This window comes from Nelumbo nucifera, chromosome 2, assembly GCF_055504915.1.
Source record: "Nelumbo nucifera cultivar China Antique chromosome 2, China Antique-T2T, whole genome shotgun sequence".
In the NCBI taxonomy this organism is placed as follows: domain Eukaryota; kingdom Viridiplantae; phylum Streptophyta; class Magnoliopsida; order Proteales; family Nelumbonaceae; genus Nelumbo; species Nelumbo nucifera.
Genome location: NC_142650.1, coordinates 61,557,783 through 61,701,961, shown reverse-complemented (window position 1 = coordinate 61,701,961; position 144,179 = coordinate 61,557,783). Strand labels below are relative to the sequence as shown.

Below are 144,179 nucleotides of genomic sequence, written 5' to 3'. Positions count from 1 at the left end.
ACAGATTGCGTCTTCCTTTTTAGTTCCAAGAGACGCAACACCGATTGCGTCTTTCTCCTCTCTTTTTTTTCTGACTAAAACCACATTGAATCATCACAATGCGTTGTTTTTTTTTTTAAGCACACACAGTCAAACGATTGTATCCATCGATCGAGAGGCAACCACAAAGAAATTGATTCAAAAAAAAGAAAAACAGTAATCCTGATAACTCAACATGATATAAGGCTCTGATACCACTTGTAAGAATAAATAAAGGGGGAGCAAGCAATCATTAATCTTGCAGAATCATACCAATACCATTCAATATACGAAGAACAAGAAGCCATGTTGCACCCCAAAGAATATCATGCTGCAGTTATCAAGGAGGTTTAAACGTAAATACCTGCATCCATCGCAGTAGTTGAAACCCTTGCGGAATGAGTGATGAATCAATGGTTGGTCGACTGGTTGGTTTTCCTCAGTTAAATCTTCCTTAGGTTTTCTCAACTCTTTGACTCTAATGGGGTAGAGCAAGAGGGCGGATAGATGATTTAACATATTGGGAACCATAACCTAGGAGCTTTTATATTTTGACCTAATATGATCCCATTAAGCCTATATGGGCCAAAATGTGGTATCCACTCATTAAGCCCCATACCCTTTTGTTGAAGTCAACGGGCTTTGGATACGAACCTGCACAGTGATCCTTTCTCCAATTGGCTTGGGATTTCAGTATGCTATCAATGGCGCCTCAAACTGCATATCTACTGGTTTGATTTATTATTCCTCTCCTCTATTATCTTTTTGGTGAGATTTATTTTTGTCTCTGAGTTATTTGGTAATATGTGATGAAATCCACCTTTTCTTGGGTGAGTAGTTGATGTTGATATCCTCTAGATTTACTGTTAGAGAAGAACTTTGTTGTATCCCATTAAATTTATTAGTGGAAGTTTTATGTGGCTAATTGCCCGTGGTTTTTCCCTTCATTTTGAAGGATTTTCCACGTTAAAATCTTGTGTCTTTATGTGTGGATTGTGTTCTTGTTATTGCATACACTTTCTATTTGGTTGATATTGTTTGGCTTGCATGCTCATTTAATTGCACAAAGAGGGAATGAGAATTACTTTGCTTCAATTCAGATTAAGTGTTATTTAGCTATTGTGAGATAGCAGGCTTATTCCCAACAAGTGGTATTAGAGTCAGGTTCCTTTGAGGAATTTCTTGTGCTAATTAAATGGAGGATTCGACCAGTAACAACAGTGGCACTATGATTTGGCTCACTGATTCAAACTATTCAATATGGAAATCTAGAATGATGGATTTGCTCTGTTGTTATGACTATGAAGACACCATATTAGGTGATGAAGGCAAGCCAGAGGGTATGTCTGATAAAGATTGGCAAAAACTAAACAGAAAGGCAGTTGGAAAAATCAGACAATGGGTGGATAATACTGTGTATCAGCATGTTGCTAATGAGACTAACACCCATAAGGTGTAGATTATCCTGTAGGAGTTATATGAGAAAAGAAATTATTAGAATAAAGTTTTTCTTTTCAAGAAGCTTATGTATTTGAGATATCAGGATGAAACTTCTGTTTCTGAACACTTGAATGCCTTTCAAGGTATATTGAACCAGTTAACTGCCATGGAGGTAAAGTTAGATGAAGAGATTCATGCTATGTGTTTGATTAGCTCTTTGCCTGACAGTTGGGATACCCTTGTGGTTTCTCTTGTAAACTCTTCTCCAAATGGAGTACCCACTTTGAAAATGGTGAAGGAGAGCATGTTGAATGAGGAGAACAGAAGGAAAGACCGAGGGTTAACAACGTAGAGTCAAGTTTTAGTTACTGAAAGGCAAGGGAGAAGCAAAAATAGAACTCCAAATAATCGTGATAGCAATGACAGGTCTCGAGGAAGATCCAAGTCAAGGAAAGAGATTAAGTGTTATCACTGTGGAAGGCCAGGACACAAGAAATTCCAATGCAGAGTACTTAAGAGGGAACAAAACAAAGAAAAGGGCAAAGAAAAGAAAGAAGGAGCCAACACTGTAGCAGCTGCAGTTAGTGATGATGTTTGTATTATATGCGATGGTGGTAGTGTCAATCTCACATGTCAGGATTCACAATGGGTTGTTGACTCTGGTGCTTCATATCATGTCACTTCTCATCGTGATGTTTTCTCTTCATATTCTAGTGGTCAGTTTGGTCATGTGAAGATGGAGAATGATGGAGAGTGCAAAATTGTCGGTATTGGAGATGTATGCCTGAATACAAATACTGCTTGCAAATTGCTCTTGAAGAATGTGAGACATGTTCTGGAGATTCGCCTTAATTTGATTTCCACTGGGATGCTTGATGATGATGGCTATCATAACTACTTTGGTGAAGGAAAATGGAAGCTCACTAAAGGGTCCTTGGTGGTAGCTCGGGGAATCAAGTGCAATTCTCTCTATGTGATAGAGGCAAAATCTTGTGGGGGAGAGGTAAATGCAGTTGAAGACTCTTCCATTGGACTTTGGCATACATGGTTGGGTCACTTGAGTCAGAATGGTTTGCAGATTCTTTCTAAGAAGCATAATGTTCCAGGTTTGAACTTTTATGACTTGAAGTCATGCTTTCACTGCTTGGTAGGTAAACAACACAGAATCGCATTTAAAAATTTCTCTCCTTCTAGAAGAGCAAATGTTATAGATTTGGTCCATATTGATGTTTGCTCTATGGATTCTTTGAGTCTTGGTGGTGCTCACTATTATATTACCTTTATTGATGATCATTCCAGAAAGGTCTGGGCTTATTGTTTGAAAACTAAAGATCAAGCTTTAGATGTCTTCAAGTATTTTCATGCTGCAGTTAAGAGGGAAACTGGAAGGAAGTTGAAATGTGTCCGTGCAAATAATGGTGGTGAATACAGAGGGTCATTTACAGAATATTGTAGAACTCATGGGATCAAGTTTGAGAAGACAGTGCCAAAAACACCCCAACACAACGGTGTTGCAGAGAGAATGAACCGTACTATTAATGACAGAATTAGATGTATGCTCTCTCATGCAAAGCTGCCAAAGTCTTTTTGGGGGGAGGCAATGAGAACAACAGTTGACTTGATAAATCTTTCTCCTTCGGTTCCTTTGAATGGTGATGTTCCTGAGAAAGTTTGGAAAGGAAGAGATGTATCTTATGATTATTTGAAAGTTTTTGGCTGCAAGGCTTTTGTACATGTTCCTAGAGATGAGAGATCCAAACTTGACAGTAAAACGAAGCAGTGTATCTTTCTTGGGTATGGTCATGAGGAATTTGGGTACAGGTTTTGGGATCCAATCAACAAGAAACTCATTAGAAGCAGAGATACAGTGTTCCTCGAGGATCAAACTATTGCAGACTTTGAAAGGCCAGATAAGCCAAAGTCTACAACTCATGAACTAGTTGACCCAGGTATGGTTGGTCCACCAGCTGCAAATACTGGAATTAGAAGAGATGTACAAGAAGTTCAAGATGAAAATACTCCTCTAGTGGATAGTGAGCCAGTAAATGAAGAAGAGCAAGCAGATGAACAGAATGACCTAGAGCCACCAGAAGAGCCTCAGTTGAGAAGATCCACCAGAGTGCGTCAACCTTCTGTAAGATACTCCCCTACTGAGTATGTAATGATTACTGATGGGGGAGAACCAGAAAATTATCAGGAGGTTTTGTCTCATGAGAAGAAACAAGAATGGTTAAAAGCCATGCAAGATGAGATGGAATCCTTGCATGAGAACCATACTTATGATCTGGTAAAGCTACCAAAGGGTAAGAGGGCCTTGAAGAATAAATGGGTTTTCAGATTGAAGAGTGAAGAAAATTGCTCACAACCACGGTACAAGACAAGATTGGTTGTGAAGGGATTTAATCAGAAAAAGGGTGTTGATTTTGAAGAAATTTTCTCACCTATTGTGAAGATGTCGTCCATCAGAGTCGTTTTGGGATTGGCTGCCAGCTTAAACTTGGAAATTGAACAACTTGATATGAAGACTGCCTTTCTCCATGATAACTTAGAGGAGGAGATTTACATGGAGCAACCTGAAGGTTTCGTGCAACAAGGTAAAGAAGATCTTGTTTATAGGTTCAGAAAGAGTTTATATGGGCTCAAGCAGGCACCCAGACAGTGGTACATAAAGTTTGACTCCTTTATGGAAGCTAATGGGTACAGCAAAACTACTTTTGATCATTGTGTGTTTGTAAAGAAATTCTCTGATGATGATTTTGTTATTCTCTTGCTTTATGTGGATGATATGTTGATTGTTGGTCATGATGGTGCTAAAATCAACAAGTTGAAGAAAGAACTCAGTAAAGCTTTTGCTATGAAGGATTTGGGTCCAGCTAAACAGATCCTTGGCATGAAAATCATCCGTGACAAAGAACAAGAAGCTTTGGTTATCCTAAGAAAAGTACATTGAGAAGGTTTTAGAGAGATTCAATATGAGCAAAACAAAACCGGTTGTATCTCCACTTGCAGGTCATTTCAAGCTTAACTCCAAGCAATGTCCTACAAGTGAGAAAGAGAAGGAAGAAATGAAGGATGTGCCTTATGCATCCGTAGTTGGTAGCTTGATGTATGCTATGGTATGTACAAGGCCAGATATAGCTCATGCTGTTGGTGTTGTTAGTCGCTTTCTCCCTAATCCAGGAAAAGAACATTGGGTAGCTGTGAAATGGATTCTCAGATATCTCAAAGGTACTTCTAGAGTTTGTTTGTGCTTTGGAAGTAACAAGCCAGTGCTAGATGGGTATACAGATGCAGACATGGCTGGTGACATTGACTCTAGAAAATCTACATCAGGGTTCTTGATTACCTTTGCAGGGGGAGCTGTTTCATGGCAATCAAAACTACAAAAGTGTGTTGCTTTGTCTACTATTGAGGCTGAGTATATTGCCATTACAGAGTACTGCAAAGAAATCTTGTGGATGAAGAAAAGTTTGCTTTATACTATGACAACCAAAGTGTAATCCACCTTAGTAAGAACTCTACTCTCCACTCATGTTCTAAGCATATAGATGTGAGATATCATTGGATTTGAGATGTGCTGGAGATGAAGCTACTACAACTCGAGAAAGTTCATACTGATGATAATGGCTCAGATATGATGATCAAGACTTTGTCAAAGGAAAAGTTTGTTATTTGCAGGAAGGCCGTTGGTATGGGGCTTCCACCCTCCACGTGAGAAGTGAGGGGGGAGATTGTTGGTTGGGTTCCCTTCCCACATGGAGGGCCCACAAACAATAAAACAAAGTTGGAGTTGAAGAGATTCATTGGATTTGAAGAGACTCATGCGAAGCGACTCCTCAACTTTGCATGCGAGAGAAGTGAGGAGCGTTAAAAGAAAAAAAAAAACTTGGGCGGACAGAAAATAGTCTACCACCGAAAACCGAAGAGAGAGAGAGAGAGAAAAAGAGAGAGAGTGAGGGGACAGAAGAAGAAAAGTTTTGAGTTCTCATGGGTGAAGAATACGAACTTGCACAGTGATCCTTTCTCCAATCGGCTTGGGATTTCAGTATGCAGTCAATGGCGCCTCAAGCTGCATATCTACTGGTTTGATTTGTTATTCCTCTCCTCTATTATCTTTTTGGTGAGATTTATTTTTGTCTCTGAGTTATTTGGTAATATGTGATGAAATCCACCTTTTCTTGGGTGAGTAGTTGATGCTGATATCCTCTAGATTTACTGCTAGAGAAGAACTTTGTTGTATCCCATTAAATTTATTAGTGGAAGTTTTATGTGGCTAATTGCCCGTGGTTTTTCCCTTCGTTTTGGAGGGTTTTCCACGTTAAAATCTTGTGTCTTTATGTGTGGATTGTGTTCTTGTTATTGCATACACTTTCTATTTGGTTGATATTGTTTGACTTGCATGCTCATTTAATTGCACAAAGAGGGAATGAGAATTACTTTGCTTCAATTCAGATTAAGTGTTATTTGGCTATTGTGAGATAGCAGGCTTATTCGCAACACTTGCAACTCATATCTGGCACAATCAGAGTGAGAGAGAGTCAAATAACTTTTTTCTTCTTCCATCTAATTAATTTACAAGGAATTTTAGAAGAAATAAAACACCTTTATAGTGCGGAATTTTTTCGAACAAGGAGATATAGGGAAAAAGAAATAAAAACATAGAAAAAAATAGATGAAACAGCTTCAAGCCAAAATAAGCGCCGCTAAAATGAAAAGAAAAGGGAAAACTTGGTAGCCTCCTCTTCTCTGATCATCAGGTTCATCGTTGTTCTCTTCGATCATCAGGTTTCATTGGTACTCTAATAGAAACTGTCTTAGAAGGCAAAACAGAGTTGTAGTAGAAAGATTCTGGAAAGAATCATTGATGGCTCTAAACATCAGCAGTGAGCGGTGAAAATATTCGCGAAGCTTGCAGTGGAGGAATGAGTGGTTGTTGAAAAAGACTCCAGCTATTGCAGCGGACGAACAATGGTGGCTCGATTGCAATGGCAGTGTGCGATGATGTTAGTGCGGGCGAGCAGTGTGCGATGATGTTAGTGCAGGCGAACTTTCGTTGTGTGGGAGAGGGAAAATAATGCTTCGTTGTGTGGAACGGAGTCCACGACACCTATCGTTAATGTCCAGACTCCGTTAATTTTGAATTTTTTTAGGGTTTCTTGCAGATAAGGGCAATTTTTTGCCCTGAATATCAATAAAAGACACTATTTTTATAAAAAAATCATAATAAGGTAATTTTTTTTGAAAAATATCATTGATGGAGGCCGGAATTCCTTTTCTGTACCGGTGAAGGAAAACTGAAACACGAACACGATTATCTCCATTTTTCCATGAACACGAACACAAAGACGAAAATCGAAAGACGAATACAGCGGTTGTCTCCACCTTGAAACCCTTACTAAATCCTTAATGGAGCGGTTCATGATGAATACAGCAGTTTCAAGGATGATGAATACAACGGTTTCAAGGAGGTCCTTGGCGCTGCTCCAGTTCTGCTGACGAGGGTGCTGTGCATTAATGAATACAGTGGTTCTGCTGCTCCAGGGTTTAGTAAGGGTTTGAAGCTCAAACAGGTCAGATTGTTTAACTGGTCGAGGGTTCCGTAGCGGTTCCGCTGCTCCAGGGTTTTGGACGGCTCCGCGGTTGGCTCCGATTCATTTGTGAGGTTAAGGATGACGTAGAGAAAGACAATGAACAATGATGAAGGTGGATTTGGTCCTCCAATGACATTGTGATACGTGGCATTTTGGAATAAATAGGTGACATCTGGAATCATTTAGGCAACAACTTGCTTTAGTCAAGATGATGGTGTCCCATCTGGCGACCTGGCACAGGCGCAGACCTGGCAGCCTGGCATAGGTGCCGACCTGGTGACCTGGCACAGGAGCCGAACTGGCGACTTGCAAGATGTGCTCGCCGACAAATTCGACATGCATATCCCAACACTCCCACAATCCTTGGAAGTTGGCCCACGTACCGAACGATCTGGAGGGTGGTCAACGTGCATGGCGGTTGCCTTTGGGAATCTCGGACCACTTAGGCGACCTCTCGGAAATCTCGAATATGGTGCGTGAAGTCACGCCAAACAATGTCTATATAAAGGCACCAACCCCAATGACATGCGAGGGAGAGGGGGGGCAAATAAGCATATTCTAGCTCTCATACTTTATGATTTTTAGCTCGCAGTCTACTATGAGAGTATTGACTTAAGCATCGGAGCGACCTCGCCGGGTTAGCCACCCCGGGTCCTCTGACATTGATTCCTTGCAGGTCTCTAAAGAATTACGAATCTCAACAACCAATCCAGCTCGGCGATCTAGTCAGCTCGGTACCTATCCTGCCCCCAGCTCGACCAAGTCAGCTCACCACATAATCTGCCTCCAGCTCGGCCTGGTCAGCTCGGCACCTGATTTGCCCCCTGGTCAGCTCGGCACCTGATTTGCCCCTAGTCAGCTCGACACCTGATCTGCCCCTAGCTCGGCCTGGTCAGCTCGACACCTGATCTGCCCCTAGTCAGCTCGACACCTGATCTGCCCCCTAGTCAGTTCGACACCTAACCTGCCCAGCTCGGCCCAGTCAGTTCGACACCTAACCTGCCTAGCTCGGCACCTAATCTGCCCCCAGCTCAGCATGGTCAGCTCGGCATCCAGGTCCTCATCCAGCAAAAGTTCTCCACTTCAGCCTCTGAGTCATCAGCCACTTGGAAGCATACCAAATGACGAGGTACTTAGCACAAAAAATTGATTCATCAATTGGCGCCGTTTGTGGGAAACGCTACAAAAAACTAAGTTCTCATCCTCTGAAAGGCAAAGTCCTCTTCTTCCATAAAGCTAAGTTCTCACCTTTTAGAAACTAAAGCTCTCACTTTCTAGTTTCCAATTTTTATGAACGCAAAGACTATGCAGGAAGTTGATGGCCAACAGACTAAGTAGCTCTGCCGACTTTATTTCAACTCGGACAAAGCCTCATCAGTCATCTTCGCGAGGTACCCTCTACAAGATGAGCTCTTCATGGCTTCTGCGGGAGTTGGCGGCCAACGGACTGCACAGATGCCCCTGCTGGTCGAGCCTTCCAAGGCTCCCGTGCGAGCTGGTGACCTAAATTTAGGAGTGGGTGACCGGCGTCACTAACGAGGCTGATGCAGCGCAGCTGTAGCTCTAAAGTTCTGAACTGATAAAAGACCTCGGCACCACATAAGACCCAGTCGCCTCTTCGGCATGGGCAAAATCAAGGGTAAGGAGAGCAGACTGTGAGTCACTCTCAGAGCCCAAGGGCTAAAGTACCGAGCTGATAAAAGACCTTGGCGCCACATAAGACCCAGTCACCTCTTCGGCATGGGCAAAATCAAGGGTAAGGAGAGTGGATTGCAAGTCGCTTCCAGAGCCCAAGGGCTAAAGTACCGAGCTGATAAAAGACCTCGGTGCCACATAAGACCCAGTCGCCTCTTCGGCATGGGCAAAGTCGAGGAGAGTGGACTACGAGTCGCTCCTAGAGCCCAAGGGCTAAAGTACCAAGCTGATAAAAGACCTCGACACCACATAAGACCCAGTTGCCTCTTCGACATGGGCAAAATCAAGGGTAAGGAAAGTGGACTGCGAGTCGCTCCCAGAGCCCAAGGGCTAAAGTACTGAGTTGATAAAAGACCCCGGCGCCACATAAGACGCAGCCGCCTCTTCGGCATGGGCAAAATCAAGGGTAAGGAGAGTGGACTACGAGTCGCTCCCAGAGCCTAAGGACTAAAGTACCAAGCTGATAAAAGACCTCGGTGCCAAATAAGACCCAGTCTTCGGCATGGGCAAAATCAAGGGTAAGGAGAGTGGACTGCGAGTCGCTCCCAGACCCCAAGGCTGCAAACAATTGAACTCTTCCGACTTGAGAAGCAAATTGGATCGACGCTTACGAGCTCATCGAATTAGTCATTCAGGTCAAGAGGAGCAATCTACTCCTTTCACCGAGTTACTTTCAGCTCTGGAGTGGGGGGCAATTGATGATGGTGGATTTGGCCCTCCAATGACATTATGACACGTGGCATCTCGGAACAATTAGGTGACATCCGAAACCACTTAGGCAACAACTTACCTTATCCAAGATGATGGTGTCCTAGCTGGCAACCTGGCACAGGTGTCGAACTGGCGACCTGGCACTAGACCTATTCATGGGCCGGGCCAGGCCGGGCTCGGGTCAGGCTTTGGTCTTTATTAACAGAAAAATGTTAGACCCGAGCCCGAGCCCGACCCGACCAACGGGCCTACAACTTGGGCCTGAGCCCGAGCCCGAAGCCCGACCTAATAAAAGAAATTCAAAATTTTTCCTATTCAAATAGACATTATCTATTTTAATTCAGATGTTTTTTTCCCCTATTAAATGAACAATGGGCCTACAAGTAAATCAACAACCTTCTCAAATCAAAAAATTTATTCAAATGGACATCACATAGGGTTTTTACTTAGGTTTAACTATAGGTCGGGCCGGGTTTACTTAGGTTTAACTATAGGATGGGCCGGGCTCGGGCTGGGCTATTTTGGCAAAGCCCGAGCCCGGCTCGAATTTTATGCGGGCCGGGCTTTTTGGCCCGAGGTTATGCTTGTGGGCCAAAAAGCCTGTTCAAGCCCATCCGGGGGTCGGGCCACCCGGCCCATGAACATGTCTACCTGGCACAAGCGCCGAACTGGCAGCCTGGCACAAGCGCCGAACTGGCGGCCTGGCACAGGCACTGACCTGGCGACTTGCGAGACGTGATCGCCGACAAATTCGACATGCTTATCCCAACACTCCCACGATCTTTGGAAGTTGGCCCACATACCGAACGATCCGGAGGGTGGTCAACGTGCATGGCGGTTGCCTCTAGAAATCTTGGACCGCTTAGGCGACCTCTCGGAAATCTCGGATATGGTGCGTGAAGCCCACGCCAAACAATGCCTATATAAAGGCACCAACCCCAATGACATGGGGGGAGGCAAGTAAGCATATTCTAACTCTCATACTTTATGATTTTTAGCTCGCAGTCTACTATGAGAGTACTGACTTAAGCATCGGAGCGACCTCGCCGGGTTAGCCACCACGGGTCCTCTGACGTTGATTCCTTGCAGGTTTCTAAAGAATTATGAAGCTCAACAATCAATCCAACTCGGCGGTTTGGTCAGCTCGGCACCTAGCCTACCCTCAGCTCAGCCTGGTCAACTCGCCACATAATCTGCCTCCAGCTCGGCCGATCAGCTTGGCACCTGATCTGCCCCCAGCTCGGCACCTGATCTGCCCCCTGGCCAGCTTGGCACTTGATCTGCCCCCCAGTCAGTTCGACACCTAACCTGCCCAGCTCGGCCCAGCCAGTTCGACACCTAACTTGCCCAGCTCGGCCCAGTCAGTTCGGCACCTAACCTGCCCAGCTCGGCACTTGATCTGCCCCCCAATCAGTTCGACACCTAACCTGCCCAACTCGGCCCAGTTAGTTCGGCACCTAACCTGCCCAGCTCGGCCCAGTCAGTTCGGCACCTAACTTGCCCAGCTCGACCCAGTCAGTTCGGCACCTAACATACCCAGCTCAGCCCAGTCAGTTCGGCACCTAACCTGCCCAGCTTGGCTCAGTCAGCTTGACACCTAATCTGCCCCTAGCTTGGCATCTAGGTCCTCATCCAACAAAAGTTCTCCACTTCAGCCTCTGAGTCATCGACAACTTGGAAGCAGACCAAATGACGAGGTACTTGGCCAAAAATTGATTCATCAAACAATATCGTTGCCCTTCGATATTTTTCATAAAAAGCTATCTTATTTTTGTTATTTTATGAAAATATTATCTTTATTGATATTTAAGGCAAAAAGTTGCTCTTATCTGCTAAAACTCTAATTTTTTAAGAAGAACAACGTGTTTGATTTCCATTGGAGGAGACGGAAAATTTTCTGTCCCCTAGGGACAGAAGATCCGATCTCATGAAAAATTTGATGTTTCATTCAACCAAAAGATTATATGCATTGGTGACAAAAATCAACTGTTGAATCATAAACTATGCAGGCATTGGACCATTGGATTGATTCAACGGCACCACACTGAGTCATCCAAATGGCCATTTCTTGAAACACCCTTTCAAACAGCAAATACAGACATTTGTGTGTATCGAAGTTTTCAATTCTATGCACTTTTCCCATTTTAGAAAACTTCATTTTAGAGATTCCTGAAATAAGTAGATATTTATTGGCATTTTGCTGATGTGGTGCCAGCCCAACCAAACAACAAAGCCAAAAAAAAGGTTTAAAGTGACGTTTATCTAATAAACGTTTATTTGATAAGGCTCTCTCGCCCCCAAAACACCCACGCTACCAAACATATATTAAGTTTTACATAGATGGGGTATTATCCAAACGGTAGTAAAATTGCAACATCTAATTTACATCGATTAACCAAACACACAGGATGTTAAATAAGCCTAACATCCGGGTTCCATTTTACACTCTCAAAAGACCATAGACATTATACTCCCTCATTGTAAATTTGGTTTTACATGCTAGACAAACACAACCTTAACGGGATTGTTCGATTAACAATGGTCCAATTAATTGAACCAACCACTAAAAGACAAAAAAAACAATAAAATACCCGATCATAATTAGGGATGACAATTTCCCCCCTCCTAGACAGATATCCAACTTCTCCAACCCAATGGGTGAAGATGGGAATGGCTTTGGTGGGGTGGAGACGGGGATAGGAATAAAGTCCCCGCCTCGCCCCAACCCCAATCCTGGAGGACGGTTGGACGGGGTTTTATTTCAAAATTGGGGTCGAGGATGGGAATATGATCCCCGCCCCGTTGCCATTCCTCTTCCCTCTCATATTCAAACTCCTTCCCAAGTCCCATTGTCTCTCAGCATACTGTGACTAAACCATCGGCCACCACAATAACCAACGTTCGATGTTAAGGCATCAACCGGTGACCGATGGTAAACTCTTTTTCTTCTTCCCTTCCTCCTCTTCCTTCTTGTTTACACTTCACATTGATCCAGTCCTCCCAAAAGATCTTAGATAATTCTCCCACCTTCTATGCTCTCATACTTCTCTTTCTCTCCTTTAAATCCAATAGTTTGCAAGCTCTTATATACTTCTCCCACAAGCCTGACCATATGCAATGCGACTGGATTTTGGTTAAGTTACTATTCTTCTTTTGTTGGTTTTATCATCTATGGCTTTCTAATTTCTTTCCTTCGTACTAACTTGCGGTCAATTCTCTCTCTTTCCTTCGTACCTAATGTAGGGTGATTTGGCCCAATCTCGTAGCATGGGGGCACGTGGACATGACCTAGCATAAGTGACAATTCAGCGCGATAAGCTAGCCACAACTCGGCGCAGCGAGCTCGTCGAGGCCCGACCAAACGACTCGACGGGTGTGACAGCTCGCCAAGAAGCAAGGCCCACATCGCCCCGAGCCTGAGGGTGGAGCACCCCAAACTCCCCCCGTGCAAAGGAACCCGAGCTCTCCTTGAGACCCGAGCTCCTCCTAAGGGACTCCGAGCTCTCCCTTCCTAAGAAGGGAGCACCCCAGCTTTTGGCTAAGTGTCCCGAGGGAAAAACACCTCGGGACAGCACCGTCGAGACTCCTATTCGTGCTTGCTTAAGGCTCGTCTCTAGTGGGAGCACCTCGGCATACCTCAGCACCTCGGTGCAAGGCAAACCTGCCCCAGGAAGTTCGGTAGCTCGGCAGACTGCAGAGGATATCTGCCTAACATCCGTACCTGCCTGACATCTGTACCTGCCTGACATCTGTACCTGCCGGATCCGGTGGCAGTGCCCGCATCCCTTGCCAGGCGGCGTTCTGCCTGCCGTCTCTGAAAAGCATGGCACGCCTGACGAGTCCGTACCCTGCAGCAGCAGCCTGTACCTGCCACCCTAGCCCTGGCAGTAACGGCTAGGGAAGTGGCAGTTACGCCTGATGTGACCGAGCTCCGGTATAAAAGGACCCCAACCCTCATGAAGCAAAGGTATTGAAACTAGCACTTTCAACACTCTTAACTCTCTGTGTCTTCTTTGAGTTTTCCCCAGAGTTCTAACTTAGCCATCGGAGTGTTCCCGCCGGGAGAGCTTCCCGGGAACCCTTCACGTTCCTCTTCATCTCAGGTGCCGTCGGTTACAACTAGGAGCCAAGTTTCAGCCAACAAGGAGTGCGCAGATCATGCAGCATCATTTGGCGCCATCTGTGGGAACGCTTCAAAAGGCCTTCCTCTAATTTCTGTGAAACCTTCTCCCAAGAACTCATCAGCAACACCTGTGGCTTCCTCCAGCAACGCCGGATGCCGGAACACCCCTGAGGAACAACCCCAGTTACCCACCGTCTACATCGGGCAGTTCACCGCCCCCCTCTCTGTGGACGGGGTTCCAAGTCTAAATGTGCCTCAGACGGTGGCACCCGTGACTATTCCACTGCCTTCTGCAGTCGGAAAAATCTTCGCTGAACCCACCATCCTCCCTCCGGTGGCCAGCCAAGGTTAGCTTGAGGATTTGATGCAGTGTATGCGAGCCATGCAGGCTCAGATGCAACAGTTCCAGCAACTCCAGTTCCACCAGCAGCAAGTGTTGCACCAAGTTTCCCAATATCAGTATCAGCAACAGTTTCCTTCACTCCCTCCTCAGCATCCAGATGCGTAGCCAACCAAGCCCCACCGCCGAAGTGAACTTCCTTCCCGCCGAGGAGAGACCTCAGTATCATCCCACGGAAGGAAGGAAAGACCCCCTACCCCCCGCCTCGCGGCCAGCAGTTAGGTCGGGGCCTCCCAGCCGGTTAGGCCGGTATCACCTCAGTGCTCGCAGTTCGAACCTCCGCTTGCTGAAAACCGGTTCGAAGTGCGGGCCAACGACCAGGAACAAGGTCCCTCTGTTCGCAGCTACCGACAGCCGTCCGAGCTTTTCCCTGGGCCCATCGAGCTCAGTAATACTGAGGCCAGCAGCACCAATGTCGAGCCGGCTAAGAAGCAGCGAAGGCGACGCCGAGCTCTTCGAACTGCCACCCGCAACCTGCCCGAGCTTAGAGGCAAGGTAGAGGTAAGTTCAGGCAAGGTAAAAGCTACACCGCTTCTTTCAGTTCCCTCCCCCCTGTCATTAGAGCTCCTTGTTGTCCCCATGCCAAGGGACTCCCTGGACAAGTACGATGGATCCTTCGATCCCAATGACCACGTGGACGTCTTTCAGTCCCAGATGCATCTGGCCAGAGCAAGCGAGTCTTGCATGTGCATGGCCTTCTCCACCACTTTCAATGGGGTAGCCCGCACTTGGTACCAGAACCTTAGGCCAAGTTCAATAAGGAGATGGGCACAGTTCGTGCAGGTTTTCACCTCACGCTTTGTCACCAGTAAAAGGTGCCCGAGGACCCAAGAAAGCTTCCAAGGCATAGTCCAAAGGGAAGGAGAGTCCATCCGGAACTACATCAAGTGGTTTAATGATGCTTGCTTGCAGATACTCGACTTAGACCCTGCAGTTCGGATCACTGCGGCCAAGCGAGGCATCACCCACAAGGAGTTCAGATGGCACGTGGTTGTCAACCAACCCAAGACCATGACCGAGTTCCTCGAACTGGCAGACCGGTTCATAGGGACAGAGGAGAAGATCAACCAGAAGGGCGAGCAGGCCCTTGAAAAAAGATAAAGGGAACCGGAGCCCCCAACTCCAAGTGACAGCAAGAAGAAGAAGGACCAAGCTCGGGGGGCAAAGCCAATTCAGCCTTTCCGAGCTCTGGCAGCAGAAAGGGATTATACGCCCCTCAACACAAAGCGGGCCGAGATCCTCATGGCGATCAAGGACGCCCCATATGTGAAGTGGCCACCTCGGCTGAAGGCCGATCCCAATGTTAGGAATAAAAACTTGTATTGTAGTTTTCATAGAGATCACGATCATAGTACCGAAAATTGTAAGAACCTCCGCAACGAGATAGAAGAACTTATCTGTCACGGATATCTGAGAAATTTTGTACAACATAATAATAATAATAATAAAGAAGGTCAGCACGGGGAGCAGAGTAAAGAGGCTCCCAAGTCCAGTAGACAAGCAAAACAGCCACAGAGGCAGCCTCCCGACGAGAGACCAGTCCGGGGGACCATCCATGTAATTGTCGGAGGATCAATTGTCGCGAGCTGCACTTCGGCAACAGCTCGGTCATCAGCCCGCGAGGCCACCAGAGAAGAGCTTAACCCCCCAAAGCGGCCAAGGATGGAGGAATCGATCTTCTTCACTGAAGATGATGCGCGAGGGGTCCATTATCCCCATGATGACGCGCTCGTCATAAAGATTAAGATCAACGACTTCGAGGTCAGGCACGTCCTAGTCGACTCGGGCAGCTCGATAGATATTTTCTTCAAGGAAGCCTTCGATCAGCTTCAGCTCCAAGAAAGCCACCTAAAGCCCGCAAACACTCCACTCATAGGATTCAGCGGTGAGGAGGTCAGACCTTTAGGGAGAGCCACTGTACCTATGGAGGTCGGCACCTGGCCTAGTGTGGTAAGGCTTAGCCATGAGTTCCTGGTGGTCGCGACCCCCTCCGCGTCCAACGCAATAGTAGGTCGGCCCATCACCCACGCCTTACGAGCAGTAGTCTCCACCTACCATCTGGCGTTGAAGTTCCCTACAAACTTCGGAGTCGGAGTGACGCGAGGTGATCAGCTCGAGTCCCGCAAGTGCTACGTAGCCGCCCTCAAAAGAAATGCCAAGGTAGCAGACGACCTCGAGCTAGAACGACCTGTGGAGCAGTTCGCAGAGCGAGCCACGCCTACCGAAGAGACCATCCCTATCCCAGCTTCGATAGAGGACCCAACTCAGGTACTTCAGATCGGTGCTTTTGTTGAGGAACCCCTGCGGTCTCAATTGGTAAGTTTCTTACTCGAAAATTTAGATATTTTTGCATGGTCAGTGGCAGAAATGCCCGGCATAGACCCCTGCATTATAACTCATAGGCTCAACACTGATTTTGTAGTTAGGCCCGTTAGACAGAAGAAACACAACCTAGCCCCAGAGCGATGGAGGGCAGTCGACGAGGAGGTTGGGAAGCTCCTTGCAGCCGATTTTATCAGGGAAGTTCATTACCCGAGCTGGGTGGCCAACCCCGTTCTGGTGAAAAAGGCTAACGGTAAATGGCACATGTGCATTGACTACACCGACCTGAACCGAGCTTGCCCAAAGGACTGCTTCTCACTACCCAAGATCAACCGTCTAGTGGACGCGACCTCGGGGCACGAGTTGCTGAGCTTCTTGAATGCCTATTCGGGCTACAATCAGATTAGGATGGACCTAGCTGATGAAGAGAAAACTGCCTTCATAACCGAGTTCGGCATGTACTGTTACAAGGTCATGCCCTTTGGGTTAAAAAACAATGGGGCCACTTTTCAAAGACTTGTAAATAAGCTGTTTGAGTCACTAATTGGGAAAAAATTAGAGTGTTATGTAGACGACATGGTCGTCAAAACCCAATTTTCACATGAGTTGATACAAGATTTACTTTGAGTTTTCGAAATTTTGCGTAGATTTAATATGAAACTGAATCCAAAAAAGTGTGTCTTCGGTGTCACCTCAGGTAAGTTCCTAGGGTACATCGTTAACCGGCGAGGCATTGAAGCCAACCCAGACAAAATCATGGCCATCCTAGAAATGAGACCACCCTGGAAATTAAAGGAGGTTTAGAAGTTGAACGGCCGGTTAGCCGCCCTGAGCCGCTTCATGTCAAAGTTGGCAAATCGCTACCTGCCCTTCTTTAAGGCCATAAAAAACAAAGGCTTTGAATGGACTGAAGAGTGTCAGCTCGCGTTCGACGAGCTCAAAAGGCACCTCGCCAGCATCCCAGTCTTAACAGGACCCGAAGAGGGTGATGTTTTAGAGCTATACCTCTCGGCAAGTGACGAGGTGATCAGCTCGCTACTAATAAGAGAAGTAGATCGGGTCCAACAACCCGTCTATTATGTTAGTAAAGTGTTGCAAGGAGTAGAGACAAGGTACCCAGAGATAGAAAAGTTAGCCTATGCATTGGTCATAGCAGCCCGAAAGCTCCGCCCGTACTTCCAAGCTCACACCACCATTGTCCTTACCAACAAACCTCTAAGGTAAGTATTGCTCAAGCCCGTGGTCTCGGGAAGGCTGACAAAGTGGGCCATCGAGCTCAGCGAATACGAACTCCAGTATAAGTCACGAACTGCTATCAAGGCCCAAGCCTTAGCAGACTTCGTCACAGAATGCACCTTTAGCTTCGAAGTCCACAGGCCAATGGAACACGAGGCCCCTAGTGCGGGTGAGCCCGGGGTTCTCGGGCTAGTTGAGCTCGAGTGCCGTGAAGTAGCAACCAGCGTGACCTCTCTCCAAGTTAGGCCAAGTGCGAACTGGGATGAGGAACCCTGGATCCTTCACGTAGATGGCTCATCAAACCGGCAGGGCAGTGGAGCTGGGATCGTTTTGTACGGGCCAAGTGGTGTGAAACTGGAGTACGCACTACGCCTTGAGTTCACGGCATCCAACAACGAAGCAGAGTATGAGGCGCTACTAGCCGAGCTGGATCTGGCAAAGGAAGTGAAAGCCAAACACATTGTCGTCTACAGCGACCCAGCTCGTGGTCAATCAGGTTACGGGTGAGTACGAAGCTCGCGAGCCAACCATGATAGCATACTTAGCCAAAGTTCTAGCAAATCCGAAGATCAGAGAACGCTGAGGCCGATGCCCTATCCCAGTTAGCCAGCACTGGTGATAACACCATGAGGACTGTGTATATAGAGAACTTGCCTCGGCCTAGCATTCTCAGGGGGGCAGAGGAGGTCGCTCCCATCGTTAAAGCAGAGCCGAGCTGGATTGATCTGCTCACGAGCTTCCTGCTACATGGGACCCTCCCTGCAGATCGTAATGCCGCCAGGAGTGTAAAGCGTCAGGCAACCAAATACGTCATGATAGACGGACGGTTGTACTGAAGATCCTACACGCTCCCCTACATGCGCTGCCTGCGACCCTCTGAAGCTGAGCTCATCCTCCGCGATACTCATGAGGGCCTGTGCGGTGGACACTTGGGGGGGTAGTCGCTCAGAAAGCGCTACAACAGGGGTATTACTAGCCAACAATGAAGGTAGATGCGACCGAGCTCGTGAAAAAATGCGACAAGTGTTAGAAGCACGCCAACATCCACCACCGGCCTGCCGCCGACCTAAAATACCTCACTAGCCCGTGACCATTCGCACAATGGAGGATTGATTTACTCGGGCCATTTCCACCAGCGACGAGGCAAAGGAGGTTCCTAGTGGTGGCAGTGGACTATTTCACGAAGTGGGTCAAAGCTGAACCTCTCGCAACAATCACAACCCGGAACGTGCAAAACTTCTTTTGGAAGAACATAGTGTGTCATTTCGGACTACCCCGAGTACTGATCTCCGACAATGGTAAGCAGTTCGAAGACATCAAATTCCAAAACTGGTGTCGAGACATGGGAATTCAATAGAACTTCACCTCAGTGGCGCACCCTCAAGCAAATAGTCAGACGGAAGTCACGAATAAAGCTATTCTCCGCGGACTAAAGGCGCGACTAGACCGAGCTAAGGGACTATGGGCAAATGAGCTGCCCAGTGTGTTATGGGCCTATCATACCACGGAAAATACTACGACAAGAGAAACCCCCTTTAACCTCACCTACGGCACCGAAGCAGTCATTCCAACCGAAATCGAAGTTCCCTCGCTGAGACTAGAAGCGTATGATGACAAGGCAAATGAAGACGAGCTACGTACCAACCTTGACTTACTTGATGAAGTACGGGGCCTCGCATACATCAGGACCGCGGCTTACCAGCAGAGGTTAGATCGGTACTATAACACCAGGGTCAAGAAGCGGACTCTCCGCGTTGGCGAACTGGTTCTTCGTAAGGTTATAGTGCCTGAGCCCGGTGTTGGTAAGCTCGGTCCGAACTGGGAAGGACCCTACCGAGTAAAGCGAGTACTCAGGGAAGGAACATACGAGCTTGAAACCCTGGCAGGGAAACAAGTACCTCGGGCATGGAATATTGTCAACCTAAGGCAGTATTACCTATAAATAACTGAGTGGACCATGTATCACTCTCAGAGCCTAAGGGCTAAAATGCCGAGCTTACAGAGACCTTGGCGTGATAAAACCCAGTCGCTTCTATGACGTGGACGAACTCCAAGAGCAGACCACGAGTCACTCTTAGGGCTTAAGGGCCATAATGCCGAACTAATAGACTCCGAAATAATAACCTAGCCACCTCTATAACGCGAATGAATTCAAAGGGGCTAAAACACTGAGCTGACCAAGGAGCTTGGCACCACAGTACATATTGTATTGAGGGCGCAAGCAGTCCAGCAGATTCTACGACGTTTAGCTCACCTCGACATACAACCACAAGACAGTTTGAGCATATGCCTTACTATGCCTTACTGTGCCTTACTATGTCAATTACCTCGGTGTACGCCAGAAGACAGTTCGGGCATACGCCTTACCGTGCCTTACTATCAATCACCTCGGTGTACACCACAATGCAGTTCGGGCAAATGCCTTACTAGCCCTACTATAACATCACTTCGCACACTCAACCATGATAGCTCGGATCAAATAACACTTGGAAAAGAAAGATCACTTGGAAAAGAAAGACCAATTTCATTAACAAGTTTTGTACAATGAGCTCGACAAAAAAAAAAAAAAAAAAAACTACAAAGACTAAGCTCGCAGGCTCGGAATATAAAGACAATCACTTCGGGGTCTCTTCTTCTCCGCGCGATACCTCCTCGGGAGCTTCGGGCTGATCAGGGGTGTCTGCTTCTTCGTCCTCCTCCTCTGAATCCGGGTCCTTTGTGGCTTAACGAGCTATCTCATTCGTGACTCGCGAGGTGGTAATAGTGCTCGTGTCAAGCTCGAGGTAGGTGTGCCTTATCAGCCACCTGCTGAGCTTGAACCCCTTGTGGTAGGCCTCCCCCAGAACGGCATCAAATTTATCAGATTGGATGTACTCCGCGACAGCCTTGATCTTCGTCTCCTCTACCGCTCAAGTGAAGATCTCAGTCTTCTCTTCGATGTCCACCTTGAGGAACTCCACCTCGTGCAGGAGGGCCTTCTTGTTCTCCTTGAGACCTTCCGCCTCTGCCCTGAGGGCGTCCAGCTCGCCCCTCAACACACCCTTCTCGTGTGCCAGCTCCGCTTTGAGGGCCTCCACCTCGCCCCTCAGCACGTCCTTCTCGCATGCTAGCTCGTCCTTCTCCGCCGTTAGCACCGTAATAATGTCCCTCTAGGCCCTGACGCCGCTCTCCAACCGGTGGATTTGCTCACGAGCTGCCCGCAGATCGGTATGGGCAGCGCGGGAGGACTCCTTAGCGGTCAGAGCCCGCTTCAGGTTCCTCTCTGACTGAAGAGCAAAGGCGTGCACGGCGGAGTTCGCCTGACAAAGGAAGTTAGTTAGTACCGGAGAAAAGTATATATAAAAGAAAAGGAAAGGAAAGAGAAGAGAACTTACCAACATAGTGTGGGTGGCAGCCCGAGCTCCGAGCTGAGCAAGGTTGAGCATATCGGCCCAAACCGAGATTTCCTCATTGTAAACGGCCCCTTTGCTTTTTCGAAGGCCACACTAGGGGACCAAGATACTTCAGCCCCCATCCGGGCTCCCCGAGCTGGAGACCACCGTCTCGGCTATAAGAATGGGCTCAGCGGAGACCTCCGCTGCCACATCAGCAACCCCGGTGGCAACCTCTAGCTCAGTTGCTACCCTCATAGCGGGCTCGGCCGAGGTCTCGGGCTCCCTAGGTGGTATGGACTCCTCCAAGTCAATAATGTGAGGAGCCCCAGGGAGCTCGGGCTCGGAAGTTGGAGCCGGCGGAAGCTTGGGCTTGGGAGTGGGGGCTGGCGGTGACTCGATATGGGCTCTCTTAGCAGCCCGCTTCTTCCTCCCCTTCATGTGCTTGAAGAGCCGATCTCCCTTAAGTTTATATGCCTCCATGGAACCTGCAACAGAGCTCGGCATTAGTACTCGAGTAAAAGAAAGGAGCAGGCCAGACAACTAAGGTACTAACTACCTACCTAGACTCAATCCGGCCTGGATGAGCATACTCTCGGTGATGTACTCCTTGAAACTACAACCGACCTTAGCTCACGATTGGAATGTCTCCTTGATCTTCTTGTAGAGGATGATGCTGGGGTCTTGGATAGCCGCCCTCTAGTGAGTAGGGAAGGGCCACCCCACAGGGTTCCGGACTACGAAGTAGTCCTGCTTCCAGGCCGGGATCTTGCTAGGAAGCTTATGCATCAACTTGAACCCCGGGCGAGGGGACAAGTAGTAAGCCCTCTTGTGCTCGGGGAGAACGCATGAAGCGCTCTTCTTGATGGTAAGGATAGAACAGAATATGTCCAGGTTAAGGGGGAGGACATACTCGTAGCAGAAGGAAGCTGGTCTATCATACATTGAAGTGGTTCAGGACCTCCACTATGAGTGGATGGAAGGGAAGGCGCAGCCCGGCTATGAGCTGCTCCTGGAAGATTACGACCTCATCAGGGCCGTGCTCCCATGGGAAGTTACCCGCAGGTATACTGTAGGTGTACTCCCTAGGTAGGTTGTACTGTTGAATAAGGTGGTGGAGCCTCTCCAGGGTCATGGTGGAATGTCCGAACCTGTCCAGCATTTGACCTCGGTGAGAGGTGGACGCCAAGTTACCCGAGGCCTCCCGCACCTCGGGGGACTGGACTCCGGTAGGGTTACCCTGAGCTGAGGTACCCACCTCGGGCTCATCTAATTGGCTATCAAAGGAAGACATAACAACGAAACCGAAGAAGAGCTAGGGTGACTCACCAAAAAGAGATGGATCGGACTGGGAAGAACAGACCCGAGCTAGAGGCTTTGGATGCGAGCTCAAAACTATAGACGAGGATTTGTGGCGAAGGAAAATGGCCAGGACCCCCACTATTTATAGCCACTATACGCGGACATCAACGGTTGAGATCGAAACGATCCGACGGTCCTCATGAAAACCGGTTGCACGACCTTCGAGGCAAAATCAGTTTAGCACGTTTTTTGATGTCCGTGGAGTCTATAACTCACATAACATCCGCGCGTAGACCGTACGCGACCCGAGCTGCGCCTGGCATAATCGAGCAGAGAACCTATCCAACCTATGAGCTGGCAGACAAGAAAGCTTAGACTCCGAGCCAAATCCACCCGGCAGATTGCGGACTCCCCGCGCTAGGTCAGCACCCTTAGCACGGGGAGTGGGGGGCAATTGATGTAGGGTGATTTGGCCCGACCTCGTAGCACGGGGGCACGTGGACATGACCTGGCATAAGTGACAACTCAGCGCGACAGCCTAGCCACAACTCGGCGTAGCAAGCTCGCCGAGGGTCAAACGACTCGGTGGGTGTGACAGCTCACCGAGAAGCAAGGCCCAGCTCGCCCTGAGCCCGAGGGTGGAGCACCCCGAGCTCCCCCCGTGCAAAGGGACTCCGAGCTCTCCCTTCCTAAGAAGGGAGCACCTCGGCTTTTGGCTGTGTCCCGAGGGAGAAACACCTCGGGACAGCACCGTCGAGACTCCTATCTGTGCTTGCTTAAGGCTCGCCTCCAGTGCGAGCACCTCGGCATACCTTGACACCTCGGTGCAAGGCAAACCTACCCTAGGAGGTTCGGTAGCTCGGCAGACTGCAGGGGAGATCTGCCTGACATCCGTACCTGCCGAATCCGGTGGCAGTGCCCGCATCCCTTGCCAGGCAGCGTTCTGCCTACCGTCTCTGAAAAGCATGGCACGCCTGACGAGTCTATACCCTGCAGCAGTAGCCTGTACCTGCCACCCCAGCCCTGGCAGTAACAGCTAAGGCAGTGGCGGTTACGCCTGATGTGACTGAGCTCCGGTATAAAAGGACCCCGACCCTCACGAAGCAAAGGTATTGAAGCTAGCACTTTCAGCACTCTTAACTCTCTGTGTCTTCTTTGAGTTTTCCCCAGAGTTCTAACTTAGCCATCGGAGTGTTTCCGCCGGGAGAGCTCCCCGGGAACCCTTCACGTTCCTCTTCATCTCAAGTGCCGTCAGTTACAGCTAGGAGACAAGTTTGAGCCAGCTAGGAGTGCCAAGATCGTGCAACATCAGTATCCACATTAATGGTGAGATGTGGAGCGTGTAAAGAAATACTAGCTTTAATTTATCACTTGAACTATGCTTGATACTCCGGTCTCCAGACCCTTCTCTACAGGGATGGCAATTTTCCCCATTTCCCCAATTCTCATAGAAATTCGCCCCCGAATAGGGCAAGGATGGGGATGATTTCCCTCCCCCCCCCTCCCCGCAGAGACGGGGATGGGGAAATTTTCATCCCTGTTAGCGGGACTCCACCCGGTGGGAATTCCATCCCCGCCTATGGGATCCCCACTAATATATATATATATGTACACATACATCTACATATTAATATTTTTAAAAATATGGTTGAATATGTTTGAATATTTTCTAATGGGATTATAAATTTTAATTATTTTATTTTTATTTTTTTAAAAATCACGAGTATCCCCGTTAGTGGGGATGGGGACGGGGACGGAGATGGGGATTTTCACGGGTATCCCCGCCCCGCCCAGTTGCCATTCCTACTCCAGTTTTTCAGCTTGAAATTGTATCCATGTGCGTACGTACTCTCAGAGATTCATCTCCAAAACAAAACTACCATTGTCTTGTAATTATTTCTTTTCAATTTAATAATGTTTGTCTGTGCAACTAAAACAATGCCTAACCCACTTAAAGCAATTGCAACTTTTGATTTGTTTATTAAATGGGTGGTGCCCTCTATTTATTTGAAGAAATGGTTGAATATATTATTCTTGTTTTAAGTTTCCGGTCTATCCATCCCTCTTTTGGAATGCATCAGCATTGTTGGTTGTGAATTTAGGAGTGGGAGACATGAGACTGGTAACTAATTTAATGTGGAGGGTTTGAGTTGTTAACGTTGGTTGGCTGAGATGTAATGTCAGAAGTAATTGGATAAATATGTAAGCACACTGTCCAACTTGTAATAAATCTAGAGGCTTGGCTTGAGATTTGGTTGGGCATTTACATGAATTAAACCTTCACATAAAAAGAAGACTTGGTTAGAAAGCATAAAAAGAGATCAAGAGGGTATAAAGAAAAAGATTTCAGGACCTTGATGAAGGTCTAGAGGAACTTTTGTCTTCAATTTTAAATTGTTGCAGAATATAATCCATAGAAAGATTTTATCAAATCGTGTAGTATAGACTTTTCATTCCTTTCATTGCATATGGTTAGGCTTATACTAGTACCCACATTAAAATCCAGTCAGACTTGTTATGAGAAAAAGTCCTTTATGCAATTCCTTCCTTAGAATCTTCTCCGTCTCCCATAACAAGAAAGTAGTGCTATCTTCTGTCCTGTCTAGGGTCCAAGAGGGCCTTGCATGGAACCTCAACGTTTATAAACCTCTTTGCGTAGTTTCAACTTTCAAGGCACCAAGGAGAAGCTAATGTTATGTTTGGTTTGAAAGAAAATGTAGGGAAAGGAAGGGAAAGATAGGAAAATTTAGACATAATTTCCCTTCCTTTCCCTACTTTTTCCTTCAAACCAAATATAGCCTAAGTGAGAGGGGAGTGTCCGGTTGCCTAGTCGACCTTGGTGCTGGATTTTGATTAGAAAACTCTAATTCTAATTCCTTAGTTTTACATAGCATATTGGGCATCTATATTGCAAAAAAAAAAAAGCAATGATCTTTACTAAATAATAAATTTCATACCAAAACATAGAAAATCTTCATATCTATAAGAGAAACAACATTTTAAATCTATTGATATCATTAACCCAAACACAACATTGTAATGAGGTAAATATTTAATATAGAATAGAGCAACTGAAAGCTGAAAACAATTACAAACTAACCAAGTAAATAATAACAAGCCTGTTTTGGTCTTACGAAAAAAAAAAAGAGAAAAAATCAGAATAGAAGAATGAGAAGGGGGTGGAGCCCCTGTTTCTGTCCATGAAAATAAAGATAAAACACAGAAAGACTAGGAAATAAAGGAGTAGACCGCCCCTTGTTTCAGTCTAAAAAATTAAGAAAAATATATATAAAAAAAAAGAAGAAGATGGTGTAGTAGGTTATATTATAATATCATGGACTTATTGCAAAATAGAAATATAAAAAATATAAGAACCTTCAGCACTTGAGTGAGCAAGGCAACCCTCGATAGGTGCCTTGTTGCCTTGACAATTATACCTGTTTGAGGACCGACAATAGAAGAGATTGCCTTCCTTTTTGAGTCTATCAAGATGTTTACTTCTCCCCTTTTATTCTATTATTTATTTATATTCTATTAATAAAATAGATATTTCATTTATATTCATTTTTTTTATTTGTATTAATATTTCTCATATTTCTATTTTATTTAGATTATATATCCATTATTAATTATTATGTATATGTATTCTTTCTATTTTTATTTTTTATTTTATTTACCCTATATTTATATTTATTATAATTATATATTTCTTAGAATTATATAAGAAATAATAGAATTCTAAGAAATAATATATATTATGTAATTTTTCCTGTTCCTTCGAAAGGTGGTACACACACACGCAATCCAAAATAAGGAGGGAATTGAATTGGTGTTAACTTCACATTTAATGGTCCTGCTTGCTTCAAATAATCCTTGAAGGCTTGTGCTAGAGGGACTACTTTGGGATAGAATTTGAAGGGATTGGCTACGAAATTAAAAGAGTCATTTTTCCCTACAAGAAAAAAAGAGTGCAGTAATGAGTTTAAGTGGTGATAAGGCTCCAGGTCCAGATCGATTTACAATGAATGTTGGCAAACCATTAAGGAGGATGTGGAAAGTGTTAATGTTTTTCATGAAAAGGGGAAGGTGGGGAGAGGAAAATACCACTTTTGTTTCCATAATCACAAAATGTGTAGTGGTTGGCAGTCTCCACTAATGATTCTAGACCAATAAGTCTTACCACAAGTTTGTACAAAATTTTGGCCAAGGTTCTTTCATAGGGTTGAACGCTAAAAAGAAACAAATCTTGGCCAAGGTTCAGTAAGATCTCCATTCAGGATTGCAGTTTTGACATCCATCTGCCAAATCTCATAATCATGGTATGTTGTTACATCTAGCAGGATCCTAATGGATTTAAGCATGGCCACAGGCGAAAAGGTTTCCTCATAATCGATGCCCTCTTTCTGAGTGTACCCTTTCGCCACCAGACGAGCTTTCGAGGTTTCAACCCTACCATCGGGGCCCTTCTTCCTCTTGTAAATCCATTTGCAACCGATTGCTTTTACCCCAGAGGGCGGATCACCAGAGTCCAGACTCCATTGGTCTCCATTGAGTCCATCTCTGCTCTCATGGCCTCCACCCACTTCTGGGAATCTATGTCCAACATAGCTTCCGCATAAGTCACGGGATCCTCCTCACTAGTCAAGGTTTCCACCAGGTAACTATCCTGGTCATAACCATAACGGACTGGTGGCCTGGATATCCGAGTGGATCTTCTAGGTTGGTCACTACCTAGAACTTGTGGGACATCTTCCACTGCTCCTGAGCTCTCCTCATCAAGAACTATTCCTTGACGATGGGTGTCCAGGATGTAATCGGTTTCCAATAATTGTGCATTTCGGCTGCAGAACACTTTCTGCTCACTTGGGTCATAGAATAGGTAACCCACAGAGCCTTTTGGATAACCTACAAATAGGCAACGACTGGTCTTAGATTCCAACTTGTCTGCACTTGTTCTTTTAACATGTGTTGGACAACCCCAAATCTTCAAGTGTCTGACACTTGGTTTTTTCTGGTCCAAAGTTCATATGGAGTGTTCGGAACCGATTTGGTTGGAACCCGATTCAGCACGTAAATCGTAGTCTCTAATGCGTAACCCCAAAAGGATGTGGGTAACTCTGAGTGTATGAGAAGTGACCGAACCATATCCAATAAGGTCATATTCCTCCTCTCTGAAACACCGTTAAGTGTGGTGTAGTAGGAGGAGCTAACTGTGATACTATCCCATTGTTCTTTAAGTAGTCCCTGAATTCGTTAGAGAGATACTCGCCACCTCGATCTAATCGATGGGCTTTAATTTCTCTCCCTAACTGTTTTTCGACCTCTTGTCTGAACTCTTTGAACTTTTCAAAGGATTCAGACTTGTGTCTCATTAGGTACACCTAACCATATCGTGAAAAATCATCGGTGAAGGTGATGAAATACACGTGTTGATTCCGTGTCCTAACACTTAGGGGACCACATACATCAGTATGTATAAGGTCAAGTGTACCTGTACATCTTTCAGGCTTACCGTTAAATGGTCGTTTTGTCATCTTGCCTTGCAGGCAAGGCTCACAAGTGAGAAGATCTTCTACAGTTAGAAAATCCAAGGACCATCCTTTACCAACCTTGTGATTCGGTCAACACCGACGTGGCCAAGTCGGTAATGCCACAGACATGTGGGATTAACTATATCACGGGCTCTCTTCTTGGGGATTTCAGCCGACGTAGTTTCGGTTATGTTAGTTTCTAGAGAAGGATGTAGAACATAGAGACCGTTCTCCAGTTCCCCGTATGCGATGAATCTGTCATTTCTTTTAATAGTAATCGTATTACTAAAGAAGACAAAATAACCATCTGCACATAGTTTTGAGACAGAAATCAAATTTCTCTTTAAATTTTGCACATAAAGACAATCTTTCAGTACAATAACTCATTCTCTAAAAATTAACTCCACGGTTCCTATGGCCGCGGCTGCAACAGTTGCAGTAGTCCCCAAGTAGAGCGTGACTTCTCTTTCACTCAGCCTTCTGCTTACCTTGAACCCCTGCAGTGAGTTACACGCATGAGTTGAAGCCCCTGAGTCAATACACCAGGATGCAGAAGCTACCAATAAGTTGGTTTCTATAACACAAGTTTCGAGATTACCTTTCTTGGATTCCAGGTAGGTAGGACAGTTTCTTTTCCAGTGGTCGGTCTTCTTGCGGAAGTGACAAGCATCCGATGCCTTGTCCTTCCTCTGCTTTTTGGGTTTGGCAGCCTTCTTCTGGGCTTTCTCTTTGCCTTCCTTTTCTTGCCAGATTTGCCAGTTTCAACAAGCATGGCAATGGGCTCATCCTTTTTAATCAATTCTTCGACCCTCTGCAACATATTGTTGAGTTCCTGCAAGCTGACGTTCAACTTGTTCATGTTGTAATTCATGATGAATGGATTAAAGGATGGAGGCAGAGAGTTGAGAATAGCATCGATCTGTGTTACCAAATCCAGCCTGGATCCAAGAGCCTCCAGTTCGTTGATATAACCCATCATTCGGAGACAATGGTCGTGAACTTGTTGGCCCTTGGACATCTGCGCGATCGTGAACTATTTTAAGACCTTCTGCCGAGTAGCACGATTCTGCTTTTCGTACATTGTCTTGAGACTGTCCAATACGTCCTTAGCAAGTTTGATCTGATCGAACTGCCTCTAAATTGGGTTGTCCAAGGAGGCAATGATATAGCAGCGGGCAAGGGAGTTTTTCTCCTCCCATTCTTGGTATTCTCTTCTCCGGGCCTCGGAAGCCCTATATCCCAGACGATCCGGGGCAGGATTCTTGGCTACCTTGTCCAATTTCTCAGAGGTTAAGACCAACATAAGGTTCCTGTACCAGTCGGCATAGTTTGGGCCCTTCAGCTTGTTGTCATCAAGCAGCTTTGCAAATTGTCCGTTTGCCATTTTCTGATAAAAGAGCAAACATCAGTCCACAATCTAATTTGATTCATGTTCATTACATAGATATGAATTTTAATCTACGCTCCATTCCCATTTAATCATCTCTGAGACTTCCCTCCTTTCTCAGTGACGGAGACTGCGAGCTGTCTCTGGAAATGTGGGAAATCACATAGGGTGCATGGAGCCAACTGTTTCAGCTGCAAAACCCCACCACCTTTCTGTGAAGGATCATATCCACTCATCATATGAGTTTTTCCTTTGGCCTCTATCAGACAAGGTTCAGAGTCGTTTTCATGTAAACCTTTCTGTCCAGTGAGTGCTCACCCATCATATTCGTGAACGCCAAGGTACCGTGAGAGAGTTCCCATTTTCTGGTGAAGCCCCTCCCACATTGGTCTATGACGCCCCTATCATCTTATGAAACACTCAGACAAGCCCAACAGCAAATGGATAGCTTATGAAACACTCCCTATCACATGCACTCATATTAGCTGGAGGGAATAGTTAATTACGCTCTAGTTTGATCTAGGTCAAACCAAAGTGGCTCCCACTGACTTTCATAAAGCCAGATTTCGGTGGGCCTAAATCGGCTAGGGTTCCGCACGAAACCTCTTCATGAGGTGTGGGGCCCACCACTGAGGGAGGTCATCCAATGACCAAAAGGGACACAATGGCAATGATGTGCATTCAGCCATGGTGTGTGCAAGAGCCACTATCGATTGAGTATGGGCCAAGCACTTATGGCCCATGTACGTAGCACATCACACATCCATACATCACATGCAAGGATAAATTGATCCAATCAATTAATTATCTGTAAAGCCCATTTGAAGTCCATTTTAAATCCATAATATTAACCATTAATATTATCTAGGTATATGGGCCGAATTAGGGTTGATGGGTTCGGCCCATATAGCTTTATCCGTAGAGTGGGCTTTTAGCAGTTTTAACCATTTAAAACTGGGCCTTTACAGGTTGGGCCGAACTAACCATTTAATTAAATATCAATCCTCAGGCCCATTAGTGGGAAAATTAGGGTTGACTTTCAGCCTAGATCGAACCCTAGATTTGGTCCAAACAATTTGAACCAATCTTGGTTCGAATGGGTCTAGGGTTTGATCTTTAATTAAATCTTTAATTCAAGAAAATAATCTGAAATTAAATTCTGATAAAAGAACAATTAAGAAACAATCTATCAGGGCTGTTCGCACAATCCTTCCTGCAAAACAGAGGTTAGATCATAGGTTGCAGTTTCACAAACTGCAAATCGCAGATAGCGATTCTCCTATCTGCAAAACCTCCTCCTCTGCGAGTTCTCCTTTTCTACGCCGCCATCTTCGATCCAAAATAAAATAAATAGAAATCCTAATTTCTATTAATAATTACATCAGATTGAATACCTATACACTCAGTCTAAAAAATAAAAAAAAAAATTATTTTACAGAACAAATGTAATAAAACAATCCATAAATTGCAAAATCGCAGGTTCCCTGCGCAAATCAAGAATTCGATCTCCTCTTGTATGAACAGCCCATAAATCAAGAAAATTATAAAGAACAATTCTAAATAATAATCAGATTTATATAAAAATTAATTTCAGATTATTCGCCCATAATTTTGGGAACAAATTTCCCAAAACCCTTATCTGTGCAAATCGGGTAGGACGCCTTTTGCCCATTTGCGCAGGTTCAAATCTGAAACAAATTGGTTCAAGATTTGAACCATGGCTCTGATACCACTAAAGGGATGAGAGATCCATCGTATGGACGCCCAAATCTTGCGGAATAAGGTGGGCGAATTTCAAAAATTTCTCTCCCTTTCAACTGGGAATCGAATTCCCTATTTAGAAAATCATATTTTCAAGGATCAATCTTGAACCATAAACTGAACCAGATCTGAACCAAAAGGAGTAGGAGAGAGGTATACCTGATACAGAGAAATATTATCTCTCAATGAAGGTGTTCATGCCCAAGGAAGGATCCAAAGACTACTCCCACTAAAGACGGCGCAGTGTCGGATGGAGCAGAATCAGCAATGTTCTTCTCCAAGAACTCTGTCCTTCGCAAGAAACAGCAAGATGGCACGTGAGCATAGCTTCCTATCAATTCTTTCTCAAAGAACTGATGTCAAGATCGGATCTTGCTTTCTCCCACGGAGTTGGAGATCGAACTGGAGGTTTGGCGGCTGCAAGAAAGAGGCGGCAAGAAAGATTTTCACGGGGATTGCATAAATCTTTCTTCTGGGATTTCAGCTTTGAAGAGAATGTGAGTATCTATCTCTAAAGGCTGCCGCCCCCTCCTTCTTTTGTAATCCTAAAAGTTCAGCTCCTAATCCAATTAGGAGCTGCTGATCCAAATCATATTTTGATCAGACATCCTTTTAGATGATAAGGATAAACCCTTATCTTATCTACAGATTAGATCAGCCTTCTCCTAATCTCATTAGGAGGTTTCTAGATCTGAATCATATTCAGATCTGGACTCTCTTAGTGGATAGGGTTAAGACCCTATCCTATCTGCTAATCCATCTCAGAATTCGCCCATATTTAACTTATTAAATTAGTCCAGTTCGAAATGGGTTTTAGGCCCATTAAGCTTATGTGCTCACTTAGCCTTCCTAACTGTTGTCCAATTGGGCTTCCTTGTATGGCGTGGGACCCAAGCATTGATCTACACATCAGCCACATGGATTCGACCCAGTCTTTGTTATAAGGCCTGGCCGAATACACTGTTGTGGACAGTGCACCCCTTGAAACCCATCAAATGGGCTCTAGGGGCCCAACACTTACCCTAAGTGGTCCCTGGGCCAAGCCACCTTGTAACACCCAGGGACTGTGGGCAGATGCAAGATTAGCCCATCAGGCATTACCCTCAATGGTCTTACACTTAACCTCTCAGCCCATAATGATCAAACACTGCCCGATAAGAGAGGACCTCTCCCTCGGCTGCAAGGAACAGTGTTGCACTCCCTACTTATGTGGATCCCGGGAATTAAAATATTTTGCAAACATTTTAGAAACCATAATATATATACTTTTATATCTCATATAAAATACACTTTGCAAAACAAATCTCAACGATTGAAATCGGCTGCCGGTAGTCTTGGTTTCCATCAGTGAGAGTGCATCCCCGATCATTACCTTTGTCCGACAAAGGGGCTGATCCTGTCACTATGATCACCCACTCAGATGAATTCTCAGACCGTCCCAACATACCCAGGTTTTGACCACCGCTAAGGATCTCACTTATTGGTACATCAAAGACAGCCCAATCCGACACGTAGTGCAGTATCATAATCGAGTCTAGGGGTCGGGTGTAACTTTCCAGTTTTGCCCATTAATCTCCAAGGTCAAGGGCAATACTGGAAATCTGGTACAATTCAAAGATTCAATTAATCATACAGTGTATGTGCCTAGGGTCTCACCCTAGCAGCTGAGACAGGCCACCCCAACCGACTTGGTGGCACAACAGTGTCAGCCTTATCAGAATAGGTCTCCCCAGACCGACCCACTGGCTGTGAACATTCTAAACTAACACGAGTCTCATTAAGTGTCCAGTTTAAGGGTATCACACAGAAACATACCAAGGGAACATGAATCAAATATGCTTTTATTCATTTACATTAAACTCATAAAGTACATCATTATGATTGAAGCTAAGGGCATACAAAACTGTCCAACATGATCCGCGTTAAAAATCTTATTGGTCATGTCAGCCTCTATGTCTTAACCCACATCAAAAAATCCGTTGGTCATGTTAGATTCTATGCTTTGACCCATGTTAGAAAATCCCATTGGTTATGTCAACTTCTATGCCTTGACCCACATCGGAAATCCTATTTGTAAGTCTCCTTTCTTTGACCAACACTAGTATTTTAACTGAGTAAATAGAGGTGATATAAATGATAATAAAAAAAATAGAGAAATGAGAAAGGAAAGAAAAACTAAAAAAATAGAAAAAAAAAAGAAATGAATGAATGAAATGAAGGATAAATAATGTCTGAAACTCTATAACAATTATTTTACATTGTGTTATGTCAAAAAGTAGTTATGGTATATTAATTTCAGAACATCTATTAAAACTTGAAATATGTTATTAAAATCTTTCAAAATTCTCAAAAAAAAAAACTAAAGAATATCTGTTGGTGTTTTGTAATTATGCTTTGCAAGAATTTTTAAACATCTTGTCTTGCCTAGTCTTGACGATTGATCTTTTTATCTCTAAAATGCTTTTCTTTACGGCAAAGGTACCTTGATTCCATAAGGTTTCTAATACATAGGAGGAGTCACTTTACCAAAAGTAATTGGTTCTCACATAATAAGTTGCTTTCATCATAGTTTTCTACGTGTTTGCTTTTCTTTATGACAAATGTGCCATGATTCCGTAAGATTTTTGATACCTAAGAGGGTCACTTTGCCAAAAGTAATTGATTTTCACATGATGAGTTGCTTTTTATTAGTGATTTCTATTTATCTTTTACAGCAAATGTACCATAATTCCAAAAGTTCTTGATACCTAGGAGAGATTACTTTGCTATTTATAAAATGGCTTGAACATGATAAAACGATACTGCAGAGGAACTCTTCTTCTTTGCCTTTTCCTTACCACAATCCTCTTTCCTTGTCTTGCCCCTCTTCCATGTAGGGGTGCAAGTCGGGTGGGTTGGGCTGGGTTTTAGCTCAACCCAGGCCCAACCCTAAGAATTGGACCTAAAGCCCGAGCCCGAGGTCAAGCCCGAATTTTTCAACCCAAGCCCAACCTGCACTAAAATTTTAGGCACTCGGGTTGGGCCCGGGCCCGGGCCAAACTTGAATTGGTTAATCAGCCCAAAGGCTAAAGCCCCATATTAAAATTTAATCAGCCTAATGAGTTTTTACTCGTTTTGGGTTTCCTTAATTAATGTTGCCAACTTGCCATAATGGCATTCGAATTAAAAGAATTTGAAACGTTAAAGTCTCAAAGACACACAAAGAGTGAAAGAGTGAAAGAGGGAAATCGTGTTTAGAAAAAAAAAAAAAAAACTTAAGAAACTAATTAATGACTTTGAGTAATGGCATTGACAATTGACACATGACACCTAATATTAAATTAGTAATTTACTAATTAAATAAATACCATTAAGCCAACATAATAAGTAATAACATATACAATGCATCGGGCCAGGCTCGGGTTACCTAAGACCTCAACCCGAGCCTAACCTAAAAAAAATAAAAACTTACCTTTTCAAGCCCAAGCCCAACTCAAGGCCCAAAAAATCTAACCCAACTTGTGACAAAAATCGGGTTGGGTTGGGCCAAGCTTGAGTTAAGCCCACCCAAGTTGCACCCCTACTTCCAAGCTTACCTTTCGCAAAAATCTCCATATGCTTCTTTTTGTCTTTATTGTTTTGTAGTCTCCTACCTCACAACAAAGAGGGGAAGCTGTCAGCACGCGATTTTTGCTCGATCTGCTGTTTGAATCCGAACTCACCCCAAATTTCCAATTAGACCCTTTCGATCTCTCTGAAACACTCAAAAACCCAAATTTTACCCTAAAAGCCCTCAAATCTACCGTTAAACCTGCTCAATACCTATCTGATAGCCCCGATCGACCCCTACTTACACCTTAACCATTAGATCAAACACAACCACCAAACACAGGACCTCCTAAAACACCTACCCATGAAATTTGAACTCAAGATTCCTCCGTTCACCCGTCCATCAAACTAAGATTCCATTTCAACCTCTCTCGTTAGCCTAAACACTTGGAACCCCGATTCCCTTGATCTTGACACATCCGAACTGATCAAACCACAATATTAAACTCCGAATACATCAAAACACTTGCCCATAAAGTTTTAACCCTAAATTCCCTTATTTGTCCTTCCATCAAGCCAAGATTCCATAATATTTCGTTGACCCAAATTTTAACGATCATGACCTAACTGGGCCAATCTAACCTCACAAATCACCCCAAAATGATAAAAAACCCCTACATATAAAATTTTAACCCCAAATTCCCCTATTTACCCTTATCAAACAAAGATTTTATTTGGACCCCTATCGCATCCACAATCCATATCCGCTTGATCCGAACACATTTAAACTAATCAAACCTTGCCAATCACCCTAGAATGCCAGAAAACCCCTACATATGAAATTTCAGCCCAAAATACTTGCATTTACCCTCAATTGTACCAAGATTTAATTTCAAGGCTCTATATTAACTGGATTCCAAATCCGCCCGATCCAGGACCAACTAGCCTAATCTAACTTTACCAATCACCTCAGACTATCCAAAAACCCTACCTTGTAAAATTTCACCCAAAACTATCTCTGTTTACCCCTCGGTCACAATAGATCCGTTCTGAGGCTTCAAATTAATCGAATCAAGCCATTTCCAAATCTGCCCAATCCGGGCCCATTTAGCCCAATCTGACCACACCAAACAACTCAAAATATCCAAAAACCCCACTATCAAATTTCAGTCAAAACTACCCCCATTTACCCATCCATCTAGAAAGATTTTGTTTCGGCCAATCTCACTAGCTCACACACACAAAAACCTTCTTTGTGATCGGACCAATCTCAAACCTCAATTTTTTGGCTCAAAAATCTCAATCATCCATAGGGATGTTCATAACAAGACCCAAACCGACCAATCCGGTCCGATCCAACCTGAGTTGGTCGATTTTTCTTTATCACCGGTCGGTTTCGGGTTACAAAAAATTATAAACCAATGATTCGTTTCGGTTTCGGTTTTCATGTGACCCGAACTAACTTATATATATATAAATATATATATATATATTTATATATATATATATTTCAGCTTTATTTCAGAAATATACATATTATATATAAAATATCAGTTTTAATCCATCAAATAATTTTTAATTTTCAGGCATCCAGCCTTTGCTTTCTTAGACTTTAATCCTTTATCGTTCACATCAAGAGAATCATTCACAAAACCGACCAGGCGGTTTTGGTTTCATTTCTAGGTAAACCGACCAAGTCGGGTCGGTTGGAAAAACGCCAGTAAACCGACCCAACCCGACCTGTGAACACTATTCATCCATCAAAGAACCCCCGTTTAGCCCCTAAACCCGGTTTAACCCAAATTTCCTGAAATTACAGAAATGCCCCTGGAGTTGCTCAAAATAACAAAATTGAACCAGCGACGGCGCACCCTTACCTCCGGCCCAAATCTCCCTCTCCCAATCTCTTCTTCTTCTTCTTCTTCGTTGCAGCGGCAGCTTGGATCAAACCAGTCCGATTTCTCTTCCCTCAGGTCTCTCCTCTCTCTCTTCCTCTTTCCTTCTCTCTTCTTCTTCTTTCCAACCTCGAGAGGTCACTGTTAAGGAAAGGGGGCTACTGTTCTGACTGTTCATCATCGTCTTCTTCTACCCGAAGCACAGCGACGGCAGACCGGCAACATAACTCCGATCTACTATTTCTCCCTCCATCAGGAGGCGGCGGCGGCAAGCAGCGAATCAGAGGGCGGCGGCGATATTCCTCATTTCCTGTCCGATCTCCGTGTCTGCTTCACCGCCTGATTGCGACCTTTGATCGTCATCGATGGACCCAGATGAGTTGTTCAAGCTCCATTGAATCTACCTACAGCATCGATATCAGGCCAAAATCTTGAATCTGGTGAGTTCCTATTTGTCTTGCATTTTTTTCTCTATTTTGATTTTATCACCCGTCTTCTTTTCTCAGACTCGGCATTCCATCGTAACCATCAGAGGCGGCAATGAAACCTGGTAGAGCCACTCTCTGTAAAATCTCGGGTTGATGATGAATGTGGTAGTGAGAAGAGTTGTCGCGAGTGTTCATTTGCATTTTTCTCGTTTATTCTCGTTTAAATCACTTTTCCATGTTTAGAGGTTCCCGCTTACTGTTCAATAGCTTGTTCTTCCACTTCTATTGCATTTGCTGCTTTAAAATTAGACAAGAATTTGCTCTTCTTTTTATTATTTATTTATGTAATTTGCTATTTTTTTTTTTTTTTAAATCGTTGGATCTTCTGAAGCTTATTAAGTCATGTTTCTATACGTGAAGTTTGCTGTGTTTTCCTGTTAGCTATCGGCTTGTTTCATTGGGATGCTTTCTAGTTGTTTTTGCTTAGCCGAGTAGGATGGTCAGAGTTGGGAAGAATGATTCGGTTCAATTTACTAGAATTGTGAGCAGTGCGGTTTTAAATATATATAACAAAATAAATAAATAAGGAGATAGTAATTACAAAATATGAAAAATGGGAATGGTTTAACAGGTCGGGAAGATTAGAGGGGAAAGAGTAGGTTAGTGAGTAATTAATGAATAAATTTACGAATAGTGTGTCATGAGAAAATAACCAGAAATAAGATTGATAAAAAAATAAAAAAGGAGGAAAGGAAATAAAAATAACAAATAACAAAAAAATAGTAAAAAGATAAAAAGGAGTAATAATAAAAAAGAATAGAAAAGTAAGAAATATAATAAATAAATAAATAAATAGGAGTAGAGAAGATTCTCTCTTAAATAAATAAATAGGAGTAGAGAAGATTCTCTCTTCTTATCTAAGTCTTACCCATACTGGTTAGCTGGTGCCACGAACTCTGGAGTCACTATTTGAACCAAATCAGATTTTAATGCCATTTCCGGAGGTCCCATCACCTCCATCTCCATAATTGATGGGTAGCAATTGCATTTCCAGCACAAGTGAGCCGTTTTCCTGACGCTCACAAACATTATTGTGGATTTTAATAACAGGGTACACCATTGCACCAAAAGAAATAATAAAAAAGAATGGAAAAGTAAAAAACATAATAAATAAATAAATAAAAGTAGAGAAGATTCTCTCTTCTGTTCACCTTTTTGCAGTTTAATTTCTTCATGATTAATGTCTTTCAATTAAGTGTTTTGTGTTTTGCTTGTTTGTAACCCCATGTGGGCCCCACCTATTGGACCCGGGAGAGGTGTGCCTAACCCCTTCCCTCTCCTATCTAAGTCTTACTCATACTGGTTAGCCAGTGCCACGGGCTCTGGAGTCACTATTGAACCAAAACAGATTTTAATGCCATTTCCGGAGGTCCCACCACCTCCATCTCCATGATTGATGGGTGGCAATTGCATTTCCAGCACAAGTGAGCCGTTTTCTTGACGCTCACAAACATTATTGTGGATTTTTAATAACAGGGTACAAACAAAGGGTGGTCAGTGGGTGAATGGAGCCTACCTGGAGAAGGAAGCTACAAATTAAACTTTGATGGGTGCTGTCTTGGAAATCCTGGGGTTTCTGGAGTGGGAGTGGTCAGGGACTCTGGGTGGTAATGTAATTCTCCATTACTCAAGACCAGCTGGCTCCCGAATCTCCTCGAGGACAAAATTGTTAGCTTTAGTTTAAGGCATTAAACCAGTAGCTCATCAGGAGTTTTCAAATATAATAGTTAAAGGGGACTTCCAAACTGTCATTAGTTGGATGAATTCTTAGGATCAAGTACTTTGGCAATTCGGAATGCTGGCGAGATTGGCTCATTCCTTGGGTGCCAGCTTGAACATCTCATTCATCTGGGTATCCAGGAGTGCAAATACGTTAGCTGATTCTTTGGCAAGGTTGGGTGTATGAAAGGATTGTTTGGATTGGGGTTGCCCAGGTCTGGGCTGTAACTTGTACGATCTTTCCTACCTTTTTTCTTTGGATTTTTCTCTGTTGTAAATTTGTAATCTTTATTTGGTCTATTGTAGAGGGTTTGTTGTATTTTGTCCATCGCTATTATTATGATCTGGATGGCTGCTTCTCCCTTTTAATGAAATTTACGCCTGTTGCTAATAAAAAAAAGTATTTTATGTACTTCCCCTGTGAGATTTATGATTTTAGATTGCAAATCATTTGTAGAATTTGAGAATCTACAGTCCATTGTTTCTTGGAAAATAAAATCATTAGAATCAGTGTGTATTTCTCTTTATGTCCTTTCTTGTTCTGTCTTTTTTTTTTTAATCTAGTTTTCAGGACAACAGCAAATGATCTATATCTCATGTATGGGGACTCGATAGGACAGTAATTTAGAAGATATTTTGGAGCACTTAGGACAGAATTGCCATGGTGATGCTCTACATTCTTATCCATTTCTTGAATGAAATTGGTCATAGCTCATTTGTGCATTGCAAAACCACACATCCACAAGCTTGGGAGAAGATCTATTGCCATGGCAAGGCCATTTGATCCATAGGAAAAGTAGATTGTGGTAGTAAGGAAATACATTATTGAAAGTTCTTTAATACTTTGTTGAATATGTTGCTCTAGTTGTGTTAGTTCAAAGATTGATGCTTATCTCATCACTCCTGATCGCATCACTCTTTATCTTTTTTTTTTTTTTTATAATTAGTAACAGGCAATTTTATTATACAAGAAAATTAATAATATGTACAAGGAAAGGTGCCAGGCACCCCAAGAGGCTATCATTGAGCCTCCCCAAAACTTATATGCATACTCTTTACATCACTCTTTATCTCTGGGAACTTGCCATGTTTCCCGCTTCATTTACGAGGAGAGAAAAAGAGTGATGTAAAAAGTGCACATCCTTTAGGTCATTTTTCCTCGTAACGGAAATGGGAAATTTGCTATTTTTCCCTAAGGTTTGACTATAAATGAGCCAAGGCAGTTATATATTTATTGAACAATTTTGCTTCTGTTGAATCAAGTATGAGGAGTCTAACTTAAGTATTGAATGGCTTTCAGGTTTTCCCCTTATTGAATCTGTTCGGTTCTTCAACAGATAATTGGAGGTTTAGAGGGCAATCATGGATGGTATTGTTGATTCTTTCTCTGAAATAATGATATCTCCACTACTTATTAATAAATAAATACATAAACAAATAAGCAAATAAAATAATGATATCTCCACCAAACTAACAATATATATTTGTTTGGGTATTTTGAACTAGAGTACTATATTTTCTTGAGAAACTTTTTTTCCTCTCTTCCTTTTTCAATCTCAAAGAAAGGAACTCATGTTAAGCACTGGAATTTTATTCAAACAATCAACACTTTATTTTTTTGAAATATTAGTATCTTATTTCAATCTCAAGCAAAAGGCAATATAAATTGCAGTTTTCCTTCATTGACTGTATCTATTCTGTTTATTCTTTTCAGTAAGTATTAGTACAAGTATAATTGAGTTTTATGGGGTTGTTCATTACAAGAAAAAACATGGGACTCAAGAAAGGCTATTGTTTAGGTGAATAAACTGAAGCATGGTTCAGTTTTTTTTCCCTTTTCTTTCTTCCATTGTTTTTTTTTTTCCATTTTGGAGCGCATTTTTATAGTATGATTTTGTCCTGGTTCACTTACCATCCCCTCCAAAGAAAAAAAATGCAGGACAAGAAGAAAGAAAAAAATAAAGACCCAAAACAAGAAGAAAATAACCTTTTAATAGATAAAACTCAACTATATTAATGAGTTCCTTTTACCTTTTCTTTCTTTTGGCTTCAGTTGATTCAGAGCCAACCATGGAGGAAACTATTTTGGTTGGTGATGACCTTATGATGGGACCACCATCACCCCTCATCCCCCCAGAAATTGCTTCTCATGTTCTTGAAGGTGTTGATTTATGTGATGGAATCTTGAGGAATTTATTCTTGTGTAAGTGGTCGATTGATTTTCTACATTCTCTATTGTTGTTCAACAAAGAGTGGTATTGCAACTTACCATAATTTGGAATTGTGATATTAATTAGATCATGGAAAACTGCGGTGACAGTCAAGATAGACCATAAAGTCAATAGTATATTATGTATGACAAGGGCACACAGGGGATAAGGAAATTGCCTGGATTCCCACGCAAAAAACCTGAAGACATGCTTCCCCAGAGTTTTACTTCTATCAATTGTGATAGTTCAAAGATTGCAGTAGGTTGGATAGTTATGGTAATTAGTTGTAGAAATATTGGATGTCCACATGGTGGTCCTCCCCATTTACTTGTGTGCCACATACTAGGCTATGCCCCAACCATTTGTTAAAATTTGTATCATTGTCTACTCTGCAGGACCTCAGATTTCCCTAATAAGATATTAGTTTTTTTATCATTTATTACAAGATATTATTCCACACAACTATAAAGATTGACTATATTATTTCATTCCAGGTTTGCAAATAAATGACATAGAACCTTTCTGTCAAGATGAGATTGCTCTGTACAGACAATGTGCCGAGAAACGAGTAAGATAATTATTTTTACTTGCTTCTGTTAGCATTACAACACATTACCTTGTGCCTAAGTTCACAAAACTGAGTTGCAGGATAAGGAGCTAAGACAGCGCCTTCAAGACAGTGAGCATAAATTAGGATTATCAATGCCTTTAGATCAAGCAAAAGATAGGGTTGCTCAACTTCAGACTGAAGTCACATCACTGGAAAGGTAACTATAAATTCAGTGGATTTGTCCCTGGGTAGACAAGAAAGGTTTTCAGTTTGCTAATGGCATATCATATCTATGCTTTATGATTTTAACCATGCGATTGTCTATTAACTGTACTGGCAGAAAATTGTAGCTCTTAATATTAGGTTCTTCCTACTAGGTCAACTTTTGACCCAGAGGATTCTCTTGACAGATACTGATTGTTGATTCTAACACCCCTGCCCAATGTGTAGTTCAGATAGCAGCATATCCAAATGTTCTTTGCCCGGACATGGATATCCCTCATGGACTAATGGGCTTTCCTTACTACCTCGATAAAAAAGTAGCATGTGATATGCAATTATGTTTGTGCGCATTCCCCCTAAGGTATTTCCCCAGTTTATAAAATGCATCAATCACATGAGCATGCACATTCAGAAGCAATCATCAAATACACTAATGATACAGTTACCTCAAGGGAAATTTCTTCTCTAGTTTCAGGGCTCATTTTTAAGGTAGTGGTGCTTTTACTTTGTCCAAAGTCATTATCTTATGGAACAAATACGCATGCTAAAATAGACTAAAAGAATACTTACTTGTTGGACAACCAATCTATAAGTCAGTGATTATCCATTTAACATTTTCCTTTGAGAACTAGCCAGATTGTCATTCTCATTTATATGATGTGGAATTATTTCACTCCTCAATGTTAAGTTTTTCACATGCTATACATTTTAATATTATAGGCGCTTAATTCTTGCTAGTGGAACTGAAGGCATGGAAGGCTTCCGTCAGAGATGGAGTTTGCATGGTCGCCTTGAGGATACCAGGTATTCCATGTTACACTCCTCTTTAGATTGTCAAGGACTAAAAAGCATTTTTCTATTTTAGCAATTTCACCATGAGGCACGCATACTGTGGCTTCCAGAATATTCAATTGGTGGAACACTTTGTTGTATTCATCAGAACAAAATCTTCAGCTTAGTTGAATTCCATGATAAAGTCCTCTTGATGTAAAGTGTGAACCATCATCTAATGGTGTGATGTTTTAGGCTAGGAGATCTGTTGCTGTGGATCCTTTGGATTGAATAGTCACAACTTTATCCCTTTACATGTCTAACAGTGTATGACTTAGAAAACATGAAGTTTCATGCTAAAGCTGCAGGGCCAAAAAACATGAACTTTAGCATGACTTAGAAAACATGAACTTTAGCATGAAGTTTCATGCTAAAGTCGCAACTTTTTTTTTTTTTTTTTTGCGTGTGTGTGTGTGTTAAAAGATCCATGATACACTAGAATATATGTCTGAAATCTGGCTCGAGTTCTCTGCTTTGATTGATCATTATCAGCTAATTTGATTCAATTTCAAATGCAGAAAAAGATTAGAGTCTTTGAACCAAGGAATCAACAAGAGGCAAAAGGAAGAGTCTGATGGTGCTTCAACAACCAAAAAATGGTTCTTTTGGTAATTAAAACACATGCTAGTTTGGAATACCCCATAAATTTGTCACTCTCATCCAGCGTCTGATATACACCTATCTACAGAAGTGCAATAAACATGTTATTGCAATGACTTATGTAACTTAAGTTATTTGGGAGTTGGGACAATTCAAACCTGTCGCAAAACCTGAGATTCCTTAGCTCTTACAGGTTTAAATTTTCCTGTGCTAGCTCTATTAGTAACCTAGAAAATTTTCCTGTGCTAGCTCTATTCCTTAGCTCTTACAGGTTGGGACAATCCACTACATTAAAGGGATGCAATCAAGGTTCAAAATATCGGTATTGCATATGGAATGGTAAGCTTGGAAATTGATATGTACCACAATACACTTTGAATACATATAGATACTAAATCTAATGTTGAAATAACCATGAACATAGTATAAATTCATAAGAAATGCATTTATATGAAGAAATGCATTACAGTCTATACTGGGACATGAGATAATGCATTAATCAACTTTACTGATAATGCATCAATAAGGAGTCCAAGAAACATGGTATATAAATTTTTACAAATTGCTACATAAAACCATTAATATATTATTATTACTGTGTTGAAGACACTTATTTTATGTATCTATTATATTTTTAATTTCAAAAGCAGTTATTTTCTAATTTATTATTTTTACTTTTGTATCATCATTATCATCCTTGCCTTATCCCAATTGTATGGGGTCAGCTACCTGAATCTTGCTTCTCCACTTCTTTCTATTTAAAACCATATCAATTGTTAAATTATTGATTCATAAATCATTTCTTACTACTACCTATGTCCTTTTAGGTCTGCCTTCAGATCTTTTAGCTACTTCCACTTATAATAAATCACTTCTACTTGGAGTTGTTGATGGTTTTCTATGCACTGATCATACCATCTTAGCTTGTTCTCTCATTTTATCACTTTGGAGTTACTCTTAAGTTTTTAATATTGCTTCATTCCTGATCCTATCCTTTCTAGTTTTTCCACTCATCCATCTTGGCATGCATATTTCTGTTACATTCATTTTTTGAACATGTTTTCTTGAATGCCCAATATTTTACTCCATACAACATAATTGGCATTATAACTGTTTTAAAGAATTTTCCTCTTTAAGTGGTATTATCCAGACCTATCCCACAAAGGTTTAGATGCATTCCTCTATTTTTTTTTCCAACCTACTCTTTTTTTTGTAATAATTTCCAACCTACTCTAATTCTTAGTTTTACTTTTGTATATTAACAAAAAATGCCCAATTAATTTTTTATTCTTAAGCATTTTGTAGGTAATATTCTTACTTTTGTAAGTAATAATATATTTTTATTTTAAATTAATATATTTTAATAATTTATAAGAATACAATCTTAGTTTTGGAAAAACTTAGAAGGATTAATCCAAGAAATTTCAAATGAAGAGAAAATTTAAATGGGTATACAAGGAAAAGAAGCATAGGATATGATATGGTACATGAAAAATTTAGATTTGGGGAAATGAATGAACTAAGAGGCATAATATTAGATTTTGCAGTAGATTATGATATAGCAATTTTAAATACCTTTTACCAAAAGAATGATGAGCACTTAATAACATTTAAAAGTAAACTAAACATAAGTCAAATAAATGCTTTTCCTTACTAAGAGAAACAGAACGAATAATGTGTAAAGATTGCAAAGTTATTCCAAAAAAAAAGTTTAACGACAACACAGATTAGCGGTAGTAGGTGTGTGCATTAGGAAATAGAAGACAAATATAGAAAACAAGTGTCCAAGAATTAAGTGTAAAAACCTAATAGGAGAAAAAATAGCTCAATTTAAAAACAAGTTTATAATAAAAGGGAATTTAAATTTAGATAAAAAGATTAATAATATCTAGCTTAAAATAGCAAATAACAGAAAGAAAGTAACGAAAGAGATCTTAGTAGAATTGAAAAGATGTATGAGGGGGTAACAACCAATATTAGAAAACTAGTGTGAGATTTTAGATTTTACCAATGTTTAGAAAACCGGATCAAGCATGGACCTAGAAAGGGGAGAGGTTCATGGTTTAGAGGCTCAACCAAGGTAAAACTGGAGGTTAAACCGTGATGATGTAATATATATATATAATTATATTATTCTATAGCATATAGGGGTAAAGCTCCTTTTGCACATTGGGAACATGTAGATCTCAAAAAGTTGTTTAAAGATCACCCCAATCGAACATTTGAGTGCAAAGTTATTGTCTTTAGAAGTTTGCACTTATGCATTAAAAAAATAAAAAAAAAAACAATCGATTTTCTAAAATTGGGACTGGGTCGTCAGTTTTTCGATTTCATTGTTTGGGTCACCAGATTTTGGTCAATTTGTTAGACATTATGGTTTTGGGAGTATGACCAAACTAGCTAGGGGCCCAGGTCACGATATAATTGGTCAGTTCGGTCCAATTTTCTTAACATTGAATTTTACAATTATGATAGGTCTTCACCAAGGTTTAACACTATGCCCTTATCTATTTTAAGTAATCATAGATGAATTGACCAAACACTTTCAAGAAGAAATTTCATGGTGCATATTTGTTGGTGACATTGTTTTAATTGATGAAACTAATAAAAGATTAAATATAAAATTAAGCTTACAAAAAATTTCCTAGAAAGAAGGGGTTTTAAAATAAGTAAAATTAAAACAAAGTGTATGACATGTAAATTTAGTAATAATAGAAGTGTCATTCAAAATACAGTTAAGATTGAAAACCAAGAGATAACTCAATGTGACTATTTTCAGTACCTTCTTCAATAATTCATAACAAGGGAGAAATTGAAGAGGATGTCACCTAAGAGTATTAAATTAGGTTAGATAAAATGGAGGGAGTGCATTTAGACTTTTGCGTAATAGGAAAATACCATTTAAATTAAAAGGAAAATTCTATAAAACAACTATAAGGCCAGCTATGTTGTATGGAATAGAGTGCTAGGCAATCAAGAAATAATGTTTAGAAAGTGGTTATGGCAGAAATGTAAATGTTGAGATGGATGAATGGAAAAACTAAATAGTATAGGATCAAAAATAAAATCATCCAAAGGAACTTAGGAATAGTTCCAATAAGTGATAAAATGAGAGAAAACTTATATAATTTGATCATGTGCATAAATGACCAGCACCAACTCCAATTAGAAATGATTTGTTACTAATGAAAGGGGCTAAAAAAGCTAGGGGTAGACCAAAAAAGACATGGATAGTAGTAAAAATTGAAATAAACACTAATAATTTATTAATTTAACAGTGGATATGGTTTTAAATAGAATGAAATGGCGAAATAGGATTCATGTAGTGGACCCCATATAGTTGGGATTAGGCATGGATGATGATGACAATCTTAATTTAAAAATACATCATATCTATTAAAAATTCTTAGATACATATATGATATGCAAATTCAAATTTGAAAAACGAGAACAAATAATGATGGGAAATAAAATGTCATTAAGTGCACAATTAATGATTTAAGTGGGATTCAAGGAGTTCAATGGCATACTTAATAAACAATTAAATTAAATTTCAAAAAATTGGTTTGTATACGTTGATATAGAGCAACATAATCAATGCATGCCACTGATCGGAAGATACATATGGGCTTTCGAGGAATGGTGTTAAATCAAATTACTTCACTAGTGCCACATGTTGGTTGATACAAAACATGTAGTTCATTATTCATGTCAATTTTCTAAAATGTGGATGTGATTCATAAACAACTTTTTGTTTAAGGGCTGAATAGAAAATTGATGTCATTGGGGACATCCACATCATTCAAGACGATAGATTAAGCCAATCTTCAATATCCACAAGTGCATCACAGCTAGCCGTTCCATACAAAATCTCGTGCTACAAGCCTACAACTTACCTATACAGCCTGTGGGGATTATAAATAGAGCTTCAAATTCAGAATTTCCTCCAAAATTTTAAAACCAGCAATGGTCAAAGGATGGCTACGGTCGTCAGACTAACCTCAATACTCGAAGACCTAGAGTACCAGCAAAGTAGGCTTTCACTTGTGTTTTTCCCCAGATAAAATTGCGTCCTGCAGTCGGACATGGAAGTTTCTAATTTTGTCTGAGACAACTGACGGGATATCTTTCGAACTTTTCTAGTTTTCTTCAGATATGGTAAACCTTATGTAGATCTGGGGAAGATGGGGAAACAACTTTGATATTGGATGTGTTTCCAACTACCAAGTTAGATAATTTTCCGAGCATAAGATTTGGTTTTAACTTCTAAAGAGTCGATCTAGGAGTTGGTTCTCAATCGGAATTATTTGTGGTGTTAACATCATGACAGCTTATAAACTCAACGGTTGGATTAATGATAAGCATAGATAGATTTACAACATTGACCGTAGTACCTGGTAATAATACAAGGGCTACGAAATACATGCCTCAATAATAAACCAACTTTCAACCAAAAATATAATAAGCTATTATACAAAATCAAACTTACACAAAATTACTAAAGCTTTTGAGAATATATTGAACTCTGCAAATGAAGATGAGGCACCAATTAGGGGGTACATCACTTCTGTTTTAGAATCACCTGGGCAGCTCTTGAGCTTTCATAATTGAAAATACCAACAGTGACTGCACAATAGACCCACAAAACTGATTATGAACAATTCCACAGAAGTTGCTTTTGTATGCGAGCAGTGAATATAGTTCTGTAGCTCAATCTCCTCTGAAAAAGAAGCCTGTCACATTGCCTCAGCTTTAGGCATAAGCTGCCCTCCTATCCATGCCTAACCTGGTTATATAATACATTAATTTGCAGCAGACTACAAGTGCATTCAGGAAAAGGAATCCCTGAGGTCAACCAAGGGAAGGCAGCTCTCTATGAATCAATGCAGATTGAGTTTGGGATCAGAGAAGCAGATGCTACTTTTATCGAACTTCTAGGGTCCACAGACTACATTCTTCAAGAAGTTTGAATGTTTGATTGACAGCTATTTTCAGGAAAACTTGCATTTTACTAAAGAATTCGGACACATCTTCCTTGCACCTGAATGAACCAGCACAGGCACACTGCTCAGCTAGATGTGCAGCTTTAATTTGGTTGCACTTGAGGCAAACAAGGTCCTGAAGATGATAGAGACGTTCTCTTTGCCGGACAATTTGGAGAAGAGCATTCTCCATTTGTTCACGATCATAGGGCTGCCCACACTGTGGCATGGAACATCGCCACTCCTGGGCTAGCAAAGCTGAATCCCGACACAAATCTAGATCTCTGCAATCATTGCAGTAGCTGCGACAGAATCTAAATTAATAACTAGTTTCAAAACAACGAAATTTTCTCAGAGCTCATCATATTGATTCAACTGATGATAAGGATACATAGGAGTGAGACATTTTTTGATCAACTCAAATATTTTATTAATAGAGAAGTTATGATACAAACTATTTAAGCAGTAAAGTCATTGCTCCTATAAAAGCAGTATAGGAGAGAAACATATTCTCCCAAAAACATGACAAATTTCAATGAAGTACAAAGAAATACCCATGAAGTGCCCAAAGAAATTGATTTCATGACAAAAATATCAACTAAGAACATGCAACTATATTTGAACTTCTGAATTGGAAAATCACATAGATAACTAGAAGCAATATGTTTGCATCTCATGTTCTTGTGAAGTTTTGGGGGGGATGCAGTTCTTACTGCTACTTGAATCCCCCTCCAAACTTCTTTCTCCTAGTGTCCTACTCCTCTCAAAGTATTAGAGTGTACTTGCTATGTCCATATTCCTACTTATTATGGACATAGAGTGTACTTGCTATGTCCATATCCCCTTTTCAAAGTGTTGTGCCTAAGGACTAGGCAAGGCACATACCTTAAAATGTGCCTTGCAAATGTCCCTCACCTGAGCACCTAGGCACGCCTTTTAAATCAATGTTTAATACCTCTTTATGGGGCTAGCACTAATAATTTTGGGTTTGCCTGTGAAGCTGCACCAAGGATTATTAAAATGGGAAGCAAACGGGTTGAGAGAAGGCAGGATTCCATTCGGATTTGGGGTGATGGAGGGGATCTCCAATGAAGGTCAGAGTTTATTTGGTGTGTTTAGGGGTGCAACATGGGCAGGTCCAACCCAAGCCCGACCCGACCCGACCCAACCCGGGCATGCTTGAAAAAATGCATACATATGTGTGTTGTATTTATGGAAAAATATCTTGTTTTTCTAATTATGTATTTGTACATTTGTAAATGGAATTTGTACATATTTTTTATCAATTGTACTCTTAAAATGGACCACAAAGCCCAATAAAAGATTACTACATAAAGATATATACATAAATTCTTTCAAACCCAACCAACCCACCCAAGATTGACTAACCCAAGCCCAAGCCCAACCCGAGTTGTGTTGGATAAAGCTCAAGCTGGGTTGATAAACTTGGGCTTAACCTCATGTTGGGCCAGGGGCCCGAACCTGAGGTTTGCACCTTTAGGTTGGGCTTGGGCTGACCTTCAACCCAACCCAACCCAACCCACCCAAGTTGCACCCCTAGGTGTACTAGTTTGGTCAAGTTCAGGGTCCTTTTAGGGTGCTGCAGGTGAACCTCTTCATTTAAAATTTGGTGCTTGGAAGTTGAATGTCAAGCTATTTTGTTTTCTATTCAGTTTGCAAGGTTGCAGAATTGGAAAGTGCCAACTGTTGAATGCGTTCTTAGATTTTTCTTCTTTTGATTCTCGCCCTCAAAGGATCCAAAGCTTCAATTCCTTGGACCTTGTGGGATGCATTGGATGAGATCAAATCTGTTGCTTCTTGTTTTGATTTTATTTCATTTTATCATGTAAGTAGAAATTCTAATAGAATAGCTCACTGTATTGCTCAGAAAGCCAAGTCATTTAGGGATATTTTAGTATGAACTATGGAGGAACTTTCCTCCAAACTTTGTTGATCTCTCTGATGTACCGAACAATTCTAGGAGGGGGGGGGGATTACTTGGTGTAATGATAAAAATTTCGGGCTGGCAAGCATGAAAATGTAGGTCCAAGTCTGAGGGCAGCCACTTTGTGTGGAAAAATGCCAAAAGTTAGGACTGTAACCAGTATACTTCCAAGACCCCACATAGGTGGATCAACATTGGGTAATGACCATTCTTTACCTTTTCCGTAGCATACAGTGTAATAGGTCAAAAGGAATAGGCCACCAGACCGTTTTTGTGTAAGAGGTGATACTCGTTTCAGGTTCTCAACTTCTCCAATCTCAACTCTTAATTTGGTCTATATTCATGTCAGTTCAACTTTAAATGCATTCTTAGTTAATGTAACATTTTCCTTCACATTGTTTAAAGATATAAATGTCATGCACCCCAAAGAATAAGCCTAATGCCTATTACTATAGGAAGATAACCTTTTCTCATCATGGCTGGACAATACAAAAATATCATCTGGGAATTTTCCTTTATTTTCATACCTGCAAATAACATTTGGCAAGGTGAACGATACACAGGGATCATGAAACTCAGCTTCTGGAGCAAACTCCCTAACACGTACATATTTTAACAAATTCTTCCTCATGACCTGTAGAATAAAGAACATGGAAGCAGACTTTATCAACCCTTCTAAAGACAATTTTAAGGAATCATCACAGAAACAGAGTGAACATGTTCAAGTATCATTACATATTTAGCTTGTCAAGGAAAGGCTGTGGCTCCCAAGATCATAACTGCAATTAAATATATATTCAAAGCCAAATATGGGGATGGGAAAATGTAAGGTTAAGCCTGAATGTGATTTGCAGGTAGATCAATGGACCGGTTTTGGATTGGATCCTGTCCAAACCAAAATCAATTTGGATGGATTGGACAGACCAACAATTCATAGTGAATTGGATCAGCCCAGACTTAATGGTCCAAAGTATTTATTGGATTGAACCTGATCCATCCATAATGAATTTATATTGAATTGGGTTGGATTGAGCCAAAATCTGGTCCGTTGATAGAAGAAGATAAGATATAGGTGTCAATGGACCAAGTTTGGGTTAGAATTAATCTAAACTAAAACAAATTTGAACAGATTGGGCGGTCCAAACATTGAATTGGACCAGTCCAAAATATTCATTAGATTGGATTGCGTCCATTTTTAATGGACTCACATTGGACTTGATCAGATTGGACCAAATCCAATCCAATTGACAGCCCTACTTGCAGGCCCATGTACTATCCCGTGAAATTTAATAATTACCGAATATTTAAACATGAAATATAATTCTTTTGAAGGAAATACAATATTTGTTGGAAAGGGATAAAAATCTAGGGCTGCAAAGGGACCAGATCAAATTCAGATAGGGGTATATGCTAATCTGATCTAAAAAGAATCTATAGATCTGAATTCAATTTGATATTTGAAGTACATATAAAATACAAATTCAAATTCAATTTAACATTTCCAGATATCCAATTGAATTAAAGTATCAATATATTGGCTTGCTGTTTTCTCTTTGAGCGGTATGGCCATTCTATTTAATGAAATTTATCGTTGCATATAAAAAAAAAAATATTAGTATATATTTACAAAATTAAATATAAAATAAAATATGTACTATAAATAGAAAAATAGATATACCTAAATCCGAAGTCCCTCTTAATTCCAAAGAATTTTAATACAAAAAAACAATAATTTTTTTCATATCATCATCATCCAAGCCTTATCCCAACCATATGGGGTCAGCAACATGAATCCTGTTTCAGCATTCCTTTAATGCCATATCCATTGTTAAATTATGGGCACAAAAAAACAGTATTTCTTTATATGCATATATAATAATTGAATCAGATTGGATCAAGCAATATTCAATTTAAGTCAATTAGTAAATGGATCATATTTTAAATTTCAATTTGAACTAATTATGGCTAACAGACACAAGGGTGGGCTTTGGCACAATAGTTAGGTTGCCCATTGCGACCTAGGTGACCAGGGTTCAAATCTTGGAAACACCCTCTCTGTTATCTGGTAAGGTTGTATACATTTGTCCCTCCCCAGACCCCATATTGGAAAGAGCCTTGTGCACAGGGCTGTCCTTTTTTGTCCAAACAGACAGCCAAATCTGACTTAAACTAACCAGGTTCGAATTCAAATCAGGTTAAATCCAATTGATTTTCAGCCTATTAAAGCATGCATCCAGAATATTGTTAGCAAGACCCTCGGACAGGGGACACAAAGCAACTAACAATGTTTTAGAAATGGTTTGCATCCCTTACAAAAAGGGAAAATAAAATAGGGGTGTTGGGTTCATGCAAGTGTAGATCACTAAAATGGTTTGCATCATTAGTGTGCAAAAAATGCATTTTCAACCTAGAATTATAGTCACTACAATTGGGAAGTTTCAGACTGTCACTTAGTCTAAAGAAACCTTGTGGACTCTCGGGATCGATCTGCATTGGAGATTGATTTGGAACTACTCGTAGGAACAGCTGCACTTTCTCCAATTCGCCTGGGTTCCCAGGTTGAGGTATTTATCTTCAATGAAGGGGGACTCGTTGTAGACCAGTTGTTTTATAGGTGTGCTACCTTATTTTTGTTTACAATGAGGCTTTTAGTGATTTATTGAGTCAATGGAGAAATCTGGACTTGATTCTAAGCACGGTATGGATCCCGAGGTTGGTCCAATGGGGTCTGTACATAGTTGTCAAGGCGTCGCCTAGGCGACTAGACGCCCTTGGCTGGGCGCCTCTCCCAAACGCCTTGACTTTTAGCAACTAGGCGTCCTTCTAGGCGACTAGGCACCCGCCTAGGCAACTAAGTGCCCGCCTAGGCGGCAAAAATGACAAGGCGGATGCCTTTTATAATATCATTTATATTGTTGTATCTTATTAATGTATGTGTTAATACATTTTATTATATGCTATATATATCAATTATACTTTGTTTTAATGTTTTACTATTGAAATTTAAAAGATCGAAGGGTTTTCAGAAGAGAAAAAGAAAGAAAGAAAGAAAAGAAAGAGGAAAGAAATAATAGAATAATAAAATTATTTTTTTTTCTATTCTCTCTCTCTAATTAAATAAAACAGAAACTCCATCCTTGTTTTTTTTCTATTTTACTTTCCATCTTGAATATTTATCATATAAAGTTGATAACCATCTTTAGCTGCTAATTAATATGAATTTTCTCTATTAAATACTTATTATAGTAGTATTATTTTTGAAAATAATGAAATTAATATATGTAAAAGATTTTTATCTTTTAGATGTGATGATTTGCCACATTTTTAGAGGAAATTTAATGTTCTTAATAAAGAGAATTGTTATTTTTTCAATTAACATACGTGCTGAGTGGTATATAAAACTAGGAAACTAGCCAAAAGTCAGATTTTTATATTATAAAATTTTTATCGCCTAGGCGACTAGGTGCCCCAGTGTCGCCCAGAATCGCCTAGACACCTTGAAAACTATGGTAGATAGTTTCTACAATCATGTGACTGCAATAAACTTAGATAGGACAAACTGCTTGAAGTGGGCTCAGTCCATACGCATCTGTGTAGTAGAGAGAAAATAGGTATCTTAAAGGTAGTACTAAGAAACCAGAGACTAATACTTCCTACGAGAAGTGGATGTAGGAAAATTACATGGTGATTGGGATGGCTTGTAAATTCAATGCAAACTCACACTAGTAAGCATTATTTGTGGAATGGATTCAGCCAAGGAAGTATGGGATTGTGTGGTTGAGACATGTTCTTAGAAGAAGAATGTTGATAGGGCATACAAATTGAAAAATGACGTCAATAAATTGAAACATGGGGAGAAGCCTCTGGCATTGATGAGGCCAAAAAAAAGAAAGAAATAAATGTGAATGTATGCTGTTTTGCATGTTTTTGTAGTAGGATCCCAAATTGTTGTTTTTGGTCAAGGGCCGTTGGGTTTTGGTCTCTTGGGTCTTTTTGTAACAAAAGTTATCTTTTGGGGGGTTGGTTTGAAGTTAGTTTTGTTCTCAAGTTATTTGTGGAAGAAAAACATTCTAGGGGTTTATGTGTAAAGATTTTAGCTAACTTGTCAAGTAAGCTAGTGAGTCTTATAAAGGAGAAGGGGGCTGTTTCTATGGGGGTCTTTTTGGTTCTTTCTCTCTTGTTTGAGCTGTAGTTCAGCCCCAACTAGGGTTTTAAGGAGTTGACCCATTTTGGCACCTTCCAATCCCTCTATCGCTGTGTGTCCAAGCGGAAGGCCATCTTGCTGCCATCGTTACTATAGTGGAACTGTTCCAAGAGGAGTTTTGTTGTTTTCAAGTTGGTGTTTCTTGTGCTTATTGTTGTATACTTGAGGTACTGCATGTAATTTGTTTTATGTCCACATCAAGTGGTACCAAAGCAAGTTCTTTCTTTGGGTTTGCTTCAAAGTTCATCTCCTTGTTGTGTTTTGCTGTATTGTTATAGCTACAAGGGGTGGACTTGGTAGGGGTGGTAAAAGACCACAACATGTCACTGTAGAGGTTTTCTAAAAGGCTATAAGAGGGCTGCAAGAGCAGATTGAACATCTTGCTCAACTTGTAGCTCAAAATGCTACTAGGGATGGTGACATAGAAAGTGATTTGGGGCTAGGAAGAAGAAGACAAGCTCCTAGAGTTGATGAACAGCCTGCTGACGTTATTAGTGAAGATATTGAGCAACCTGAGGGTGATCAGCATGTAAGGAATAATAACCAGTGGTGAGAAGACCGAATAGTGCAAGCTTTACAGTCCAATCAAGGGCATAGTGTTCAACTTCATATTAACGAGTTTGATGGTAAGTTGGAACCTGAAGAGTTTCTAGATTGATTGGACAGCATTGAAAACTATTTTGATTGAAAAGAAATGAATGAAGAAAGAAAAGTGAAGCTTGTAACAGCAAAGATACGTGGGACGGGCTTCGATTGGTGGAAAAATTACCAAAGGGACAGAGAAAGAAAGGGGAGAAGAAAAGTTCGTTCTTGGGAAAGAATGAAAGAAAGCTGAAATCACAATTCTTACCACCAGATTATGAGCAAACTCTTAACCAAAGGGTACCGAATTTGAGGCAATAGGAAAAGAGTGTAAAAGAGTACACAAAAGAGTTTAATAGATTAACTCTTCGGAGTAATATGATAGAAACTGAACAGCAAAAAGTTAGTAGATATATCAATGGTTTGAGGTTGCCAATACAAGATCAAGTCAACCTACATTGCCCATATAAGGTAAAGGATGCATATCAACTAGCTCCAAAGGTTGAAGCTCAACTGAGTCGGAGTTCGGGGTGAAAACTAAGTGCTGTCCAAGGTACATCTTCATCAATAGGTTTAAGCGTTGGGGTTGGTAAGGGTCGTGCGATTAACCAAACACGATTTACAATCCAAGGGACCTCAAACGCAACAAAGAGTAGTCAAGGGCAGCCTATTATTAGATGTTTCAGGTGTATAGAATTGGGGCATCGTTCAAATGAATGTCCTAAGAGAAGGATTGAAGGGCAAACACATCTCGTTGATTTAGTCATTGATGAACAACAAGATGATATAGGTCATGTTGAGGATGGACAAGTGGCTGAAACTAATGCTTTACAAGAAGAAAACTTGGATGGGGACATTGAGGGTGAAGCTCTAGTGATATGGCACTCCATGGTTGCAACTCAAGAACCACTACCAGGGGATTGGTTGAGAAAAAATATCTTTAAAACACATTCTACAACTGGTGGGAAGTTGTGTAACCTGATTATTGATAGCGAGAGTAGTGAGAATCTTGTTTCTCAAGAGATGGTGGATAAGTTGCAGCTCAAGACTATTCAACACCCGACCATATCGCATTTTGTGGTTCAACAAAGGAAATGAGGTAAGAGTTTCTTCTAAATACTTAGTTAATTTTTCTATTAATAATACATTTGAAGAACCGGTATGGTGTGATGTTGTCCCAATGGATGCATGCCATATTCTTTTGGGACACCTATGGCAATATGACCGTAAAACCATTCATTATGGGGACAATACATACAGCTTGTGAAAGACAATAAGAAGATGACTCTTAAACCAATGCAATTTGATTCATTTCCAAAGAAGGAAACTAAGCCAACCACTACTCTCTTCACCTTAGATAAATTGGCTCAAGAATGTGGCAATTTGGATGTTGTTTATGTGCTAGTTGCAAAAGAAGCTAGCAAAGAAACACCTATTCCAGAGATGGTGAAGAAGCTACTTCATGAGTATGCTGATGTAATGCCTGAGGAATTACCCAATGGCCTTCCTCCTCTAAGAGATGTACAACATCATATAGATTTAGTGCCAGGAGCAGCATTGCCTAACTTACCCCACTATATAATGAGCCCTAAGAAACATGAGGAGCTCCAAAGACAAGTAACGGAGTTGTTGAAGAAGGGGCTGATCCATGAGAGCTTAAGTCCATGTGTTGTACCAGCTTTGCTCATACCAAAGAAAGATGGTAGTTCGCGTATGTGTGTTGACAGTCGTGCTATTAACAAGATTACAGTTAATACTCTTACTACCTTTATGAGGTTCATGAGCCAAGTTCTAACACCATTTATGGGGAAGTTTGTGGTTTATTTTGATGACATACTCATCCACAACAAAGATCATGATAGACACTTAGAACACTTGAGAGCAGTCCTACAAGTCTTGAGACAAAATCAGCTATATATAAATTTGAAAAAGTGTAAATTTATGACAGATCGGTTGGTGTTTTGGGGGTATGTTGTTTCAGCCAAGGAGATTGAAGGGGATCAACAAAAAGGTTCAAGCTATTCAAGAGTGGACTGTTTAACTGAAATTCGTAGTTTCCATGGGTTAGCAACATTTTATCACTGATTTATAAAGAATTTCAGCACTATTGTGGCACCCCTTACTGAATGCTTGAAAGTTGGTGAATTTACTTGGACTTCCGCAGCTGAAAAAAGCTTCCAAGAACTAAGATGAGGATGACCAAGGCTTCAATACTAGCTTTACCTGATTTTAACAAGCTCTTTAAAGTTGAATGTGGTGCCTCACATGTTGGGATTGGAGCTGTCCTTACCAAAGAAGGCCATCCAATTGCTTACTTTAGTGAAAAACTCAATGACACTAGGAGGTATGCCACTTATGATGTTTAATTTCATGCCATTGTACAGGGTAGCCGATGCACTTAGTAGAACTGTAGGAGAGTTCCCTTGGTGACCACAATGTCCACTAATGTTGTGAGATTCAGCTCCATCAAAGACCATAATTTTCAAGGCACCTAGGCGACCTTGTCACCTAGGCGACACCTAGGAGATAGATTTTTTTTAAGTAAAACCATATATCCTAGGGTAGTTCCCTAGGTTCCATAACCATCTTTCCTTAACAATTATTCATAATTTTCATAAGAGAAGTACACATTTCATGTTTAAATCTAGAAAATCAACATTTTATGAAAAGAAAAAGAACAAAGGAAAGAAAATTCAAAAAATATAGGGGCTGAACCCCTACTTTTGTTATAGGAAAGAAGAAAAGAAAAAGTGGAAGAAGAAGAAGAAGATATTGAAGAAGAAAATGTGTTGATTAGGCAAAATTTTAAGTTCTTCCCTTGCTTATTGGTTCAGGTTTTGAAATTTTTTAGGGTTTAATCAATAGGGGGAGTATCGTTATAAGTACCGATACACCTCTACCAACACACAGGTGGATCGATACTTTGAACCATGGGTGTTAGCAATGTTTGTGTTGATTAAACCCTAACAAAATAAGAAAATAATAAAAAGAAATTAGTATATAAACACATAAAATGAATATTCTAGTTTAATAATGTCTATTTTATAATTATAATGTCAAAATATATATATATATATATATATATATATATAAAAGTATTTTATAACCTAGTGCATAAAACTGCTTGGCAACTAGGCAAGGCGAGCCTCCAAGGGCGCCTTGTTGCCTCCCTGCCTAGGCGTCGCCTTGACAACTATGTCAAAGACCAATGCCAAGATGACCCTTATTTTGGCCCTATTTGCAGAAGCTATGTAGCAGGTGACAAGGATATTTGAGCCAAGTTTGTGTGGAATGATGGTTACTTATTCATGGGCAATGGGTTGTGTATTCAATCAAGATATTTGAGGGTGTTACTCATTGCTGATTTGCATTGCAAGGGACATTTTGGCCGCAAGAAGACACTTGAAATGGTCTCCAAAAGATACTTTTGGCCGAGACTACAAAAGGTTGTGTTCTACTATGTTGATAGGTGTCACACGTGCCAAACATCTAAGGGGAAGCATCAAAATACAGGTTTGTATCCTCTTTTACCCATACCAGAAGAACCATGGACTGATATTACTATGGATTTTGTGTTGGGGTTGCCAAAAACAGCTAGGGGTAATGACTATTTTTGTTGTGGTTGGTTGTTTCTCTAAAATGGCCCACTTTATTGGTTGCCAAAAGGCTTCTGATGCTTCTCATGTAGCTAACTTATTTTTCAAAGAGGTTGTTCAGTTGCATGGATTGCCAAGATCTATCACATCAGATCATAACACAAGATTCCTTAGCCACTTTTGGAGAACTTTATGGAAGCATATGGGTACTACCCTACAATATAGTAGTACATTTCACCCACAAACAAATGGACAAACTGAAATGGTTAACTGAAGCTTGGGAAACTTGTTGAGGAGTTTACTTGGAGATTACTTAAAGCAATGGGATCTTATCCTACCACAAGCTGAGTTTGCCTTCAATGATTGAATTAATAGATCTACAAGGAAGACTCCTTTTTGAGGTTGAGTGTGGTCGATCACCTAAAGGTGTTGTTGATCTAGCTCCTATAATAGGGTTGCGACGAGTGAGTGATAATGCCGAAACTTTAGCTGAATCCATTCAAGAGAAAAGATGAAAGAAAGCAACCAAAGGTATAAAGAAACTAAGGATAAGAATCATCGGATGAAAGAGTTTCATGAGGGCGATCTAGTCATGGTTTATTTGCGGCCTGAGAGGTTTCCTGCTAGGACTTACCATAAGTTGAAGTAGAAAAAGATTGGTCCATGTCAAGTGCTGAGATGGTTTGGTGACAATGCATATGAAATTGAGCTACCAATTGATTTGTCCATTTCACCCATTTTTAATGTAGCAAACCTCTTTGGTTACCATGGAGATCTAGAACCAGCAACAAAGGATGAGCAAGGACAAGCACAAAGAGCCAGGGGTTCTAATGAGTTTGAACAAGTAGAGGGTGTAGAAGATGTCCAAGTCAGCAACACTCGAAATGGGGCCTATTTTAGGTTCTTGGTCAAGTGGAAAGGGAAACCAACAATTGAGACTCTTGGATTAGTGAAGAGGAGTTTATGAAGCTAGATGGAGACATGTGCAAGGCTGCTAAAATTGCAACTCGCACAAGGTCGAGCTCTTTTTAACCCAACAGGAATGATGAGGCCAAAAAAAAGAAGGAAAAAAAAGAAGAAAAAAGAGAAAACGTGTGAATCTATTCTATTTTGCATGTTTTATTAGGATCCCAAATTGTTGTTTTTGGGTAGATTTGTTGACAATTTGGGTCCAGGGGTATTTTCGTCATTTTATAATTCAGATTCTAGCCAGGGGTATTTGGGTGTACATCTGTTGGGTTTTGGTCTCTTGGGTCTTTTTGTAACAAAAGTTACCTTTTGGGGAGTTGGTTTGATTGAAGTCAATTTTGTTCTTAAGGAATTGTTTGTGAAAGAAAAACATTCTAGGGGTTTATCTGTAAAGATTTTAGCTAGCTTGTCCAGCAAGCCAATGAGCCTTATAAAGGAGAAGGGGATTGTTTCTACGGTGGTCTTTTTGGTTCTTTCTCTCTTGTTTGAGCTGTAGCTCAGCCCCAGCTAAGGTTTTCAAGTATTGGGATATTCGGTTTTGAGGAGCCAACCCATTTTGGCACCTTCTAGCTTGCTACCATTGTTACTGTAGCGAAACTGTTCCAGGAGGAATTTTACTTCAGGTTCAGGTCTGAAATCCCTAAAAATCCAACTTGTTTTATTGTTTTCAACTTGGTGTTTCTTGTGCTTATTGTTGTATACTTGAGGTGCTGCATGTAATTTGTTTTCTATCCACATCAAGCATTATACTACTCCACACTAAAGTCTTTATGGCAGGAGATTTACTTGAAACTGTTGTGTAGGAAAGCACCAAGTATGTAGAAGCATATAGGAAGTTGGTGGAAACAAACAGGGTGTTTGAATTTTAAACAGGACTCAACCCTGAATACAACATTACAAGCAAAACATACCCTCCAACAATAACATTACATTGTCCCAAGCATATCCCTTGGTGAGTAGTGAAGATAGTAGGAGGCAAGTGCATCTCAAAAGTGTTTCTATGGATCAATTTGCTCATTTATGATTTTTGCAAGAAACCCAAGCATACTAGGGATTCTTGCTAGAAATTACATCCCCATCTGATGCCCAAGGAGTAAAAAACTATTGATACAATATGCCTCGAATCGTATTCATATTGGTGCACCCAGATAAACTTGGAAACATCGATACATAGGTTTATTAAAACATTTAAAACATTCCAAGACTCTACTCCAACCCTCTAATGATTATAAAATAAGAAAAAGTACAAAAAAATTAAAAAGAGAGTATCGATCATATCAATATGCACCAATACCCAGTTTTGGGTATCAAGAATATTGATATTCTAACCCTTGCTGATGTTGGTTATGTTAGAAATAACAAGAAAGGGTCCAATGAGGATAGCTCTACTCCTCAGTCAATTGGAAAAGGAAGTTGCATCCAACTCTACAAGCAATTCAACTTCTACCACCTTTGCCCACTGAGATACGGTCCAACACTTCAACAAAGGGTGTTGAAGGCCATGAAGGTAACCAAGCTAATAGGTCTAAACTCTCTAGGGTGACAAGCTTCTAGATTTTTGGGTACCAAGGTCATGAAGGTAGAATTCACTCCTTGATTGGTGATCCCTCTATCAAAAAATTCAATAAAAACTTCCAATAAATTGCCTTTTAGAATATCCCTACTATTTCAATGATTATTTTGTTACATCCTATGTACAAGTAGTTTCATTTCAGGATGGTACTGGACATGTAGATTGAGGTATAAGGGCAGGTTTTTTTCTTATTGTTGGTTCTGAGGTGTTTGGCAAACTTTGTCCAAGTGGTGGGATGGTTTCTTAGGGTTTTTTGTTTTGCATCTACTTTTGGAATGTCCATTTTTTATGGTGCTGCACTGAACAAAATGGAATCGCAAAACAGGATTCATCTAGCCAACCCCATGTAGCTGGGACAAGGTGTAGATTATGATGATAATCTGCTTTTAGGGTATTGATACAAGTATCTAGGTTTCTTATGTATGACTAAGTGGGTATGCTCATAAAAAACTGAGAAACCAAAAAACCGAACCAAACCGAAAAATGCAATTAACCAAACCGTTCGGTTCGGTTTTGGTTTGATATTTTTTGGAAAACTGAAGGACCAGTTCAACTTTCAATTAACCTAGAAAAAAGTAGCAGTTAATTGAATCGACCAGTATATATTTTTATGTATATTAAATGTATTTTTAATATATATCATATATTATATATATAAATATTTGTATATATTTATAACCATTTATTTATAATATATAATTTATTATAAATATATTATATTTAAAGTATTTATAATATATTAATATATTATTAATTATTTATAATATAAAAATATTATAAATATATTTGTATATTTATTTATTATATATAGTATAAATATTAAAAAACTGAAAACCAAAGAACCAAAATGATCAAAAACCAGAACCAATGAACCAGTGGTATTGGTTCAATTTTGATTCGGGGAAATTCAAAAAACCGGTGGTACTAGTTCGGTTTCAGAAAAGAGCCCATGGTTCAGTTATAACTAAGGTGTTTAGGCCTTGTTTAGGATTTGATGTTGATGGTTCCTTTTGTTTCCTTTCCTTCTCCTTACATATTTTATACTTCTCTCTTTTATGTAATTCCATTACCAATCAAAAATAAAAAAGAACAATGCCTCAAACATATCATATAAACTAGAAACAAGTATAATGGCAGTGCTTTAACTGAATTTCATAGAGAAAAAAAGAGAATTGACTCCTTGATATTATCATGAAATATAGAGTTAGATGTATTACCAGAATATCATGCTGAACATTATGATCAAGAGCAAGAGCAGCACAGACATGCTTAATGAACTCCAATGCAGCATCCCCCTTATGTATATCAGAACCAACCACCTGAGGTACTCCATGAGATGCATCATCATTCTCAGATTTGTTCACCCCCCTGAAGTGGAAAACAGTATCACGAACAATCCTAAGAAGCTTGTCCGTAAAGTAAGAGCTGATCTGTAAAACATGGGGAAATAAATATATTGGAGAGCTTGCAGCATTGAGGAACAATGGCAAAGATGTACAAGTCATAGTTAACTTCTTAATACCTGCTCTTTAAGAAATCCTGTCACTTGTGATTCAAAGTTCTCAGCTGCTGCAATGGTGATTGATGGAGTGCACAAGTCACCACCCATCGAAGCAGCACTAATTTCAGCTTGTTTTTGTGCATATTTCCATGGCTTGTACATAAATTCAGAAACAATCAAAACAAAATGATCCTGCCCAGCAGTTCAGAAGATGGTTGAAACAATCAGAACTAGGAGAACTAGATATGGACATCAACTGTTGATATATGTAGTTCACATGAATCAAAGTGTAATCAATGAAACCAAAAAACTGCCAAATACCGTAGCCATGTAACTGCAATTCTCATTTTAGCAATTTGTATCTTGTTTCTATTTGCAAAAAAAAGTACTTAATTAATTAGTAGGAATGATAGCAAACATGTACAATGGTTACCTACCTGAGTCTCCTTTGGTAAATATTCAGCTATATTCCAGCTTGATACAATTTCTACTTGAGATTCTGATTCTATGGCATCATAAGAAGGATGCGAAATATTAACAGAACCTCCAGCAGGGGATCTGGCCTGAATGCCACCGTAGTTATACTGTCATATAAAAGCAAGTTAGATAAATAAAGCATAGATCCTATCAGTATAATTGGAAACAAGCAGAAAGAATTTCAGAACAAACCTGATCCATAAATAGCAGTGAGTGCCAGAAGTGCAGTGGTTCAAATTCAATCCACTCAAAAAGATCTCTGTAAAACAGAATACAAGAATTCTTCACCAAAGGAAAATACAAAGTGAGATATGTGAGGACATCCTTAGATTTCGCTGACCTGGTTTGTAGAGTTTTCAATATACAGTCACAGTAAGCTCTGGCTGCAGACAAGTCTGTCTTTCCTGTGTCTATAATAATCTTTGAGAAGTCCGCAAAGACAATTGTAGCCCCCAATTTCCGAAACTCAGCCAGCAACAATGCAAATACCTTTTGCATGACCTGTCAAAGCTGAGGATTAGCAAAAGAAAAAGAAAAATAACTAGAATGCTTATTCTAATAGGTTAGGCTTAAAAAATAAATGAAATCAGAGAGAGAGAATGCAAGGCCCAAGCAACATCAAATTTATTAGAAACTGTTGAGATATTGAGCCGGACATCTCTCTAGTTGTCCCTTTCTTTACTTTATTATTGTTGGGCTTTAGTTGTTATGGGCCTAAAGCCCCTTTTATTTCTTTTATTGGTTTATTCTAGCAGCTGCCCTACTAGGGGGCATTCTTGTAATCTTCATCTTAGTTTATATTAGTTGCAAAGTTTAGAGATGTTGAAGAGAGAAGAAAAGAAAAAGGAGAAAGAGAAGGAAGTGTAGAAAAGTGCTTGGTGTGGCACTGTTCACACCAAGAGGCTTTTCATTTCTTATTCATAAGCAAAATTACAAAGGTTCCCTTGAATAAGCACTCAAATACAAAATACCACAAAAAGACAGAAATGCCCTCACACTTTTAACACTCCCCCTCAAGCTGAGCATAGATATTTATCATGCCCAATTTGCTCAAATTGTTATTGAGCTTTCATTTGGGAACACTTTTAGTAAGACAATCAGCCAACTGGTCTTCAGACCTCACATAAGGTAAACAAATCTCTCCACTGGCAACTCTTTCTCTAATGAAATGTCGATCAACCTCAATATGCTTTGTACGATCATGTTGAACAGGGTTGTGGGCTATGTTTATGGCAGCTTGATTGTCACAATATAATGTCATTGGAGTATCAAATTGCACTCCCATTTCTGTCAACAAGTTCTTCAACCACAACAATTCTGAGACTCCATGTGCCACAACTAATTGCTTCTTACTTCTCCAAGATACAACATTACCACCCACCAAAGTACAATAGTCAGAAGTAGACCGCCTATCATCAATAGAACCTGCCCAGTCAGCATTAGAATAGGCCTCTACCTTCATATGCCCATGATTAGAATACAATATCCCCTTTCCTGGACATACATTCAAATAGGCAAGTATTCTATTCACTGCTTGCATATGAGATGATCTAGGCTTGTGCATGTATTGGCTGACCACACTCACAGCATATGATATACCTGGGGTCTAGTCAGACACAAGTAGAGAAGGCGACCAACAAGTCTCTAATACACACCTTTGTCAGGAAGAACATCTCTATCATCAACTCCTAGCTTATGATTGGGATCAATTGGAGTTTTAGCTGGTTTACAATCCAATTTTCCTACCTCCTGAAGCAAATCAATGACATATTTCCTCTGAGAAATATAAATGCCCCTCTTTGACCTTGCTACCTCAATCCCTAGGAAATACCGAAGATTTCCGAGATCCTTAATTTCAAACTCAATAGCAAGGAAAGACTTCAGTTCAGCAATCCCAAAGATATCATCCCCTGTGATAACAATAACATCGACATATACTATCAATATAGTTATTTTTCCATTTGCTCTCCTAATAAATAGGGTATGGTCAACTTGTGATTGTGAGAAACCAATTTTTAAGACAACTTTCCTAAATCTGTCAAACCAAGCTTGAGGGGACTGTTTAAGGCCATAAACAGAGTTCTTCAAATGACACACCTTTCCTTCACTCCCAGGGGTGTTCACTCCTGGAGGAAGTTCCATGTAAACTTCTTCCTGAAGGTCTCCATTAAGGAAGGCGTTCTTAACATCCATTTGATACAAGGGCCAAGAGTAGTGGGCAGCAAGAGATATGAAAACTCAGACTGAATTCATCTTGGCTACTGGCACAAATGTTTCCTGGTAATCAATGCCATAAGACTGGGTGTACCCTATTGCCACAAATCGAGCTTTGTACCTTTCAATTGAACCATCAGCTTTATACTTCACTGTGTAAACCCAATTGCATCCAACAGGAATTTTGCCTTCTAGAAGAGAAACAACTTCCCAAGTCCGGTTTTTTTGAGTGCCTCCATTTCTTGGTTCATAGCATCTTTCCAATGAGGGAACTGCACTGCCTCAGTAACATTGTGAGAGATAAAAACATAAGCAGTAGAAGAGATATAGGAACAATAAGAGGGTGACAAAGTATCATAAGAGACAGTTTAAGATAGGATACTTAGCACATGTCTGTCTTGCTTTACAATTGCAATAGGAAGGTTGAGGTCAGAATCTACAAGAGGAGGCTCAACAATAGATTCAACACAGGCATCAGAAATAGGAAGAGGTTCAGAATCCAAATTATCCGAGTCCGAGAGGTCAAATTGTAATGGACATTCAATCTCTGGAGCCATCCTCTTTCTTCGTCTAATGAACCACTGATGCCAAGACCGAGGAATAGGAGGAGGCACGGGAGGAGGACTACTACGACCACAGGGAGGAGGAGAAAAAGGATTGACAGCACCAGTTGCAAGAATTGGCATACAAAAAGGAGTCTGATCTTCACTAACATCCTCCCCCTGAAGAGAAGGACAAGAGACAGAGAAGAAGGGAGTAGACTCAAAGAATGTGACATCTTTGGACACATACATTTTTCCAGAACAAGGGTCATAACAATGATACCCCTTTTGGACTGAAGAATATCCCAAGAAAACACACCCAAAAACCTTGGGAGGAAGATGGAATGTATCCTCATCAGGAAAAAAAAGTTGATAAGGAGACTGGAGGTGTAGAGTCCGCGAGGGAAGTCTGTTAATAAGATATACAATTGATTGAACAGCACCCCCCCAAAACTGAGTTGGAACATGCATCTGGAATAACAAGCCTCTGGCAACTTCAATCACATGTCTGTTTTTCCTCTCTAATACCCCATTTTGTTGGGGAGTATGAGGGCAAGAACTCTAGTGAATCACTCCTTTTTCTTCAAGGAAGGTTTGTAGGTGCTTCTCAAAGTACTCCTTGGAATTGTCCGATCTAATAATCTTAATCTTCTTCTCAAACTGTGTCTCCACCATACTAAAGAAGCCTTTCACAATTGAAGGAACTTCATCTCGGCTCTTCATCAAGTACAACCAAGTATACCTAGAGTAGTCATCAACAAAGAGAATGAAATATTTGTAGCCACCCATACATGGAATGGAATAAGGTCCCCAAACATCAATATGTATTAAATGAAAAGCAACATTACTTCTTTTGTTACTTGCAAAAAAGGTTGTTCTACATTGCTTTGATAGTTAACAAACTTCACATTGTAGACTAGAAGTAGACAAGGACTCAAACAAACTAGGAAACAAAAACTTCAAGGAACCAAAAGACACATGTCCAAGACGATGATGCCACAATTTCAATTGTTCCATCAGCTTCATGTCCACTGCCAATCGTCTTCCCCATACTCAAGTCCTAAAAGATACAATGAGATGGAAAAAAGGTTACAAAGCAATATGAGACTTTGTAAGAGAACTAACAATAAGAGATTTCTATGAAATTTGGAACATGGAGTACAAAGTTCAAAGAAAGGCTATTGGTAAGTTTAACTTCACCCAAACCCGATATTGGGGTCTGGGATCCATCGGCAACGGTAATCATACCTTTCCCTAAAAAAAGTCTATAAGTGGTAAAGTAGGAAGGCATACCAGTCATATGATCACCGGCTCCTGTGTCAATTATCCAAGAGCTAGAGGGTGGGACATGACATCCAAGTGCAGTACCTGATTTTGCAAAGGCACTAGAAGAAGCATTTGAACCAGTAGATGTAGGCAACCTGCTCTTTTCAAGATGGAGTAAGATGCCTCTCAATTTTTCCATCACATCAGAGGTGTCATAGTAGATGCCAGAGCAGGAGGATTTCCTTCAAGCATGTGAGTCTAAGAATCGTGACTTGCAGTAGCAACATGAGCATTTACTTTCTTTCCAGATTTAAACTTCTCAAGTTTCAGGTGGGGGATTTAGTTTCCAGCATCTATCATTGGTATGCTTTGGCTTCTTACAGTATTCACAAAATACCTCTTCATGTTTACCAAAACTCTGCTTAGGTTTTGTGGCCACAAGAGCTGTGTGCTCACTTGCAGACACTTTCATCATAGCATTCTTCCTACTCTCTTCAATCTATACAAGAGAATATATGCTTTGGAGAATGACACAATATCAGCACTAAGGATGTGTTGCCAAGTGAAGTCATAATCAGCATTCAACCCGACAAGAAAATCGAAAACTCGATTTTTTTCAATGTACTTCCTATATTGTTCGGCATCAAGGGGATCTTTCCATTCCAAAGCCTCAAGATGATCAATTTCTTCCCAATTTGATTGTAAGGAGGAGAAATACATGGCCACTGATTTCTCCCCCTATCGCTTGAGAATAAGTTGTAGTCAATCTGTCCCAAATATCTTTAGCTGTTGAAAGGAACATATAGTTACGGGCGATGTGTTGCTGCACAGAGCATACAAGCCATGACATCACCAACAGATTATCCTACTCCCACTTGGAATAGTGTGGATCTTCAGGCTTCGGCTTAGCTTCCTTACTAGTAATAAATCTGAGCATACCTCTTCCACCAATTGTAAGCTTGGCTGATTGAGACCATTCTAGAAAATTTGTCCCATCAAGTTTTATAGTAGTAATCTGTCCTCCGACATTGTCATTGCTTCCTGGGAGAACATAGGTAGGTATGCAGACGTCTTTGTGTGAGTCCATTGATCATAGCCCCTCCAAAAAAAATTTCTCACCAGCACCACAGTCTTCCAACAACAGCTGAACTCCCAAACACCTTTTCCACAAGGTTAGACATGAGTTACAGCAAAATGAACTAGGAAAAATATGTATTGGCAGCAAAATATGGGAGGAAAAAAATTCCCAAAATAAGTTTTAGGACTAAAAAAATTCAGGACTGCTTCCTACAGTCCCAGGGGTTTACAATGGCTCAAACACAAGAGGTTTCAGCAACAACCAATCTACCATACGAGCATGCAAGCCCTAAATTCTAGATCTGGATTTTTTGCCAATTTTCATCCGAAAAATCCAGGAAAAATCCAAAACAACTTCAAACCACCATGAAACTTATACCAAAATTCCCCTAAAATCAGGGCAAATCAACAACCATCAAAGACTCGTGAAGATGCCACCGACTGTACAAACTGCTAACGTCAACCGAAGGCATGCTAACGTCAGCAGATCTGTCTGAGTCACGACCAGTAGCAGAGAGTTTTCTTGATCGTGAGTTGCTCTAATACCAAGTTGCAAAGTTTAGAGATGTTGAAGAGAGAAGAAAAGAAAAATGAGAAAGAGAAGGAAGTGTAAAGAAGTGCTTGGTGTGGCACCGTTCACACCAAGAGGCTTTTCATTTCTTATTCATAAGCAAAATTACAAAGGTGCCCTTGAATAGGCACCCAAATACAAAATAACACAAAAAGACAAAAATGTCCTCACACTTTTTGAAGGGATGAGAGATCCATCATATGGGTGGCCGAACCCTGCAGAAAGATTGGGCGAAATTCCAAAAATTTCTCTCTCCCATGTGGGAATCACATTACCTATTTTAGAAAACTGCATTTTCAATGATCAATCTTGAACTTAAACCAAACTAGATCTAAAACCAAAAGGGAGTGGAGGGTTATACCAGATACGAAGTAATAGTAACCTCCAATGAAGGTGTTCACGCCCAAGGATGAATCCAAAGACTGCTTCCACCGAAGATGACACGGTGCAGGATGAAGTAGAATCAACAGGATGGCTCTTCAGTGAACCCCTGATCTACACATCAGCCACATGGGTTCAACCCAGCCTCTGTTACAAGGCCTGGCCGAATTCACTGTAGGAAACAGTGAACCCCTGAGCCCATCACCATGGGCTCTTAATGGGCCCAACATTTACACTAAATGGTCCCTGGGTCAAGCAACCTTATAAAAACCCAAGGACTGTGGGCAGATGCAAGATTAGCCCATCAGGTATTACCCTCAATGGTCTTACACTTAACCTCTCAGCCCATAATGATCAAACACTGTCCGACAAAAGAGGACCTCTCCCTCGGCTGAAAGAAACAGTGTTGCACTCTCTACTCGCATGGATCCCGGGAATTAAAACCTTTTGCAAACATTTTGAAACTGTAATATATATATGTATATCTCTATATAAATATATTTTGCAAAAACAAATTTCAATGATTGAAATCGGCTACCGGCAGCTTTGGTTTCCATCAGAGATAATGCATCCCTGATCATTCACTTTGTCCGACAAAGGGGATGATTCTGTCACTATGATCACCCACTCAGATGAATCCTCAGACTGTCCCAACATACCCAGGTTTTGACCCCCTCTAAGGATCTCACCGATTGGCATATCAAAGATAGCCCAATCCGACACCTAGTGCAGTATCATAATCGAGTCTAGGGGTCAAGTGTAACATTCCAATTTTGCCCATCAATCTCCAAGGTCCAGGGCAATACTGGAATTCTAGTCCGGTTCAGGGTTTCAAGAAAACCCATATTGCATGTACCTCAGGTCTCACCCTGGCAGCTGAGACAAGCCACCCCAACCAACTTGGCGACACATCAGCATCAGCCTTGGCAAAATAAATCTCACTAGATCTATCCAACAGCTGTGAAGATTCTAAATTAACACGAGTTTCATAAGTGTCCAGTTTAAGGGTATTACACAGAAACACACCATAATATGAATCAAATATGTACTTTATTCATTTACATTAAATGTCATAATGTACATCATTCTAATTGGAGCTAAGGGCATACACTGTCTAACACTTTTAACAATGTTTGATCTAATAAAACAGAGAAAGCAGCTGGGAGACAGCTATGTTCTACTCATCCAAAACTCTCTTTCTTCTTCCTTTCGGTTTCAGATTTATTTTCTACTATTTTTCTCTTGATTAATCACACTCTTTTAAAGCATTGACTGTTGTTAGAGCTAGCCAAATAAGGGTAGATTAGTCATTTTATTTCTGTTAAGTTATGTGCTTATGTGGCAGTTTTAATAGAGACTTCCTGTCCCATACTTAAGTGGGGGCAGTTTAGTCTGTGTACTACTAATTCGAGGCTAATCCATATTAAGGGTCGACTGATAGGGTTTAGTCTATCAAGTTCGACTGTTCTCTTCATCTTCTTCTTCTTTTTCTTCTTATGGTTCAAACTACTGTAGCTACAGAACAAACATGGTAACAGAGCAGGACGTTGCTCTCTAAATCTCCTCACAGATTCGTGACCTGCTCCTTTCTGTTCGTGACCTCATTTTTTTTTCTTCTTTCTGGGCTAAAAAAAAATGGAGAACACAGATTCGACCTAGGTCTGAGAACACCTCAGTCCTTCCTCTGTGCAGAACTTGATTGTTTTTGAAGAAAAAAAAAGACAACTTCAGAAGTGGATGGTCGACTGAAGCTCTCCATCGAAGGTTGGCTACCTCTTTTTTTTTGTGTGCTGTTGGTATTTCTGGGTTGAAAGCCTTCAAAATCTGCGGGGACTGATCAGAACCTAGAGAACTAGGTTGTTTGTAGCCTTGGTTCTTGGAAAAAGGTCCAAGAACAGGCTGTGTTTACAGTGGCCGAATGGTGTAAGGGTATGTTTGACCCTTTTATGTTGGTCTGTAGTTGTTTTGAAGCCTTTGTTGGTCACAAGTGACCTGAATTGAATGACAGGTTACTACAGTGGCAGTAGTTGATGTTTTCTTTGGACTTGAAGTGCCCTCTAAAAAGGTCAGACAGATCTGTACCATGTGTGATAGCTATGGTTGTGTGGTGGTGCTTGTGATGCTCAATCTCTATTGAGCAGCTTCAAGAGGGCTTGTATGCGGTCAGTGAGTTGCTGAATTAATGTCAGTGTGATTCATGATTTTGTGAAATCAGTAGTGGGGTGAACAAGAACAAAAGTTTGTGTACCTATCAACTGTGTTTGGGGACTGCTGTAGTGTCTGGAACATCAAACTCCTGACAGCAGTACTTAGTTGGCGACCGGGAATTCAGATTAGAAGTAGCATTGGAAGAGCATCATGGCAACAACTAGAGATGGTCGTAGTGATCAGAAACCTAGTGTGGTAATTCCCTCTAACTATCTGGGTGTGCAAATGACTTCAATTAAACTTAATGGTGAGAACTATGTACCATGGGCCAAGTCAGTGGAAGTTTTTCTCAAGGCAAAGAAGAAAGTGAAGCATGTGAAGGAAGATAAACCACCTGCTGACTCTTCAGGGTTTGATGACTGGGAATAGGAAGATGCCCAAATCATGACATGGTTATGGAATAGTATGGAACCCAAAATAAGTGCCAACTTTATGTTCTTAGATACAATTAAGAACATATGGGAACATGCCAAGAAGCTTTATTCTGGGCAGGATAATACTACAAGGGTATATCAGCTCTATCAGGAGTATTTCGATCTGTAGCAAGGGAATAAAACCCTAGAAGAGTACTATGCCAATATGAAGAACCTCAGAAATGAACTCAATGTCTATCATCCCCTCCAGATATTAAGGTTTAGCAACAACAGAGGGAACAACTAGATGTCACTAGATTCTTAGTGGGGTTGAAATCAGAATATGAACCAGTTAGAGCCCAAATATTAGGGGGCTCTACTCTTCCTACACTTGAGGAAGTGTTTGCACGACTTCATAGGATTTCTTTGGGACCTATAGAGAATCCCACACAGTCTGACAGATCAACATTTGTGATAGCTAGAGGAGGTGGGCGTGTTACTAAAGGGGAAGGACATGCCTCCCGAGGAGGTCGTGGTGGTTCCGTATTTGGCCGTGGTGGTGGTCGTGACTCAGGGGGAGGCCGTGGTAAAGGAAAAAGTAACTTTACAAGGAAGTGTACCCATTGTGGCAGGGACAGACATTCGGTGAATTTCTGTTATGATCTCCATGGCCCTCCTTCTACATGGGCCAATCATGCAGTAGCTGGTGGGGTTGATGTCAGTGATAACCAACAGGCAGATCTAACTCCTTCCACATCTACATCTGTTTCCGGGAAGGAGATGGTAAGTGTACCGCGTGATGAGTCTGAGAGGTTCCTCCAGACTACTTCACAGCATACTACTGCCACCCTTGCCCACTCAGGTATAGTTTGTCTGTCATCCAAACCCTCTCCCTGGATTATTGACTCTGGAGCCTCTGATCACATGACCGGGACTCCAGGTGTGTTCTCTTCCCTCTCTGAAACATCCACATCTCAAACTGTTACCCTTGCCAACGGTTCCTCTTCTCCCATCTGTGGTGTTGGTAATGCTGACACGACTTCTCTTTCTTTATCATCTGTTCTATATGTCCCTAAGTTTCCATTCAATCTTATGTATGTTAGTAAATTAACCAAGACTCTTAATTGCTCTATTACATTTTTCCCTTTTGTGTTTTTCAGGATCTCAAGACGGGGAAGAAGATTGGTGGGGGGCATGAGGCTGGTGGATTGTATTACCTTGACAGTGGTGGATCGTCAGTTGCACTTCAAACTTCACTCACTCCTCTACAGTGGCATTGTTGATTAGGACATCCATCTCTCAAGGCACTCAAGATACTGGTTCCGTCTTTGAGTCATTTGTTGTCTTTACAGTGTGAGTTGTGTCAGTATGGGAAACATCGTCGTGTTCCCTTCAGTCCTAGAGTTGAAAGTCGTATGTTAAGTCCTTTTGCTTTGGTTCATTTAGATGTTTGGGGCCCGATTAAAATAGTCTTATAATGGTTACAAGTATTTTGTCACTTTTATTGATGATTGTTCAAGGATGACATGGATTTATTTAATGAAAGAAATGAGTGAATTATTTTCCATTTTTCAAAAATTCTATGCTAAAATATGTACACAATTTGGTGTTCCAATCAAAATTCTTCATTCAGATAACGGTCGTTAATACTTTCTTACTTCCTTTCAACAGTATTTAGAACAGCATGGCATCATTCATCAAACTTCATGTGCATCCACTCCTCAACAAAATGGGGTGGTTGAACGAAAGAACCGTCATCTCCTTGAAACTGCTCGATCTATTCTTCATCATGAGTGTTCCTAAATGATTTTGGAGTGATGTTGTACTTACTGCGTGTTTTCTTATTAATCGGATGGCCTCCTTCATTCTTCATGGTCGGTCTCCCTTCTCTATTTTGTTCCCCACCTTGTCTCCCTTTCCATTAACACCTCATATCTTTGGCTGTGTGTGCTTTGTTCACAATCCGAGTCCTAGAATAGACAAGCTAGATGCACGCTCTATTAAGTGTGTCTTTCTTGGCTACTCTCGGACTCAAAAAGGGTACAAGTGTTACAATCCCATTACTCGGAAGAGATATGTCTGTCCTGATGTCACCTTTTTTGAGTTTGTCCCCTTCCTCTCGGGACCTGAAGTATCCGTGTCTCCACCTTTGCTTCCTCTTCCTCTTCTAGTCAGTGATCCCGTTCCGGGTGTTCCAGTTGAGGTTGACCCATCACCTCCTCTAGTGCAGATCCCTACTGAACGACCACCGATCTGGCACGTGTATACTCATCGACAGACATCGGCTCCTCCTCCAGCTCCTACCTTTGTCCGTGTCTTAATTTCCCTGTCAGTTATGTATGATTGGCCCTTGTTTCAACTTGACATTAAAAATGCCTTTCTTCATGGTGACCTTATGGAGGAGCTATATATGGAGCAACCACCTGAGTTTGTTGCTCAGGGGGAGGATGGTAAGGTGTGCAGACTGAAAAAGGCAATTTATGGGTTGAAACAATCGCCTCGTGCTTGGTTTGGGAAGTTTAGTGAAGTGGTGAAGAATTTTGGAATGAAACATGCCAGGTTGAGCACTCGGTGTTCAACTATGATTCAGAAGCCAAAAAGATTTTATTAGTGGTCTATGTTGATGATATTGTCATAACTGGTAGTGACAAATTGGGGATCGATAAACTAAAGGTCTTTCTGCAAAATCATTTTCAAACAAAAGACCTTGGGACATTGAAGTATTTCTTGGGTATAGAAGTTGTTAGATCAAGACAAGGTGTAAACCTGTGCCAAAGAAAATATGTTCTTGATCTGCTAGATGAAACAGGACTGTTAAGTGCAAAACCAGTTGAAACTCCCATGGAGCCAAATGCTAAGTTCAGCAATGATACAGGGGAAATATTTGATGATCCTGGAAGGTATAAACGGCTAGTGGGGAAGCTGAACTATTTGACTATCACGAGACCAGACATCTCCTTTGCAGTCAGTGTGGTGAGCCAATTTATGCAGTACCCTTGAATACCTCACTGGGATGCAGTTCTTAGAATTGTAAGGTACCTGAAGGGAGCTCCAGGTCGTGGGTTATTGTACAAACCATTATATGACATATATTCTCCAGCTTGATGGGGAGTGTTAGAGCTAGCCGAATAAGGATAGATTAGTCATTTTATTTCTGTTAAGTTATGTGCTTATGTGGCAGTTTTAATAGAGACTTCCTGTCCCATACTTAAGTGGGGGCAGTTTAGTCTTTGTACTACTAATTAGAGGCTAATCCATATTAAGGGTCGACTGATAGGGTTTAGTCTATCAAGTTCGACTGTCGTGGGTTATTGTACAAACCATTATATGACATATATTCTCCAGCTTGAGGGGGAGTGTTAGAGCTAACCGAATAATAATAGATTAGTCATTTTATTTCTGTTAAGTTATGTGCTTATGTGGCAGTTTTAATAGAGACTTCCTATCCCATACCTAAGTGGGGGCAGTTTAGTCTTTGTACTACTAATTAGAGGCTAATCCATATTAAGGGTCGACTGATAGGGTTTAGTCTATCAAGTTCGACTGTTCTCTTCATCTTCTTCTCTTCTCCTGGTTCGAACTACTGTAGCTACAGAACAAACAACTGTCAACTAAAATATTCTTGGTACAACATCATAAATTCTACTGTCATATTTTTAAACATATCTGATCATAGAACTCAATGGCAATTTTATTTTGTACTAGAAAACCAGATTAAAAATAAAAAAGAACAGAAAATTAAATCCAATGACAAAATTTATAATTTCATTATTTGGATTTTTATGGCTAATATTTAACATGAAAAATGTACCTTGTGCAGTACACGATGAAGAGCTGGGTCATGAAGTTTTGACTGTGGGCTGCAATGAAAATATAAAATAATAATAATAATAATTAAACAATCCAAGAACAAGATGTATACAAAAGAAGCTTAAAGATTCTGACCTGCAAAGCCACCGATAGAGGTGTTGCAAGATTGCATCAGCAAATACATTTCCAGAGGTAACTGCATCTGCAAGACACCTCTGAATCAACTGTTTCAGGACACGGAATGCAGGTGCACACAAGCTAGTTTCATCAAAACCAATCTGTTCTCCAGAATTTATTTCCTGGTCAAATCCAAACAAGGCACCACCTTCCATTTCATTCACCTGGTTGCTCTTCAGAAGAGCATCTACAGCCAGGTGGTGAATCTGCACAATCATTGACATGTATCATTATGCATGCATGAATAATTTCAAATTGGAAATAAAATACATGATAAACATTTTCTGCAATATAGATTGACAACCTTAAGCTCCACAGTCACTTTTCTATATGCCCCAGGATAAATAAGAACAAGTTGATGGACCTGCTTTAGCAAAATAACCACCGAGTTACTAGAAATGCAAAAAAAGAACCAAAACTAACAGCCTGCAGAGACAAGTCTCAGCATTACCAGATTACACATTCAAACACAAGCATACAAAGAGAAGTAGTTAAAAAGAGTAACCTTCCAAAGTTAATGGGCTAAGAAAAGGTGAAAGTTTTAGATGATATACCCCTGTTTTAAATCTTAACTGTCTAGCACCTTAACAAGTTATAGACTAAGAAAAGTTGAAACTGCCACAAGTTATGCCTTAGTTATTAACAGTTTTACACTAAAAAAAAGGCCCTGTAACTTACTTCATCAGCAAAGCAAATCTCTTCTTCAACGATGCCACCTAGGTCTGGAATACCATCATTGGATATCCATAGCACCTAAAGACTCAAATGGAGCTAGGTAAAATGAGTTGCAAAACAACCAAGAAATCATGAATCAGGATAGTTTTCAACCAATAAGATTCATTAGCATGACCATATATGATCAATTTGGTTAGACATCAATGACACAAGTACATTTAATAAAAGGACTTAAACTATCAAGGACTATAAGATTATCATGTACAAATGAAAAACCTTGATTAATCTGCCACTCAAACTTGTTGAGCTAACATTTTCACCCAACTTTTATGATAAACAGATACTTGCTCATTTAGGATCAAAAACATAAACAATGACTTATTGCTTACCTGTTGCTGATCATGCAAAGCTCTTGAAAAGAAGATATCTGCTGTATAAAGCAGCCAATCAAGTTCGAAATTCCCCATCGGAACCTGTTCTTATTATATTAATATGGTTAATACAGTTTACTTCTCATCCACCCAAATTCACAAAAAAAGCAGGCAAATATTATATGGGACAATAAAACATTACATGTGCATATCTCGAAAGAGATATTCGCTCATTCAACCATTGTGAAGAAGCAGCGCATCGTTGCATTCCGATTTTCGCAGCCACAATCTGCCAACCAAGAGCCTACCGAGCACAGAACATCAACATGTGAATATTATTATGACCAGATGAATGTCAATTTTTTTTTTATTGTTAATACATGCATGTCAGAAAATGACAACAATAAAATAGCATATTTTTTTAAACTATCTACATATAAATACTTACCTGATAGTGGCTATCACGAACATTGCAGGGGATATTTACACAAGGAAAATCATCCAGAACGCGTATGCCTGACTTCATTGCAATAATGTTTGGACATTCAATGACAGCAATTGCAGGTCCATGGTGTTGTTGTCTGTAACAAATACAATTATATTTTGACAACTAGATTGAACAAGTAAAATTGGACAAATCAAAAGGACCTGCTACATTTGCAACCTTCAGAACTAAATTAAAAATGCTTACATAAAATTAAATAAATGTCAAGTTAAATATATGGATTTGAACTGTAACCTGTACTCATTTATTGCTCTTTGCAAAAGCTTTTCTGCATCTTTGACGTATCCAACATATTCCACCTGCACAATTTTATGTACCATTAAAAAAAAAGTAACATTAGAAAGACAATTAACATTACAGGCTTATAGCAACATTAAACTACAGTTTCACCTTGAAAACAATGCCATTTCCACGCAAAGGGAGCTCAATAGACAAAGATTGGCAAGCTTCACGGAATTGCTTTTCAAGAATAGATGGGGTCAACTCTTTGTTCTGGAAAGGATTAACCACCACAACAAGTGTTGTGCCAGATGCAGGAAAATATGCAACATATATAGCTCGTCCCTCAGAGATACTGGAATCAACACAAGTATATTATATTGAAAATTTCCTAAAGCTTTCTGTAACTACTAACGAAATTTGCATAAAACTGAAGGGCATCAACATTTAACAGACATATACAGATCAAAAAAGACAGTTTTGATATTGCATCTGCATTTACAGATACTTTGCAACCAAGCTTCAAAGACTGCATATACATCAAACATTTGCATGCAACTTTTGCAAGACAAATCTTTGTTCTAAAATGTTTCTTGGTAATAATCCAAAAATATTTGTCCTAAAATGTGATTCCAATTCCAACCAGGAAACAAAACCATTTGTTCTGTACAGGTGTTGGATTAGTGTCTCAGCCATCAAGGTTAAATGGATCAACATGTTATGTCATAATTCAATAAGAAAAAAAAATTAAAAATAGATAAAATGTAAAAAAATACAGAAATGTAGAACAAAGGGCCACATCTAATATTATTTATTCATCATATTAAACAAGAGTAGGTGTGAATGTGTGATAAATAGTAATTACTTTTATTAATAATGGAAATGGAATACCAAAAAAAATCAAAATAAGAGAATTAATATACAACCCATTAAGCCAACCAGGTCAAATGGTTCAATGGTTCAAGGCCAAGTCATCACATCATTGACTAAGTCAACTCTCTTTTTTGCAAGCAAGTTTAGTGGTGAAATGTACTCAGAATCCTTATCAGGTGATGGCTAAACCAATCTAACCAGACAATTTGACTGAAGGTTGAAAGCACTAATAAAAACTAATGTTCTAAAAATCAATTGGAACTGCATTTCCCTCCAGATTATATGGATCAACAGTTCAACCATCTAGGTCAAACAAGTCAAATTAAATTAAACAATAGAAATAGAACAATATAAATTTATAAAATTTGTAGAAATTTGGACATGTCTCTATAATAAATAAAAATACCATAAATGAGAATAATTTTATTAGGGACGAAAATGGCTAAAACTACAGAAAAATAATTAATGTCTAACCCATTAGTCATTGCCCATTGGCCGAGTCAAATGGGTGAACAATTTAACCAGTCAGGTATTCAGGTTGTTGACCAAGTCAACAGTTCTTTTGTTTTTTTTTTTTTGATAAATACCAAGTCAACAGTTTTTTGTAAAAAAAGTGATTTGGGGTGAACCAGACTCAGATAAATCAATCAATCCAGCCATCCAGTACAACCGTGGGTTGAAAAGATTGATATAAACTACATCATGCTTAGGTAACTTGTCTTTGTTACATAGGTTCTGATAAGGGCAATGGATTTATTAACTAATTAATTAAACTATTGTTTTTGTTCTTGTTGTTAGGAATTGTCACATGCACATTTACAAGTAACATCCAAAATGTAGTTATAACAGTCAGGGGATAAAGTAAATCAGTCTTCCGGGTTAATGACAGCTGAGTTAAATAATATTGTGTATTTAACAGCAACTGTATTGTAATTCATATCTTGGGACATAATATTATTCTTATAAACTTTTTTTTCACTTAAAATTTTTTCCTATGGTATTACAACATGTTCAGATAAAGGCCTAGAATCATCATAAAAACAAAACCTTTTTAACACTCCACTGGAGTTAAAGCCAGAATGCCTCACATTGTACCTATGGTATAAGTAAAAGAAGGACAGAGATTGCTCAAGATACAGGCATTCTGTTGTGGTCTTCATTTGGAGTTCACTTAGACCCCAGCTACTCTGTGCATCTCGACTCATAGATTTTCTGTCCACCTTACAGACACAACCAATCTGAAGGATGGCGCTAAATTCAAGTGGCACCTTCGTCTCATATATCCCCTGATAAAAGAGTGGACTTCCCATTAAAAGCTGAAATTATTGAATATTCATTGTTTTATCCAAAAAGGCACTACTTACAACAATGACAGAAATAAATAGCATAATTTAGTAGTTAACATAGCATGTACTCTAATAAAAATTTGGAACCAATGTGAGATACTATGCATGAAGATTGTTTCATTATGTTCATTCGCTTTTACCTTTTTCTTCTCTAGAGAAAATTAATCAAATAACCAAGGTTCAAAGTATCGGAAACACAAGGTATACCGGAAAGACAATTTTAAGAGACATATTGGGATATGCTTTAGATACGTATGGATACGGACAAAAAATCAAGATACGCATAAATATAGGAGAAAATTCAAATAAATCCTAAAAAATATATTACTAACAATACTTATAAATTTTATATGATTGTAAATAAGTGATTTAAATGTAAAAAAACCATAATTTAATGGTTTATATAAAGTGTGACATATCGGGATGCAATTAGTAACCGTTGAAAAATCATGGAATAACTAAAATGTGAATGACAATTTTTAAAAAACCAATATAATTAATCTTAATATTTATTAGTATATAAATTTTAATAATTAATTCTAGCATTTACTAATAAACACTTGTCACTCATTAAAAGTGAAAATTTACTTAAAATTAGAAATACATACGATCATAGAAAACAAATATGTGTGACTCATTGGTGAGCTTGTGGTTGTTAAAATCAAGTGACCAAAGTTCAAATCTTGCTATAGCTAAAATTTGAAGCTTTTACACTAACAAAATGAAATTAATGAGAGGGAATCATTAATTAAAGGAATGAATGAGAGAATTTGAATTAGGCACTAAAATTCAAATTTAAATTTAAATTTGCTTTGGAGTAATTGACTAATTAATGAAAGAGAAATTAGACTTAAATATAGGAGTAACGACATTAATGAGAGATTCGGTATTAAATATTGATTAACGAAATTAATAATGAACTGAAATCAAATGTATCGAACTGTATCAGACTGTTTCGGGCCCATATCGACCGATATAGATCCGAAACAGCCCGACATGGGCCCGTATCGACTAATACGTACGAAAAGAAATGGAACAAAGGAATTATACATGTTCCGTGTATCAGGTTCTTGCCGGAATGATACATATCGGCTGATACAGCCCAATACATTGCGATATTTTGAACCTTGCAAATAACATGGAAGAAATGAGTAGCCATTGAAGAAGATTAGTCGATCCAACCAATAATAACAAAGCTTAAGTTTTATTGCCTTTTTATTCATTTTAGTCAATCCAAGTTATCCAACCATAAACATATCAGAATCATGTTTCATGTTGAATGAAAAATCAAACTACATATTTTTTGGCAGAAGGATCACGCAAGTATCCATACTTTTCCATGGATCATAGAATAATCGATAGGAACAGGAATTTTCAACAATGTAGTCATGTACAGGACTGAAAGCAAAAACATCTGTGAAATAGGAAAAAAATAAAAACACATGAAAATCAGGACATCATAGCAGAGAAATTGAAGGTAGCAAATTTAAAAGGGCAGGGACACAGAGAAGAGTCAATACAACCATTTATGTTTTCATTTTTCAACAGAGTATACATGTTAATTACAATATACTATACCTCAACTTCTGGATCAGCAAGGTGAGCTGCAAGTCTTTTGCTTCCTTCCCTGAATTCATCTTCATCAGTAATCACCTAGCACAGAAAACAAAATGAAAATGAAGATAAAGTTAAGATCTTGAAGTTCCAACAAGTTATAGCAAGCAATCTGTCATAGTTTATAGTTGAAAACACTAGTGATACCTCAATAAGATTGAAACTAGGACGTCCATGAGGAAGAGTCTTATTAACACGCCTTCCAGGAAATTCTTCTGTAACTGGTGCTTTGGAATTGAGGTAAAATACTCTGGGTACATTTATGGGAACTTTAATCATGATTCCTTCCACAACAATCCAAGCATAAAATTGCCCTGGGTGTGAACTTGGGATGAGCTGTATTATCTGAACCATACAAGGTTGAGGTTAACATGCATCGAGTAACTAACCAGATAATAGTTCATAAAAAGCTAAAAAAAAACATTACCTGCCAGTATGAACGCACAAGGGACACTTCATGTCGTCGGAAAAATGAACTGACACCATTTCTACCAGAGCCTTGTTTCTGCCTTGCCACAGCACTAGACAACTTAGAAACTTCATCAGATTTATCTAGTCCCCTCAGATTGCCCAACCTGCAGAGATCCGACATGCTAAGTCAAACAGGACTTTATGCCAAAAAAATGAGGTTGATAGCAAGCTAACTGGAGCCAAACTTCACACATGTGAAGTAGATTAGAGCCAAATATTTGTTTCCCCACAACTTTTCAGATCTATTTGAATAAGAATGCAGGTAAAGTGGAAATATATGTATACATAACAATCTAGAAACACTATAATAGTATCCCATATATTTGGTATTTGCACTTTAAATATGATGAAATGAAATAGTAAATTTTCATTCCTTCAGAGTACCAATAAAATCATAAAGCACATCTGGCACACAAAAATAGAAAATAAGTTCTTATCTGTACTTCTACTCTTGTAATTTATTTGAATGATGATGCAGGCAAAGTAGAAATATATGAACTATAACCAAGCTATATAAATTCTTATAGATTCTGTTTTAAATTCTTAATGAAGGGTAATACTTTTGTTAGCTCCAACCATATTTTGGCACACTACAAAAATAAAAGTATCACATGTTATTTATCAATTTGCAGCACTGTGTTCTGGTGTGCTCAGTTGGATGGCATTGAACAATGCCCTATAATAAGTAATGACCTCGAAATACCAGTGGTAGTGACCGAAAAAATCTGATCATTATCATAAATAGCATAAAAAATTCTCTGCCACTTAAGTGGCACTTTTATGTATACTAATAAATAATGTGGATAAGAAAAATGAATATACCTGCGCCTCTTCCTTTCTTCTCGAGCATATTTCCATTTTCTCTTCTTTATTTCAAGCCATCCCTGGTAATCAGCATTTCTGTCAACATTTGTATCCGATATAGTATTTGGATGCAATGGCATGAAAGGTTGGTTCAGTCTACAAGTAGCATCAGTTTGTTGTGCCAAAGAAATCATTGAACTAGATGATTTCACTAAATGTTGTTTCCTGTTGGTTTCATAGCTACGAACTACAGGTCGAGGTCCGACTACAGAAGCACTGCCCTTGTTTTGGAAGTCTTCCAAATCCTCCATGTTCATCTCACCCAATACATGATTGGAGTTAATGCCAGAGAAATTTGTTTGCTTGGTATTATCCTTGTTCAACGAGCTGAAGACATCAACTATTTTTCTTTGTCGAAACTTGTCCTCCTTCTCACGGACCTTCTTATGCAGCCAATCAGGATGAACTACTCTAGGGACAGGATTAGCAACCTGACAAGTTCAATTCATACAGGGAAAAAGTAAATAATGCAAGCTTGGGTCATCTAAACCTATAAATAATGCTCTAGCATTTGGCACCTTCTGCATTGCTGCAGGTATGGTTATAATTTTTTGAATTGCTGAACTGAGTCGTTGCTTGTAATAGGACCAATCAATAATTGATCGAATTCCCACATCTGATGAAACCTTGCACCATTTGCGCACATAGAACTTCATAATTTCTACAAAAGAAAGAAAAACATATCACCTCAATCTTCTTTTCCATGTGAAAACACAGTATGAACCCAAGATATGGAAATAATGAAGGCTTATACCAGCATTAGTCTCAAATATAGCAACAGGAATGGCACGCTCACTTACTGGTGTGCCCTGTATACAAACAGGAGGAATGACTGGTAAGAGAATCTTCACACAAAATATTAATAATGGCAACAACAATAGAAATTATAGTAATAAAAATGAAGCTGTTGATGTCCTTTTACAGTTTAACAGCAACACAATTACCAATTTGTCTGCCAACACTTAATAGAGAAATTTATGAAACATGAGGCAAACAATGCTTAAAGGTAACAAGTTGAAGACACTCTGAAGAAAAACAGCACCATTGCTAAGTAACACTAGTAGTAGCTAATTTCAAGAGACTCGTACTAGTAAAAATTGTTGTATTCCCAATATCCACAAAACGGTAGTTGTCATACGATTAATTAAGCATGTCAACGTGGAAATTTAGCGTCATGGAGAATCAAGAAGCAACCACTTGTTGCCCACCCTAGTGTTGAGTCTGAGTACGGCTCATGGTGTTTCAAAGATTCTTGGGCCATGTTTGCAAAATTTTGAAATAGTTTTGGTGGCATAAATGTCCTTTTACCATTCAAAAAAAAAACACACACACAACTCCTGGAATGTCAAAACCAAGAGTACAAATTAAAACAAACTTATCCTTTTACTATTCAAAAATCACAACTGACTGAATAGTTTTGACCTACAAAACCACCATATATGGAGACATATTCAAACAAAATAACCAATCATATCCCTCAAGGAGGTAATGGAGAAATGACACTGACAATGAGAAAAAAAATGCAAAGGATTAATAGAAGCAGGCAGTTAACAAGAGAAATTCACTAGGAAAGTCATTTTCCTAATTCTACTTGTAACATCAAATCTTTTATATTGACGAGAGAAAAAATAGGACAAGACAATGATGTAAAACAAATATTAAATGGGTAACATATGCATGAAGATTTCATATAATGACCAAGGATGTGTGTATCAAACTTAGAACAAGAAAAAGGATGTGTAGTGTCCATTAATGCCCTGAAGAGCTAATAATGACTTTCTTCTCATCCAGAAAAATGAAAGGTTGAAAACATATACCTGTGGCTCACGAGCTACAATATACTGGCAGCGTAGCCCTTTATCTTTAACCATTGTATCACCAAGAAAATCAGCAAGTCGTTTTGCAGTCGTCACAGCACATGACTTTTGTTCTCCATAGTCTGCCAAGGACTTGCTCATGGTACTTGATTCCGATATGTAATCAAGCAACTCACTATCAGCGATATCAGTACCTTGACTCTAACATATAAATTTAAACTGTCAGTGTTATCTCATTTTACTGACCCTGTTGGCTCAACCTAAGCTACCGCATCTCTAATGCAAGAAATGGGGAACCCAAAAGAAATTTGCAGGCATACATAATTAGGTTACATACATCGAGAAGATCAAGCCAGCTGTTGGCAACAGATGCAACAGCTGAATAGCACTCCTCTAAGGTTGTCCCATGGAGGAACTTGTCAAAAACTTCAGCCTGCACACAAGAAAAAGAAAAAATTGAAGTTCAAAAATAATCCTTTTAAATAGAAGTTTATAATAAAAGGTATATTTAGAGATTAGACCAGTCTTACGAAAAGAGCCACTATCATAATTAATTCTTATTCATTTCAAGTAGAATGGGTAAAACCATAATTTTGAGGATTGTTAATACAACAAATTCTAAATGGAGTGGCAATACTTACAGGATAAGACTGAAATGGTCATGTAGGAAAAAATTGCAGGATTAAATGTTACCCATCTATCCCCTGAACCATTATATATTGATAACAAGAGCATCATTCAAATTACTTCAAACCCAATTTTCTACGAGCATACAAAGCATATTGAAGTGGACTGCCGCTTCATATGTGATTTATACATGTTTTTTTTTTTTTGCTAGATTGATATGTGATTTATACATGACTAGGATAATTGCTCTTCCTCACACAGTTACCACTGTTAAAATGACAGATATCTTCACCAATACTATGACTCATTCACATCATGATTATCTTGTTGGCAAATTAATCTTGCCATCACATCAGTTTAAGTAGAAGTGTTAAGAAAATGCAGTTGATGAATATAACATATTAGAATGGATTCTATTACATGGTAGCATTTACCTTATTGTGATTTGTGAATAGGTATTTTTTTTCTTTTTTTGTCTGTTTTAGCCCCTTCTAATTCTAGGGATATCTCTAAAATCATACATAATTTCACTATGTGTAAATAGATGTTACAAGAGGGAAGACAAATTGAAAACTCCATCAAATCCTTGCTCTTATTGTCACTACACCAATAAGAATGAGTAGCTTAATGCAAACAGAGGGCTACAAAAAAAAAAGAAAGAAAAAGCCAAAAGGATCATGTGCTGAAGAAGTGAGAAAAGGAACTAATGACTAATGATTGGACAAAAGTCAAACCCTAGGTAGAGTGCATTGGCAGAATAAGGTTCCGCTAGTTGAACTTGAAGAGTTAAGATAAGTCTTTGATAAGTTGAGGGATAGTTTGTAGGCTTGAATGTATATTATGTGTGTGTTTGTGTAGCCAACCTACTGATTTTAAACAAATTCACGTCAAGGCATCATCCAGTTATTTCCAACAACTTATAACATAAAGCAGCATGATTGACCAATAAGATAAAACTGTATGCTGCAGGTTGTTTGGAGCAGAGTGTTGAGCCATCAAGAAGCAACATATCAACAAAACAAGTGAGGCAGAAATGCATATGCTGAGATGGATGAGTGGAAAAACTAGATAGGACAGGGTCAGAAATGAAGTCATTGGAAGGAACCTCAGAGTGCCTCCAATAGGTGATAAAATGAGAGAAAGCAGACTAGGATGTTGTGGTCATGTGCACAGAAATCCATTGACAGCATCCATAAGAAGTGATCTGTTGCAAGTTGAAGGGGCTAGAAGGGCTATGGGCAGACCAAAAAGGACATGGGTCAAAGTAATAACAAATGATTTAAGTACTCATAATTTAACAATGGATATGGCATTACAGAACAGAATGGCAAAACAGGATTCATATAGCCCACCCCATACATTTGGGATAAGGCTTGGATGATGATTATATTTTTTTTATTTACAAGGTCAAGATATGATTAAAAAAAGATGAAATTTTTTGGTAGATTTTCCACATCCTAAAGAGGTTGTTTTTCATAAAACTAGATCATGCAAAATTTTAATTCTTTAAATTGGCTTTGCAAGAAATTCTCTAACCATTTCAATGTGTTCCATTTAGACAAAATCAAGAGGATTTAGAGTACAAAATTGAATTAAGGAAACTGTACAAATTTGTTCAAAATTTCATCTATGATGGCAGGTCACTTTAAGAAAATTAAAAAAGCATTCATCATATGTCCTTCAAACTTTAAAAATAAATAGAAATTAATAATGGCATCCATCGTGCATCCCCTGAACTTATAATTGTGGAGACTATATCTTGATGTATCTTATTAGTATAGTCCCTGTTGTATATTACATATACATCTTATTCTTATTTTCTCTTTCAGCCCTATATGGGCATTCTTGTAATTGTATATATCTTTTAATATATAAAAGACTCTTTGAGGTGGGGGTCAATCCATTCTTGACACCTCTAAGACTATTCTTGTTCTTTTCTCTATTCGGCCAAGAGTGTTGACATGGTATCAGAGCAGGTTGCTCTCTGATCTATTTTTTCTCTCTCTTGAACCTCACTAGAAGCAGTAATCCTGTCGTATTAGGGTTGTTTTGATCAACCCTTTTCTGTTCAGTCTTCTCTTGCGCAACCAGCAGGAGAGATTTCATTAGATCTCTCTTGGGAGACATTGGTTCGAGGCCAAACTTCAGATCTGGTGTCGCCTAAACCTGATCTATTCTCCCTACAAACAGCATCTGATTTGGTGAAGTTTTCGAAGGAGTTCTGATCTTCTTTTTGGGGCGGCAACACTGTACAGTTTCCTTTGTTGGACTGCAACAGCTTTGAACTTCATATCTGGTATCGCCTAGACCTGATCTATTCTACCTACGAACAGCATCTAATTTGGTGAAGTTTTCGAAGGAGTTCTGATCTTCTTCTTGGGGCGGCAATACTGTATACTTTCCTTTTTTAGACTGCAACTTTTCTGGACTTTAGTCCTTCTACATCAGCCTGCGATTTGAGTTTTTCTCTCCAGATTGAAGGGTTCTCTCAAGCCCTTCTTAACCTTACACTCAGTTTCTAGTTTGGATATTTTCAAGGACTGTTTTGATCAGCACAAGCTACCTCCTTGTTCTTGAAGAAGACGCCTGATGTGTTGGTAAATCACAGTTTTCTCTCAATCGGCTGATTCGATCAACCTATAACCCTAGATCTGGTGTTGTCCTAGGGTTTTCTTGCTTCCCATTTATTTGATTCAGACTTCAAATTCATATCTGAAAGCTTTTAGACTCAACAGTCTTAAAAACTTGCCCTTTTTGGACCGTCTTCTTGAGTTCTTGGTCGCTGAATTTGGTTCTCTTTGATATCCTTGTGCCTGGACTGTTGTTTTCTTGCTGAAATGGCCTTCAATAGAGACGATATTATTCCTATAAAACTGGAAGGATCTACCTATGGAATTGACACTATTGTTGTAGCACATGGGAGTAAGAAATCTACTACTGGTGGTGATTCTTTTGTTAAAGGTGATTCTCTGGCATCTATGGTTGAGGAAAACATTCGACAACTAGTAACATCTGCTACTTCTGCTCTTTCTGCTATTGGCTTACCTGGTGAGTTTTCTAGTTATTGTGCTTCTCCTTCTCATGTTTGGATCATTGACGTCAAGTAACCTCAATGAAACCCATCACAAACATATTGTTACTGCCAATGGTGAAAAGTTAAACATCATTGGTAGTAGTGATATGTCTCTTTAAGCTTACACCCACTGCATCTTTCCCTCTTACCAAGACCCTTCTTGTTCCTAATCTCACTGCAAATTTGATTTCTGTTGGCCAATTAGTTGATGAAGGTAACATTCTCATCTTCTCTCAGGATGGATGTTTGATTCAGGATCGGAACACTGAGAAGGTGAAAGGGAAGGGGCATAGGTTGGGTCGTCTATTTGCGTTGGAGTTCGAGAAGTCTCAAACAGCAGCAGCATCAGCTTATTTCAGTTCCTCCAGTTCTAGTTCCTTTCTGAGTCATAGAAATAATGTTTAGGACTTATGGCATAAATGTTTGAGTCATTTACATGCTAAAAAATTAAAATTTTTGTTTGATTCAGGCCTTATTAAGAATAGAGTCCCTCCCTTGTACACATTTGATACATCTTGTGTTTCTTGTTGCTTAAGTAAAAGTCGTACCTTACCATTTCCTCACATATCTGAGCATGCTACCTCTCCCTTCAAGCTTATACATAGTGATGTCTGGACTGCATCTGTCATTTCTCGGCTTGGATACAAATATTTTGTGCCATTCATTGATGATTGTACTAAGTACACATGGATATACTTTCTTTGCAACAAGTCTAAGGTGTTCCCAACATTTAAGTTGTTTTATGCTATGGTACAGGTTCGGTTTCAATCACAAGTGTGTATTCTCCGTTTGGATTCAAGGGGAGAATACACTGACAGAGATTTTTTTATCCTATTTGAAGAATCATGGAATACAAGTGCAACAAAGTTGTCCAGATACTTCTCAGCAAAATGGTGTGGTCGAGCGCAAGAATGGACATTTCCTTAGTGTTGTGAGGACATTATTGCAGGAATCTCATACTCCACCTTCTTTTTTGGTAGAGGCAGCCAATACAGCTATGTTTTTTATCAACTATATTCCTTCCTCTGTTCTTGGTAATATGTCTCCCTTTCAGAAGTTGTTTGGTCGTACTCCAAATTTATCCATGCTTCCTGTTTTTGGATGTGTGTGCTTTGTTCATCTTCCCTCTCGTGAACGCTCTAAATTGTCTACACAGTCTATCATGTGTGCCTTTGTGGGTTACAGTCATGACCACAAAGGATTTCTTTATTATGATCCCTCTATTTGTCGCGTTCGTATATCACGTAATGTTGTTTTCCTTGAGCACATTTCCTTTTCTGTTGGAATTGCTAGATTGTTTATACCATCTATTTCTATTTTTCCAAACTTTGATTCACAAGATGCTCCACCTCCTTCTGTTGAGAAGGACCTTCTCGTCTTCTCTCGCAAGCAGTTATGTGATCCAGCCCCTACGCCTGCGACTCTCCTTCCTCCCGGTTCGGATCATCATCTTACCACTGCTCCTGTAAGTGATACCTCTACTCGTATATCTAGACCTCCTGACCGCTATGATTTTCCTTTAAACTCTTTGTCTGTTGTCCTATCCTCCATAGATGTTCCTCGCTCCTACCAGGAAGCTAATAGTAGCCCTCAGTGGAAGGAATCCATGGATGCAGAGATTCATGCTTTACATGAGAATGACACTCAGGACCTTGTGCCTGCTCTCCAGTTGCATCCATTGTTGGGAGTCGTTGGGTTTACAACATCAAGTTGAAATCTGATGGATCTCTTGATCGATACAAGGCACGTTTAGTTGCCCAGGGATATAGTCAGGAGTATGGTATTGACTATGAAGAAACCTTTGCTCCTGTTGCAAAGATCACCATAGTCCATGTTCTTTTAGCAGTGTCTGCCGCTCAGTCTTGGACCATATGCCAACTTGATGTGAAAAATGCCTTTCTTCATGGTCAATTGAAGGAGACAGTCTACATGAAGCCTCCTCCTGGATACTGCAGTGATCGTTCTTTAGTATGTCGCCTCAAAAAATCTCTATATGGTCTAAAACAAGCTCCTCGGGCATGGTTTGAATGCTTTCGCAATGTTGTAATTGTTGTTGGATATAGCCAGAGTTCTTATCACTCTCTCTTTGTTAGGAGACGGCCTCGGGGTATTACATTCTCCTACTATATGTTGATGACATGTTGTTAACTGGGAATGATGCTGAGGGCATTCGTGAATTGAAACTATTACTTCAAAATTCCTTTCACGTGAAGGACTTGGGCCCTCTCACCTATTTTTTGGGACTGGAAGTACATCGTAGTGGTCGAGGGTATTTTGTTTGTCGGTAGAAGTATGCCTCTAACCTTGTTAAACTTGTTGGTCTTAATGATGAAAAGCATGTTGACTCACCATGACTCGGCCTAATATTTCTCATGTTGTTCAGGTTGTTAGTCAATTTGTTTCTGCTCCTCGTCAGCCTCGTATGACTGTTGTTCATCGCATCATTCAATATGTTAGAAGCACAACTTCTTAGGGACTGTTCTTCTCCTCCTCTCCTATTCAGTTGAGAGCATATGCTATTACAGATTGGGCTGGTTGTCCAGACACTCGTAGGTCCACTTCTAGGTGGTGTGTTTTTATGGGTGATTCACTCATCTCTTGGAAGTGTAAGAAACAACAAACAGTCTCCAAGTCTTCCACTGAAGTAGAGTATAGGGCCATGTCTTCGGTTTGCAGTGAGATTGTTTGGTTACGATCTCTCTTTATGGATCTTGGCATTCAGCTTCCTACTCCTATTCCTCTCTATGCAGACAATACAAGTGCTATCAATATTGCATCTAACCTTGTCTTCCATGAGAGGACCAAGCACATCGAGGTGGACTACCACTTTATTCGAGATCTTTTCACTACTGGGTCTATATCGCTTCCTCATGTAGCCTCGGACATGCAGATTGCTGATATCTTCACCAAAGCTATGACTAGAGTTTGACATCTCTTTCTTATAGACAAGGTAATGCTTATGTCTAGGCATCAGTTTGAGGGAGAGTGTGGAGACTCTATAACTTGATGTATCTTATTAGTATAGTCCCTGTTGTATATTACACATACATCTTATTCTTCTTTTCTCTTTCAGCCCTATATGGGCATTCTTTTTTTTTTTTTTGATAAATGCCCTATATGGGTATTCTTGTAATTGTATATATCTTTTAATATATAAAAGACTCTTTGAGGTGGGGGTCAAATCATTCTTGACACCTCTAAGATTATTCTTGTTCTTTTCTCTATTCGGCCAAGAGTGTTGACAATAATCTAGGTCAAAATCAGAGGCATAAGGTGTTAACAAGTGAATTCATTCGTATGAACCCATTAGTGTGACGTTAAGAAATCAAACAGGAAACATTATGGTGCAATAAAAGCTACCGATATAAAGCTTCAAATAATAACTTTTACAATTTAATCAATATATGAAGGCAAAGAATCAATTCTATGATAGGAAAAATCTAATAACACATGCAATTGCAAACTCCTAAGAACAAGATAACATACCTGGAAAACCTTGATAAGTTTAAGCTCACCCCTTCTCTTGATTTCAAATCCTTTAAGTTCAGCCAGGGTTCCATCATCATTAAAGACAGCATATCGCTTCTTAATTAAAATCCCTTCTTCCTTTGAAGCTGGGAGAATCATTGCCTACACAACAAAATGAGAGCAAATAATCACCAAGAAACTGATGAAAAGCATTTACCTCAAGAACTGATTATGTTTCAATTGTCCATATTCACCTTATATGGTCCATCCACCTCAAATTCAATGGAGCATTCGCTGTGAGTTGTATATGTCTTATTCACAGGATCTTTGAGTGTCTGGTTGGAAGTTGGCATTAGTACTTAGATCATATGCAACCCTTTCTCCCAAAGAGCAGAAGACAAATGAAAAGAACAAAAAGTAAAGGAAAAGAGGAACACAAAATATTCCTGGAAGCAGAGTTGATACTACTCGCAGTGAAGGAAGTTCTTTCTCACCTGATATTGATCATTTGTATTGTTTCTAGCCACATCAACATTAAGCATAACACAAGGGTATGATATTGTCAGCTTCTTCTTCGAGTCTCTGAAAATTGTTTCAATGGTCAGTACATGGAGAAATACCATGCAAAAGAACAAATCCTCATTTACTAGACCAAAGTATCCTAGACATTTGAACAGTAGAAACAAATAGTCTGTATAAACAAAAAGAATATGTTCAATCCATAGCACAGAAGTAAGCACTAATACATGAAATGAGGAGGATAAAACATGAATTACTTTGTTTTGAAGGTGAAATTCTCTGGAAAAGATCCAGGAAGTGCACACCAGATGCCATCTGTGTCCAATTCTAGAGGTCTCCCAATTTTTTCAACCAGTAGACGAGCATTCTGAATTATTTTTGCCCCAGTATAAGTGACTACTCCAGCCATTTCCATTGAGTACCATCTTGCACCCCTAGAAAAATCAAAGAAATGCATACACTGGCAGATGATCAGAACAAAAAGCTTCAAAGAAAAGAAAAACCATGGGAAGAAATAAAGTGATCAAAGGCAGAAGAAAACTCACTTGCGCATGACGTATCCATAGAACGAATTAAGAATACATTTATGAGCTAGCTGTAGAGAATCATATAGAACTACCATATCCTACAAATATGAAATATCCATAAGAAATCAATGATAAGTAGGAACCTGGATATGCCATGTTTACGAGTAGAACAAAACCTAATAGCCAAACAGTCAAAAAGCATTCATACTTGTGCTTCCTGGATGCTAATAGAATTTCCACTGGCTTTTGCCTCTGCTAGTTTTCCCTTCCAAACCTTATTTAGTCCTTTATACTCATACCTTCTATCTCTGAAACTGAAATTGCAGCAGTAGAAAACATTGGTTAGCCATATCTTAACATAGAACATTGACTGCTTGTAAAAATAAGCCAAAAAAGAAAAGGTGAAAACCTGAGGATATAAGAAAAATAGCTACTCACCTGCGAACAGTGTCAACATAGAAGGGATTTTCTCTCATGCATATTCCTGCCTCCCGAAGTTCAGTAACTGGCTTGTCAAGGACCCTTTTATAGGCCTGTTACAGATCACCAGATGGTAGCATCTCAGGGATCCTTGAGATAAAACATTCATAATAAATATTCATGTGTTTACGGTTTACCTTTTGGCAATACTTCTTTAGGCGCTCTTTCAGTTTTGACTGTTGCTCAGCCTTGGGCAGGTCAAGAAAAGATTTTGACAACTGACCATCTATGCCATCAACTAGTTCAGACTCCAGTTGCCTCTTCAAATGAAAATAGTCACTGCAGTATATGAAACATTATGACCAGAAATAATCATCAGGAGTTGTCTCTTGGAACAAACTTATCAATAATACATGAGACAAAGACTTGCCTTTTCTTTGCCATGAATGTTTCTCCACGCCAAACCCATTCAAGCTTTCGGAGACAAGTTTTCCCTGGACGATTGAAATCACATGCTGTGCATACCTCATCTGTAACTATTGATGGTGGCTGTAATTGCATATGAAGAAACTTCAAATCTTAATATATGCTAGTTTAAGCGATACTTCTCAAAGAACACAAATACAACCTAGAAAAGAATAAAATGCAGAAGAGAGATTCAAAAATTCACTGTATTAACGAAGTGAGATCAACAATAGAAAACTTTCATAATGTAGAAAAAAGTGTGTATAGATGCACCCAAATTACCTGAAGCCTGTTTGTTAAAATTATATTTGGATACATTGCAGCAACATCAAGATGATATATAAGAGGGCATTCCTCACGTATAGGTTCATCTCGCAACTTAACAAGCTGCAGTTTTGCAAGAAGGAAATTATTAAGAAATGATTACTATCAAGAAGAAAATGGCAAATTTGATATATGGTAGATAAAACTGATATAATATCATGAGTGTAGCTTAAACAGAGACAACAAGCTTCAGAAAATAGATAAAATTGGGATGCCAAAGAGACAACCTATTCTGTAGGTATGGATACATAGAGCAAAAAAACACTTAAATAGAGTGTCTAATGCATAACAAGATAGATGACAGAAACAGAACACCTTTTCCATGATAGCATCCTTCACTTCATCATAATTGGAAACCGATTCCATCTCCATCTTACCCTCTACTCTTATTGCATATTGCAGATCACGATCAAGGTTTCTGATTAATTGCTGGAAAAGAAAAGGAACATATCAATTTCAACTAACCAACTTCACAAAGCAACCTGCTTGTATACATTAAATAAAATTTGTACTGTATTACAAAGAGGTAAGTAACCTCTAGTAGATGTAATCAAAACCACATGTCAGAGAAGAAAGAAGCTTATAAGCATTTATATTTTCCTCAACCAATGAATGAATCCTACAGACAACCACAACTCAATAGCCAACAGAAAAAAAAAAATCCAATATTTGTCAGATTTAGATGGCATTTGGTAGCACCAAAGTGAACCTCCCACTGCTAAAAAACTTGCTTTCAAGTGGTTGGGAGGCCATTCAGTGAATCTCCAAATGCACCCTTCAATCACTAAGATTGCCTCTGGATATTTCTATTGTAAGATTGTGTCCAGAAACAGTTGGTAGTTTTCATCTGCATTTTCTGGATAAAATTGCCCCTCAATAAATGCTCATATTCTTTCATATAGACCCACATATCTTAACACCACCACCAAAAACCTACACTCTAACTTCTCCCTTTCTTCATTGACAGTGAACAGGCTCATCCTTGGAGAATCAAATCATTGGAGAACAAGTCCATTGAAAAACCTCAAGCCTTAATCAACAGTGAGCTCCATTCACTGAACAACACGTTGATAAACAAGCTCCCTATCCAACTTTCCAACTCCTTCCTTTTTGGATTTTTCTACAATAGCAGCTCCAATTCCTTGACAATGGAAATGAAAGCATATAAATGTGAATCAGTGTTCTCTGGTTGGCTTATCTTTGGGACTGAGATTTTGCATCTTGGGTCGCCCTAACCCCTTTGTTACACCTGTAAAATCTTGTGAAGATTGGATTTTTCATGAGGAAGTTCTGGTCTGAACAAGAAGGGTCACTTTTTCTGAAAAAAAAAAAAGCATACCACGTGAGTTTTTTTGTGGTTTCTTCTATTTGGCCGTTGTATTGAGCCTTGTACTCTAAAAGGGTTTTGATCCCTTCTTTAGTTCAGCAGGCCTGCAACCTTCCATTTTGTTGGACTGCCAGTCCTGAAACCTAGTTATTTGGATAATTTTTTCAAGAATCACATGTTATTTGGCTATTGGATTCTGGTTCTAGTGTTTAGGATACTTTCTAATTAGTTTTACCTGAAGAACTGCTTCGTGTTGCTCTTCCTCGGACTTGGACTCATTCTTGTTATCGTTCTGGACTGGAAACTGTTACCTGGATGGCTGATAAGGTTGATATCATACCTATGAAGTTCGATGGAACTAACTACAGTATGCGGAAGTTCCATTTTGATTTCTTTGCTGAAGGAAAGGATCTGGAAGATTATCTGAACGGTACAGCTACCAGGCCAGATGAAGCTAAAGCAAAGGCTTTTTTTATCAGCAACACAAAAGATTTCATTGATTAGAAGAAAAAATGTTTACAACAAGAAGTTGTGAAAGAAATCCAGCTTTAGAAAGCTGAAGCAAAGGCTTTTCAGCAATGGAAACTTCCATTGGTGCCCAGGATTCTAAGTTCCATTGAAACTCATATTGCTAAACCCATGAGAAGAATGAGAATTTCTTTTGTCATGTATGCTTATTTGAAGGTCTATTACCAGTCAAACATGTCTAGGAAGTACCAAATTGAATCTGAAATCTTTGCATATTGTCAAGGAGATAGGAAAATACATGAATATTATGCCAAACTTCTGGACTTGTGGACTGAATATGAATTAGTACATATTGACCTTTCTGATCCTCCTGAATGTCTTAAGTATCTTCAGAAACACTTTGAGAAACGAAAGGTGAATCAGTTTCTCATGAGGCTTAGACTTAAGTATGAGATAACTAGGTCTAACATTCTAAGCCGAGATACCCTTCCAAACTTGGGCTCAATGATGGGGGAACTCCTGAGAGATGAGACCTGACTTTTGACTGTTGCGGGAGTTGAATTTAATCAACCATCTTCCTTCCTTTGTCCTTGCTAGTGCATCTCCATTTCAGAAGCTCTTTGGTTGCCTTCCTGACTTGTCTAATCTGCATATTTTTGTTCTGTGTCCTCTGTACATCTTCCTTCTATTGGGTACAGTCCCGATCATAAGGGTTTCTTATGTTATGATCCTACTATTCATCGTATTCAAATTTCATGAAATGTTCTATTTCTTGAGCACATTTCTTTCTTTGCTGGAATTGCTCGATTGTTTGCTCCTATCTCTGTTTCACAGAATTTTGATTCAGAGGATGTTCCTCCCTCATCTTTTGGGAAAGATCTTCTTGTCTTCATTCGTAAATGGTTGTGTTCCAGATCCTATGCCCATGCCCCCCTTCCTGCCAACTCAGCACATCAGTCCCCTGATCTCCCTATAAGTGATATATCTTCCTCAGATATAGGGGTGGATTCGAGTCAAGCCAAGCCAAGCCAAATAACTAACTATTCGAGCTCGGCTCGCCAAAACAATGTTAGGCTCAAATTCGACTCGGTTCAAAAGCTCGCAAGTTTGAGCTCAGCTCAACTCGAGCTTGACTATGAGCCAAACTTCCTATAAAAAATAAAAATTATACATATAAAATTTATTTTTTTATTTTAAATACAAAAAATTATTTATTATCATACATATAAAAAATAAAAAAATACATATATAAAATATTATTATACATATAATAAAAATGATCTATTACATGATATATAGGCTCATGATTACATGATATAATATGATATATAGGCTCGTGACTCCCTCTCCATCTTCTCCTTCCTCTTTGGCTCCCTCTCCATCTTCTCCTTCCTCTTTCCTACTACTTTTTAAATTCTAGATCTTCTAAGTATGATATAGTATCAGAAAATATACAAACATTTGATTCACCAATAATAAACAACATATGACATTCCTGCAAAAGTATAACATCTGAAAAAATGGAAACAAAATCGGTGCACCAAGTTTTTTTTCATTTTGAATGGATAACAAAATCAAAGGGGACCTTATTAACAAGTATGGAAATGGTACAAATTGTTGGGCTTCTCAAAGGAATATCATCTAGCAATCACATAAAGAAGCGTATGTCAACAAATAAGAACAGATTTAAGAGATCAACACAACACACCTCATAGGAAGATGGATCCATCTGAAACCTAGTGGGAAGATCAGATCTGAAAACCCCACTTTCAAGGCATTCCACATGGCCACCTATATATGTCTCACTCTCTAGAAGGTGATTATTGTAGAACTTCTCTGGGTCAGTTTGGTGCTTGTTTGGGCAGATAACATGTGCCTTGTATGCCTGTCAATATCATGAAAGCAGGTTCAAATATCAGGCAAAACAGCAACCATAATGGATTAGAACTTGCCCCTCAGTTTTTGACATTATACAAAAGCATTAAACTAGAGAAGTTTTTTTTTTGATAACTAACATTAAACTAGAGAAGATCGGAAACTAAAACATTTGCAAGATCATTAAAACAAGGGGAAGCTAAACAATCTAGAAATAAGTTCTTCCCAGGAATTCACCTGAACCATAAGAAGCATTTCACAAAGGGTACCACTCCCTTTACGCAAGACCTCATCAGGTGGCATAGGTATTATAGTTGCAAGAGAAAAAATGAATGGATGAACATAGGTCATGTACAAGTAGTAAGTTGCAACGGCATCTGATACAGAATATGAAGCCATCATCTGAAAAACAAGAGACCAACAATCCTTAGAAATATTGCTGATGAAACTAATCAATGTCAACAGAAATTCAAATTACTGAAACCTAGCGAGATGTAGTTAACAGTATATATGAATGAAGGATCACTGATAAGTGGTTAAAGTGACACTTTTGCCACTACCAGATGAGTTTCTTTTCTCTTTCACTACTTTTGGGTTCATTATCTTCCTTTTGATACTTCTTTTCATTTTAAATCACTTTATTTTGCACATAAAACACCTCTCTAGAAAGCTAAGAGCTACTTTTCCTAATATTATATATTAAGTCACCTTTAGGTTCTAGGACAATTAAATACTTTTCTGATATTTTTTGCCAGTAAGAATAAAATTACAAACCCACCATCCCTTTTTGATAGAAGGTGACTCAGTAAACACTATTAGATGGGCAAAAGGAATAGGGAGAGAACTGTAGGAATTGTCATTTATGCTAAATGAAGCACATTTGTTCTTAAGAGCATGCCCCCATATGGTCTCATGGATCTCAAGTGACAGAAATGAAATTGCCAATGAATTAGCTAGGTTAGGGATTAATAGACCAGGAATGTATCGTAGGCCTTCAATGCCATAGATCATTCATGTATGCTATTATGCAGTAATCTTTATACAGATTTGAAAGGACTTGCTTTGTTTTGCTCCCCCTTATGAAATCTTAATCATTATGGTTTAAAGGCTAACATTAGAAAATTGCTTTAGAACTAAAACAAGTTCATAACTGATCCATGTGTGTGTGTTGTGCTTGTTTGTCTGCATATATTTATTCAATTATGACAAAGCACTACTGTCTTGTTAATGGGGAATGCCAGGACCTAGGTCTCTTTTGTAATTTCGTAATCTTTGTAGTTTTGATATTCTAGTGTTTTGTCAGCTTCATGCTGTTTATGTAATGGCCCTACTTTCTAGCCTGGACAGATTAGGGGTCTCTTAATAAAGCTCTAATACAATGGCATTTGTTATTTTATCAAAAAAAAATGGCCAAGCACTTATGAAATCATAGTTGTCAAGCTGCTAAATCAAGATTAAGCACCAGGACAGTGCCTTATTACCTAGGCAATTAGGTGCCTGCCTATGTATTGCCTAGGTAAGGATTTTATATATAAAAGATCTGGATAAATTTAACTTGTTCCCTATTCTTTTATATATTTTCTTGTTTCCCGGTTGATATAGCAACTAGGAAACATTAAAAGTGATCAAACTTGAAATAATCAGACATTAAAAGTAGAACTCAGACAACATAACATAGCCTACGAAACTATGGCATGGAATCCTATAATGTTAATGCAAGAGAGAGATACAGAGAGAGCATGCAGTTGCAGGTGTTTATTGAATCAAGGGAAAAAAGCCCATTATCTAATGTTGGTCCCAGCTATCCAGGGTTTTGGGATGGGTGGGCCAGATAAGAACCAGTTCTCAGGGATTTTACACCAAAAAGGTTCCTCTCAAATTCGAACCAATGTTCTTAGCTTGTCAGCCCAAGATTTTACCAAAGAATAAGACAAAATAGATAAATGAAGGGATGGTTACCTTTTAATGTTGAAAGAACAAGGCTATAGAGGAGAGAATTTATAAGTTAATTGCAGAGATATGAAATTGTGGAGCACCTATTTTGGTTACAGTTATAAAAAAATGGACTACAAAGGATTATTTAAAAAATTTTAAAAAAAGACCAAATGAAGGGCAAAGTCTATGATGTTACAGAGAGATAATGCTTTGTTTTACTCAGAAATTGAGGAAGAAGAAAAAGAGGCCTCTTCTGAAGAATACACTATTATGATTCGGCCAGCCCTTGAGTTTTGTTAGTCTGATAACAGCCAAAAAGAGAGAAGAAGAAAGAAGAAAGAAAGAGAGAGAGAGAAAAGAGGAGAAAAGGAGAGAAGAAAAGTCTGGTTCGAATGAGAGAAAAATTACCTCTCCCATTCGGCCAGACATGTTTTATATTACTAACATAATGGAAAAGACACTTGTGCCCTTACTTAAGTGAGGGACACTAGTTCTAATTTAATATTACAGATAAGCAACCTCAACATAAGTCTAAAGATAAAATACCCCTACACTAACACTCCCCCTCAAGCTGGTGAATATATCATATAATCCCAGCTTGTTACATATGTAGTCCACTCTTCCCCGACTCAACCCTTTAGTAAATAAGTGTGCCCATTGGTTCCCTGTGTTAACATATGCAGTGTCTATCACTCCATTCAGCACCTTCTCTCTAACAAAGTGACAGTCAACCCCTATGTGCTTGGTTCTTTCATGAAACACCGGATTACAAGAAATATGAACTGCAGCCTGATTGTCACAATAGAGCTTCATTGGAGTTTTAACATTGTATCCTATCTCCTGTAGAAGGTTCCTTACCCACACTAATTCACAAGTAGTATGTGTCATAGCTCTATATTATGCCTCTGCACTGCTTCTCGCCATGACTGTTTGCTTCTTACTTTTCCATGTCACCAAATTACCCCCAAAAAAAGTGCAATAGCATGTGGTAGACCTCCTATCAGACATAGAACCGGCCCAGTCAGCATCGGTATATCCTTCTATTTCAAATTTTCCACCACTTTTGTATATCAAGCCACGTCCAGGAGCCCCTTTTAAATACCTCGCAATTCTTAGAACCGCATCCCAATGAGGAACCAGAGGTTTCTGCATGAACTGACATACCACACTAACCGCAAATGAAATATCTGGCCAAGAAATGGTTAGGTGGTTCAATTTACCTACAAGTTGTCGGTATCTTCCAGGGTCTTCAAACACTCACCCATTTCATTGCTCAGCTTAGTATTTGTTTCCATAGGTGTTTCAGCTGGTTTAGCACCTAACAAACATATTTCCTCCAGCAAATCAACCACATATTTCCTCTAACACAAATTAATACCATGCTTAGACCTTGCTACTTCTATCCCCAATAAATATTTCAATTTACCAAGGTCCATTGTTTGAAAATGTTCCTGTAGAAAAGTCTTCAACCTGTCAATGCCCATTTTATCATTCCCGGTAATAACAATATCATCTACATACACCACCAATAGCAATTTTCCAGCTAAGAGTCATGACTAAAGATTGAAAAGACAAAATGACAAAATATCTATATCCATTGTATGACATCACTTTATAAGGACCCAAAACATCTGAATGAACCAAAGAAAAAGGACTCGACACACGGTTATCAACCCTAAGACTAAAGGGAACACGATGATGTTTCCCCAACTAACACGACTCACAATCCCCAATAAATATTTCAATCCACCAGCTTCATGCCCTCCACCAATCTTCATCCCCGCCTTGAGATCCTGAAAAACACACGAAGAAGGGTAAAAAGTAATAGAGCAATTGAGTGACTTTGTCAACTTACTAATAGACATAAGGTTAAACAGAAATTTAGGGACATACAAAACAGAGAATAAAGATAAAGGGGTCATGTTAACATTGCCAACACTACAAATGGAGGATGTGGAACCATTAGCAAGGGTAACTGATTGTGATGTTGAGCAATGAGAGAGGGAAGAAAACACACCTGGAGTTCCAGCCATGTGATCGGAGGCTCCAGAGTCAATAATCCAGGGATTGGGTGTGGCTGCTAAACAAGCCATACCTGAGTGTGTGAGAGTAGTCGTATTCTGCTGAGATGTGGATTGGACAAACCTCTCATACTCATCACGGGGAACACTTACCATCTCCTTCTCGGAAACATCTGTGGATGTAGGAGGCATCTGATCAGCTGAATGACTCTCCTGTCTGAAACTGGTGTCACTAGTCATGGCATGATTGGCCCAAGTTGAGGGTGGACCATGCAAGTCATAACAATAATTAATGGTATGTCCATCCTTACCATAATGAGTACACCTCCTCGGACCCGAGCCACGTCCTCTGTCGCGGGCTCCCCCTGAATCTCTACCTCCAGTACGACCACCACCACGGTTATATATAGGTCCACCACCACCACTATGGCCATATACCAGACCACTACTACCACTACGGCCAGACTGAGCTCCCCGAGCTCCACCTCTAACACCACAACCCCTTGATACTGCAAAGGCTGATCTATTAGAAACATTAGAGTTCTTAGTAGATCCAATAGAAATCCTCTGAAGTCGAGCAAACACCTCTTCTAAGGAAGGGAGAGCTGACCCTCCTAGTATCTGAGCCCCCACTGGTTCATACTCAGATTTCAGCCCCACCAAAAATCGAGTCACATCTAGTTGTTCTCTCTATTGTTGCTGAATTTTGACATCAGAAGTGAGGGGGTGATAAACATTCAACTCATTACGAATGTTTCTCATACTAGCATAGTACTCCTCAAGACTCTGATTGCCCCATTGCAGATTAAAGTATTCCTAATACAGCTGATATACTCTAGTTGTATTGTCTTGACCATAATACAATTTCTTAGCACGGTCCCGCACATCCTTGGCAATGTCAAGAAACATGAAATTTACACTAATCTTGGATTCCATACTGTTTCATAACCATGTAATAATTTGTGCATCCTCTTGTTCCCAGTCATCATACTCATGAGAATCAGTGAAGGGTTTCTCCTCCCTTATGTGTTTCACCTTCTTCTTTGCCTTCAAAAAAACTTCTACAGATTTAGCCCAAGGTACATAATTCTCTCCATTCAGTTTAATGGAGGTCATTTGAACATTTAGGTAGTCAATAGGTATCACCACATTAGATTTGCTATCACTGCTATCTCCCATTGCTGAATTCTGTTATTACTAAATTCGGCACACTGCACACTACTTGATCACACTAGTTTCAGCACTTGTTATTGCTGAAGATTGCACTCTTTACACCACAAACCCTACCCCACGACTACCTGAAATCTCACCACACCATATGAGGACCACTCCCCCTTCGAATCACACTAAAAACAGCATAAACCCTAGCACACTACAGTATTAAATCCCACCATACAATCTGAAACATACTTCTTATTTGATTCATAACAAAAATATGCATAGAAATCTCTTACCTCATCACCCGAAAAACAAACCACAAAAAAAAATCAGACCACACGAATCAGCCCTCTTCTCTTCATCGATTAGGGGAGGGCTTCTTAGAAACCACAGCAACCGACCATGAACAGCGCAACTGGAGGCATAGAGACCTTCAAAGGAAGAGGGCGACCACTCCTTTTCAGCCCTTTCCTTCATATCCAATCGATAGCAGAGAAATCAAGAGAAAACCCTAGACTGAGTGCGCAGAAAACAGAAATCTGGGCAGATCCGAGTTGCTTAGTTGTGGTCTGATACCATGTTATGATTCGGCCTGCCCTTGAGTTCTGTTAGTCTGATAACAGCGAAGGAGAGAGAAGAAAGAAGAAAAAAAGAGAGAGAGAAAGGAGGAGAAAAGGAGAGAAGAAAAGTCCGGTTCGAATGAGAGAAAAATTACCTCTCCCATTCGGCCAGACATGTTTTATATTACTAACATAATGGAAAAGACACATGTGCCCTTACTTAAGTAAGGGACACTAGTTCTAATATAATATTACAGATCAGCAACCTCAACATAAGTATAAAGACAGAAATACCCCTACATACTCGTCACTAACACACGATGAAAGCAACCAGTTGAACCTCTATTACAGTGAATGCATTACTTTTCCATCATTATCACAGTATCCCCTAAACCTTTTTTATGGATCTCCAAATTGGAAATTGATCTTTTATGATGTTTTCACACTCTTTTAACTTATTTATGCAATGTGATTTGATGCATTAAACCTAACATTGTTACACCTCTTGTCTAAAAAAAACAAGGCAAGGAGTAAGTGATCCCAGAAATTATCTTATTGCCTAGATGCCGCCTTGACAATTATGAATGAAACCTAATGAGAACTCAGCAAACAGTGAACAACCAATTGTATTGAGGAAACTGGGGAAAATGGATTCATGAATATATGATTGTATGTTGTAAGTTTAGCTTGTAATCGTTAAATCAATAAAAGGGCTTTGAATATTAAAGTTTTAATGATGAGCATGTACTTAGTCTAATGATTTAGCAAATCAAGGTTGTCAAAAATAATGTGCAATTGTGCATATTTGTAATTTGTAAGTTTCTAAGAAATGATGTTGAGAAATCAGTTCCGACTTTTTTATTTTTTTATTGTTATTTCTTAGTTTAAAGCTCCTTTCATGGTCTTGTAGATATTGATTTATTTGTTATTATTTATTCTTTGGTATGGGTGGTCTGGGGTATTATGGTCACTGTATCTTCTTTTATCTCTTAGTATATATATGAGAAAGAGGGGTGGCAGCAGAACCTTTTGCCTCTCTCCAGTTTTCTCTCTTCTTTTACTCTTATTTCATGTTCAATTATTTTTAGTTTTTCCTTTGCTTTACAAGACATGTAGTGACACTAAGGTGGTGCTAACTAAATCTGGTCCCTGATTTCTGAAAAGCAAAAAATTCCTGGGAACAGTTCTGAGCTCTAAGCGGTGAAGATTTGCTTTTCCTCTTTTATGGATCTCAAAATACAGTTAAGTTGTTCTGTAATCTGAATGTTATAACCACTAGGAAACATTTATTTTACAATTTTACCCCATGGATAAGTTTGTTTGATTTTTATTAATTTGTTAACACTTGGGATGTTTGATTTAGAATAACAAAAACAAAAATCCCACTTGATTTATCCAATAGAACTAAAAACTTGATTAGCCCTTTTTGCCATTGAACTCTCCTACAACACTAAGAGAAACTAATAGAACTTGATTTTCCCTAGTGGCTTCTCATTTTTACTCTTTTTATTTAGCCCATAATTACTAAAGTGCTTCTCCCATATATTTTGAACTATAAAAATGTATAAAATATATATTTTTCATTAAACCACAAAATAATCATTGATCCTTGAGGTTTACACCTTTTTATTCTTCAAGTTAAAAGGGCATATTAAATCTATAAACTGTGGATATCTTTCTCTCATTATTGTGCTTGTAAATTACCAGACTATGGTGTTCTGTTTTTGTCATGCACAGTCTATAAGTATTACATTTACATCTAATCCAGCCTTGTGTTCAAGAAATTTCCAATTCGCAGTTCACACCCATCATTTCCATCTTCCATTACTCAAGATCACACCTCATTTTTTATTAACAGAAGATGTAGCATTTGCAGTTGCACATACCTGGGGATGTTCCATGGCAAGCCGAACCATATCTTCAGGATTCACCTCCAGGGGATCATAACCCAGCTTAGCCTTTGTAACAGCCTAAAAGACAAGCACAAAAATGAATCAACAAGCACCAAAACTAGTATCAATTTAATATTCGTGATGCAATTCTAGTAGCTGGGAATCTGTCAACTGAGTAGTACGAATCTACAATATGATTTTATATATTAAAGCAGAAACAATATTGACTTGAGCCATGTGTCAAAAGTCATAATATAAATGCTAATAATGCTTGGGTACATGGAGGGTCTGATCTTCATAACTTCATAGCGTTATTAGGATTTAGAATAAACTTTACAAAATTTGAAGTCCAAGGTTTAACAACTGGGTTGCACTATCCATGTTCCTATGTGAGCTAGTCTCAGTGTGTTTGACTTAATTCATTCTGCAAAAAAAAATAAACAGGGGGAGAGAGAAAGAGATGTACCAGAATTGTTTCATGCAGTTTACTCAATACCCATAACGGTGATTCAACACATATTAGATCCATATCTTAAATGGGTGGATTAGAAGTGGATGGGTTGGGTGGGTCATGTGGGGTTGGATCAGAAATTGTTACCCATACACAACTACAACAATGGTACACTCACAACAGGATGTAATTACTGTTCTGTATTACATATGGTATCCGTAATATGATTATCACAACATGAGAAAACAAGAAAAAATATAATTACATGGCTGTGGAGGAAATTTCTCCCTCAACAGCCTTTTATCCATCTATAAATAAAATCATCACCATTTCTCAAAAAAAAAAATATATATATATATATATATATATAATTACATGATAGTTCATAGCAGTAAGAAAAAGCTGAGAATGGCAGATCTGGCTAATCACATAACCAACATAAATAGTTTAACTAAACTTTTCTAACTTTTCTTTGTCAATAATAATTTGCCTAGACATTTTCCATAGAGTGAATATGAATCTCTGACAATGGCTTGTGATCTCTTCCCGGACTTTGTTTTGACATCATTTCAATTATTAATAGCCTTGGTTTTTGAAGATGCTCAAGACTGCTATCAGTCTTGGGCACTAAGAAAATTTAGGTTCGAACAGAAGAGAAAGTGAAGAAGAAAGAGGAGAAAGAGTAGTGAGAGAGCAGTAGAACACAGGTTTGAAAGGAATGACAGATTCTCAAATGATCTGCCGCCGCCACTTCAATTTAATATTTATATGTTATGCTAGTTACATGAAAGGACATATCTGCCCTTGGTGTTTACATCATAACACTTAACAATATAAAAACCTGAAAAGTAAATAACAGAACTAGAATAACAGAATAACATAACAGATAGACTAGGTACATTCTACCCTACGGACAGAGTGGCCCCACGCAAGTTGGGCATGACAAATATCTACTCCCAACTTGAGGGGGAGTGAAGAAATAGTTGGTTAGCCATGAGTGTAGGGTTTCATACCCACACTCAGGCTCTAGTGTGTGTGGTTTCATACCCACACCTAGTTGTTTCTAATTTGTTTAATTAGTAGTTTCTAATTTTTGTTAGTAGAAGTTTCTAATTTCTGTTAAGTTGGGCCAGCTGGCCTTATTGTTTCTATTTTTTGTTTATTTCCTATTCTTGTAAGGATCCTAAAAGCTATAAATAAAGGAGTGTATTGGGTGGAAAATCATTCACCACCGAAACGCTTCTTTCTTTTCTCCTCTTTTCACTCACTCTCTCTCTCTCTCTCTTCTCTCCAAACCTATAATACAATAAACAATTCTTCTTCTTCTTCTTTCAAGTGCATTAATAAGAAAACTAAGGAATAACTAGGAGGGACATAAAAACCTTACCCCTTTGAAAAGCTATACAAAGGGCCATCAGCTCAAAAATATAAACAATAAGTCTGATGCACCCCAAATCAAAAGAACCCTTTAAGACAAAGAAAAAAAGTTCATTGTCATTACTAATAACCAGCCTTTGAATGTTGGAAGGAAGTCAACATCATCAATGTTAACTTCTAAGAGGACTGCCTGTCCTCTTTTTTCATAAAGTGGCCTTTTCTTTAGGTAAAATTATTCAATCTCAATAAAAACAAGTTAGAAAGGACTTAATCTGGATATGAAACCTTTTTCTCATACCTTTAGACCATGGCTCCCTTGAGGTAGATAACTATCACGTTTGACCCAAGCAAAGCAATCCAAATGACAAGAAAATTTAGCACGGCATTCCCCTTGATTCTTATCACATTGAAATCCCAACTCCTGCAAACTCAATGAGAAAACTAAGTATATAAAATGCATTTAAAAATGGAGTTCTAGATCACCACAAAATTAATGATTCATCGCAGATTCAAGATGCATGCAAGTAAACAATTTACATTGATAATTTGATATACAAACCATCCAATGAAACATAGAAATAAAGCATCCTATATAGAAAATTACATCCAGACACAGAGAATCACAATAAGAGAGTGCTAGAAATATTGTCAAAACATGATGCTTAGCATCAAGGTTTCTATTTTTTGTATATTCCATGAAAACCATATAACTTGAAAAAAATTGTTTGATGGTTTGGCTTCAGATTCAAAGTGAAAACGTAAACACTGCTACTGGTTGCAGCAGCCAGACTTCTGAAAGAGGAACTGATGGTAGACAGAAACTATGATCCAACCACATCCTTAATTGTTGCATATAAGAAATCATCCAGTTTCTGAAAACATTAGCTATTATTGGTTGAAAAGATTTCCGTGGAATTAATGTCCAAACACAATTTTAAAACCAAAAAGTGAACAATAATAAATGAAACAAGGAGAAATAACTGAGGGGCCAATTTTGGAATTATTATGCGTGTAAATAGATTATGGGGCATCAGCATGATAACCAAGAAAATGCCAAAAGGCCAAAAGCTAGATGCCAGCTCTTGGCTGGCAGCAATTATTTGTGTTGTGCACTCAGGCCCAATCTTCTCCCAAGATATTTAAAACTAAAAAGCAGAGAAGGATCAAGAAAACAAGGATAAATAGCGAAACATGGAGAAATGTCAATATGTATATAGACAAACTTTAAAGCATTGACATGATCATCAACACAGCTACAGCAAAACTAGTGGAAGACTCTGGGGCAAGCACTTTTCATTATATACTCGTGTACATTAAATATTTCAACAAAATAAGAATAAATCATTTGATGCAAGAAGAGAGTAAATTTGTGGAGGAAGAAACACAATAACTTGTGTTCTTCACATAGAAATACTTGAGGTACAATGGTTTCTGCAAGCTTCTGGTGAGATGTTCCATCATTGCAAGGAAGATTCTTATGGGGTAGGGCAAGGCAGAATTATTATGCCATGTATGGGTAAATTAAGAGAATGGTTTGAATTATTGGAAATTGTCTCGTAGGGATTTGTGAATGCTGATCCCAAGTTAGATGAAGTGATGAAATAGGCAACATAAGAATGGAAATATGAGCCATCCAATGGAGGTGAGAAGGTCAAATGCTGGTATGTTTCTATTTATTCTTCAAAGAAAGAACAAGTGAAAGAAGTTTTAGAATGGGAAAGTGTCACGAAACATTGAGACCATAGGAGATGATGTAGTGGTGTATGCTTTCATAGGGGTAATATTGCAATTTCGCCATTACAGATACTCAAGTAAAAAGATTAGGGATTTGATGCCATCAGATTCTCTTCTTATTTCCTCTGTATTCTCCATTTCTTTCACTCAATTCTTGCACATTTCACTTGAGCAATACCTGCTACATATTGAGAATTACAACTTGGTACAGAGCCTTTTCTCAATTCTAAGGAGCTCTTCTCAATCTTCACTCTACAACTTGGTATCGCCATGCTGTATGGATAATGTCATCTGGTGTATGGACAATACCAAGGTTTAGTGAAGGAGACTCACCTGTCTGGTAAAGGATGAAATAGAGGATCAAAAGTTATGAGAAATAATTGCTGCCAGCTCTCTGGATCGTGGATTAAGTTCAAGGATGATTTGTTGATTGGGGATGGTATTACTTGAGCAGTTATACATGTTGTGAACTGCAGATAGTATGAAGAACACTGTTGAAAGCATGTGGACCTTTGTGGAGGTGTTTGACGTTGCTTCAACCATTTTCTGCTATGTTGGTTGTGTTGAAGCATTGGTAAAATGTTCAGTGGATCTGGTTTAACATGAAGTGGCTAACTGCTCTCACAAGTAGTGTTTTTTTTTATCCTGAAATATGACCTGAAAGCAATCCATCATGTCTGGAGATGGCAGATATATTGACACCAAGGGTTTCCAGCAATTTTAGAGTCCCAAGTGAGTGCAACTGTTCAGGCATATTAGTAGCAGAGGTAACCAGGAGTATATCACCAGAAAATTTGAGGAACCCAGCAGGACGACCTCACATACAAGAAGTATGCCTCTGAAAATGTAATTATGATATCTTGGCTTCTTCATTCAATACTCCCAAACATAAGCAGTGGTTTTTTGTTCCTCAAAATTGCAAAAGAGATGGAACGCAATAATAAAGTCACTCTCAGTCAGCAGAACATTACCTGTATCTACCCATTGTGCTAGGAGAGAACCCATCCTCATTAGATTAATAATCATCTCTTAGAGCAATGTGGGAAGATATGGATCACTATCAGATTTTTAAGCCAGAGTGTTCGACTGATGAGAAAATATGGATCCTACTCAAGTATCTTGTCCTTAGGCATGATTTTTTTATAAGTATGTCCTTATGCATGATTCATCAATATCCTATCATATTAAGTGGATAAGTTGACTGTACTGATACCTTCATCCATGTTAAAATGTTAAAAAACATTAAAGAAATAGTATAACAAAAAATGTAAATTTAAAAGTAAATAGCAATTGTCAAACAAATAAGAAAAGAAGGCATTACAAGTTTTAAAAGTATAACATCATCATCATCATCATCATCATCATCATCATCTAAGCCTTGCCCCAACTATATGGAGTACATGAATCCTGTTTCGCCATTATGTTCTGTTCAGTGCCATATCTATTGTTAGATTATGAGTGCTTAAATATTTCTTACTAATTTTTTGGATAAATAATTATCTCTTACTTCTTCAAAGCATGCCCGTTTTGGTCTACCCCTAATTCTTCTAGCCCCTTCCACTTGCAACAGATCATTTCTTATGGGCATTTTGGATGATCTTCTCTCACAAGACCAAACTATCTTAGTCTGTCTTCTCTCATTTTATCACTTATTGGAGCTACTCCTAGGTTCCTTCAAATGGCTTCACTTCCGACCCTGTCCTTTCTACATTTAGAAAAAAGGAAAGTATAACAAAAAGATCAAAATTTATAAGTGTGTGACAATCATCAAACAAATAAGACAAACAATATAGACCAAATTGAAAAGGAAGGGAAGGGAAAAAAACCAACTGTGCCAACCATAGTGTTGGGAAATCAGGAAATAAAAGCTCAATGTGAAGTTATGCACAGCTTTTGGGCCAAAGCAAGTAACTTATAATGCAAAGTAAACAGTGTCATTAAAAGGAAGGATATGATCTAGTAACCAAGAAAATTTTCTTGCCTAGACAACCCAGATCTGGTCATACTTTAAACATATTGTCACTTGATTTGACCTAGATAATGAATGGGCAGCAATGAACATCACACACAAGAGAATTAGAACCACTACAGATTCCATGCAGCCAACTAATGCTTGATTTATCACCACCCATAAGAAGCATAACAATCAAAGTGGCAGTAATATGGAAATGAGAGCCTTTAGCCCTTTATTGATGTTAACCAGCTTCTGCAGTAGAAGTGTGGAAACATCTAACATAATAGGTATCTTTTTTTTTTTTTTTGATGAATGCTAACGTAATAGGTATCTTCAGTGACTGGTACTGAGCAAATAAAATGACGAGCAGACTGATGATAATGAAGGAACATACATTACTCATTATGATTCCATGATGAACTGCTCTACTTTCCAAGAATGGCCAATCAAAAAAATCACCATTGTAGGTCACATAAATACCAGGCTTCACTTCTTGCATATGGGCAAACCATTGTCTAAGGAGTTCTTCCTACAAGGAAGAATGGAAAAGTGAAAAACAGACAGAGTTTTGGAGATGGACAACCCAGATATATCTCAAAATTGAAAGAGAAAACTAATAGTTACAAATAATTACCTCATTCTTAACATTTTTCACCTTGAAACATCCTTCAAATTCTGGTTTTGGGGTATACTCCAAATCTTCTATATCCTCCCCCACACACTGAAAGAAAAATGACACACTTGAATAAATAATGCCACAAAAAGAACTCAGCTTCTTATGAGAATTTAGATATTCCAAAAAGAAATGCATGAGTGGTGCCTAACTATTATCTTAACAGTTAACAGTAAGGTTTTTATGCATCTTCTTTCCTTTCCACTAGCAACTCAGAGATCCCAAAATCTACTATTGCCCTGTCAGAGACATGATCAGTAAGTGTTTTAGGCATGGATGTCGGAAAATGGAAAAACGAAGTAGGGCAATATTCAAATAAAGAGCAAAAGATCTGTAAGTTATATTCAAATAGTAGAATATGAGAGGAAGACATTCTCAATACACAATACCAGCCTCTCCCAAATTAGGAAGCCAATACCTTATACCTCTTGCTTGATATCTGTAAGAATCATTAAATCATTTCATCCAACAAAAGAACAGAGCCAAGTTTCGTCAAAGATTACCCCAAATCTCTACTTCTAAATTCCCCAACATAATGCAATTTGAAAGCTCAAATTGAATCAAGGTCACGACAATACCTCACAGGGTTCTTTCAGTTAATTGAATCAAGGTCATGACAATACCTCAAGGGGTTGGAAGAAATCACTTATTTTGGGCTTGTTTGTAATCTATATATCTTCAGGAGAGATAAGAGAGTTTATCTCTCCTTTTCCTACTATGTACCATTCTATATTGTTCAATGATTGAATATATTTCTGTTATCGATCAAAAAAATGCACAAATAACCATGCACAAGGCACAACCCATTCAGTGCCCATCTTAAGCTCCACCAACTTACCAAGTGGCTAGCAGCAGCATGCCACCAACTAAATGAAGGCCCCCACCCTAGGATCCTCAAAATCTATTATCCATCCAACTGCAAAAGAACTAGCCAAGTCCCAGATCAAAGAATTGTACAAGGATCTAATAGAGAGTAACAAGGAGTGATCATGGGCTGGGCTTAGCACCTATGATAAGGGTTATAGCCCGGGCCCAGGACACCAGATCTATACAGACATGGTCCCCTATGTCATTAATACATTATATATTTAATATTTAATACTTATATTACGTTACATATAATATATGTATAAATATATGTTATAATTTATATAACATATAAAATTTATTCTGTGTCATTATATAATATATATATGTATAATATATCATAATCATATAATATAAAAGAAAACGTGTGTATGAAGTATATGTATATAATATACTAATATATAAATAAATTGCAGGCCAGGCCTTAACACAAACCCAGGCCCAAGCAGGCTAGAAATGATCACCCTAGAGAACATACACTTAACATCCTCCTTCCAAGTATAAGTATGCCCTTCAACATCTTTAGGAGAGACTACAAGATTTCCGAGAAAAAAATGCATCCAATATCCATCAAACAGAGGCCATCTAAAATTTTGGCACCAAATAATCACCTCATTATAAACTTTAAATTCATAATTTATTGTAGCATTGCCAAGCGATCAGAATTGATACATTTTTGGGCATTTGTCACCAAATATATATTTATAGATTCAATATATATAACCAAGTAAAGCAAATCAGGCCCATGACCTAGCATGCAGTTCCCATTGGCTACTAAAGCCTAATCAAATAGCCTATTCCAGTTGACCTACTTGTAAATTTCTAAGAGATAACATTATACAAGTTAAGGTTATACCCAAAAGGAACCCAGGCAGAACCACATATAAACCATTTTATTCTCCTGCCATGTTCATGAAAGAATATTATTAACTACACAACTTTTCATGTGTCTTGAGAGTTAACATGTTTATCTACAGTTGGGCATATGTAACTTCTGTAGTTGGTTTGACACCAATCCCAGGGTTCAAAAGGATAACGTAACTAATCTCTCCTCTTTCTTCTTACTACTTTGTCTTTTCAATTTTCTGCAATCACCATTAAAGCTTTCAAGTTTCAACGAGCTTGTAAAAGTGACCATATCTTTGTCCTCAAGAATTGTAAAGCATCAAAAACTCTACCAGCCCCCATTTTCAAAAACCTAATGCTTTCTCCATTCCGAAAAACCAAAAAAGAGTTAACCACAAAGAGTCTTCATCTGATTCCACGCATTAACATCCATAAAACAAGGAAACCATTGAAGAATCTCTGTGATATTTTCAGTGTTCATCAGTAGTGGGGACGACCATTTATAGCCCAGCACCAGCCGCATCAAGCCCAGAGATTTGCAGGCTGGGCCTGGGCCCAATGTGTGTTTGCATGTGTGTTAGTTTATATTGTATTATATATTATATATAAAATATTATAATATGACACATATAATACATATTATATAAATATTTGATATCATATATGGTATGCCATCCCCCCCAAAACCTTGGTGGCAGTGGGATTTGATATCAGGTCTCTACTCCAAAGAGTCAGAGATCCTACCAACTGAGCCACCATCAGTTGGTATACATATATTTTGTCTTAAAATATAAAATATTGTGCACATTTAATATATTGTATGTAAAGTTATAGAGCCACAATTCATCAAAAAGTTATAGAGCCAGGGCCCCAGGCCCAAGCACTTATCATGGGTGCTAAGCCCAGCTTGGTCTGGCCCATGCTCACCCCTAATAAATAGGGTGCTCAAAAGGCATTCTTCATGAAAGGAGTGAAAATAAACTTCCTCTTGCAAATTGCTCTTCAATTTACTTATCAAAAAAAAAAAAACTCTCTTCAATTTCTTCTTTTGATTCTTTGTCATCACCTTCTTAAATCCATTTGCATACTAGACCTAGAAAAAACTGAAATTACAAAATTACCACTATCACAATAAAACAAAACAACTTAACAAATTAGTGTGAAATTTAAAACACAAACTATGACTAGAAAAATCAAGCTACTAGACCTGAAGACCCCCCCCCAGACACATTATGGTTGACAAAGGCCAGAACTTATCAATTTATGCTAATGGCATGAATCATGTTAATCGTCTTGAGATCACATCTATATTCAAACTTCTGTATTTTATCAACTGGTACTATCTTGTATTGATTTCTATAAATTATAAAGCACTATGATGCAATAAGCATCAAAACTTTGTGGTAATGTTCAAGTAGTATCTGTACATCTCTAGACAAATTGAAAATCTTACAAACCTGTTTCACTTGACTTGAAAGTGAAACTTGTTGAGAATTTCTGTGAGGGGAAAACAGCATAGGATATTCCAAAAAGAAACATCAAAACCATTGGATCATATCAATTGTAGGAGGTTGGGCAGCTAGGTTACCACTTCAAGCTTTCAGGATGCGATTTTCTTGCTTTTTTGTGTAATATCACAGCTATGAGTTTTTTTTTATGAATGATAATAAATTTATTAATTCAGAAGCAGATTTAGAGTGAGTTCATACAACATCCCAAGGAGAGGCGCGAGCTGCAGCCCCTCCTTGAATCTTACAAGTAAACTAGGAAAGAAAAGCAAGAATCACAACTGAGCCCAAAACAATTCTTCCCTATTTACCCCTTGCTTAGCTAACACATCTGACAAAGTATTTGCTGATCTCCCCACCCACTGTACAGTGACCAACATATTCCTTGTCAACCAACTAAATTTCTTCATTTCATTCTTGTAACGCCACATAGCCTCTTCAGGATTTTTCAACCAACCCACCACCACTTTGGAATCCCCCTCCATTGTTAGGTGTTGTACCCCCAGCTGGTTTGCAAATTGCACCCCTTGTACAACAGCTAAAAGTTCTGCCCTGATGGAGTCCCCAATTCCCAAGGGACCTGAGTAGAGCAACAAAATCTCTCCCTTCTCATTTCTCAAAGCACCTCCCATTCCGGATAATCCTGGATTACCCATGCTACTTCCATCAAAATTCAACTTCAGAGAGCCTTTGGATGCAGGAGACCAGCTTGTAATTGATTTGTCCTTTAGGGATGAACACCTCGCTACTGCTGACCAATTTCTCCAAAGGTTATTAAAGGAGAATTGATGAAAGATTTCCAAGGACTTCAGCCAAGGTATTGCCCTATTTAACACACAGTCTTTCAATTCTTGACTGCTCCTTTCCTTTTCTTGAAAAATTCTAACATTCCTTTCTTCCCAAAGAGTCCAAATCAAGGCAGCACGAGCACATCTCCATATAATTCTCCCTATTTTTGTAGGCCAATAAAAGGTAGAATGGTTGAAGAGCATGTGAACTTCTGCTGGTAGACTCCAACTACTCCCAAACAACGAAAGTAGCCAAGCCCAAAGGTCTGCAGAAAAGGGACAAGATATTAATAGGTGGTAACAATCCTCACCGTGAGCTCTACGGAGGATACACCAATTAGGAGAAATACAGAGGAAAGGTCTTCGCTTTTGTAGGCTATCTAGAGTGTTTACTTTCCCATGGAATACTTCACAACAAAACGCCATAATTTTTTGGAGAACTGGCCTGCACCAAATTTCTTTTGACGGAAAGGGTTGGTGAGTAAAAAGTTGAGAGATGGACTTGAAGAAAGAAGCACAAGTAAAGGTTCCATTGGGTCTAGGAGTCCATACCCTCTTATCTGGCTTGGAGGGATCCAAACAAACCTAATTAAGACAACCAAGCAAGACAGAAAGAGATTCAATTTCATCATCTCTAAGTCCCCTACGAAACCCAAAATCCCAAGTAGCATCTAAGGGTGTTCCCAAAGGTAAGACAAATTTTGAGACCACCTCTTTTTTGTACAAAGAAACAGAAAATAGCGAAGGGAACAGATCCTTTAAAGGTGCGTCTCCTATCCAAATATCTTCCCAAAAATGAACAGTGTTGCCAGAACAAACTTCATACCTGATAAAATTGAGGAATTGAGGAAGTGTGTTGTGAATAGCCTTCCAAGGTGCTACTAGGTTAGCTTGCCTTGATACACCAGTACCCCATCCATTCTCTAACCTCCCATGAATGCTTCCCACCACCTCATGCCACAATCTCTCTCTTTCCAATGGCCATCGCCACAACCATTTCCCTAACAGAGCTTGATTTTTTCTAGTTACCCTCCCAAGTCCCAAACCCCCCTCTTCTTTACTTCTGCACACAATTTTTTTTTTTTGATAAATAAAAGACCAAGATGGGAAAACATTACTTCTGCACACAATTTCCCAATTAACCAAGTGATCCTTTTCTTCTTGTCCCGGCTCCCATAAGAAATCCCTCATCAACTTCTTCAGTTTCCTAGCTTCCCTAACTGGTATCCTAAAAACAGACAAAAAATAGGTAGGTAAGTTAGCCAAGGTAACTCTTATTAGGGTAATTCTCCCTCCTAAAGAGACATAATTCCTCTTCCATGAGGCTAATCTCTTCTCAAACTTTTCTATCACTAGAGTCCAAAATCTACTCTCCCTAGGATTTGCCCCTAAAGGAAGCCCTAAGTATGACATAGGCCAAGCAAAGGTGGAACACTCAAGGCACTCCGTAATAGCCTCAACCTCCCCTACGTCCAAATTTATACCCGCTATGCAGCTCTTTTCCAAATTTATTCTCAAATTAGAAATGCTTTCAAATCCTTTGATTAGCTCCTTTAGGTTTGCTACCTTTTCGCTAAAACCTCCTCACAAAAGATCATTAGGTCATTTGCAAACTGAAGGTGGGTGATAGGGACTTGGTGTCTCCCTATTCTCCAACCCCTAATGGCATCTTCACTATCAGCCTTAGTAATGATCCTACTAATCACATCAGCTACTAAGGTAAAAAGGAAGGGTGAGAGTGGACCCCCTTGCCTGACACCCCTGCAAGCTGGAAAAAAGTCCCTCACCATACCATTTACCAAAATAAAGTAGTGACAAGTACTAATACACCCAAAAATCCAACTACACCACTTGCCCCCAAATCCACAGTTTCGCATAACCTCTAATAGAAACTCCCAATCCACCAAATCATAGGCCTTTTCAAGATCCAATTTACAAATGAAACCTCTCTCCCTAGACCTTTTCATAGAAACTCCCAATTTCGCATAACCTCTAATTTTGATGTAAGGACATTGAATGTAGGCATTTCTTGTTAAATATATGGCTTATTTATCATAGATATCTATTTTTTATCAATTTTATCATAGATATCTATTGAAAGATGAGTTTATTTCTTTCCAGTGGGCTTAGTGGGCCTTTATTACTGGAGTTGTTTAATTACTTTTTCATTATTTACGGTTGTTTATAGTTGCTTTACAAGTAGTGCCATTCTAGTCATTTTAACTGCCTTGACATTTCATATATAAGTAATATAGAGGCCCATACATTTTGATTGTCTAGTATAAAGTATTCTTCTCTTTTTGTTTCTCCTCTTCTATATTCTATACTGCTGTAATTTCAAATTAAACATACTAGAAGATCAATTTCTTAAATAATCAAATACTAGAAGATCAATCAACTTGCTTAAAATCTAGAAGAGATACAAGACTTGGTTTACTCAACCTTCTCCTAGGTGACCATGCAGTCTAAGACTCTAAGGATCATCAAGCTATATGGTGTATTTACGAAGTTGAACATACTGCTGTAGTTTCAAATTAAGCATACTAGAAGATCAATCAACTCAGTAGAAATCTAGAAGAGCTAGAAACTTGGTTCACTCAACCTTTACATGGGTGACCATGCAGTCTTAGGATCAGCAAGCTGCATGGAGTATTTAGGAAGTTGAACATAGGACTGCCCATCATCTGGTTTTAGGAAACGTTTTTGGAGAGCAACTGAAGGTTAGTTGATGATCCAGAAGAGTTCTGAAGTTTTTAGTTTTTTCACCCAAAAAAAGAAAACTCAAGAAAACCAGAGATTATTTTCCGCATGAATCTAGAGGAGGATCTGCATTGGAACCCAAGGTTTTCAGGAAAGGAACAAAAACAGAAAGCAATATGTCAACAGCAACATATCAAAATTTATGCATAAGCTGAGGGTGATCAAAGGGGAAAAAGTAATCAGAAAAGGTTCATTGAAAATGTAGAGAAAATAGAGCAAAAGCATCATGAGTGATGAAATATACCTCTCTGTTAATTATGAGATAGCCTTGTCCATCAACCATGTACGAAATCATCATTATCAGATCATATTCCGCATCAGGAAATTTCAGTGGAAGTTTTGTTGTCTCAATATCAAATGCACATACATGAACTTCAGCACGTTGTAGAAGATCAGCCCTCTTCTCTAGGGTAACTCCAGTACTTGATATGCTAACATCATACCACTGCCCACATCTTACATCTGAAAAGAACCTCCCAACAAACAAGAACTCATAAAGAGGGGAAATAAGCATATTGGATATAAATCTAAAAACTGTAAAATGAAATCTAAGCTCCAAAAAGGCAAAATCAACAGCATGAAATAAGAAATCACCATTGTCAATGGCAAAACGAACATGATATGGAACGTCATACTCGCGAAGATCAATAATACAATCAATAAAATCTTGAGGTCTTTGCTTGCTGCAAGTCATGATAAAAGCAAGAAATCATTTTAGAACCAAGGAAAGAGATGCAAACACCTTCCAGGAAAAAACAATATCATGAACAAGCCAGTCTAAACAGAAAAATAAGGTAAATATAGAAACCTCCTCCAGGAAAGATAACAATAGACAAATTATTCTCTACGCAATAAAATGACTCTAGATGGTTGATCTTACCCCTTCCCGCTTAATATAGATTCATATGCTTCTGCAGCTTCAAGCTTTGCCTGGTTTCTTTCGACAACATGCAGTAGATCATTTTTCACACGCATCAATTGTTGAACTGTATCAAAGGATATCTTCAAATAAGACTTTCTTAAGCCTGACAAATGGTTTTTCTGCAAAAGCAAAAAATTACATCACGCATTATGAAGAAACATGCCAAAGCCTCTTGGTCTTAGAACAATAAAGTAAAAGGTGTAACAGGAGATCCCCTAATAAGAAATGTAAGAAAGAGAGAAATCGCCACTGTACAATGTCACCAGGTTATTGGATCAAATACTAGGAAACACTATACACCAACATGCACTAATTAATTCATCACCAAAACCACCATATTCTTCACCTAAATCTTGTCTTGACGATTTGGGCTCCATTAAAAAGATCATGTTGTTTTATTTCATTCAATAAAGCATCTATCCTCAAGCACATACTAAAAATACTTCTTACTATTCAGTCTTTCCATTCTCTTGATTTAGCACCTTGGACTTTTGATTCTGTGCTCCTTGCCAGTGCCACATATTGGACATTTATTAAATTTTCAAGAGAAACACAGTCCTCAGGTAAGACTGTACAATAATGGATGTATAACTCCATACTATACTAAAACTGATATTCTAATTTGTTTTTTCCGCTTTTTACTGATCTTCTAATTTGGTTTTTTTTTGTTTTTAAATAATCTTCTAAATTGTTCAATTGAAGGTAAAGTTTGCATAACCCAGAAAGCTCGTATTTGTATGGCTAAGGACAGAATGATATTTTTCATTAATTTAAGACTTGCAAACTGATCTTCCGATCAATACATACAAAACCACATCTTTTTTAGGAGTGTTAGTGTAGGGGTATTTCTGTCTTTAAACTTATGTTGAGGTTGCTGATCTGTAATATTATATTAGAACTAGTGTCCCTCACTTAAGTAAGGGTACATGTGTCTTTTCCATTATGTTAGTAATATAAAACATGTCTGGCCGAATGGGAGAGGTAATTGTTCTCTCATTCGAACAAGACTTTTCTTCTCTCCGTTTCTCCTCTTTTCTCTCTCTCTTTCTTTCTTCTTTCTTCTTCTCTCTTCTTGGCTGTTATCAAACTAACAGAACTCAAGGGCAGGCTGAATCATAATATGGTATCAGAGCTCAACTAAACAACTCGGATCTGCCCAGATTTCGGTTTTTTGCGCACTCAATCTAGGGTTTTCTTTTGATTTCTCTGCCATCGATTGGAGATAAGGGAAAGGGCTGAAAAGGAGTGGTCATCCTCTTCCCTTGGAGGTCTCTATGCCTCCAATTGTGCTGTTCATGGTCGGTTGCTGTGGTTTCTAAAAAGCCCTCCCCTAATCGATGAAGAGAAGAGGGTTGATTCGTGTGGTGCGGTGGGTGTCTTGTGTGGTCTGATTTTCTTTTTCTGTGGTTTGTTTTCGGGTGATGAGGTAAGAGATTTCTATGCATATTTTTGCTATGAATCAAAAAGGAAGTATGTTTCAAATCGTATGGTGGGATTTCAGACTGTAGTATGCTAGGGTTTATGTTGTTTTTTTGTGTGATTCAAAGGGGGACTGGTCCTCATATAGTGTGGTGAAATTTCAGGTAGTTGTGGGGTAGGGTTTGTTGTGTAAAGAGTGCAATTTTCAGCAATAACAAGAGTGAAACCAGTGTGATCAGTGTGACCAAGTAGTGTGCAGTGTGCCGAATTCAGTAATAACAGAATTCAGCAATGGGAGATAGCAGTGATAGCAAATCTAATCTGATGATACCTACTGACTACCTAAATGTTCAAATGACCTCCATTAAACTGAATGGAGAGAATTATGTGTTAGAATGTTAGAGTGATGTTCGGCTGATAAGAGTTCTTATTAGCCCATTCTTATGTTTAACTTATCTTGTAACTGGGCCTATGTTAATGGGCCTAATCCTGTTTAATGATTTAAGTCATCTGGGTGTCCCATCACTAATCAGGGGCATCCCAGTAATTTCTTGTACCTTGTACTATATTCATATATAAATAATAGCATGGTCGACTGGCAAGTACAGTTCGACATTCACTGCATTTCAGAGGTTCTCTTCTCTTCTTTGCTACTTCGAGTACAGCTCCTAAGATTACATGGTATCAGAGCATTAGCTTCTTCCTGGTTTCAGCCGGCGCACTCTCTTCTCTTGCTGTTTTTTCATCTTCTCTCTTCCTTTTCTGGGTTGCTGCAGTAAAGACCTAAGGGTGTAAGAGAGTAAAGCAAGTTCGAACCTAGGGTTTCTCTTGGTTGTAGGACTCAAGGGAAGTAAGACCCAGAAGTAGATGTCCTACTAGGTTATTTCCAGCAAGTAGTAGCTATCTGGCTACTAAGAGAGGTCTGTATAGGACAGACCTAGTTGAGGACTGATTTCAACAGTCCTAGCACTAGCCGAAAGGGGGAGAGCCTCTTCTACAGTTGTAGTTTCGGTGCGCCAGCAAGACTCTTGCAGAACAGTGGTAAAGAGCCCTATTTTCAAGTCGGTTACCAGCCCTACTTCAGCCCTGCACAGCACAGTGGTAAAAACTTACACTGCACAGTTGCAGCCTCGAAATTTTACTTGCTACTGTACCCGAACTGGTTCAGTCCAAGTGAAGTCTATCTAGTGTGCTACCAGCACTGTGAACATTTCTATCAGCACTGTGAACACTATGACCACTTCGGCCAGCCCTAAACAGAACCACCTACAGCACTGTGAACAACTCTAGGACTGAAGTCAGGATGTCCTCACTATCCAGTGAAGTTTCCTCTAGAGATAACAGACCTGTCGCAAGGTCCTCAAACCTGGAAAACCCTAATCTGCACAGCTTGCAGATTACAAGTGTGCTGCTGGATGAGTATAACTTCAGAGAGTGGTCCGTCTCAGCAAGGTTGTTCATTACCTCTCGTGATCTCACAGGCTATTTGGATGGAGACAAGAAAGAACCAGAAATTGGCAGTCCTGAATACACCGTGTGGCGCAAGGAAAATGCCACAATCATGTCTTGGTTGCTGGCCTCCATGACTCCTCGGGTGGCCAGAACTGTTCATCATTTCCCTACAGCCGCTAAAATTTGGGAGAAAGTATCCAAGACATACGGCCAAAAAAAGAACAATGCTAGAATCTACAGGCTGAACCAAGACATTGCAGCCCTAAGGCAAGGAGACATGTCCGTGGCAACATACTTTGCAACACTGGAAGGCCTCTGGGAAGAGCTTGACCATCACTTGATTTTGGATTGGAAAAATGCCAAGGATAAGGAGAGGCATGACAAGCAGATTGAGGAGGGCAGAGCCTTCAAGTTTCTGGCGGGCCTAGACCCTGTATATGAAGGTATAAGGTCACAGATTCTAGGGAGAGATGAATTACCTAAGCTTCACCATGTCTACTACCTAGTGAGGAATGAAGAAGTAAGGAGAAAGGAGATGCAAGTTGACTCTCAAACACAATCAACAAAACTATCTGGAGAACATTCAGCCCTAGTCTCCACTAAGGAAAATAGATTTTCAGACAAAAAGTCCCTCAAGTGTACCCATTGTGGTGGTGAGAAACACACAAAGGAGAAATGTTGGGTCTTGTACCCTCATCTGAAGCCAGCTACTCTGAGAAAGGACAAAAGGCAACATAAAGGGCACACAGCAAGTGGGAATCTTGCCACCAACAATAGTAGTGACAACTCACAGAGTACTCAGACAGTGTCCTCTTCCACCACATGGCAGGCTGTCGACTCCTCTGGACCAAGTACTTTGGGCTTCACAGCTAGTGAGGTAGAGGTTCTCAGCCGAGCATTAGCCCGTCTGAAGAACAATTCTTTACCTTCCACCTCTCTTGCCAAATCAGGTACAGCCTCTGCATTTAGTGCAACTAGTTCCATTAATTCTACCTCTTGGGTGATTGATTCCGGAGCCACTGACCATATGACACATATGTCCTCCTTATTCTCTTCATATCGTTTGTTGTCTGGCCAGGATAAGATGAGAGTAGCTGATGGGTCTCTCTCCACCATCTCTGGAAAGGGGGTGGTTGACCTAAGCAATGATCGCTCTCTTAAATCAGTCCTACATGTTCCTAGTCTTGCCTCAAATCTGTTGTCTGTTTCAAAGCTTACAAAAAATTTGAACTGCAGTATAACTTTTTTTCCTTCTCATTGTGTTTTCCAGGACAGATTAACGAGGAGAACGATTGGGAGTGGTCATGAGTATGGGGGACTCTACTATTTTGATGCAGATATCAACTCAGCCCTACAAGCTTCTACTACTACTAGTCCGAAAAGTGTGGAGTCAATAACTAGGCTGCACTTGTGGCATGCTAGGCTAGGTCATTTGTCTTTTTCTTCTTTAGCAATGTTGTTTCCTGAATTATGTAAGGGAATTCCAAGTCAGAGTTTAATTTGTGATGTGTGTCAAATGTCAAAACAATGTAGATCAATGTATCCAATTTCTAGTAATGAAATTCAAGCCCCTTTTGATTTGGTTCATTCTGATGTTTGGGGTCCTTCACCCATTGTTTCCATTGATGGCTTCCGTTACTTTATCAGTTTTATTGACCATTATTCTCGGTGCACTTGGATTTATCTATTAAAAAAGACGTGATGAAGTTCCTCGGATAACTATGATGTTTTGCAAGATGGTTGAAACACAATTTGATAAGAAGATTAAGCAATTCCGTTCAAACAATGCAGCTGAATACTTTGAAAGATCCCTGAACTCATTCATGGAAGATGCAGGCATGTTACACCAATCATCATGCGCTTACACCCCTCAGCAAAATGGGGTTGCTGAGCGCAAGAGCAGGCACCTATTGGAGACAGCTCGAGCCCTACTTTTCCACCACAATGTGCCCAAGCAATATTGGTCTCAATCTGTACTCACTGCATCATACCTGATAAATCGGATGCCATCTAAGGTACTGGGTATGAAGACTCCTTTCTCTGTTTTGTGTCCCACTCTTCTAGAATTTCCTCTTTCCCCACGGGTTTTTGGCTGTACATGCTTCATACATGTGAAGGATCCAAAGAAAACCAAGCTGGATCCCAAGGCTACAAAGGGAATTTTTTTTTGGGTACTCTCCAACGCAAAAGGGGTACAAGTGTTATGATCCTGTCTCCAAGAAAAAATATGTCACCAGAGATGTAGTCTTTTTTGAGTCTCAACCCTATTTCCAGTCTTCTCAGAATCCTCTTCAGGGGAGACTAGTGGGTTGGAAGAGGATTCTCATTCTCCCTTCTTATTTGTTCCCCTTTCATCACCTTCCACTACTCCTAGTTGTAACATTTCGGGTCAACCTAGTGAGACTCCCATTGTGTCAGTTACTTCTCCAGATTCAGCTGATGCTTCTGAAGGTTTAAGTAGGCAAGAGAAAGAGATACTTACATACAGTAGAAGGAAGAAGGGCCCTCAACCTCATGATTGCAACTAGTTGAACTTAGATCAATCTGTCTCTGCAATCCAAGGTAATTCTGACTCACTCAATTCAGATTTGGATCTTCCTATTGCTCTCCGTAAGCCTGTTCGTTCTTGTACCACTCGGCATCCCATAGCTGATTATGTTTCTTACTCACACTTAACCCCTACCTATCATTCCTTTGTGTCTGCTCTTTCCTCTGTATGTGTCCCTTCCAGGTACTCAGAGGCGGCATCTGATCCAAGGTGGAAAGAAGCCATGAATGAAGAGATGAAAGCCCTAATGAAAGCAAGAACGTAGGAATTGGTGGACCTGCCAGAGGGGAAAGGCATTGTTGGGTGCAAGTGGGTATTCACAGTAAAGCACAGGGAAGATGGGTCAATTGAGAGGTACAAGGCCAGATTTGTGGCAAAGGGATTTACACAAAATGAAGGAATTGACTACAAGGAAACATTTGCCCTAGTAGCAAAGCTCAAACAATCAAGGTTCTACTGTCACTAGCAACAAAATTCTCTTGGGAACTTCATCAACTGGATGTGAAGAATGCGTTCCTAAATGGTGATCTTCATGAAGAGGTATTCATGGAACCCCCACCTGGATATGATGTTGTAAAGAAGGTGTGTAAACTAAGGAAAGCATTATATGGTTTGAAACAGTCTCCCCGGGCATGGTTTGAGAGACTTTGTATGGCCATGAAGAAAGTGGGGTACACTCAGAGCAGTGTAGATCATACATTGTTTACAAGGAGACAGGATGACAAACTTACAGCACTCATTGTTTATGTGGATGATATGGTGATTACTGTAAATGATGTGAAAGAGATGAAGAGACTGAAGGAGTTCTTAGCTTCAGAATTTGATATCAAAGACCTGGGAAATCCGAGATATTTTCTTGGGATTGAAGTTGTTAGATCAAGAGAAGAAATCTATATATGTCAACGAAAATATGTGCTAGATCTCCTAGAGGAAACAGGCATGATGAGGTGCAGGCCAGCAGACACTCCAATAGAACCGAACCATGGATTACAAGAATCAATGGGTGAGGAATACTATGATAAAGAAATGTACCAAAAATTGGTAGGAAAACTGATATACTTATCCCTTACTCGGCCAAACATTGCCTATCCAGTGCATGTTGTCAGTCAATTCATGCACTCACCAAAGACCCATCATATGAGAGCAGTGGAAAGAATTCTCAGATACTTGAAGACTTGCCCAGGGAAAGGAATTCTATTCAGGAAAAACAGCAGACTTGAAATTGAAGCCTACACTGATGCTGGTTGGGCTGGGTTTATTGGAGACAGAAAATCAACCTCAGGTTACTGTACATTCTTGGGAGGAAACCAAGTCACATGGCGCAGTAAGAAGCAAAATGTTGTGGCAAGATCAAGTGCAGAAGCAGAATACCGAGCTATGGCACACGGGGTTGCTGAACTCTTATGGCTCAGAACTCTTCTTAATGAGCTTGGTATCAAGACTGAGGGTCCTCTCAAGTTGTATTGTGATAATAAAGTTACTATCAACATTGCCAACAATCCCGTGCAGCATGACAGGACAAAACATATTGAAATTGATCGACACTTTGTCAGAGAGAGAATTATTTCAGGAGAACTCTATGTGCCTTATACTCCATCAGAGATGCAAATTGCAGATGTATTAACTAAAGGGCTGGCAACAACAAAGTTCAGGGACATACTTGGCAAGCTAAGCATGATTGAGTTCTTATTAGCCCATGCTTAGCTTGAGGGGGAGTGTTAGAATGTTAGAGTGATGTTCGGCTGATAAGAGTTCTTATTAGCCCATTCTTATGTTTAACTTATCTTGTAACTGGGCCTGTGTTAATGGGCCTAATCCTGTTTAATGATTTAAGTCATATGGGTGTCCCGTCACTAATCAAGGGCATCCCAGTAATTTCTTGTACCTTGTACTATATTCATATATAAATAATAGTATGGTCGACTGGCAAGTACAATTCGACATTCACTGCATTTCAGAGGTTCTCTTCTCTTCTTTGCTACTTCAAGTACAGCTCCTAAGATTACATTATGTACCTTGGGCTAAATCTGTATAGGTTTTTCTGAAGGCAAAGAAGAAGGTGAAACACATAAGGGAGGAGAAACCCTCCACTGATTCTCATGAGTATGATGACTGGGAACAAGAGGATGCACAGATTATCGCGTGGTTATGGAACAGTATGAAACCCAAGATTAGTGTAAATTTCATTTTTCCTGACACTGCCAAGGATGTGTGGAACCATGCTAAGAAGTTGTATTCTGGTCAAGACAATACAACCAGAGTATATCAGCTGTATCAGGAATACTTTAATCTACAACAGGGCAATCAGAGTCTTGAGGAGTACTATGCTAGTATGAGAAACATTCGTAATGGGTTGAATGTTTATAACCCCCTCACTTCTGATGTCAAAATTCAGCAACAATAGAGAGAACAACTTGATGTGACTCAATTTTTTGTGGGGCTGAAATCTGAGTATGAACCAGTGCGGGCTCAGATACCAGGAGGGTCAGCTCTCCCTTCCTTAGAAGAGGTGTTTGCTCGACTTCAGAGGATTTCTATTGGATCTACTAAGAACTCTAATGTTTCTGATAGATCAACATTTGCAGTATCGAGGGGCTGTGGTGTTAGAGGTGGAGCTCGGGGAGCTCAGTCTGGCCGTAGTGGTAGTAGTGGTTTGGTATATGGCCGGAGTGGTGGTGGTGGACCTACATATAACCATGGTGGTGGTCATACTTGAAGTAGAGATTCAAGGGGAGCCCGCGGCAGAGGACATGGCTCGGGTCCGAGGAGGCGTACTCATTATGGTAAGGATGGACATACCATTAATTATTGCTATGACTTGCATGGTCCACCATCAACTTGGGCCAATCATGCCATGACTAGTGACACCAATTTCAGACAGGAGAGTCATTCAGCTGATCAGATGCCTCCTACATCCACAGATGTTCCCGGGAAGGAGATGGTGAGTGTTCCCCGTGATGAGTATGAGAGGTTTGTCCAATCCACATCTCAGCAGAACACGACTACTCTCGCACACTCAGGTATGGCTTGTTCAGCATCCACACCCAATCCCTAGATTATTGACTCTGGAGCCTCCGATCACATGACTAGAACTCCAGGTGTGTTTTCTTCCCTCTCTCATTGCTCAACATCACAATCTATTACCCTTGCTAATGGTTCCACATCCTCCATTTGTGGTGTTGGCAATGTTAACATGACCCCTTTATCTTTATCCTCAGTTTTGTATGTCCCTAAATTTCCGTTTAACCTTATGTCTGTTAGTAAGTTGACCAAGTCACTTAATTGCTCTATTACTTTTTACCCTTCTTCATGTGTTTTTCATGATCTCAAGACGGGGATGAAGATTGGTGGAGGACAAGAAACTGGTGTATTGCATTATCTTGACGGTGGTGGAAGAACATCAACAGCTCTCCAGTCATCTCTCTCTCCTCTCCAGTGGCACTGTCGATTTGGTCATCCTTCGCTAAAAGTTTTAAAGTCTTTGGTTCCTTCATTAAGTCAACTTTTTGTTTTAAATTGTTAGTCGTGTCAGTTGGGGAAACATCATTGTGTTCCCTTTAGTCCTATGGTTGATAACCGTGTGTCAAGCCCTTTTTCTTTGGTTCATTCAGATGCTTGGGGTCCTTATAAAGTGATGTCATACAATGGATATAGATATTTTGTCATTTTTGTTTATGATTATTCAAGGATGACGTGGCTCTATTTAATAAAAGAAATGAGCGAACTGTTTACCATCTTCCAAAAATTTTATGCTGAGATTCGCAACTAATTTGGTGTTCACATTAAAATTTTTCATTCCGATAATGGCCATGAATATTTCTCTTCATCATTTCAATAATACTTGGACCAACATGGCATTATACATCAGACCTCATGTACCTACACCCCACAACAAAATGGGGTGGCTGAGAGAAAGAATCGTCATCTTTTGGAAACAGCTCGATCCCTCATGCATCACATGAATGTTCCCAAACCCTTTTGGAGTGATGCGGTGCTTACTTCTTGCTTCTTGATTAATCGGATGCCCACGTCTATCCTTGATGGTCATTCCCCATTCACTACATTGGTTCCCACCTTATCTCCGTTTCCTCTTTCTCCTCGGGTTTTTGGGTGTGTGCTTCGTCCATAGTCTGGGCCCTGGGAAGGACAAGTTAGTTGCATGATCCATTAAGTGCATCTTCCTTGGCTATTCCAAGACCCAGAAAGGGTGTAAGTGTTATCATCCTAGTTCTCGACGTTCCTTTGTGTGTGTTGATGTTACCTTCTTTGAGTCTACTCCGTTTTTCTTGGGGTCCGGTGATGCTTCTTCCTCCTCATCACCTCCTCCTCTTCCACTTCCAATTGCGGATTCTATTCCCCTTATTCCAATTGTGACCAAGTCCTTGCCTCCAATGCCACCACCTGTTGAACGGCCACCTATCCATCAAGTGTATACACATCGCCTCCATGTACCGGCCACCTATCCATCAAGTGCAAACTAAAGAAGGCTATTTATGGGCTTAAACAGTCTCCTCGAGCTTAGTTTGGTAGGTTCAGTGAGGTGGTAAAGAAGTTTGGTATGAAACAGTGCCAAGTTGATCATTCAATCTTCAGTCAAGACTCTTAGGTAGGAAAAATCTTATTGGTGGTGTATGTAGATGATATTGTTATTACCGGGAATGATAAAATGGGCATTGACAGGTTGAAGACTTTTCTATAGGAACATTTTCAAACAAAGGACCTTGGTAAATTGAAATTTTTCTTGGGGATAGAAGTAGCAAGGTCTAAGCATGGTATTAATTTGTGTCGGAGGAAATGTGTTTGATTGCTGGAGGAAACAGGTTTGTTAGGTGTTAAACAGCTGAAACACCATGGAAACAAATACTAAGCTGAGCAGTGATATGGGTGAAGTGTTTGAAGACCCTAGCAAATACCGACGAGTTGTAGGTAAACTGAACTACCTAACCATTTCTCGGCCAGATATTTCATCTGCGGTTAGTGTGGTAAGTCAGTTCATGCAAAAACCTCTGGTTCCTCATTGGGATGCGATTCTAAGAATTGTGAGGTATTTAAAAAGGGCTCTTGGTTGTGGTTTGATATACATAAGTGGTAGAAAACTTGAAATAGAAGGATATATCGATGCTGACTGGGCCGGTTCTATGTCTGATAGGAGGTCTACCACAGGCTATTGCACTTTTCTTGGGGGTAATCTGGTGACATGGAAAAGTAAGAAGCAGACAATCGTGGCGAGAAGCAGTGCAGATGCAGAATATAGAGCTATGGCACATACTACTTGTGAATTAGTGTGGCTAAGGAACCTTCTACAGGAGATAGGATACAATGTTGACACTCCAATGAAGCTCTATTGTGACAATCAGGCTGCAGTTCATATTTCTTCTAATTCGGTGTTTCATGAAAGAACCAAGCACATAGAGGTTGACTGTCACTTTGTGAGAGAGAAGGTATTGAACGGAGTGATAGACACTGCATATGTTAACACAGGGAACCAGTGGGCAAACTTATTTACTAAAGGGTTGAGTCGGGAAAGAGTGGATTACATATGTAACAAGTTGGCATTATATGATATATTCACCAGCTTGAGGGGGAGTGTTAGTGTAGGGGTATTTCTATCTTTATACTTATGTTGAGGTTGTTGATCTGTAATATTATATTAGAACTAGTGTCCCTCACTTAAATAAGGGCACATGTGTCTTTTCCATTATGTTAGTGATATAAAACATGTCTGGCCGAATGGGAGAGGTAATTTTTCTCTCATTCGAACCAGACTTTTCTTCTCTCCTTTTCTCCTCTTTTCTCTCTCTCTTTCTTTCTTCTTCTCTCTTCTTGGTTGTTATCAGACTAACAGAACTCAATGGCAGGCCGAATCATAATAAGGAGAATGCAAGAACCATATTGTCTAATATGGATAAATAAAAAAAGAAAAGGGGATAGAGAGAAGTTTCATAGTGCTCATAACCCAACCACACCAGACCAAAGACCCAAACCAATGTTCCATACAAACACCAGTATGCAAGAGCTAGAGTAAGAACCCTACCAAGTACCAACAAGATAGACAACAGCTCTAACCCTCTGCATCCCCCAAAAAAAAGAAAAGAAAAAAGAAATTGACCCTTAACACCCCATCCAAGGACCTCCCCTTGTTCCAAAATGCAAACACATTCCTTAGTTCATTTACCACTTAAAAAGATGTTAACTACCTATTGCCTAAACTTTTTTTTGAGAAATACTGCCTAAACAAAATTGAATATTCATACTATGCACCATTTGCATTGTCAATACGAGTCTTGATCTCTTATGCACAATTGAAAAAGGGTATGAGAGGTTATGTGGCTCAAGCAAAAAACAATGAACCCCATGATCATCATCATCTAAGCCGTATGAAACAGTAGAGGAAAATATCACTAACAAAGAAAAAGGGTATGAGAGGTTATGTGGCCCAAGCAAAGAACAATGAACCCCATGATCATCATCATCTAAGTCGTATCCCAGCTATATGGGGTGGCAACGTGAATCCTGTTTCACTATTCTGTTCTGTTTAGTGTCATACATTGTTAAGTTAAGAGAGTTTAAATCATTCCTTACTACTTAAACCCATGTCCTTTCTGGTCTATCCCTATCCCTTCAAGCCCCTTCAACTTGCAATAGAACAATTCTTCTTACAGGTATTGTAGATAGTCTTCCATGCATGTGACCAAACCATCCTAGTCTACTTTCACTCATTTTATCACCTATTGGAGCTACTCCTAGGTTCCTTCGAATTAGTTCATTTCCTATCCTTTCTAGTCTTCCCACTCATCCATCCCAGCATACACATTTTTGTTGCACTCATTTTTTGGACATGTTTCTTAACTTCCTAACACTATGCTCCATGCAGTATTGCTGGTCTTACAACTGTTTTATAGAATTTTCCTTCTAACCTGAGTAGTATTGCCAATCACATAAGACTCCAGACGCACCTCCATTTTGCCCATTCTGCATTAATTCTATGGGAAACATCCTCCTCAATTTCTCCATTTTTCCTATCCAACACTAATTTTGTGGGTAACACCCTTAATCTCTCGCTTACATTTTTCTATAGATAATCTCTCCCTTGTATTTACATAGCATATAATTTGTTTTGGTCCTACTTACTTTAAAACCTCTTGTTTCCAAGGAATTTGTCCATGAACTTAATTTTGCATTTAATCCTTCATTATTTTCATTAATAAATTCAATGTCATCAACAAACAACAATGAACCCCATGATCATGTACAAAATCTACAAAGGCACCCCAAATCAAAATAATGCCCAAAATCTACAATGAACCCCTATACCTCTCATTTCTTACCTCTGCCATTCTCTATTGTCCCTTGACACTTTTGGGCATTCCTCTAGTTGGCAAGGACAATGCTACAGTATCATTGAAGAACTCTAGTGTTTTTTTTCTTCCTACCTCTCCCTCTCACCTTCAAAGCAAACTTCTCTCTAATGATCCTAGAATTGCCATCATTAGCCACCTCCAGTCACCACCATGATTCACAATTTCAATATTGATGGACATTTTTCCATACCATAATAGGGAAATTGTCAAGGTTATTTCACCAAGATATTTAAAAAACCTAAAAAATAAGGAAAATGACTAAAAAACATATAATTCGTTAATAAAACATCATGTAATTGCACGTTAAGAGTCAGAAAAACAATAGCATGCAACCTCTTAAATCAAATAAGAAAAGATTAAGAGACTTAAATAGCTTTCTCTCTCTGTCTCTTTCTTAGTCTTTTAGCCATCTTCTCTTCTATACAAAAGCCATTCACTTGTTTGATTTCTATCTTTCTTGTTACTATACATTTTAATCAAATTGAGAACCCTCTTAGTTGTTTTTCTTTTTATCCCCTTTTTTAAATTATTATGACTTAGTAAGCGAACCGCATTGAAAATAGTAAACCAATCATCCAATCACAAAAACCCCATTTGCTCTTATAGGAAAAGATTTCCATAAATTTTTAACAATTTTAACAAAATATTATAAAGTTTGGAAAATTCTAAAATGCAAATTTTAGATGTTGATTTATCAATGACATTCAAAATATCCCTAATATATCATGTTTATGTAGGGGAAGAGGATCCTTGGAATATTTCATATTGCCCACTCACAAAATGGGGAGATTTCTAGGAGATTTCACCAAAACCTGCCAATATTGTAAACCATTCTCACCACCAACAGCATCCTATTTCTTCACTCATTTTCTTCTAGGCACCTAAATGTGGCTTCAACATGTTTCTCTCCTACCAAGAAAAACAACTCAAGTGTTTTATCCATTTTGATCTCTACAACCACCACCTGATTTATAGGAATTGTTCTATCAATTAAAAAATAAATCATTTTTTATTGGAAATGGTAAGTTCATTAATACAAAATTAAGTACAACTCTCAACCCCTAAACAAGTGTTGAGTCCCCAGCATCTTTATTACAAAATAGCCCAGCAATCTTTATTACAAAACTGCCCACTAATCTCCCTTGTTGTATTGAGGATTTCCCTTATAGCCTGTCTATAAATCCAGGCTCCCAACTTATCTGATTGCAGCCAGTCCCCCTCTATCTCAATTTGGTGTTAACCCCAATTGTTTGGCATATCTTACACCTTAAAACAAGGCCATCACCTCCACTCTCAATGAGTCCCCCACTCCTATCGACCCCAAAAACATAGCCACAGTTTTGCCATTTTCATCTCTAAATATTCCCCCTATAGGGCCCAGGTTACCTCTAGAGCTCCCATCAAAGTTCAGCTTCATTCTTTGTTATGCTGGTGGGGACCACAACTCCTACACAGTAGGTTTTACGGAAGTTGTAGATGCCACCCCTCCCCAATTCCTATAAATGTCCTCAGCTGAGAAATCTTTAAACAAATTCAAAGTTTTCAACCATTGAATAATCATATTGGTTATTCTTTCTATAGTTTCATCCTTGGATATCTCCACTCCTTTAAAGATCCTATTGTTTCTTTCTTCCCAAACAAACCATAGGATAATTTCTCTCAAGGATCTCGACATTAATTTTATCAAAAAAAAGGCTCTCGACATTAATCTCCCACACCTCTTCGGCTGCCTGAAAAAGCTTGGGTCTAAAAGACTTACCACGTCCTAGGGAGGTGTCCACCTACAACCAAAGATAGAAGAGAACCAGGTCCAAATAAAGCACACAAACTGACAAGAAATTAATACGTGTGATCGTCTTACCAGTCACCGGAACCCAAACAAAGGCTACAAACATGGGGTGACAGGCAAAAATTTGGCCTTTTTCTTTGCAACATATCTAGAGTATTGGTTTTCTGGAGAACCACCTCCCAACAAAAAGCCTGAATTTTTGGAGGTACATGCCGACACCAAATGAACACATCAGATGGGGAAGGTTTCCAAATTCTATTGTCCAAACAAGATTGATCCAGATAGGTTGACCCTAAAAGAGTAACTAATTCATCCACCATTACCATTTCCGATCCATTAGACCTCCTTAGACCCAAGTCCCAAGAATTATCAATAAAAACTGAAGAGATCACTCTCATTTTATTTTCTAACAATGAATAAATAATAGGGAACCTATCACTGAGGGGAATCTCTCTAACCCAAACATCCTTTCGAAACAACACTTTGTTTCCTGCACAGGCATCAAATTTAAAGCAAGGAAGGGTGGAAGGCAATATACCATGAATAGCTTTCCAAGGAGAGCATCGAGAAGGCAATAAATCATTATGTTAAATTGGTGAATTTGTCAAACCAAACCTTCTTATTCTCAACCTCACCTCCCTCCTTTTCTAACTAATCCAACCCTTCTTCAACCTCAACTTCTTTGTCACCTCCTACGACCTCCAATGCCTCCTCCATCTCTAGCCAAGCCAGGTCCCATATACCTTATGAGGAGGAGATTTTGATCAAATGGCAAACTGGTAGACACCCCCACTGAATCCATTACCTCCCTTCCTTCATATTGACTGGTGTGAGACCCTAAACAAAATAAGAGAACAAGAATAAGCTTCCATGTGCATCAACTTCTCACCTTCTACACCTACCATATGGGCCAGTTGAGCAAACCACAATCAAGCATAATCCGAGAAACATGAAACTAATAATCTTTAAGGCTGCATTTGGAAGCGATATAAATCAAGAACCAATTTAAATTTTACACCGGTTCATTTTGTAGGCATTTGGAAGAAGCGTGTAATTATGATCGACGTAAAACTCCACTCCGGTTTAGATTTGTTGGTGTTTGGATGGAGTGGAGTTTTACATCGTGAATCGATGTAAAACCTCATCAAGCATAAAGTTTTACATCAATAATCAATGTAAATACTACATTGATTTTATATGTAAAACTTTACACTATTTTTATCACGGTTTTCAAAATGTAATGGTCACCTATATATACGGTTCAGTGTAAAACATTGATTACACTGATGATGTTTTACACCGGATCCAAACAAAGCCTAAGTTTCACTCAGACCTACCACTAAGAGAGAGAATGAGACTTGTTTCCTATTTGTGCATCACTTATATACCTCCATTGCCACTTCTTCAATACACTTCTGAAGACCTTTATCATCATTAGATTTTAATCCAGCATGTATTGGGCATTTGGGCTCTTGACACTCTTGGGCCAATATTGGCCTTAAGCCTGTCCCACACAACACCGATCATCACTAAGAACTTACATTTCAGACCCACCTGTCAAGCCTGCCCTACTTAAACCTGCCACAGATCCAACCAAATCTCGATCCGCAACAAATGGCCCTGGACCCAAAATTGGACCATTCACCAAAATGATAGGCCCATACTTCATGCCATTATAGGCATGTGTAATTCCCCAACAATCAGCAGGACCTCCAAATGTATGTCAGTCAATGACTGCTAATGAAATGAATTCACCTTTAACACTCCTAAAAAGATAGTCACGATGTTCCACCTCTTTTAGTCTCTTTGGGACATAAATTTTAGCCCTGGTTTTGGTCACATTCCATGTGGCTTTCTACTGTATATCTTTAACCCAGCTTGCCATATTGCATCATAGCAGTTTGGAGGTTATTAAGTATTGTATTGTAATCAACTCTGAAATCTGAATTGCTTTAATTTCACTGCCTTAAGCCTTCATTCACAAAGATAAGTGGCCTATTATCCTTTCCTTTTGTCTTGGTTCAACTTATCCAGAAAGTTCAGGTTTCTAAGCTAACTTGAATTCTTCCAAAATTTCTGGAAACATAATCATTTGGAAGCAGGGAAAGAATGCAATTTTGAGAAAGACATATTTCAGAGGCAGGAAGAACAGTAATTACCAGATCAAGGTCCTCTTTTTCTACTATTTCTATATCAGAAATTTGCCCTTCATATCGTCGTTTAAGATATGCCTCAACATCCAATTCCATTTTATCCTGGAACATCATGGAAAGCACAAATTATCAAAAATGAAAATTCAAAAACAATGAAATCAAAATACTAACGCACTAACTACTGAAAAAAAGATTCTGTTAACCCAATCTTTTATCAGAAATTCCAATCCTGCTCCTCCTGTCAGGTATTGTTTTAACTGTACCTTTGTGGCTGCGTAGAAGTAAGGAGGAAATTTGTATTTCGACTTAAAAGTAGATCCATCCTGCAGCCAAAAAAAAGTAAAACAATTGAATATAAACCGAAGTCTAAGCCAGATTAGCGAACGAGAAAGAAAAAATATTTCCAAAATGACCAGTAAAACAACCTATCCTGCTTATGGAAGCATGTGCTGTTCGATTAAAGGAAGGAGGGGGGAGATACCTGAGAAACAAAGTAAAGATCCACACAACTATACGTCTTGTTAGTATCTTCATCCTCCCACGATGACTGCAAAAAATGAGAACATTGAAAATATTTCCAAATGAATTCTAGGAGCATATAAATGGGCAATTGGGAGAAAGGAAGACGGGAATGAAGACCACGAATTGGGAGCAAGTGACTTACAGATGCAAAAGTCAGCAACCATCCAAGCCTCTTTTCGCCTTCGGTGAACAGATCAAAGCCAAGTTTTGATTCAAATTCTTCTTCGGCACTGCGAATGAGCTTTTGCTTCTTGGTACTTCTCGAATCCCTGCGATCTCTCCGCCTACCTTCATTGTTCATGGTTGCTTCCTAGTGCAGCTTCTAATCACTCGGAAATGGACGTAGAAAAAAAATAAGTCTGTACCTCTGATTCAATCAACAGACTTAAAACCCTAGATGCTAGCTAACGTTGGATAGGATTCTCGAGTAATAGTTGCCGGAGAAGTTCGCGAACCCCTCGGTCTTGACATAGTTGCCGCGCGACCCCTACTGACCGTTTTCCCGCGCTTTCTTCATGTATTTATATCCTATTTTGTTTGACAGAAATACCCCTTATATCTTGGGAAAATCGTGAAAATTGAGTAAGTTGTTGGATCGAAGGTCTTAGGCTTACGCAGCTAGAAGCTACGAGCCTACGACCCGTATCGCGGGAAACGCTATCCGAACTCGAAATCGAATTCGGTCCACTTAATGATGATCCGAATTCGATCGGTTTGTAACTGGACTAAATATGGACTAAAACCTTATCCCTTATCCCATCTGCTATGATCCGGCTCGATTTGGTATCCTATTAATAAAGCTGGTTTCAACGTTGTATTTTTACTAAATAATAATGGGTTTAAGTTTAATGCGTTCATTTTGTTAGTAAAGTATCAAAGTAACTCTTGGTTCATTTTATGGAGGGTATATGATATGTTTGTCACTAATATCTGGTTGCAATAACAAGAATCCAATATAAATCTGACTAATATATTTATTTTGAATGTGGAAATTAGCAAGACAATATTGGATTTGGGTATATCCAATTTTAGTGTAACCAATGGCCCATTTGAGCACTCTCCAATTGTCTTACACACTATATAGCTATAAGGAATATATTTGGTCCTCCTAGATTTGAAGACATATGGTGTAAGAAAAATACATTTAACATAAATTAGAGTTAAGTGGAAGGTTCAAAGCCCACGTATGAGGAGCAACAAATTAGATAATTTTAGCCATTCAAAATAACATCGATTTTAGGCATGTTCGCTTGCTTTGAAGTCTGACATTTGAACATGCAATAACTACCTTAAGAAGTATATTGGTATTAGTAAATTTTTCTTTCATCTAAACTCTAGAATTTTAAGAATTATCAAATATTTATTTTGACCCCATATGTGAGAGTTTTTATTTGTCTTTTGGAGGTTTCATTGGAAAAAAAAAAAGTTGTATGATTACACTTTAAGAGATAAGAGATAAGAGGAAACAAACAACCATTTTAGTTATTCTCCATATGAGGAGCAACAAATTAGACAATAACTTAATAGACTTTTGGAAGTCATTGAACTTTTTTGGAAACAATGTTTGTGTGTCTCTTAACTACATGAGGGAGACTGCAACATCACCTTCTTTCATATCTCCTCCACCAATAGAAGAAGACAATACATTATTTAGGCTCAGGAAAAAAGTTGATAGTTGACCTGGGATTTGGTTGAAATGAGTGCCTTGGTGCAAGAAATTTTCATTATGTTATTTTCTTCTTGTCTATTCCCAATCGCTTCAACCTTTCAAAATCTCTCTTGCCAATGCAAATTACTACAGAGATAATGCTCTTCTTAGTAGGGTTCATGATGCAAAGGAAGTGGAAGAGACATTATTCTCTACTGTGTTAAGGCACTAAGCCTAAACAAGCTACTTGTGGCCTTCTATCAAACATGTTGGCAATAAGTGGGAACAAATTTGGCAGACTTTGTAAGTTTTTTTTTTTTTCAAAAACCCAAACACTTGTTGAAATTGATCGCACAACCCTTGTGTTACTTCAAACAAAAAAAAAAAAAAAAAAAGATAATGTGGACTCCACACATGATCTCTAGCCCATTAACCTTGTTAATGTGTCTTATAAAGTTGTAATGAAAAAAATTGTAAATATATTAAAGCCTCTTCTTGATAGGCTCATTTTCGCCCTTCCAAAACACCTTCATCCATAGGTGCTAGATTCAATATAGTAGAAATATTGCTACTAAGAGAGATTGTGCACTATTACTCAAAATTATTTGGTTAACATGAAAACTTTTTATCGAAGTTAGGTCTTGCCAAAGCCTACGATCGAGTTGAGTAGAAGTTTATTGATTGGTCTCTTCAAATAATGGAATTTCTTTGAGTAATTTCATAAGTTAACTTGTGTATTTCATCTACATCTTTTTAGTAAGCTGCTAAGTGATCATTTGGGGGAGAGGGTCACAACAAAAAATGTTGGGACATGGATACCCTCTCTCCCCGTACATCTTCATTATAGTTTTTGATGTGTGTATCTAAACTGTTGATCCAAAATCTCGACATAACTTGATAAGATGGGGTTCACATGATGCATATGGTGAATGTTAGAAATTCCTCAATGAAATGTTATAAATGTTTGATGTTTGTAAAGTTGAATGTTAGAAATTCCTCATTGATATATTTTAATTGAAGTTACAGGGTTATAAGTGTTATCATCTCTCATGCGTGTGAAGTTCTAATAAAACCAACCATCTCAATGGTGCCCTCGTATTACATGGCAATTCAAAACATTTATAAAGGTGTTTGTAAGAAAAATAATGCTCTAGCTCACAATTTTGGGTGGGAATTAATTTGAACTAAGGGTGTCATAGATCAGTCTTGGATTGGACTTTGTCCAATCCAAAATCAATTTGGATGGATTGGATGGACCAACAAGACATATTGGATTAGACCAATTTAGTCCAAAATATTTATTAGCTTGGATTGGACTTGGTCTGACCGTAATAAATTTATATTGGAGTGGGTTGGATTAAGCCAATATCTGGTCCAATGATATAAGATAAAAATATAGGTGTCAATGGATCGGGTTTGGGTTGAAACCAATCTAAATCAAAATGAATTTCAACATATTAGACTGTCCATACATCAAATTGTACCAGTCCAAAATGTTCATTGGATAGGATCAGACCTGGTCCATTTATAATGGATTCACACTGGACTGGATCAAATATGTTATTAAAAACAAATTCTCAACTTTAGATATTAACTGTGGGGTTCAATAATAGAGGGGGTGAGAGTATCATTCTTTTGGATCCAAGTCCAACTTTCGAAATGCAAGACATGAAAATGGAGGATGCCCTATTTGGAAAAGTATGTTAACTAGTAAGAATGGCCCTTTAAAGGGGTCGTGTTTCAATATTGGCAATGAGAGACAAGTTATATATATATGAAGATCCATGGCTTCCTTCTAGACTTGTTAGAAGCACTTCATGTACTTATAATGTTGATTGAATAATGTTAGAGTTGATGAACTCCAATACTAAAAATTGGAAACACGACATTATTTATTCTTTACTTGACCAAACTACTCATCTTATTTGCAATATCCCCTTGCTAATTGACATGCAAAATGCTCAATATCGTATAACATGCTTGTCACCTCATGCCCAAAGGAGTCTTTACATCATCATCAGCTTATTTGTTCTTAGCTTCAAAAGTTTCTTCATCTTCACAACACCTACCTTTTAATGGTATGCCATAGGCCATTTTTTGGAATATATGACTACCACCTTGTGTTCTCACTTTTCTTTGGTACTGTATAATGTGTTATCTGCCTTTGAAACTTGACTTATCTATATTTTGTTCTCACATTGGTGTTACATATAATATTTGTGGTGATAATGAAAAAACGTTGAAGCACTAATTCTTTTAATACCCAGCCATGTGTGTTATATGATTCAGGATATTAGGGACTTTAACGATGGATCAACAAGCTAATTAGAATTCCATGAGATGGCTTGAGGAAGGTTGGTGCCTCCAATCTATGGGAATTATGATAGAAGTGACTTAACCTTTAGCATTGTTAATATCCAACATATGAAATTTTATAGTACTTTGCTACAAGTCTCTAACCAAACATGAATCAATAACATGTCAGCCATCTTATTGTTGTTATTGACAGGTGGACACCTCCCCCTTCAGGTTATATCAAGATCAATGTATGGTGGGATCCTTTATGCATGGATCCCATGTGGGTACTGTCATTAGGAATTCTTTGGGTCACTTCATATTGGCTCAAGCTATGGACATCTTGTGCTTTTCTTATACATGTTGACGCTTGTTTGTTCCATAGCATTTCAAGTAATTAGCATTGAAGAAACTACCTCGAAAAAAAAAATCTTGATCCAAATGTTTAGTTTCTTTACGTTACAAATTTGTGAGGAGCAAAATATGCTAAATTAAATTCTAGTGTATTGTTGGTTTAGAGTTTGTCTTATTAATTTGTTAGTTTATGTTTTGTAGAAATAGATGGAGATAGGAGGGTTAATTGTTTGGAAGTGTGATAGAAATCAAGGTGGTGAAGTAATCCCTGCTTTAAGTGATAAAGAATTGAAAGCAAGACTAAATTGGGTGCAATTTTTCCATCCAATTCAGTTTTACATTGCAAACAAACAAAACTAAAAAATGTTTACAACTCATAAGTTAGGGATGCAATTGTGTTATCCAATTTGAATAGTTTTATAATGTATTGGTGCAACACAAGTTGTGCCTATAATATTCAATTGGAAGTCAACACCAAAGATGCAAACAAACTATAATGGATTAACAAATCTAATTATGACATAAACACTTTTTGTAAATTGAACTAAAAATTACTTCAACATCGTATATCAAGGAGAAAAGCAAATTGGAAATAACTTTTACTAGATTTAACATTGTCTTGTTTGTTTACTTTTATCACATTTACTAGTGTAAATGCATGCAGGTGCAATTTGGCCAAGTGTTAATTCCAACTTACTTTTGCTTTGAATTTTACATTGTCTTTTTTGTTTGTTAAAAAGTAAAATACAACGTAAAATGGTGTTGTCCAACATCATATGCAAAATAATGGAGATAGGAGGGGACTATTTGTTTGGGAGTGAGGTAATTTTTTATTTTGACATGGCCCTTACTTTATATGAGAGAAATTTGAGGTTGGAGGAAGGTGGTATGATGCTCGTGTCAATATTTGAAAATCAAAATTTACGCTATTAGTGAGTGCAAATGATACAAGAGTACAAGTTTTGTATTAAGAAGGGATGCAAATCACAATTATGAATAAATAAATGCAAACTTTAGTTGGTGGAAATTTTGCATTGGAACCAAAAGAAGACTTTGTAAAAACAAAAAGCTCAAACTAGCTTTATTGATAAATGCAACATAAATTTAAGTATACATAATTATAATGTAAAAAGTATTGAAATGGATGGTGTTAAATTACATATGAATTGACTCGCATTTGATTTAATCACAACACATCAAATTTGGATCATCCTTGGATGGATTTATTTTGAAATTATGCAAATAGATATAGTTATAGCCCTAATCAACACATCTTCCAAAAGCCATTAAGTTTTTTCTCCTAGAAAAAAGAGTAAATATTGATAGGAATATTTACTCATATACACTAATTTGCAAAAGCTTTCATGAGTCTGATTGCTTGAGGGTGGAGATTGATAATTCATCAATAGTATTTACTAATCTCTCTCTCTCTCTCTCTCTCTCTCCCTCTCTCTCACTCTCTCTCTCTCTCTATATATATATATTAAAATAGAATGTACCAAGCTGATACTTTAATGCTTTTTGGTTATTTTCGAGAAGCACTTATCTTTTTCCTCATTGTTTTTAAGGAGCATATATATTTTTCTAATTATTTGAGTTTAGCTTTAGGATAAATAACTTTTTTTTATTTGAAAGAAGAAGTGATTCATTCATTAAAGAAAAACTAACATAGGGAATAGTCATGGCTATCCAAGGTTTAGATGATCAAACTTTGCCAGAGATACAAGCCAAGAGGGCATTCAAACAAAAAAAGGCCCTCATCAATCAAATCTCAATCCGCTAAAGAGTGGGCAAGGCCAATACATGACATGTTAATATAGAAAAAGGATATATCAACTTCGGAAGCTAAATTGAAATTATCTTTCAACACAAAAAATAAATAAAAAGAAAACTTTAGGGCTACAGTTAGCAACTTTATTGTTAGCACAATTCATGAGACATTGACAATCTGAGCTTCATAAATCCACATTACAAAGCTAAAAAGTATTAGGCTCCATTTGGAAAGAGTATAAATGCAAATATGTACAGTGCAAATACATACAAAATATAAGGTTTTGCACTCTACATATTTGCATTTTTACTCCTTCCAAACTGAGCATTAATTTCAAGTAGTTATCACTTTAACTTGGATGGGGGGAGAGACATAGCACATGTCATAACAAGCAGCTACATAGTTGATCTCGAAGGTGCTAAAGTTCGGAGGCTACCAAGAAGAAGAACTACTACTACCATCAGTTGGAGGTGAACCACTTAACCATGATTTCAAATTTTTAGATTCATCTAAAAGTAAACTATTTATGGTCTTCCAAATCTACCAAATGGAAATTCCAAGATGGTTAGTAAGCTCGATTTCTCTGTTTTTAATAAATCAACAATTGTCTAACCAAGTAAAGAACCAATCAACAAAAGAGTGAGTGTTTTAAGAATGATTGATCTTGACATTAAGTATGCCTCCCAACCAGACTCTCCTAGCTTTGTCATAGGCAACTAAAGCATGGTATACAGTTTCAGGAGCTCTTTGACAAAGGTGGCATGAATTAGAGGTTATAAGATACCTTTTGGCCAAGTTAAGTAGCTATACCTTCATGAATTGTCTTCCAAATGAACGACTTATATCTTCAAATCCATTGAGATAGCCTAAAAATGGTCTAAGGTTTTTTCAATTCTCTACCTTCTCTTGGTAGCACAAGACTTTGGTCGAGGGATTTGGTAATGAAGTAAGTAGACATTACAGAAATAATTTGTAATTGGTTGAAGAGGATTCCATAAGACAAAGCCCTACCAATCATTGTTAGCTAAGGAAATTGAGAGAATTAATCACTGACAAAAGAGGGAACATTCGACTTAGGTCTTGGTCTAGTCATTCTTGTGCCATTTAGGATAGGATCCAATGATCATCCCGGATTGATATTTTTTGACCTTGAGTTAACAACCCAACAAAGTATATTGAAAACCGCCTATCTCCCTTTGATTATGCTTTTTCATCCTATGATCCTTTTTTAATGAAGAGACCTGTCAAGAAGTCTTTAGATTTAATATATTTGGCACTTTTTACCTTGGTATAAAAACTTTCATATTTTGAAGCAATTCTCTACACCAGCTTTGCTAAGAGAGTAAGGTTGAAAGAGTAAGGACTTCTAGAGCCAAGTCCTCCATTCGTCTTGTTGTTGCAAATCAATCCCCACTTAAGCCAATGAATTTTCCTTCAAATAGAATTTGTTTTCCCCTCACCATAAGCCCCTTTGCATCAAATACAAATTGTTACAAACAAGTTTAGGTAAAATAAAACAATACATGGCATAGATAGGAACCACATATGACTGATTTAATAAAAACTTCTTTGCTTGTTAGAGGGAGCACTAAGTCATACCAAGTATTGGCTTTGTTATCCACCCATTTCAATGATGCCATTGAAACTAGCATGTTTGGATCTACCCAGTTCAATTGGAAGGTCTAGTTACTTTGATGGTTTATAGTCTTGTTTAATGTGAAGGTAAGCAACCACTACTTTCATGAACCTAGGGTGTAGGTTTTAGCTGAAGAACACTTCATATTTAGGGAAATTCATTTATCGACCTAACACAATATCATATTCTTGTGAAGCCCACCAACATTGCACCTTCCTCAACATATGCTCTAGTGAAAATATGGCCATCACTTGTATATATATATAGAGAGAGAGAGAGAGAGAATTATGGGCATTGTTTATTTAGCATAATAATTGTTGGATTTTAATCTCATAAGAGATTAAATCCAAATGGGTTTGATTGGTCAATTACATGAGAAATTGTACCTGCACACTTGATTGAAAAATCAGTTTTTCTCTTATAAAACTCAGTTTTGAACTTGTCCTACATTGGAAAATTATAAGTTTTGTTTTCAGTATTTCAATAGGAGCTGATTTACACTCCTTAGAATTAGTAGAGGAGAGTATGGGGATTCGATACCGCGCAACGCGCGCGCGGCACAATGAAGCGTTTTAGAG

The 144,179-nt window shown here is 39.1% G+C and overlaps 2 protein-coding genes across 6 annotated transcripts; one reads left to right on the top strand and one right to left on the bottom strand.

Annotated features, from left to right (window-relative positions):
- Positions 1-36,262: 36,262 nt before the first annotated feature.
- Positions 36,263-43,179, top strand: LOC104586916 (uncharacterized). Of its 5 annotated transcripts, none has more exons than XM_010244308.3 (8): positions 36,263-36,389; positions 36,517-36,751; positions 39,819-39,887; positions 40,572-40,721; positions 41,223-41,296; positions 41,377-41,495; positions 42,221-42,304; positions 42,850-43,179. In XM_010244308.3, the coding sequence occupies exons 3-8, from the start codon at positions 39,881-39,883 to the stop codon at positions 42,941-42,943; spliced, it is 528 nt and encodes a 175-aa protein (XP_010242610.1). In that variant the 5' UTR covers positions 36,263-36,389; positions 36,517-36,751; positions 39,819-39,880; the 3' UTR covers positions 42,944-43,179. The 5 variants fall into 5 exon arrangements, with proteins under 5 accessions (XP_010242610.1, XP_088753246.1, XP_088753245.1 ...); XM_088897119.1 differs by adding an exon at positions 39,083-39,182 and having other exon boundaries at positions 36,289-36,751; XM_088897120.1 differs by lacking the exon at positions 42,850-43,179 and adding an exon at positions 41,729-41,861 and having other exon boundaries at positions 36,287-36,751.
- Positions 43,180-47,277: 4,098 nt separating this feature from the next.
- Positions 47,278-136,395, bottom strand: LOC104586917 (DNA polymerase epsilon catalytic subunit A-like). The gene is made up of 49 exons (XM_010244310.2): positions 136,040-136,395; positions 135,857-135,922; positions 135,639-135,698; positions 135,382-135,477; positions 118,612-118,772; positions 118,326-118,414; positions 117,976-118,193; positions 110,924-111,010; positions 110,684-110,818; positions 106,900-107,022; positions 104,768-104,851; positions 97,445-97,609; positions 97,041-97,217; positions 93,853-93,966; positions 93,496-93,600; positions 93,179-93,297; positions 92,946-93,087; positions 92,767-92,861; positions 92,537-92,642; positions 92,347-92,426; positions 92,059-92,235; positions 91,777-91,864; positions 91,537-91,617; positions 91,301-91,444; positions 84,452-84,547; positions 84,115-84,315; positions 83,052-83,106; positions 82,816-82,958; positions 82,256-82,728; positions 81,390-81,537; positions 81,110-81,307; positions 80,927-81,001; positions 79,098-79,288; positions 77,301-77,484; positions 77,145-77,209; positions 76,854-76,986; positions 76,608-76,709; positions 76,424-76,507; positions 76,038-76,112; positions 75,664-75,723; positions 75,318-75,565; positions 75,184-75,232; positions 63,101-63,261; positions 62,953-63,019; positions 62,721-62,867; positions 62,305-62,475; positions 62,000-62,212; positions 50,386-50,492; positions 47,278-48,215 (listed from the first exon to the last, which is right to left on the bottom strand). The coding sequence occupies exons 1-49, from the start codon at positions 136,196-136,198 to the stop codon at positions 47,855-47,857; spliced, it is 6,678 nt and encodes a 2,225-aa protein (XP_010242612.1). The 5' UTR covers positions 136,199-136,395; the 3' UTR covers positions 47,278-47,854.
- Positions 136,396-144,179: the final 7,784 nt, after the last annotated feature.

What these genes read in the sequence shown, in the direction of transcription:
- LOC104586917 (XM_010244310.2), bottom strand. Translation starts at nt 136,198, where the DNA reads ATGAACAATGAAGGTAGGCGGAGAGATCGCAGGGATTCGAGAAGTACC. An exon ending in TTGTGCGTTCATACTGGCAG is followed by an intron (nt 81,308 to 81,389) that starts GTAATGTTTTTT and finishes TGTATGGTTCAG; the next exon opens with ATAATACAGCTCATCCCAAG. An exon ending in AGATTTGCTTTGCTGATGAA is followed by an intron (nt 75,724 to 76,037) that starts GTAAGTTACAGG and finishes TTGCTAAAGCAG; the next exon opens with GTCCATCAACTTGTTCTTAT.
- LOC104586916 (XM_010244308.3), top strand. An exon ending in GACAATGTGCCGAGAAACGA is followed by an intron (nt 41,297 to 41,376) that starts GTAAGATAATTA and finishes ACTGAGTTGCAG; the next exon opens with GATAAGGAGCTAAGACAGCG. An exon ending in GGTCGCCTTGAGGATACCAG is followed by an intron (nt 42,305 to 42,849) that starts GTATTCCATGTT and finishes TTTCAAATGCAG; the next exon opens with AAAAAGATTAGAGTCTTTGA.